The sequence below is a fragment of the Dipodomys merriami genome, unplaced genomic scaffold, assembly GCF_024711535.1.
Source record: "Dipodomys merriami isolate MVZ:Mamm:240054 unplaced genomic scaffold, mDipMer1.0.p SCAF_7, whole genome shotgun sequence".
Lineage (NCBI taxonomy): Eukaryota > Metazoa > Chordata > Mammalia > Rodentia > Heteromyidae > Dipodomys > Dipodomys merriami.
The window spans coordinates 65,298,120-65,442,298 of NW_027206290.1; the positions used below are offsets into that span (position 1 = coordinate 65,298,120).

Consider the following 144,179-nt stretch of genomic DNA (forward strand, 5'->3'; position numbering starts at 1 on the left):
AGTGTTCTAGCACTGAGCTATAGCCCTAGCCCCATCTTTCCTTTATGGATTTGAAAAGCCAACCATCACCCCACACTGTCTTTATATGCATTTACATGTATCTGTTTAAGGACGGATTGTTTTATCTTTGATGAATCTATTTCTGTTCTGTTGCTGCTTCAATTATGGTGGGGTTAAAATTTTTTTTTCCCGGGGGGAAGGGGGTCTGGTCGTTGGCCTGAACTCTGGGCCTGGGCGCTGTCCCTCAGCTCTTCAGCTCAAGGCTAGCGCTCTACCACTTGAGCCACAGCGCCACTTCCAGCTTTTTTCTTTTTGCTTATGTGGTGCTGAGGAATCGAAGCCAGGGCCTCATGCATGCAAGGCAAGCGCTCTACCACTGAGCCATCTTCCCAGCCCCCAATATTTTCATTTTTGATAAGGGTAGTTTTATCTTCTTGATTTTCTGCTCATTCAGGCATGGCTTGTTTTTTTTAAAAAAATAATTTGTGTTATGGCTGTAGGATAGAGAGGGAAAGGTAGATATGAGTTAATCCAATGGAATCACCTTGCAGAAGTCAAGGGGTAGGGTCATGGAGACTATAGGATGGAATGGATCAAATCTATTCCATTGTATTCCCAATCTCAGTCATTTCAGGGTATAGAATATTTAGTTTTTGAAATATCTACACGATACCTGCTCTATTATTATTTTTTTCAGTCTACTTTAAATGTATTTAATACTCCTGTTATGCTTATCCTACGCAGCATCTGTGAAAGCATGGATTAGTGGCAATAGTTGTATTTTTCTAACACATCAAATGAATCAGTTAGCAATTAAACATTGTCCATGTGATGCCTAAAGTGGTCTTATGGGCTACCAGAACCTTGAGAAAATGTATTTGGACACACTGCTCTTCTAAATTCTGCACAGGAAAGCCTTCCTTGAAGGAGGCCTGTGGGTTGCATAGCAACACCTATAGCTCAGGCAGGATACAGATTGCATAGGTAGCTTTGGTTAATCCACTCAAACAATGTAAGCACTTTCCACTGTAATTATTATTCAATCAAATGATTTTTAAATGTTTTAAGTATTGCTATTTTGTGTGTGTGTGCTAATTACTGCTACTATGGTCTGTTTCATGTACCCTTAAAAAGGTTAGACAAAGATGTGGAGGAGTAGCTCAGTGGAAAAGTGCAGGCTTAGCATGCCCAAGGCCCCAAGTTTTGAAAATAAACTAATGAATCATACTACACAAATTTAAAATATTTCAAAGAGTTTGATGTTTCTCTAAGGAAATTCATCCTCACCAAGGCCCTGGAAGGTCTGAAAAGAGCCTCAGGTTATATCATAGGCCACTCACAATGTTCAGGACATGATAAGACCTCCTAGAATTTATCTGTAGGCTGGAATTGATAATAATGCCAAAGGCCAAATCCTCCATAGCCTTATCTTTTAGTCTTTATTAAAGGTTCACAGAGATAAATGGAAAATGTTATCCTATCCTCACAGAGATCTAATTAAGGAACTCCTCTGTAGGGAATCAAATATCTTGTTCTGACCTGTCAAAAGCACTTAACTCAGATGAAAGTAAGTATACAGCAAACAATTTTACCCAAAGGTAATTCTGGCTTTTAGTCTTTCACATTCTCAACTTTCAGGGTCCATGCTGAGCACTGCCAACACTGATGTTAATGAAGGTTACAGGTTTGTTGACAGTAAAATCTCCCTGGGAAATGGATGCTGCTACTTCAATCTCAACATGGAATCCAAATGGCTTATAGGTTTTGCCCAAGTTTATATGTGCCTGTGTGCTAGTCCTGGGACTTGAACTCAGGGCCTGGATTCTTTCCTTGAGGATTTTTTGGTTCAAGGCTAGTGTTCTACAGCTCCACTTCCAGCTTTTAAAAAAAATTGTAAAAATAACCCAGATCCCTATTGTGGGTAGCCATGGAGACCAATTGCAAATATTTCATTGGTAAAATATATTAAAAAGAAAAATATTCTTCAAGGTCATCCAAGAATGCTTCACTTTAAACAAACAATGAAACTACCAATTTTATTTAACCTGCAGGCTTTCAGTGGTAAGTCCTACTGGTTTCAGGATTATTTCTGGGGGAGAAAGGGGTGGCCACAGAATAGAAGTGGCAAATGATTACCTGTCAGAAGAGTCTTATTTTCTTGAGTACCTTTCCTCTCAAAAACCTGTTCATTTCTAGCTTCCTAATATGGAAATTCCCTTTCACTAGTGCCTTTGCCCTTCAACTTGGAAGAGCTTCTTAACTCCAATTCTCCCTAAACCAAAAGCTGGAGTATGCTAACCTTTAAAAGGTTTCTCTGTGGGGGGCTAGGAAGTTGGCTCAGTGGTAGAGCGCTTGCCTTGCATGCATAAGGCCCTGGGTTTGATTCCTCAGCACCACATAAGCAAAATGAAAAAAGCCGGAAGTGGCGCTGTGGCTCAAATGATAGAGCGCTAGCCTTGAGCTGAAGAGCTGAAGGACAGCGCCCAGGCCCAGAGTTCAGGCCCCACAACTGGACCCAAAAAACAAACAAGCAAAAAAAAAAAAAAGGTTTCTCTGTGGACCACAGTCCTCAAAGAGGGCACACTGCCTTTCAATGTGCACTTTTAGGATGTCTCATTTGCATAATCTGCTTTTTGGAAAGCTTCTGGAATCTTATGCCAATTGCATTTCACTTCAAGTTTCTCCAAATCTACTTGCCTGGTGTTGGCTAGCTTTCGCTGTTCCTCTCCCTCCCCCAAACAAGTGGAATTTATGTAAGAATGATCTGAAGCTTCCAACTGCAGTTTCAGAGAACATGGTGCCAGGTGATGCAATGCTATCAACAGAGTCTCAAACCAGGGTTCAGGACATGACCTGTGGAGTAGAGCATCTGTCAGTGTAGTACTGAAGCAGCTATTTAAAGATCTCCCTGGCAAGGCAGAACACAGGCCCGGAGGATAGGGGAAGAATGGCAGCCAGGCCCTGCTCAGGGCAAGCACTTTCTGGAGGCAAGGACAGGGCAGAAGAAAAAAGTAATAAGAGGAAGGAGGATTCTATCTGAATAAGCTCTTTATTCTCATTTTTAATTGATTTACTTTATTGTTATTATAAATGTGATACAGAGGGATTACACTGACGTGAGTCAGGTAATGAGTACACTTCCTTTTGTACAGTGTCTTCTGTTCCCTCTCCCTCTCCCAGTCCCTCCCTCCTGTCTCCACCCACAGGTTGTATAGTTCTCTTTCATCAGTGTCCAGTGAGCTCCACGGCTGCACTTTTCCACCCTTATCCCTTCTTCTTCTTTTCTTCAAGCACAGATTGGCAAGGCCATTTTATGTCAGCTGAGCTTAGATACTTGGGTATGTGCCACGTATTTGTCTCCTTGCCTTTCACACTGTCATCTGATGGAGGTGTAGAAACCTTTTGAATCTGTGAATTTTAGCTGCTATTTTATGGCCCAAATAGCCTTCTCATAGGCAGTTAATATAAATCAGGGAATTCTAGCTTTGAGAGTTGCTGATGATATGATTATGCTTTCTGTTGTTTTAGGACCTAAGTTCTCCATCACATCGTCTCCATTTTATAATTTGGTATAAGTCTTGAATCCACACACAGATTTATAGACTTAAAAAACTCATTTTCCAGCCAGATTCTGGTGGCTCATGCCTGTAATCCTAGCTACTCAGGAGGTTGAGACCTGAAGATCACAGTTCAAAGTCAGCCAGGGCAGACTCTTATCTCCAATTAAGCACCACAAAACTGGAAGTGGTGCTGTGGCTCAAGTGGTAGTGCTCGCCTTGAGCTGAAGAACTGAGGGATAGCACCCAGGCCCACAGTTCAAGACCCATGACTGACAAAAAAGAAAGCAAGAGTGAGAGAGAGAGAGAGAGAGAGAGAGAGAGAGAGAGAGAGAGAGAGAGAGAGAGAGAGAGAGAGAGAGAGAGAGAGAGAGAGGGAGAGGGAGAGGGAGAGGGAGAGGGAGAGGGAGAGGGAGAGGGAGAGGGAGAGGGAGAGGGAGAGGAAGCAAGCAAGCAAGCAAACAAGCAAACTCATTTCCCAGAGGCTTGTTCTCTTAGGTAGGGTTCTCCCAGGGGTAGATAGTGGGTAAAGGACTCAGATAAAAGACATTTATTAAGGAAAGGGTCCCTCAAGATACCCATAGATGACTAGGAAGAGGACAGGGAGAAAAAGGAGGGCTGCTGACCTGTTTCCCAGGCACTCTGAGTATAGCCTGGGCTTTGGATTCCTAAACTAGCCAGCCAGGGCCTTGGTCAAGGCAAGTGGTGGGGTAGCATGGGAAGTGGGTGACCACAGGGAACTTGTTATGAACTCATTGGCTCTCTCTAGAACCAAGTCACAGGTGCCAGCCTTTTATTATAAACCACTTATCTTTGTTTGGGCTGGGGACAAACATTTGACAAGAGACCCCCAGGGATTCTGAGGGAGGCATCCACATCATCTTCAGTACTGCTTGCTCTCAGCATCAGCATCAGTTATGGGTCTGTCATCACGCAGTGCTTCAAGAGATAACAAATGATATCTTTTGATAGCCCTGGGATGGGCTCTTCATCATCCAGAGAGATGTCTGCTGCTCCCAGAGGGTAGAAGTGTGCGTGCTTGGAATGCCTCTGCAAGGCTGAGTAGCCGTCCCGGTTGAAGATGACCTGTGCCATCTGGAAGCTGCGGAGGGCATACTTCTGGCTCTCCTGGTCCCTCAGTTCAGGGATTTTCTCAGACAGGTGCTGGCAGACAAACGCAGAGAGTGGATTCCCAGAGGCTGGCTGTGGATGTCCAAACACTTCATAGAATCTATCTAGGGATTTCCGAAGCCCAGCATCCTCTTCATTGGTTTCTGCCTGGTCTTTCAAAGAAGGGTCTGGCCACAAGTCCTCAGAAGTCCAGGAGTTCTTCTGTTCACTATTCAGGTTACTGCTGTCTGCAAGATAAAGCACATTCCGATATTTGAACACACAATGAAAAATATCAGAAAGCAAGACAAGAACAGATCATGTCCCTTTTTCAATTCAATACACATACTGGGCCTGAGTGACTGGCTATGGGCAAATCACCTAATTCTATCATCTGTCCTCACCACTCTGTGTGTGTCCAACAAGAATGTCCCACAACTCCAGGAAATAAAAATGAAGTTTTTGTCTTTTCTTTTGTTGTTGTTGCTGTTTTTGTTTTCTTTCCTTTTTATTCTGTCTGCTTCTTTATGCCCTTGGGGACATAAGGGGAGCGACAGAAATGGAGGGATAAAGGGTGAACAAAAGCAGTAGTGGTATTCACTAGACACTATATTGAAAATGAACTCTACAACTGTGGGTAGAAGATGGTAGGGAAAAACAGGGAGAGAATAAGAGTGAGGAAAGGGACGATGCTGTACAAAAAGAAATACACTCTTTACCTGATTTATGTAACTGTAACCCTTCTTTACATCACCTTTATAATAATAGTAAAAAAGAATGTCCTACTTGAATATTTCAGGGATTTTTAACCTGGGATCCCTATAATAAGTTCAGGATGGCTGTGAACTTAGATGAAAACCCTATTTATTTTCACTAACCTCTTCCGAGAAAGTAAGCATTTCCTTCTATGATGAATGTAGGCAACAAACCACAATATTAGTACCAGTCATTGTGACCTGGCTATCAATGGATCACAGCTATTTTTATATCACATTGAGTGTGTTTAAGATATAAATCTTAAACTTAAGACTATGTTATGAACGGAATTGTGTTCCCATTAAATTTGTGTGCTAAAGCTCTAAACCCATATGTGACTATGTTTAGAAAGGGTTTTTAGGAGGTAAATGAAGTTAAATGAGGTCCTAAGGAAAAGGTTCTCATCCAATAGGACCTATAACCTTATGGGGAAGAGATGGGGGAAAGAGAGGCAGACAGACAGAGTCCATCTCTCCATGTGTAAAAAATGAGGCAAGACCATGAAGAAGGCTGTCTGTAAGTTGGGAGAAAAGTCCTCCCCTCTTGGGGCTGGGAAGGTGGCTCAGTGGTAGAGCGCTTGCCTTGCATGCCTGAGGCCCTGGGTTCGATTCCTCAGCACCACATAAGCAAAAAGAAAAAAGCCAGAAGTGGTGCTGTGGCTCAAGTGGTAGAGTGCTAGTCTTGAGCTGAAGAGCTGAGGGACAGCACCCAGGCCCAGAGTTCAGGCCCCACGACCAGACTCCCTCCCCCCCAAAAAAGAAAAGTCCTCCCCCTAAAACCAACCAGCCAGCACCTCGGTCTTAGATGTCCAGCTTCCAGAACTGATGCTTAAGTTCATTATGGTATTTTATATGTCAAGCTGAAAAGACTAAAAAGACTACTTTGAAATTACCATTGTCATTAGTTCTGATAATAAGTTGAATTACTGGTGCAGTTATTTAAAGGTGTATATTAAAAAATGGAAAATGAAACCTACTGAAACTGTTTTAAGAAGGGAGAGGGGGAAAAAAGAGAGATGGGAAGTTTGATTGGGGTATACAGTATATATGTACAAAAATGTCATAATAAAACCCCACCACTGAACTGAAGCCTCTTGAGTGGGTGGACAGGGAGTGAGGCAGATGCTGGCCTTTTTTTTCTAGTTCTATATCAAAGAAACAGTAGGAGAGGACTTTTTGGCTTGTATTCTTCACAAGTGCCAAATTCATGAAAATCTAGGAAAGACCAAGCAGTTCTAGACTGCAGGAGACGACAACTAAATGCAACAGGTGGTTTTGAACTGACTTATTTTGCAATAAAGTACTTTACAGGAACACCTGAAGCATTGTGAATGGCATCACAATTAGACGGTAGTGATGTTCTGCTACTCAGTTTCTGATGCTGATGCTTTAATTCTGTTATGTAAGAGAATACTGTTATGAGGAAAAAGACGTTTGTTTCCACAAACATCATGTGTAGAATTTCAGGGGTGAAAGGCACCAGTTCATGAGTAGGATATTGTTTTAAAAATCTTTAAAGCAAATTTCTGGAGGGATAATTGCTAAAATTTTCTACTTCAAAATAATAAATAGGCTGGGTACTCTTGGCTCACATCTATAATCCTAGCTCCAGGAGGCTGAGATCTGAGAACCATCACTCAAAGCCAGCCTGGGCAGAAAGGATCATCAAATTCCCATCTCCAATTAACCACCAAAAAGGCGGAAGTGGAGCTCAAATGGTAGAGCACAAGCCTTGAGTCAAAAAGCCAAATGAGATCTCAAGGCCCTGATTTCAAGCCCCAGTACTGGTACACATGCATGTGCGCATGCATGCGCGCACGCGCACACACACACACATGCGCACGTGCACGCGTGCGTGCACACACACACATACACACACACTCAAAAAGCCTTAGCCCAGGGTTTGGCAAGTAATATTTGCCTTTTTCATAGTGTTGCTATTAAAGAACTAGGGAAAGGAGTGAAGATGGGCTCACATAGCAAGATGAGAGATGAGCTGTCCCTTACCACCTCCTTCCTTGCAGACGATCTGATCCCAGGATGGAAAAACAGGAAGATGGGACTGAGAAGGGCAATGGGAAAGGTAGGGAGAACAGAGAAATTCTTAGCAGCAACACTGGGGAAACTGGAGAGTTCTTGAAATATTGAAATCGCCCACCTGACATGAACAGCCATTTGTACAGAACTGTCCAAGTAGCATGACATGTACTTGTAAGTAATTGGTCAATGAATTTTGATATACTGAATTTGTGTGTATGTGTGTGTGTGTGTTGGTCCTGGGACTTCAACTCAGTCTTAGCACTGTTCCTGAACTTCTTTGCTCAAGGCTAGCACTCTATCACTTGAGCCACAGCTCCACTTCTGGCTCTTTGGTGGTTAATTAGAGATAGAAGTTGCATGGTCTTTCCTGCCCAGTCTGGCTTTGAAATGAGATCTAGCTTGTCTCCTGTATACCACATACAAATGTCAAGCAGACGGCAAACCATCTTCAAAGAAACAACCCTTCCTTCTTCAAAAGGACCATGGCATATGGCTTGAGTCATTTACTGTCAGTTATTTTGAGTACTGCCTCCAGTGCATTTCAGTCTTTGATTTCCTTTCAAACTTGCTTCACAGCTAGTACTAAGCCTTTTCTCTAATGGCATGCTGTGGTGGCCCTCAGAATGTCATTCTTTACCAGCACATTTAACTAATCACTTCTACCTCCCTGGTGCACACCTAGATGGAGAGAAACATGGGATCTTCCCTAACTCAATTCCTGCTCAGAGGTACATTCTCACCACTGTTTTCAAATCCCACTCTACTTGTTGATATATCCCAGGTTTATAGAGCTTTCAACTAAGAACAGTAATGTCTACCCTAGGGTAAGTCTGAAGAAATCTTTTGTGTCAGAGATTACAATGTGCTACTTTGGTGACTGGAGTCAAGTATATATACATCCTACAGTGTGCACAAGACAGTGTCTAGCAACAAAGAATCATCCTTTCTCCATGTGCTGATAAGGTCGCTCCTCTCGCCACTCCTAAACTGAAGATGAACACTGACTCAAAGGATGGGTTTTGGAAGGAACTGGAAGTGAATTCTGAATCCCCACTGAGCTGTAATTTGCCTTGGGATTTGCCAAGGCAATCTTGCTATGAATCCCCCTTCCTTAGGCATTACCTTTCTTACCCATATACATGGTGCAATTTCCCCTTCTCTGACCCTGAGATGCCTTTTCCCTTCGCTGGGTCAGGGCTCCATTCCCAAAGATTCTTGTATTACCTAAATTGGGAGGAGCTTCCCTTTGTGTTACCATATGCTTTCCATCAGAAAAAGCATTTCTTTAGGAAGCCTAGTTGATATCATAATGACTTTGCATGCATTGTTTCAGGTAAGCTATTCATGAAAGCATCCACTTGTTATTTTTTTCCTTTGCCCAGAGAAAAGGATAACATATAGATATTTTTCATTCTCATAAAAGTAAAAATACTTTGTATCTTCAGGAGTTACAAATGCTAACGAATTCAGTAATGCAGGACAATCAATGAACTTGGAACATTTGAGATTAATGGCTGTGGTCTGTGAGAGATGCCATTAGCCAAACCTAAATTGGCTAATGGGGGATTCTCTCAGAGAATTTTACAAGGCTGCTTCTGTGGTTAATAAATGCACAGCAGGTTTTTTAAATCTCTGTCAAACATTTTAGCCTTTAACAAGTTGTAGCTAAATGGACTTGATATTCAGAATTCTGTCTCCTTCATGCATCTGTACCAATTGACGCCCACATTGTCTTGTTTGTCCAGAGTTCCTTTTACCACCAATAGCTAATTAGGAAGATCTGTGATTCAGGGCCAAAAGAATCTAAGTCTTACTTTTAAAATATTAGACAACATATTGAAAGCTGGGTGCTAGTGGTTTCATGCCTATTATCCTATCTACTCAGGAGGCTGAGATCTAAGGATTAAGGTTCAAAGACAGACTGGGGAGGAAAGTCTATGGGATTCTTATTTCCGATTAATCACTCCCTCCCTCACTCAAGCCAGAAGTAGAGAGAGCTGTGGCTCAAGTAATGGAGTGCTAGCCTTGAGAAAAAAAAAAACCTAGGATAGCTCCTAGGACCTGAGTCCAAGCTCCAAGGCCAGTACAAAAAAAAAAAAAGCACAGTATCTTAGGAAAGGAGGAGGAATATGTGGCTTACAAATGTCTTTCTGTGCTATGGTGATGGGAGCTGCCCATTTGATAGCTATATAGCACATTCTTAATTTCCCAGGCCGGCAGCCCTGCTTTGTCTGCCTTGCGTATGTAAGGGACGTGTCCTAGTCATCAACATTCATTTGTAATCCCACTTTTGATGCATCACTTAATTTTGTGAGGGAGTCGGACTTCAGAGGCCTCACACTGCTCCAAGATCAGTCCTCTGGCAACAATACCATGTTAAGTCTATCAGGAGCTAAGGCCCGCATCGCAACTTCTTGCTGTGGACCTTACTTTTCTTTTCCTTTGTAACTTTTCTGTTCCTCTTAACCCTGCTACCCACTCTACAGAGGAGTGAACAGGATCACTGGATGAATAAGATCCAGTGTTATCTCAAGCCTGGATGTGCAAGGCCGTGAGAAGGTAATTGGTGCACACTCCTCTGTCTGCAGCATTTGTGCTGAGAAACCTTTCCTGGCCCTTGAATACACAGAGCAAGCTCCTCTTTATACTTCTTCTTCTGCATGTGGCTAAGTCAGGATTTTGTGTTGTTGCTATCACAAATTGAGAAAACTTAAAGAAGAAATGATTTGTTTTGCTTCATTTCAGTCCGTGGTCAGCTGGCTCCATTGCTATGCAACCATGATAAGGCAGCAGCAGAACATGGCAGCAGAACTGGCAGACAACATGCCCAACAAGTATAAGTAAGGCTCTGGGCTCAATTCCTAGTACTAAGGGGGGAAGAGGGCAGAAAAACCCAAAGGGCTTGTGGCAGAGCAAAGTTCAAAGGTCTGTTCCTTGTGACCTCTTCCATCCAACTAGGTCCCGCCCGCCACAGTTCCATTTAAAGTTTGAATCCACCAGTGGATTCAAGCATTGATCAGAGTCATCATGCTCTAATTTTCTCCAGAAAGTCCCTGACAACCAGAGGTATGTTTTCCTAGGCAACTCTCAAACCAATAAAATAGATACTATTAACTATGGCAGCATGCAATACACTTTATTCATATGTCTGGTTCCCTCATCTCCTTTCAATCTATTTTTAAATTTTATTATTTTGGGGGGGGGCATGGGGGCTGAACTCTGGGCCTGGGCTCTGTCCCTCAGCTCTTCAGTTCAATGCTAGTGCTCTACCACTTGAGCCACAGTGCCACTTCTGGCTTTTTTTGCGTATGTGGTGCTGAGGAAATCAAACCCAAGGCCTCATGCATGGAAGGAAATCACTCTACCACTCAGCCACCTTCCCAGCCCCTAAGATTTGATTTTGTTTTCAATGAGCTTTCAATATTAGTCAGAATAGACTAGGTTATGCTATATGACAAGTAAGCACCAAATATCAGGGCCACCAAACAACAAATGGTTAATTCTCGTTTGGTAGAATTATGTCCCACTATTAGTATACTGATATACAAATGGATCAGATCATCCTGAGCAGTATCTCCAGTCTTATGGAGCAGCTGCTGTATTACCACAGCTGATCATAACAACAGATGGAAAAAGAGCCTGGTGAAGCAGCCAGTGGCTGGAGAAGCTCTGCCACTGTTCACATTTCACTGACCATTGTGAAGTCACATGCTCAAGTCTGATTTCAAAGGATGAACATGAAAAATTATCCTGTAGGGAAAAGCAGGGGATACTGGTGAACAGCAATTTGTTTGCAACATCTTCCATATAAAACTATATTTCCCATTTTTACAATAGCCAAGCAGTAGCAGCAATCCAGGGTCTAACAATAAGTGAATGGCCACACAAAATGTGGTACGTGCACGCAATGGAATAATATTCAGTCTTTAAAGGGAAAGATGCTCTGAAACCGAACGCAGTGTGGACTTTATGTTAAGTGAAATAGGATAACCATAGCTAGAGAACTACTGTACATTTCTACTAGTATAGGGTCTCCATAGCAGTCAAGTTCACAGAGACAAATGATCATCATGGTTGGATTTGTTACGTGTTGAGTAGTTTTAGTTTTGAAACTTGAGAAGAGGTTTGGAGACTGGTCAACAACAATAGAAACACTTAACACTCATGAACAACAAGCTTTAAAACGGTTAAGACAGTAAATGGCATGTTATTGTAGTTATTGTGGTTCTGCACTCCCTTAAATCTATCTATCCTGTCTCCCTTTCCTGCTTTACATTTTGTGTACATTTTTTAAATCCCCACTCAAGGATCTTTGTCTCTATCACCTACTATATCCTAAGAACTAAAAAGGTGCCTAACACAAGGTCAATACTAAGCTCATTAATTTTTTTCTTTTATTTGATGAGTTTCATTTTCAAAGATATAATTAGGGATGAGGTAGAGTACTTGTCTAGCCTGAGCAAGGCCCTAGGTTCAATCCCCAGCACCTTCTAAAAAAAAAAAAGAACAAAAGACTTCTTGTCTCAAAGACAAAATTAAACTTTTTTTTTTTTTTTTGGTCGGTCTTGGGGCCTGAACTCTGGGCCTGGGCGTTGTCCCTCAGCTCTTCAGCTCAAGGCTAGCACTCTACCACTTGAGCCACAGCACCACTTCCGGCTTTTTTCTTTTTGCTTATGTGGTGCTGAGGAATCAAACCCAGGGCCTCAGGCATGCAAGGCAAGCACTCTACCACTGAGCCACCTTCCCAGCCCGACAAAATTAAACTTTATTACTATATTTAATAAATCTAAAACCCCATACCTTGGTAATTTGTGAACTGAACAAGGGAATGAAATTAAGGTTAACAGATTCTGTCTGAAACACATAAGCAACACAAATATGAGTATCTGAATTCCTACCTATTCCCAACCTGTGTAATATGCATGGGTATTTCCTAAAAATTGACATGGTTTAAAGGGAGGCAAAAAAAACCCTTTATAATATCAAAGCAAGGCGTTTCATATACTATAACAAATGGTGACTAGATCAACATATACATCTATGTCTGTGCTGGGAGAAACAGCATCCATTAGCCAAATGTAGCTATTGAGTACCTAAAACATAGTACAAATAAACACACAAGCACAACATCAAATCAGATCCCAAAGATTCACTACATAAAAATAATACCAAAAATACTGATTGGACTGAAAATGTTAAATGTGGCAAGTTAAAGAAAATATAAGCTGGGCACCAGTGGCTCATGCCGGTAATCCTAGCTACTCAGGAGGCTGAGATCTGAGGATCATGGTTCAAAGCCAGCCAGGGAGGAAAGTCTGTGAGACTCTTATCTCCAATAAACCACCAGAAAATGGGAAGTGGCGCTGTAGCTCAAGTGATAGAGCGCTAGCCTTGAGCTGAAGAGCTGAGGGACAGCACTCAGGCCCAGAATTCAAGCCCCACGACTGACCAAAAAAAAAAAAAAATAAATACAAATTTATATATATATATATATATATATATATATATATATATATATATATATATATATATATATATATATAAACTAGTTTTTATTTTTCTTATTTTTTTGTCGGTCCCATTGGGGCTTAAACTCTGGCCTGGGCACTGTCTCTGAGCTCTTCAACTGAAGGCTAGCACTCTACTACTTGATAGCACTTCTGGTTTTCTGGTCATTAACTGGAGATAAGAGTCTCAAGGACTTTCCTGCCCAGGGCTGGCTTCAAAGCATGATCCTCAGATCTCAGCCTCCTGAGTAACTAGGATTATAGGTGTGAGTCACTGGTGTTTTTAATCGTGGCTAATAGGAAAATATGAATGATGTGAGTGGCTCAGATTATGTTTCTGTACAAGGATGGCTGATGCAGATATTCTTTATGTAATCGATTTTTTTTGGTTGGTTGTGGGGCTTGAACTCTGGAAGATATTCTTTAGAGTTATGATGCAAGAAGGCTTTGACTCCACAGTTATCTTTCCTGAAAGTTTATGCAGAAATTCTTGGAGCTTAGGTAACATTCTAAAGGCAGCCAGGATGAAGATTCACAGTAGCATTGTATCAGTAAATTTTGGTTGCAATAATTAAATGCCTTAGGCTGGATAACTTCATAAAGAAAAGAGCATTATTTAATCTCACAGTTCTGGAGGTGCAAGGGCCCACATGCTGGCAGAGTCCAGAGGTGGTGTGAGGCATTACACAGCAAGAGACAGGAAGAGTGAGTGACTCTGTGTGTGTGTGTGTGTGTGTGTGTGTGTGTGTGTGTGTGTGTGTGTGTGTGTGTGTGTGTGTGTGTGTGTGTGTGTGTGTGTGTGTGTGTGTGTGTGTGTGTGTGTGTGTGTGTGTGTGTGTGTGTGTGTGTGTGTGTGTGTGTGTGTCTTCCTGCTTCTCTCCCCTTTATAAAATCACTAGTATTCAATCATAGGGACTTCTCCCTGATGACCAGTCTGTTCCTAAGCACCTTCAAATGGCCCAACCTCTAAATACTATAATCTATAAATTACATGTCCACCTTCTTTACACCTCACTAAAATGATTTAATTTCAACTCAAGCCTCTGTAAGACAAACTCAAATGATAACCGAACCATATCAAATGTGTTATTCCACACTGTTTGGGAAGTTTGGATGGTCAGTTCTGCAGTTCTGCATTGTCCTCCTCTACTAGTTGCCCCTGGAGTACACGCTTGCAAGGAAGTGAGGATGGACTTTCTAAATGAACCCAGATGTCTCTACTTTCTAGACTCGATCAATAATTATAAAACATTTACCATCCGTGGCATCAGGTTTGGCCCCATGATAGCTGGCCAATGTCTGGGAGGCAAAAGCTGCGTAAAGCTGAGATGAACAGGTGATGCTGAGGCCTAAGGGATGTGCCATCTCCAGTCAGATGAGTCAAGGAAGGAAAGTTGCTGAGGGGAAAGCCAGAGGTAGGCCTGAAGAGTGCAATGCCCAGGAGCATAGAGTATGGTAGTGTGTTTGGGGAAGGGAATTCTTACAAGTTAGGTTAGGTTAAGGGTCTTGAGGGCTTGCGTGCATGTTGGAGAAACCAAGTAAATACTGTTTTAATTTTGTTTCGTGCTGGCCTGGGGGCTTGAATTTGCTTTTGTGGTCTCAAGGGACTTGTGTGCTTAGCGGGCACTTGAGCTATACCTTCAGTTCAGCTATTTTGCTGGTTAATTGGATATAAAGGCTCTCAGACTTTTCTGCCTAGGCTGGTTTCAATGCACAGTCCTCCAAGTTTCAGCCTTCTGAGTAGCTAGGATTATAGGCTGTAAACACTGTTGGTAACCAGCCAACTTCGGGCATTCCCTACTGAAAAAATATATTACAATTTGAGTGATCAAGATTCACTAGGGCAAAAGGGAGGCTTACTCAGAACAGTCTTGGTTTGTGCCTACTGTCCCAAGAGCATCCTCTTTCACTCTGAGAAGATGGATCACACTGCTCCTTCCATGTGCATGTGCATGGGGACACATTCCACAGAGAACCTGGTGTTGGAGGTACACAGAAAGTCCTACCTCACATCTTCACACAGTGCGGGGCTGAGGTTGAACCTGGAAATGGTCCCAGTCCATGGTCTAACTATGTAAGTGACTACAGATTTTGTTTTCTGCTAAACCTTGGATTTATTCTACTCTTCAAGAGACTTCTGGTTATTGCTGGTAAATAACGACCCCCATTCACTCTACCCATCTGTGTTTCACTTGATTCTTTTTTCTGGTTTGTTTCCCCTCTCCCATGTAATAACACCAGACTTGGAGTTCTAAAACACCTTGTAACCTACCTTAATAATAACAAAACCAATAACAAAAAAAATGTCAACAAATTTGAGCCTCTTTTGCCCAGGCAACCCAGGTTTTGAATTTGCAACTGTTCCTTTAAAGGACAAATTTCACAAATCCCTGGAAAAGAGGCTATCAAGATATTTAATTCAAATTAACACTTCAAAAGGATGATTGGCTTAGTCAGGTGCTTTAGAAGCCAGAGCCAGAGTCTGTACTTGTTTACATCTGAAAGATAAAACTGGATGAATCACCCAGAAGGAAATAGCTTTTGCTGCCACCCTTCATCCCAATGACACATAGATGCAATGTGCAAAGGACAGGGTCTTGTGAGAGGGCACTGTTGAGGAACAATGAAGGCAGGGAGAAAATAAAGATTATGTGATCTGTAAATAGCTCCCAAATTAGGTGTGAAGGAAATTTGATAAAGCAGATGTTCTGAATGCAAATTATCTTATTTTTATCTTGGCAAATGTTACCTTTTTGCTAAGAGATGAAAATGTTCTAAGAATTACGAACTTTAACATCCAAGCTCATAGTACTCCAACTTGACAACTGGCATATTGTCAATTGGTTTCAAATCTTTTTCCTTATTAAAGATATCAATTAACTTGACTGTTTCTTCATAGCTATTATATAATTTGGCTCCTTCTAGCCCATTATATATGTTTTAATATATATGCTATAAATTTATGTATAAATATTAATTTATAAATATACTAATAGATAATATTGTTGCTTTTTGAATAGTGATCATTTTAATTTTGCTTTCAATTTTCAAAATTTAGCATCTTGCTTTTAAAAAATACTTTCTATAGAGGGAAGGGGTGACATTGTCCAAAAAGAAATGTTCTCATGCCGGGCACTGGTGGCTCACACCTGTAATCCTAGTTACTCAGGAGGCTGAGATCTGAGGATCATGGTTCCAAGCCAGCCTGGGCAGGAAAACCAGTGAGACTCTTATCTCCAATAAACCACCAGAAAATGGGAAGGGGTGCTGTGGCTCAAGTGGCAGAGTGTTTGCCTTGAGCTGAAGAGCTGAGGGACAGCACCCAGGCCCATGACCACCAACAAAACCCCAAAAAACAAAAAAGAAATGTACTCATTATCTGATTTATGCAACTGATAACCCTTCTGTACATCACCTTCACAATAATATATGTATATATGTCATTTTAAAATACTTTTTTTTTTGGTAGTGGGGCCTGAACTCTGGGCCTGGGCGCTGTCCCTTAGCTCTTCAGCTCAAGGCTAGCGCTCTACCACTTGAGCCACAGTGCCACTTCCAGCTTTTTTCTTTTTGCTTATGTGGTGCTGAGGAATTGAACCCAGGGCCTCATGCATGCAAGGCAAGCACTCTACCACTGAGCCACCTTCCCCAGCCCTAAAAATATTTTCTATATACACAGTTTCTGCTTTCAGTGTACAAATTTGGGGTGTTGTTCAATTTAATTTAGATTTTTTGTGTGTGTGTGTCTGTCCCTTAGCTTTCTCACTCAAGGCTGGGGCTCTTCTGGCTTTTGGGAGACTAACTGGAGATAAGATTGGACCACAATCCTCAGATCTGTCTCTTAAGTAACTATGATACAGGCATGAGTCATTGAAATTGAAAATTGAAAGCAAAATTAAAATGATCACTATACAAAAAGCAACAATATTATCTATTAGTATATTTATAAATTAATATTTATACATAAATTTATAGCATATATATTAAAACATATATAATGGGCTAGAAGGAGCCAAATTAAATAATATCTATGAAGAAACAGTCAAGTTAATTGGTATCTTTAATAAGGAAAAAGATTTGAAACCAATGTGACAAATTTTTTGTTTTTTGGGTGTTTTTTTGCCAATCCTGGGCTTGAACTCAGGGCCTGGGTACTGTCCCTGAATCTCTCTGTGCTCAAGGCTAGCACTCTTACCACTTGAGCCACAGTGTCACTTCTGGCTTTTACTGAGGAATAGAGCCCAGGGTTTCATGCATGCTAGACAAGCACTCTACCACCAAGCCACATTCCCAGCCCAACAGTACAATTTTTTTTTTTTTTTGTCGGTCATGGGACTTGAACTCTGGGCCTGGGCGCTGTCTCTCAGCTCTTCAGCTCAAGGCGAGCGCTCTACCACTTGAGCTACAGTGCCACTTCGGTTTTCTGGTGGTTTATTGGAGATAGGAGTCTTACTGTCTCTCCTGCCTGGGCTGGCTTTGAACCATGATCCTCAGATCTCAGCCACCTGAGTAACTAGGATTACAGGCGTGAGCCACCAGTGCCCGGCTAACAGTACAAATTTTTATATCCAACTTTATAATGTTTTTAACCTTTAGCCATTGTAGATAGGTAGACAGATAAGACAGACAGACAGACACAGACAAACAGACAGATATAGACGGATGGATAGTTAGGTAGATAGCTATATCTAGTTAAAAGTATTCAAATATAGAAGCATATTTTCTACTATCAGTAGCGAAAGTGAATCTCCTAGTACATACCTCCCTGTGAACATGTGTGAGACTTTCTCTAAAAATACATGTAGATATGGAATTAACTGAATCAAGGGACTATGAATTTTCCATTTTACTAGATTCTGTCAATTTGCTCTCCATAGGACTTGCAGCAAGTTCACTCTGACCAGCAGTGTGGGTTTTCCTGCTTCCCTCATCTTTGCCCAACTTTGATATTGTGAGACATTTCCCTTGTATCTGATTTGGTTTGCATTCCTTGATAGCTAGTACAACCAAGAGGCATTGTACACAGGTATAGGACTTTGAGTTTTTCTATTCTGTGAATGGTGTATTCAAATTTCTTACCATGTGCCTGCTGGCTTTTTCCTTCTCTCCTTTCTTTCTTTCTTTCTTTCTTTCTTTCTTTCTTTCTTTCTTTCTTTCTTTCTTTCTTTCATTCTTTCTTTCTTTCTTTCCTTTTCTTTTCTTTTCTTTTTCCAGTGTGGGGATTTAACTCTGGGCCTGGGTGCTTTCCCTGAGCTTCTTTTTGCTCAAGGCCAGCACTCTACCACTTGGGCCACAAGGCCACTTCCAGCTTTTTTGAGTAGTTAATTAGGAGATAAAAGCCTCATGGACTTTCCTGCCTGGGCTGGCTTGGAACCATGATTCTCAGACCTCTGCCTCCTGAGTAGCTAGGACTACAGGCATGAGCCACTGGTGCCCAGCCTTTTATTTCCTTTTAATGACAAACAAGATGAATGACAAAACTTTTTGACTGTTCTTTGACTAATTTTACAATTATAATCAGTGACTCTTACAAGAAAAAGGATGAGATGAGGGCCTTCGTTTTAGTGACAAATCTCAAGCAAAACAGCCCTCATAATGTCAGCATATCACGACCAAAAAGTGGATGATACTGTATTTCCACTCCATATAATAAAGAAACTGTAAAGGAGCTGGACCCTAGAGCAGGGAAGGCATCTGATTCTGACCCTTATTTTCCAGACCAAGTCTCCAGAAGTGCTGGGTGATTTTGCAATTACAACATGAAAAGTTTCCTATGCTCATCCATTTTCTTAAATCCATATGATCTTTATATGGCTATCATTTGGCATCATTAGAACCAGAGATAGATTTATCTTTTGGCAATCAACAGGCCAGGCAGGGGAGCCCAAAGGTCTCCCTAAATGATTTAGATAAGGAAAGTCTACAAACTGCCAGCTTAGAACATAAAAAAATGCTAAATAGCCCTGCATCAGTGGCTCACACTTGTAATCTAAGCTATTCTGGAGGCTCAGACCGTAAGATCATAGTTCAAAGCCAGCCTGGGAAGAAAAGTCCATGAGACTTTTTTTTTTTTTTTTTGCCAGGCCTGGGGTTTGAACTCAGCACCTGGGTGCTGTCCCTGAGCTTCTTTTGCTCAAGGCTAGCACTCTACCATTTGAGCCACAGCATCACTTCTGGCTTTTTCTGCTTATGTGGTGCTGAGGAATCGAACCCAGGGCCTCATGTATGCAAGGCAAGCACTCTATCATGGAGCCACCTTTCCAGCCCCATTATTTGATTCTTGTATCTAATTTAAATGGCCAAGAAATTTTTCTGGCTCAACTCTTCTCATTTTCTGGTCTAGACCCTTAAAGTTAGAGCTGGGAGAACTATGATTCCCTGACCCTGCCCACATCCCTTAAAGTTAGAGCTAGGAGAACTATGATTCCCTGACCCTGCCCACATCCCTTAAAGTTAGAGCTGGGAGAACTATGATTCCCTGACCCTGCCCACATCCCTTAAAGTTAGAGCTGGGAGAACTATGATTCCCTGACCCTGCCCACATCCCTTAAAGTTAGAGCTGGGAGAACTATGATTCCCTGACCCTGCCCACATCCCTTAAAGTTAGAGCTGGGAGAACTATGATTCCCTGACCCTGCCCACATCCCTTAAAGTTAGAGCTGGAAGAACTATGATTCCCTGACCCTGCCCACATCCTGGAGAACAGCTCTGGGCAGGCACCTCTGCCTCTGGAATCCTAACAGGACAATGAGGGAGGCTGTCAGACAAGGGAAGAGGAGAGAAGGTTTCTTCTAGAAACCATCTGGAGTTTGGAGCTTTATTGAAATACCAAAAGCAATTGTTTAAAAATATTTTTCCCAAAAAAGTTTTAAGCTTTCATTTCACATAGGAAATTTCTGTGGAGTTGTCTCATATCCTGGCCTAGACAGTAAGGAGCCCTTGTAAGCAGAAAGGGAAAGCAAATGATTTGGATCTTGGTTGTTATGGCAACTCTGCTACACTGCCTTTTATGATGATGATGATGATGATTGTTAACTTCAGTACAGTTAGACACGAGTCCCTAAGATAATACTTGAAATACTAACCTTAACTGTAAGACAAATAGAAGCACTTTAAAAATGATGCTTGACAATAGTTATTATAATTAAAATATAATAAATGGACGTCTGAAATACCATGGTTTAATTAATACACACTAAAAAATGAGTGACAGGGAAATAAAAGAGGCTCTTCTGGGGGAGCAGAAGAATATTTTTGGGGGGGGGGGTCTGTCGTGGGCCTGAACTCTGGGCCTGGGCGCTGTCCCTCAGCACCTCAGCTCAAGACTAGCACTATACCACTTGAACCATAGCGCCACTTCTGGCTTTTTTTTTTTTTTTTTTTTTTTTGTCGGTCGTGGGGCTTGACCTCTGGGCCTGGGCGCTGTCCCTCAGCTCTTCAGCTCAAGGCGAGCGCTCTACCACTTGAGCTACAGTGCCACTTCCGGTTTTCTGATGGTTTATTGGAGATAGGAGTCTCACGGTCTTTCTTGCCCGGACTGGCTTTGAACCGCGATCCTCAGATCTCAGCCTCCTGAGTAGCTAGGATTACAGGCGTGAGCCACCAGTGCCCGGCTTACTTCTGGCTTTTTTTTTCTGCTTATGTGGTGCTGAGGAATCGAACCCAGGGCCTCATGCATGCAAGGCAAGCACTCTACCACTGAGCCACCTTCCCAGCCCGAGCAGAAGAATATTACTGAAGTCATTTATCAGCATGTATAAAAATAGAACAATGAGACTGAAGAAGGGAAGGATAAGGGAGCATGACAATCGTAAATCTGACAGGGATACATCATATACATTTCCATTGTTCATGGAATGACTGGTCAGAATACATTATGTAAGGTGTGCATTATATATTTCTATTGTTTTTAGAAATGTTACAATGAAACACCAAAGCCACACAACTAACACATGCTAATTAAAAACAAACAAATAAACGATGCTTCTAGTGTTGCTGGACACATTAAATTTAGAAGATTGTTCCTGGGCTTGGGGAAAGAATGGAGGATTTACACAATCTGCCCGTATTGACAAGAAAGTATTTGGTGATTTTCACACTTAAAGAGGCATAAAACAAGAGTCTTAGCAACACAGTTCCTTGCAGCGTTGACATTTGCAACAAGATTTTCCAAGAGAAAAAAATAACATCTGTCACAGGAGAAGTCTGACATTTCTATACTCAGCAGTTTTTGCTAGGTTCAATTATTTTGCTTTTTGTACCAGTGCCTAAACTCAGTGCCTCAAGCTCTTGCTTAGCAACTGGTGTTCTACCACTTAAGCCATGCCTCTAGTCTAGCATTTTGTCTGATCAATTGGAGAGATAATCTCAGATTTTTCTGTCCCAACTCTTTGAACTTCTTTCTTCCAGGTCATAGCCTTCTGACTAGCTACCTAGGATTACAGGTGTGAGCCACTGGTACCAGGCAAGTTTTACTCCCTGTCAATCAAGAAGTTGAACATTGAACTATAAACAAATATACCAGAATGTACTTATACAGTTCATTGTTACTCCTTCACCTCTGTAGCTGCAGTTTGGTGGTGGAGCACTTGCTTAGCATGGGTGGTGATGAGGAAAAAGTCATCTCCAGAGGGATCAAACTATCATTTGTAAAATGCTGACTCTGCTCAGAGCATGTCAGGAATTGTCTTCATTTCTTCTGGAACCTTTTTCTTAGTGTCCTCACTGGTAACAAATTTCCATCCTCAGAGGTCAGAACTGCCTTCTTTTTTTTTTTTTGTCAGTCATCAGGCTTGAACTCATGGGGCTTGAACTCGGAGCCTGGGCACTGTCCCTGAGCAATTTGGTCAAGGCTAGTGATCTGAGCCACAGCTCCACTTCCCGTTTTCTGGTGATTAACTGGAGAGGAGAATCTCGTTGATTTTCCTGCCTGAGATGGCTTTGAACTGTGATCCTCAGTTCACAGCCTCCTGAGTAGCTGGGATTATAAACATGAGCCACCAGTACCCAGCATAAGAATTACCTTCATGGGGGGGGGGGGAATCAGGTGGGAAGGGATGGGAAGGGGAAACAAAGAGGAGGCAACAATGCTTGATAAGAAATGTACTCATTATCTTGCCCATGTAATTGTAACTCCTCTGTACGGTATTCTCACAATTAAAAAAAAGAAAAAAGAAAGAAAAAGAAAAGAATTACCTTCATGAAATGGTCAAGAGACATATGCAGCAAAATCTGGTAAATAATGTATGCGACTAAATAGGTAACATGACAAGAAATAAGTTAAAAGTACAGTTTACCTACAAAGGAAATTGATTTTCTTACATTTCATAAGTTGATTCTAAACGCAATCCTCACAAAAGAATTCCAAAAATCAATTCTGTGCAATGCCAGACAGTGTAGCTTCATATGTACATACTTTCAAACTGTTGCCCTGTAAGGTGAACTTAATTTCTGGCCTAATAAATGCTTATAGTCATAGAACAGAAATCTCAATATTTTTGTCCTGAAAAATTTGCTAGCATGGATTTTAAGTTGTAGAAAACCTGAGCTATAGCCAGGCACTGGTGGCTCAACACCTGTAATCTCTAGCTACTCTGGAGGCTGAGATCTCAGAATCAAGGTTCGAAGGCAGCCCAGGCAGGAAATCTATGAGATGCTTAACTCCAATAAACCACCAGAAAACCAGAGGGGGAGCTATCACTTGAAGTGGTAGAGATCTAGCCTTGAGCAGAAAAGCTCAGAGACAGTGCCCAGACCCTGAGTTCAATGACAAAAATAAAAATAAAAACAGAAAGAAAACTTGAGCTATGTGAACTTGAGCAAGTTACTTAGCATCTCTGAATCTCACATCCTCCTCTGCACAATTGGGATAATAGTGGCTGTTACTGCTTGGAACTGTAGAAAGAATTAAATGAAAGATTAGCATGAAACCTAGGACATATAAAGGCTCAATGAATAAAAGATATTTAATAACTATTACTGTAGAGTTGTTTTATATATATATATATCTGTTAAGCTGTGTCATTTAATATCTGGGATTTTAAAAAGTAAATTTTGAATACTCTTGTATTTCTATGCAGTGATAGATGCATAACAGAAGCAGCGTCCAGATGAACAAGTATTTATGGTGACTGGAAGGAACATCACCTTTTCTGAGAGCTCCAGCTCCATCCTGGCAACAATAGCAGCGGGGATGAATCACAACTAGCATTACACATCGCACAGCCATAAGACTGTGACTACAAAGGGGTCCCAAGTGCACCCACTACAAAGAAAACATGATCCCAGTGGGGGTGGAAACAGCAGGTGCCCCAGTGTGTGGGTGTTGAAGAACACAGAAGCCCAGGCTACTGGAGCCCTCAGCAGACCCCAAACACATGGGAACCAGCACTAGCCTGTGGGTGGGACTGAAATGGCTTGATTCCAAGTCTGAGAGTGATAGTGGTTTCAGTTGAGACCAATACAAATCACGTAAAGAGCTTCAGGAAAAAAAGTCTGGTCTTGGCCTTATAAACAAACTGAAGAAGGAAAATCAGGTTGTTGTTTATTTGTTGTTGTTTTTCTTTTTCTTTTTCTTCTTAGTGTTGTGAAATTAGGCAGAAAAGATCTAGATTTCAGCAGTATGGAGGTTCCTCAAAAGACTCCATAAAGAGCTCCTCTATGACCCAGCAATTCCACTTTTGGGCATTTACCCAAATGATCACAAACAAGGCTATACTAAAGCTACTAGCACAACTATGTTTATCACAGCATTATTTACCATAGCTAAGATATGGAATCAATGCATATGCCCCTCAGTAGATGAATGGATCAAGAAAATGTGGTGTGTATACACACACACACACACACACACATACACACACGCACGCGCGCGCGCGCACACACACACACACACACCATTTGCTAGGAAATGGAAAGACCTGGAAAAAATTATATAAAGTAAAGTAAGCTAGGCCCAAAGAAACATAGGTCCCATGTTTTCCCTTATTTGCAATAACTAGTATATGTCTAGGACAGGCAGAAAAGGTCAAAAGCTATGTACATATGACCCTATAAGATGATGTAAAGCGAAATGAATCCCAAGATAGGGACACAAGTGGTTTTTCTTTCTTGCTATTGTTTTTTAACATATTTATAATGTACTTTGTGATTTTTCTGTTTCTTTTGGATGCTCTTCCCCCATGGAAAATCCCTGTTTTCACTGTATTTGATGTCGGTGCCCTGCATCTTGTATATACATTTTTCTCATTTGGGGAGGGGAGGGGAAATAACAAAATGCTGAAATAAGGATACAGGTTGACCCATTGTAACAATGAGATGTACAAGACACTATGTTGAAAATGAACTTTACAACTTCGGCGGGGGAGGAGGGAGGAGTTGGGAAAGTGGGGAGGGAAGGGATGGTAGGGGAAAAACAAAGGAGGAGGTAACAATGCTTGACAGGAAATGTACTCATTAACTTATTCATGTAACTGTAACCCCTCTATACAGTATTTTTACACTAAAAAACCCGAAGCAGACAAAAGAAGATTTAGCTTTCATAAAATGACTGCCGGCTGAGTCAGAGCTGCAGTGGTGAGTTAATCTAAAATGGCACGATGAGACTGGGAAACACAATGAGAACAATTATGATACAAGTGTCTACCCTTATTGTCCTCATTTGCACTTGAACTTGAGAATAAAACTTTGAATTCTTTCCCTCCTTCCCCCCTCCCTCCCTTCTTCTTTCTCCACTTGGCTTCAAACCACAATTCTCTGGTCTCAGTCTCCTGAGTAGCTAGAATTAAAGGCATGAGCCACTGACTCCTGGCAACATCAGCTTCTTAACTGACCATTAAAATGCTAAATTTGATCACAGCCAGCTCTTGCATATATCCAAAACTCATCCTTTAAGACTGCTTAAAACAGAACAATATCCATATCACTTATGTGAAAGAGCTATATGGAAATAGCTATATGGAATAATCTTGAGGCATTTTATTCCCTTGGTGCCAGGAGCCTGTTTAACTCACCAACATGGTCACCCATCCTTCAAAAAGTATTCTAATGGTAGACTTTAATCCCAGATCACATGTGACCGACTTCAAAATATAATTCAAGTCCATTCTATATTTTGTTTCTCAAATTCCAGTCCATAATAAAACAATTTTGTAAAAGTATTCAACTTCAAAGTTGTCCTAAGTTGATTTAATTTTTCTTTAAAAATGTATCCAGACGGGTGCTGGTGGCTCACGCCTGTAATCCTAGCTACTCAGGAGGCTGAGATCTGAGGATCACGGTTCAAAGCCAGCCCGGGCAGGAGAGACCTTAAGACTCCTATCTCCAATAAACTACCAGAAAACCGGAAGTGGCGCTGTAGCTCAAATGGTAGAGCACTCGCTTTGAGCTGAAGAGCTGAGGGACAGCGCCCAAGCCCAGAGTTCAAGCCCCACGACCGACAAAAAAAAAAAAAAAAAAAAAAAAAAATGTATCCAGATATGGTGGTACACATCTGTAATCCTAGCACATGGAAGACAGAGGCAGGAGGATCTCAAATATTCATATGCATATTTTATGCTATATGTAGCATGATTACATATATTAATATACATATATTACGTATATATACACATAGATATACAAAAGCTCTTGATGTTTTATAGATGATAGTTTTTTTCCCTTTCTGTAACCAACAATTTCCATTTCCTTCTGAAGCAATTAATAACTTTATCTTACTAATTCAGACTACACCAGCTGCTCTGGTGGCCGCTGAGCCCCACACTTGTTTGAAATCATCGGTCCACAGAGCAAGATAGCAGATCAAACACTGTTTTGAGGAAAAAGAGAAACGAATTACTTTTGCTCTCCCATGGTACTCACTGTCTTTGAATAATGAGTATGCAAAAGCTTCATTTGAAGAAAGTAATTAAGCTTTCTTTTGGTCAATAAGCTATGTCAATCATCAGAAGATAAACCCAGGCAGAAGTCAGCACCGTGAAGTTATTATGGGTAACTCTGGCTTATCAACAATTTTAGAATTTTACATTACCTAAGGCCCTCCTTAATTTTATTCCGTGTACAACTACTTAAGCCTATAAAGAAAAATAAACTTGAAGGGAGCCAGGTGCCAGTGGCTCATATATGTAATCCTAGCTACTCAGGAGGCTGAGAGCTGAGGACTGCAGTTTGATGCCAGCCCACACTCCTATCTCCAATAAAACACTCAGAAAAAGCCGGAAGTAATGCTGTAGCTCAAGTGGTAGAGTGCTAGCCTTGAGCACACAGAGTCTCAGGGACAGAGCCCAGGCCCTGAGTTTAAGCCCCACAACCAGCAAACAAACAAACAAAACCCCCCAAAACTTGAAGGGTACTATGAGAAGAAAAACACAACTAGAAAAATAACATAATTATACAGGCCAGTCTAGATGATTAAATTTGTGTCTTCTAGCTAGCAAGACTTCTAATGCATTTGAACTTTAGCTCTTGAAAAGAGTCTCCCCAACTGGCACTGGTGGCTCACACCTGTAATCCTAGCTACTCAGGAGGCTGAGATCTGAGATCTGGTTCAAAGCCAGCCCAGGCAGGAAAGTCCGTGGGACATTAATCTCCAATAAACCACTAAAAAACTGGAAAAGGAACTGTGGCTCAAGTGGTAGAGCACTACCCTTAACTGAACTCTGCTAGTATCTATACTTGCTAAAAATTAAGGTTCTATGCCCTGTTTCTCTTCCTAGCTCAAGATGAAGATAGTTGCTCCATGATGAGTTCCCATCATAATGTGCTACCCTTGCCAGAGGCCTAAAGCAATGAGGACAGAACTATGACCCAAAATAAACCTTTTCTCCTTACAAGTTAATTGCCTCAGATATATCATTATAGTAATAAGAAATTAATACAAATATCACTAAAACTCTATGAGGTAAGTTGACTAGTAAAGGTCTTTTTGATATAATCAACAAAAATCACAGTAGTTACTTTAAGCAGAAAGAAATAAGTTTAACATAGTGGAAATTACTGTTGGGAAAATGATACAAGCTTGAGGCTGAGCTTTTAGGAAACACTACTCAAATCACTCAGCAGAACTGGACAGCCAAAGGGGCTACTGCTTCTACCACTATTAGGAACCTAAAACTGGACAGCCAAAGGGGCTACTGCTTCTACCACTATTAGGAACCTAACAAAGGAACCAGAAAATCCTGTTAAAAACTTTGTTCAACTATCACAATTGTTACCAAGATCTAAAACTTCCATTCAGGAAGCTACTTGATAAAGTAGGAAGCCATCAATACACTGAATAGTTCCAGAACCCTGCTGACCCTACTAGTATCTATACTGGCTAAAAATTAAGGTTTTATGCCCTGTTTCTCTTTCCATGTAATCTAGACTTGAATTCAAGGGTTTATGGGACCAAGCCTATTAGCAGACCTTAAATTATATTCAGAATACTAGCTGCAAGTATTTTTTTTTGGTCCGGTCGTGGGGCCTGAACCCTGGGCCTGGGCGCTGTCCCTCAGCTCTTCAGCTCAAGGCTAGCACTCTACCACTTGAGCCACAGCGCCACTTCTGGCTTTTTTCTTTTTGCTTATGTGGTGCTGAGGAATTGAACCCAGGGCCTCGAGCATGCAAGGCAAGCACTCTACCACTGAGCCACCTTCCCAGCCCTGCTGCAAGGATTTTTGGAAAGGGAAAGTTTACAACCTCTATAAAACATAGTCATGACAGAGAACACATGATGGAACTGAGACAAAGACTGAAAAACATAATGGCTCAAAGACATGCAGTTACTAAGTGGTGCAGCCTAAAACCAAACTGAAGAAGTATAGCCCCGAGAAGCTATAAAACATTTGAAAATAATAATAGCACACAGGCGAGCTTATGAGCGGAAGTCTCCAGTCCTGACATACAAACAAATTTTCTACTCATGAACAGCAAAGTTCTTATTTACTATACTCATGAATCCTGATATTACCCCTAGGAATTTAGTCTAAAATGTTCTCATCTTCAAGTTTCAATGGTATTTTTGGTCTAGAAAGTGCTCTCAAATATAGTGAAAACAGGAAGGATCCAAGAGTGCCTGAAGATATCCATTCCTAGGCTTTGATTAGAAACAAAAAGTCCCCAAACCCAGATCCTCACACTAGTTTTATGGTACAAATCCAAAGAATTCCTATGGTTATTTTAATACTGTCTACTGTAGCATCTTCCTGATTTTACTTTCTTCAATTAATTTGGGAGACTATGTTGGGTTCAACAAAAATATTCATCCTCGGGCTCGGAAGTGGCTCAGTGGTAGAGTGCTTGCCTTGCATGCATGAGGCCCTGGGTTCGATTCCTCAGCACCATGTAAGCAAAAAGAAAAAAGCCGGAAGTGGCGCTGTGGCTCAAGTGGGAGAGCGCTAGCCTTGAGCTGAAGAGCTGAGGGACAGCGTCCAGGCCCAGAGTTCAGGCCCCATGACCGGATCCAAAAAAAAAAAATTCATCCTCTTTTGGAAAAGTGACCATTATCTGGGTTTTATGGGCTGGGCATTTTGAGATGTTAGCTTACTGGATAGTCTCTATTACCTGAAACTGTAATTTAACACATCCTTGCCAATATTTTGTCTGTCAATCAACCTGCCTATCCATTTATACATCCATACATATGTTTGTATGGATGTATAAATGGATATATATGGATGAGTATTGGTGGCTCATGCTTGTACTTCTAGCTACTCAAAAGGCTGAGGTTTGAGGACTGCAGTGTGAAGCCAGCCTAGGCAGGAAAGTTTGTGAGACTCTTACATCTAAATAACCACCAAAAGCCAGGCGTAGAGCTGTGCTTCAAGTGGTAGCTTCAAGTGGAGCATAGCCTTCAGTAACAAAGCTCAGGGACCATGCCCAGGCCCTGAGTTCAAGACCCAAGACTAACCATATATATATATACATATATATACATATACATATACATACATACATACACACATGTACATATATTACATATATGTACACATACACATACTATATATATGTATATGTACATATATATAGTATGTGTATATGCATGTATACATACATCTCTCTAACACTCAATTATCAGAATAAAACATTAAACTGTTCAGAATAAATATACCAGTAAGTATAAGGCTGTGAGGAGGGAAAAGTGAGTACCAACTTATAGGATGGAAATACTGAATGCTCCCAAAAAAGGAGCTATTTTTTGTTATTGTTGTTTTGTTTCTTGTTTGTGCTGGTACTAGAGCTGAACTGGGGGCCTAAGTGCTGTCCATTAGCTTAGTTTTTGCTCAAGGCTGGCACTCTACTACTGTAGCCACATATGTACTTCCAGTTTTTTTGTAGTTAATTGGAATGAGACTCTCACAGACTTTCCTGCCAGGCTGGCTTTGCGCCTCAGATCTCAGCCTCCTAAGCCCACGGCATCCTTCAATGTGTCAACTATTTATAAAAGGTAATCCTGAACAGAGAGCTTTCTGGAGGTAGAGGAAAGAGAAAATGCTTCATTTGATATGACAAGTTATAAATTGTAAATCTGCCAGTTTGTGAAGGTAAATATTTGCTGTAGATTAAGTACATGGCAGAGGTACATCATTAAATCAAAGAAATTAAAAATCTACTCGATTTTAATAAGCCTACAGCCTCAACACTATGAGCCATATTCTATCTGTCTCCATGGTGCAGCAGGAAATGACAAATTTTTCTAGCATGACTTCCCACAAGGTGAGTCTGAGTTAATAACTCTGTGTGCAAGTGAAAATGGATTTGGTTAAAAATGAGCCTGCGGATGGGGGGCGGGGAGGATGGGAAGGGATGGGAAGGGGAAACAAAGGAGGAGGCTACAATGCTTGATACGAAATGTACTCATTATCTTGCCCATGTAATTGTAACCCCTCTGTACAGTATTTTCACAATAAAAAATAAATTAAAACAAAAAACAAAAAAGAGCCTGCCAGACAAGTTCATTGGCCATATACTGAATAACATTTCCTACTAATCAAATGTATATTAAACTGTATTTGTAACATACACTCGTTAGAAGGGCTGCTTAAACTGTTAGTTAATAACTAATTTTTCATTTTAACAACATAATAAATACAACATAATAAATGCTTATAAACTTTAAGTCAGATGAAGCAATTGAAGCCCCTTTGCATAATTATTTAATTTAAAAATTATATATAAAAAGAAAAAAGCCGAGGCTAAAAATCTTACAGAGAAAAAGAATAGCTCTTTATCCATTCTACCATTTTTTTCTCATTTCTCTAGTCCATTTCAACTTACTATTTTAGTTTTTAAAATCTTTATGTATTTAGACTGGCACTAGTGGTGCACATCTATAATCCTAGCTATTCAGGAGGCTGGGACATGAGGATCTCAGTTTGAAGCCAGCCTACACAGGAAAGTTCATGAGACTCTCATCTCCAATTAATAACCAAAAAACCAGAAGTGAAGCTGTGGCTCAAATGGTAGAGTGCCAGCCCTGAGCACAAAAGCTCAGGGGCAGTGCCCAGGCCTAGAGTTCAAACCCAGGAATGGCACACACAAAAGAGAAATTGTTATATGTCTAATTAACATGTTTATATGATAATATATCAGTTTTAGACATTATATGTAGTATCCTACCATGGCAGGTTAAAATTTAGGATTCAGACACATATATGTACATATAGTCATTATAAACAGACACACGGGCATCTCTTCCCCATTCTATAACTATAGATACATCATTTTTTAAAGCAATATTAAGTGTTTATATTACTTTAACTATGTAAATATTAATCACTTAGAAATATACTAAGGGTATTTCCTTTGTTGTATAATATTATAGCAAGAAGTAATTTTTCTTTTGCATTTGTTTGCTTTACTTTGTAACTACTACCTCAACTCTACGCATCCTCCAGCAGTCTTTCAGTGCCATTATCACATGTTAAACTGTTAGGATGAACCTGCAGTTCATGAGCTCCCCTTGAGAGCTTTCTATCCTCTTGCTCCAACCTGTCTTCAGTTCCACAGCTATAACTCTGCTCTCTGTTCACACACACACACACACACACACACACACACACACACACACACACACACACACACACACACACACACACAAACACACACACACAGATGCACACCAGAACTGGGGCTTGAACTCAGGGCTTGGGGCTGTTCTTCAACTTTCTTACTCAAGGCTGGTGCTTTACCACTTGAGCTACAGCTCCACTTCTAGCTTTTTGCTGGCTAGTTGGAGATAAGGGTCTCATGGACTTTCCTATTCAGGCACAGATCTCAGCCTCATGAGTAACTAAGATTACAGGTGTGAGCTAATAGAGCCTGGCTCAAATTAATTTTATCATACTTGTTATCAGACAGAGAAAATCACTGTTGATTTCCTTTTGTTTGTTTAACCAGCTAGGTCAATAGTTATATGAAAATTTCTACCATATTCAACATTGGTTTCCTAAGGGTCCTGAAAAAAAATGCATACTTTGTAACCCTTGTATTAGACTTCTCTCTGAATATGATATAAATCTCTAATTGTTTCAATTAAACCGAAGGATGCAGTTCATGTTGAGAAAAATCCAAAGCTAAAAAAAAAAAAAATCCAGCCAGTTGTCAAGGAAACAAGAAAAAAAAAAAAGAAAAGAAAAGAAAACGGCTTTATTTCAACCACAACCACATTAAGAAGCTGAAGGTTTATTTAACTCTAGTCAATCATTTTAGTACATGGGGCATGAATGGAGAATCTGCAGCATGGAGTATCTCACTGGAAAAATGAAAATGAATCCTATGGTTTATAGGCTAAGGCATAGAACTATATTCTTAAAAATGTTTCTGCAGGGCTGGGAAGGTGGCTCAGTGGTAGAGTGCTTTCCTTGCATGCTCCAGGCCCTGGGTTCCATTCCTCAGCACCACATAAGCAGAAAAAGCCGGAAGTGGCGCTGTGGCTCAAGTGGTAGAGCACTAGCCTTGAGCTGAAGAGCTGAGGGACAGCGCCCAGGCCCAGAGTTCAGGCCCCACGACTGGACCCCCCAAAAAAAATTTTTTTAAAAATGTACAGTAGAGCTAACGCAGTGCTTGAAGGGAAATATATAGCACTATGTGTTTATATTAGAAAAGAAGGGAGATAACAAATCAATGATCTAAGTTTCTATTTCAATAAAACCAGAGAAATAAAAGCAAAATAAGTGTATAGCAAGCTCCAAAGGAAAGAAATAATGAATAAAGACTTACTGTAGGGTTTCCTGTCCCTTCTCCTTGAATGTCTGCAATTTCAAAGCCATCTGTGCTCCTCTACCAGCCACTCAGAAAGCTGGCAGAAAGCTCCAGCACTCAAGCACTGACAAGCAAATTCTTGACTCCTTCCCTGTTTCCTCTACCTGGAAGCCTTCACTGCTCCCTAGGGACCCCATCCCTGAACCCCCTCCCTGGGGAGGGGGTGCTCAGTACACAGTATAAGCAGCTTTTATGTCCTATTGAAAGACTATGTATGTGTCAGTTTTCTTAATTGCCTCTATTTTAAAGGCAGGGCCCTTTATCTATAGTGTCTAGGCACAGGGCTATGATAAGTATGTTTTAGTGAATGAGAAAGAAATAAGTGTACTGCCCTGTTGTTGTTTTTTAATGCTAAATGACAATCTCAAATTACTATCCACATAATCAGCAAGAAGAACCTGGAAAACTGGTGAGAGAGTAGGAGGAAAATGTATCTGAACCCAGCTGGGTTTGACTGTTGAACATGTCTCACTTCCCAAACTGTGTCCTCCGTATGTTAGCTGGTGTTTCAACAACAACAACAACAAAATGTAAGTGGGGGATGGGGAACCTCCATTTTCTAACAAGCCTCAGAGTTATAGGGGACAACTGCAGATGCAGGTCTCAACGTGGGCCTTCAAATTCACATGATGAAATCCAAACCCCAAGGTATTAGGAGGTGGGGCTTTGGGAGGTGATTAGGCCACAGGGAAGGAAGGAGCTTTCCAGACCAGATTGGTGCTGATAAAAAGGAGATCCCAGAAGTCTTCCACCATGTGAAGAAACAACTAGAACGTGTCATCTGTGAGCCAGAAATTAAGTCCTTAAGACCAAATCTGCGGGCAACTTTGACTTTGAACTTCTTGGCTTCTACAACTGTAAGCAACAAATTTCTGTTGTTTACGGCCATTTGTTCTATGGCATTTTGTTACAGCAATCCAAGTAGACTAAGACATGGGTTCCAGCACATTAAACAGCTTTTTACAGCAGACCCCTACACAACAGCATCTTGCTCATGGAATTAGAGGAGGATGGGATCGACTGACACAAAGAATTCTAGGTATGCTGTATGTTGATGTACCCAGAAGCTCTATGTACGCCTGGTGCGTTTTTCACCTTCCAAATTTTTCACACAAGGACAATTAGGGTGGTTTTAACCTTTTACAAAAGAAAGCGATTTCACTCAAAGTACTAGTCAAATTAAAATGTAACCCTGCAGCATGAGTTTATGATTTCTGCCTGGGTCATTTACAGATGAACCCTTCCCTAGTTCTTCCCATTCATAAAAATCCCACAGTAGTAATTTAAAAAATTGTTTTATTTCAAAAGTTAGATTAGGCCTGTAATTCCAGCATTTGGGAGGATGGCCTCCTGTAGGTCTAGCCGCTCGTAAAATAAGGAATGGTTCCCTTAAAACTGAGCATTCCTTCCTGACAGTGAGCACACATTACTATCACCACGATAAACTTACTCCGACGTATATAATTGGAACCTGACAGTCACAAAGTCAAAAAGAATGAAACATAACCATCACTTGAAATTTTGTTGCTCAGTGCTGAGGACAACAGATGCTCAGGATTCCAAGAGACATGACTACCAGACCACATGAGGGAACTGAGCAGGGGCTGAGGGCTAGATTGATGGCTACAGTAAAAATACAAATCCAAACTACATCCCATTTGTCTTTTCTCAACAACTCTTTTCTGTCTCTCTGTCCCTATCTGAGTCTCTCAAACAAACATACACATATACTTATATACACACACTGCATGTGTACACACACACACACACACACACACACACACACACACCACATAATACCACACTATGCCACAGAGAGCATAGTATTACCTAGATGAACAGATCAGGACAAGCAACAAGCAAGACGGTAAGGTAAGGCAGAGGCCTAGAGATAATACGAATGTCATCATACTGCCTTAAACCACCATAAAATTAAATAAAATGATATACTCATTAGATTATTTTAAAGGTCTGTCTGAATAATCTAATTTAAGCGAGGTCATTTAAAAATTTCAGGAGTCTAGAGTAGAATATAGGGAATTTTGGAAATTTGGAAGGAAAAATATCTGAACAAGGTCAAGAAGAGATGACTATGTTGGCCGCAGGTGGCTCACAGCTGTAATCCTAGCTACTTAGGAGGCTGAGATCTGAGGATCATGGTTTGAAGTCAGCCTGGTTAGGAAAGTCTGTGGGATTCTTATCTTCAAAACTACTCAGAAAAGGCCAAAAGTGGTGCTATGGCTCAAGGAGTAGAGTGCCAAGAAGCGGTGCTGTGGGTCAAGTGGTAGAATGCTAGCTTTGAGCACAAAGAGGCTCAGGGACAGTACCCAGGCCCTGAGTTCAAATCCCAGGCTGGGTGGGGGGACTGAAGGGGGGTAGAAGAAATGACTGGAATCTATTTTAGGAGAACCTCAAGAATATATTTTTACGAGATAAGAGGGAGAGTTCAAGCACTAGAAATTGTGAGGACCCAGGAATCACAGGCTAGTTCTTCAGGTCAGAACCAAGAGGCCAGGTCAGCTACACAGTGCTAGCCTCCTACTTTATGGGTTCAGAAACATGAAAATTAGTGTGTTTAACTTCCCAGAAATCCCAGTAGAATCCAGACTGTAAGGCAGAGTCAGGGATGATAAGACTGAAAAACCTAAAAGCTGCTGCATCCATAGCTGCCTTCAAAAGAATTTAGGACAAGAGCATCCATAAGAAGCACAGTTCTAAAATTTAAAAAGGGGGCAGGGAAGGTGGCTTATTGGTAGAGTGTTTGTCTAGCCTGCATGAAGCCCTGGGTTCAATTCCTCAGTACCACATAAATAGAAAAGGCCAGAAGTAATGCTGTGGCTCAAGTAGTAGACTGCTAGCCTTGAGCACAGAGAGGCTCAGGGACAGTGCCCAGGGCCCGAGTTCAAGCCCCAGGACTGGCAACACACACACACACACACACACACACACACACACACACACACACACACACACACACACACACACACACACACACACACACACACACACACACACACACACACACACACACACACACACACACAATTAAAAAGAGAAGCACAGTTCTATGCTAGAAGAGTTCTCCATTTCTTCTAGAGATCTGGAGTCTATTATAGACACCAGACAAAAATCTAAGTGACAAGTATAAAGGAATTTGTTATATATCATGTTGTTTTTATATAAGCTTTAGCTTCAAAGTAGCAACACATGAAGTTCCCACTTTCCCCAAGAAGCTTTTAAAAACCAGGCTTGGCAGTGCACACCTTTAGACTCAGTGCCTATAATCCCAGCACTCAAGGGGCTGAGGCAAGAAGATTACAAGTCTGAAGCTAGCCTGGGCTACATAGTGAGACCCCGCTCACCAAAACCAAAACAGTGACGTTTCTCTCCTCTACTCACTTTCATCACTCTTAAGAAATAGAAGCCGGGCTCCGGTGGCTCACAATCCTAGCTACTCACGAGGGTGAGAGCTGAGGATCATGGTACGAAGCCAACTCAGGCAGGAAAGTCCTGTGAGACTCTTATCTTCAATCAACCACCAGAAAACCAGAAATGGCACTGTGGCTCAAAGTGGTAGAACACTAACGAAAAAGCTCAGGGACAGTGCCTAGCCCCCAAGTTCAAACCCCACAATGGACAAAAAAGAAATACAAGCAAAAGGGTGGGGCATAGGTGACAGGGCATGAAAGACATGGCATTTTATGAGAAACAAAAGAAAAAACAATGTATAATAATGCTTTACAATGAGCATATAAGCAAGAAATTTTAGAGAAAGAGAAAGAGACAGAGATTAAGAAAGAGATCAAAGGGGTTAATCAAATGGAGAGACAAAGAAAAAAACAACTATCATCACTAAAAGCCAGCGTTTGCTCCTGTCTCACAGGGTCTCTGTTTATTTTTCTATTTCTCCAAGGGCATCAGTTAATCACTTGTCAGATATTCATTAAGTGCTGACCAGATGCCTGACCCTGGATGGAGAAATGAGAGATGAGGTTGTTGGCTTCAATTTAACTTTCTTAACTTGCAGTGAAGAAAAAAGTAAAAGAAATTCTTAGAGCAGGACTAACTGCTAAACCACACTGTTTTAATAACAGCTACAATCAGAGTTTATACAGAACAGAAGTCACAGGTGGCAGGAGGATGTCACCAAACCAGGAGACTTGAGTTGACCTCCAAATGAGGTTGGACTTTAAGCTCCCATGGTTTCTCACAGAAAAGACCATGTCTAGGTTTAGGTATCTCAATGGTTTCTTGTTGTTGTTGTTGTTTGCCAGTCTTGGGGTTTGGACTCAGGGCCTGGGCACTTTCCCTGGGCTTCTTTTTTTTTTAATATATTTTTTATTGTAAAGATACTGTACAAAGGGGTTACAGTTACATGAGTAAGGTAATAAGTACATTTCATATCGAGCATTGTTGCTCCCTCCTTTGTTTTTCCTCTACGATCCTTTTCCTCCCCACCTCCCTACTCCCCCCTGCAAAGTCATAAAGTTCTTTTCAACACAGTGTCTTCTACTGAGTTAAGACTTTTAAAGAAAGTAGCACAGAATTGAATCAGAATTGAGTCAGAATTGAGGTCTGAAGCTCAGGCCATCCATCTGAGATAACCCCAGCTTTGCCTGGGCTTCTTTTGCTCAATGCTAGCACACTACCATTTGAGCTACAGTACTACTTCCAGCTTTTTCTGTGATTAATTGGAGATAAGAGTCTCTTAAGGGCTGGGAAGGTAGCTCAGTGGTAGAGTGCTTGCCTTGCATGCCTGAGGCCCTGGGTTCGATTCCTCAGCACCACATAAGCAAAAAGAAAAAAGCCGGAAGTGGCGCTGTGGCTCAAGTGGTAGAGTGCTAGCCTTGAGCTGAAGAGCTGAGGGACAGCGCCCAGGCCCAGAGTTCAGGCCCCACAACTGGACCCAAAAAAAAAAAAAAGAGTCTCTTAAGACTTTCCTGTCCCTGCTGACTTTTAACCTCAATCCTCAGATCTCAGCCTCCTGAGGATTATAGGCAAGAGTCACCAGCGCCCAGCTAATCACTTAATTTTCACAAACTGAACATACCTAGAACAGTCAGTCTTGAAGCCCAGAACCCCAGCCCTTCCTGGTCTCCCTTCCAATTAGGATCCTACAAGAGTTACCACCATGTTGGGTTCTGTTCCCTACATTGCTTGCATAAGCGCTTTGGTATCTAGAGTCTTTCATTCATTTTCCTCAGAAGATGAATTGCCATTCTGAGAAAACATTACCACGTGCTCCCTTTTACTGAGGACAGGCATTTGGGTAGCTTCCAGTGAAGGCTGTTATCATTAGTACCACCATGTCCTTTCAGGTACATATGCCTAGGTTTCAGTAGGGATGGAGCTGGGAATGAGAGCAGGGCCTAGTGAGATATTTCTATTTTCAGCTTTGGGAAATACTACAAATGGATGTGATAGCTTCTCTGAAAACTAATGCCCAGCTCCCCTTTTGCCTGCCTCCTAACAGTGGTGTCCTATGCCCACGTGTACTAAATCTGATCTTCTGCCACCTATGATTAAGAGCCCCTGACCAATCTATTTCCATCTACTTAAATAATATTAACTTCACAGATATAGCCAAGGCTATGGTTCCTAGAGAAGCATCTATTAACCATGAAGGATAGAAGAAATTATATTGTAGTGAAGAGCAAATTATATTATAAAGGACAAACTGCTTAGTAAAACACAAGATATAATTACAGTTAACTTCAAAATAAATCCAATTATCCATATACATCCAACCACTCAATGGCAGATTAATGGAAAAAATATGTCAGTATTGAGCTTTTAATTGCTTCTATTACAAAACCCACAAACTTAAGCTTAGCTTATCAGGCAGAGAAGAGGCAATTAGTGGCAACAGATGTATGAGTACAAACCTGCTAGAACACTCCAGATTAATCTGCCCCAAGTTGATTAAGACCATCTGCCCATTTTTTTCAAGTTTTCATTTTAACTATCCTAGGCAGTCCTTTCAAACTAATTGTTTTTTTTTTCTTCTTTTTAAATCAATAGCTTTCCTAATATCCCCGCCTTGAAAGCTTCAAAAGGGCTCTGTTATCTCAATCTGCAGCTTAATTTCCTTTCCACACAGCCTTTTTTTTAAAGAACATTCAACCTCTGAAAACAGCAGATGAAAAGATTATTGAGCAGTGCAGGCTTAAATAAATTAAGGCTTCCAGGCATGTTGTTACTTCCTGTTCCCAAAAGGTAATCTTTTTCAGGTTATTAAACATCATTTGTGACCTTTAAAAAGAACTCCCTGAAGTCATTCATTAATAATCAAATTTGGTTAGGCTACCACAATAGTGAATAATATAATGTCAATTTTCAATTATACCTATTCTAAATTACTAATAGGGTTGAGCTGGTCCAAATGATCATAGAATATATTTTACATGACATCACAAATTAACAAACCACAAAATAAGCTTAAGTAGGACAGATGAGAAATGAAAGGAAAATAATTATTAAAGATTTATTATATATAATACGCAGTTCTAAGGCATGGTGATTCCATGAAAAACACAAAAAATGGCCTGTGCTTATGGAGCTAAAGTTGTAGATAAGAAGTAAACCAAGAAAAAAATAATTCCACAGATGAATTCTAACAAACAACATCAAGATACTCTCAGAAGTGACAGTGGCTAAATGGGGGTACAGGAAGTGATGTGGGGGGAGGGGCATATCAGGAGATACTTGGTCACGTACATGTGATATAGTTATTGAGTGTTAAAAATGCTGAATCTACTGCTCATAAGTAAAGTCTTTAGCTGGGCAAATGATATTTTTTTTTCTCAGCATCAGTTATTTTAATGCAAACTCATTTTTTGAGCACTCACTTTTATTTCAACTACTTGGAGGCTCATAAAGGAAGGTAAAGAGCTACATTAGTCTCCCCACACAGGAGTGTATGACATAATCTAAAGAGGAAGCAGTCTCACAAAAAGACAAGCAAAGCCGGGCGCTGGTGGCTCATGCCTGTAATCCAAGCTACTCGGGAGGCTGAGATCTGAGGATCACAGCTCAAAGCCAGTCCGGGCAGGAAAGTCCGTGAGACTCTCATCTCCCATAAACCACTAGAAAACCGGAAGTGGTGCTGTGGCTCAAGCGGTAGAGTGCTTGCCTTGAGCTGAAGGGCCGAGGGATAGCACTCAAGCCAAGAGTTCAAGCCCCACGACCAACAACAACAACAACAACAACAAAAGACAAGCAAGAGCACAACATGAAATACGCACAGTCAGCTACAAGGAAATCTGACTCAAAGCACAAATAAAGACTAGTGGGGCTGGGTATCTCTGGCATTTCTCCAGGCCTAAAAAGAGGCAGGAAGCTCCTGGGAAAGGGAACAGGCCTGAAGGGTTGAAAAGAGACGCAAATGTCATAGTTACTTGGTAAGCAACCTACAGACTAGCAGAGTTGTAGAGGAAGAGACTAGAGCAGTCTTGACCTCTTGGCCTTCTGTATAGATAGTTGAAGATGAAACAGCTGGAGACAATCTTGCTACTTATATAACGTCTACATCAATGACAATACATAATCATGTCCAGGTAGCAGGATGGTAGTAATCGTTATCCAAGTAAATTACTTGTGCTATAAAACCTTAATTATGTTCCTAAGAAAGTTCACATTATTTTTTAAAATCTATTAAGTAAAAAGAGATTTGTGGTTGCAGAGAGATGACAAAACTAGGTAATTTTTTCCAGTACAGTTTTGATAATAAAATCTTGAGTCACGCTGGGTGCTGGTGGTTAATGCCTGGAATCCTAGCTATTCAGGAGGCTGAGATCTGAAGATCACAATTCTAAGCAAGCTTGGGCAGGAAAGTCCAATTAACCAGTGAAGATTCAAAAGGAGAGTTGTGGCTCAAGTTAGTAGAGCACTAGCACTAACCTCTACTAGCTCTACTAGCTAATAGAGCACTAACAACAACAAAAAAAAAAACCTAAGGGACAGGCCCTCGGCCCTGAAGTTCAGGCCCAATATTGGCACATGTGCACACACACACACACACACACACACACACACACACACACACACACACACACACACACACACACACACACACACACACACACACACACACACACACACACACACACAGAGAGAGAGAGTTGAGCTGTATTTTGTTACCATCTACAAACAATAAATAGCTTATCACAGACCAACAAAAGAGAACCAACGAAAACCTGGACAGCATACAAAAATAACTTGCAGCCACATTCACACCCACTAATGATTTAAAAAAAACCACACACACCAAAAAACCTACTGCTGCCAGCTGGCCACCAGCGAGACACAGTGCCACAGGATGCCCCTTGCACACAGGCAGCGATTCCTTCCACCCGGCTCCGGGCTCCCTCTGGATGCTCACCTCTTAATCCTATTATAGTGGTCTAGAACAATGAGACTCTTCCCCACTTGGTCAATGGCCAGTTCCCATAACAGTCAATTCTCAGAATGGAAATGTATGCTATAAGAGAAATACTAATTAATAATGTTCAAGGTCTTTATGATAGATAAGAACCTGAAACAACAGTGCTCTAGGAAAAAATGAGGGAAGTGAATGAGGGCTGCTGTATACCACATAACCACAGCATGTTACTCACTTTAAATGGCCTCTAACTCAGGCTGCCTTGAGCCAAGCCAACATGCCTGTTAACATCATAAATACCGTCCACAGCAAGCTCTTTCATCTCCTTAAGGAGACAGATAAGATGGAGAAAATGCTCTAGATCCATATCTTTCTTTGGGCTGCCAAATGTTGCAGCCTGGCCACAACTGCAATAACAAAAAGAATCCAATAACAAGCTCTTAGAAACCTGGCCAGGGCCAGAAGCTGCCTAGGGGATATTTGATAACGGTGACTGGCTGATTGAACTGGCCTTGACCTCATTCTACTCTTCCAGAATATCCTCATGCTGGGTTCCACAGAGTTGCAACTGGATGAGAGAGAAGAGGCCATTTCTGCAGTTGTTCACTCAGCATTGAAGGCCTGTTGCCATGATTACTTGCACAACCTAGCTTTTACAGACATCTGGAAATAACACTTGCTAATTAGTGATGTTCTGCACATTTATATTAATAGAGATAAGGAAAGTAGGTACAAACTGATCATTTGTTTTAAAGAAGTGTACTATCTCTTTTGGGTACAGGAGAAGGTGAAATTCAATAAAGTACTTTAAAGGAACATGGGTGAACTAAGTAATTCTGCAGTTTTGAAAGGAAAGCTAAGATCTCTCATGATTATAGTGGTCGAGATATGTATATAAACCATAAGAATCAATCCACTTCAGATTTTTAAAAAATAATCTAAATGTTAGGATTTGGAAAAGGCCGTGTGAATTTAAGAACCTGAAATAAAACCAACAAGAACAAACTTCAGTCTACATTGTAGAAAACTAAAGATTTTTGTCATAAAATTGTTTCCTGGATACATTTTTTCCTTTAAAAGTCACCCTTCACCTTCTCTTTGAGAATGGATGATATAGGAAGTATACTTTCTGTTCTGTTGCTCTAGGCTCTGTCTATACCAGGGAAGCCCTGTCCCCATGGGTGGCACCTGTGCCCTCCAGAGCTACCTGTGGTTCTTATGAAATTCGTCAGTTAGACTTGACAGAGACATATGAACATCTTGCTCATTCTACTGTAAGTATTGGTTCTGAGATGGTTTCCCTTTTACACTGTGACATTCTACTTGTCCCCCCAAAATCTGACTTTCCTTTCTTTGAACACACACTTAAGCTGCATTTCTACCAAGTGTAGCCATATGACTAAATCACCTTTGCTGGAATGCAATCAGAAGTGACATGTGCCCATCCCAAAATGACCCATAAGAAAACCAGTTCACTCCTCTATGCTCTTTGTGGCTGTCTGCCCCCCGTGAATAATGATGAGCCCAGGAAGCCACGTGGTGAAAGGAACCTGGATACTGAGAGGGTACTTGAAGAAAATCACATTACTGCTACCCACCTGCCTAGGAGTTTTATGTACCATGAATAATGATGAGGCCAGGAAGCCTCATGGTGGAAGGAATCTGGGTACCTGAGAGCGTGCTTGGAAGAAAACCACTTTACTGCTACCCACCTGCCTAGGAGTTTTATGTGACCAAGAAATAAATTGCGGGGAAAAAAGCATATTCATAGTCTATCCTAGAAAAGTTATCGAAGCTTATTAGAAGAATAAGAATATGTTACATTAGAAAGTTTGTAATTGCCAGTTCACAATTCTATTTATAAATTTGGCTAACTACACGTTTTGGAAAAACCATGGAGACAAGAGGATCAGTGGTTGCTGGGGGTTGAAGAAGACAGAAGGATGAGCAGTGGGTAAAGGAAAGAGAATTTTCATGGCAATAAAACTACTCTGTGTATTTGTTATGATTTGAATATAAAATATCACTCAGCAGGCTCATGTGTTTGAATACTTGATCCCCAACTGGTGGTGCTGTTTTGGGAGGTTGTAGAAACTTTAGGAGGAGGGACTTACTTGGGAGCAGTAGGCCACTGGGGGTGGGCCTTTGGACGTTATACCTCCCATCTGGCCTCCCTTTGCCTATGGTCTGCCTCTGCCACATTTTCTTTCTGCCATGATGTTCTGCACAGGAGCATGGGCCCAAGCATGTATAGATGGAATGCTTAGAAACCATGAGCCAAAATTCATCTTTCCTTCTTTAAGTTGTTTTTGTCAGGTACCTGGTCACAGTGACAAGAAAGAATAAAAACAAGCCAGGTGCTGGAGGCTTATGCCTATAATCCTAGCTACTCAGGAAGCTAAAGTCTAAGGATCGCCCAGGCAGGAAAAGTCCATAACATATGTGTCTCCAATTAATCACAAAAAGCTAGAAGTGGATCTGTAGTTAAGTGATAGAATATTACCCTTGAGCAAAAAAGCTCAGGGCAGTACCCAGGCCCTAAGTTCAAGCCTCAGTACTGACACCAGATTGAGAGAGAGAGAGAGAGAGAGAGAGGGAGAGAGAGAGAGAGAGAGAGAGAGGAGGGAGGGAGGCAGAGAGGGAGGGAGGAAGAGAGAAAGAAAGAGAGAAAGAGAGAGAGAGAGAGAAACAACATAATATTATAATGGTACTATATACATTATATACTTTAGATGATGATATGTCAATATAAGTTAGCAGACTATATCAAATGTACCACTATGTGGGCATCTGGCCGCACTCTACTCTTAGTTTTGATGTGAATTTAAACCTGCTGTAAAGAATGAAATTTTTTAAAGGAACCATAAGGCCATTAGCAGGAAAGTTCATATTTGTTTCTCCCTTTAAACTAGTGCTTCCCAACAGACCTTTCCATGATGGAAATGTTCTCTCTTTCTGTGGCATTCAATGTAGTAGCCCCTGGACAATGTGCTCAGAGAGTATTTGAAGTTTTGGCCAGTGAAACTAAAGAAGTGAATTTTAAACTTAATTGTATTCATTTTCGTATTAATGTCCTTACATAACTTGTGGCCACTACATTGCATAGACTACCCAAGATCTCGTGGTTATTCAGCTCAGAATGGAAATGGGATAACCTAGATTCTATTTCTGATTCCTAGTATACATAGCACATCATTTACATTTTCTATCTTGAAAACTTGGGTAAGAAGCAGTATCTGGCACATTAGTGGTTTCTGGCCTAACCATTCCAACGGAAATGTCCCTATTTACAAGTACACACACACACACACACACACACACGCTGACAGATACAGGTAGCTTACACCTAAACCTAAGCTACTCAGGAGGCTGGGGTTGAAGCCAACCTGGGCTGACAAATCTGTGAGATTCTTATCTCCAATAAACTAGTGAAAAGCCAAAAGTGTAGCTCAAGTGGTAGAGCACCACTTATATAAGTGTATAAGTTGAATGAGAGCCCGAGGCCCAAAGTTGAAGCCCCAGTAAAAGCAAACAAAGAAACAAAAAGTCACAATGGCTGTGGCTGAAAACTTAAAGAAGAGCAAGAATGGGACTGAAGACCAACTGGGAGGCTCCTACGAGGAACATGTGTAAGACGATGGATTGAATATGAGTGGAAAAGCCAGGCACTGGTGGCTCACTACTGTAATCCTAGCTATTCAGGAGACTGAGATCTGAGGATCATGATTTGAAGACAGCTCAGTCAGGAAAGTCCATGAGACTCTCATCTCCAACTAAGCACCAAAAAATAAGCCAGAAGAAGAGCTGTGTCTCAAGTGGTAGAGCACTAGCCTTAAGCAAAAAAAAACTCAGGAAGTGTGCCTTAACCCTAAATTTAAACTCCAGGACACACACACACACACACACACACACACACACACACACACACACACACGCACGCACACACACACAGAAATTAATATGAGTGGAGGTGGTAGTCATTACCATACTCAGAGTACAACTAGAAGTAGAGCCAAAAGGACTTGTTTGTACTGGGTGCAGAGTGTAAAGAGAAGAATAGGCTTGGGGCTTAAGGGATCAAATGAAGAGAGTACAGTTGAGAGATGGATAAAGTTGTCTTCTTGACAGGGATTAAGAGCTCTATTTGAATTGACTAATTTTGAGGTGGTTATTAAACACCCTTTTGAGAACTGAACGGTAGCTAGTTGTCCATGCCTAGAGCTCCAGGGAGATGTTTAGCACCACAGGGATTAAAAGAGAACATTGGGGGTAAGAGGAAGGACAGAAAAGGGAAGACCTTTAAAGAGCCAGCCAACGAGGTGAGAAAGACCAGCAGGTGAGGAGGAAGAAGAAACAGAAGGAGGGATGGTCGAGAGGTCAAAGGATAGATGTAGAGGAACAGAGTTAATTGATTCAAAAATGCCACTGCTGCTCTAACACAAGGAGGACTCAGAACTGAACACTGAATTCAGGAAGACAAAAAACAAACAGAAATGCTGTAACAAAAGCCATGGTGGAGTGCAAAGAGGGAGATAAAAGGTGGGGAGAGGACTGGAGGCAGGAAGGCAAAAGCCTATCTGGACTGGCTGGAGAGAAAATGGGAAGGGAGGAGGTAGAAGAGTGGGTATAGACAAATTAGCCACAGCCTTCACAGTGTTTTGCTATAAAATAGAATAAGAGAAATGATGAAGTATCCAGAAAGGACCAGAAAGGATTTTTTTTTTAAGATGGGAACTATTATATCATCTTCTATGTCTCTAAGAATGAGCCAGTCAAGAGGAAAAAAAATCAATATTGCAGGAGGGAGGAGATAACTATAGATGTTCGATGTTCGTGACTGGGAGACAGGAAGCAGGATTATTAGAGAGACAGCCTTCAAATAAGAACACATTAGCCCGCTGCAACAGTAGGGGGGCACATGGGGACGGATGCAGGTAGCAGAGGAGGAGAAAGATGTATCAATTCTGTCAGTAAAATAATCAGGTTGTGGGCTCATAGGTGACCCCTAGAAAAGGCAGAAATATGCCTTCTTCTAGATGAGAATAATAAGCATCAGGCTGGACAGATGAGACCTGAGCTTGTCCGGCAGCCCAGCATCCAACAGGAGAGGAGACCTGCCAAGGCCATCACTAAGGACTTAGCATATCTTTGGGATCAGAAACAGGCAGAGAAATACACTCTTTTAATACACTTTAAAAACCAGATCCTCAATCTATTCACTTTACAGTTTTTCCCAAGAAGGGCTGGAGATGTGGCAAGTGGTAGAGCTCTCGCTAAGCCAGTGCAAGGGCCTGAGTGCTGCCGAACCCAGGTCCCACCAAAACAAGAACAAAATAAACAAAAACTTTCCCCAGAGAACTCTTCTTACTCAGTGACAAACTACAAATGCTCAACGGCAAAATAGGCCAAGGATATTTACAAAGAATCTACATGTTGGTCATTGCAAATGAAAACCCTGTACTTTGTCAACAGAGAAAGAGAATAGATGGTGGATGTCAGGGGTGGTCAGGAGGACCTGAGCAGGGAGCATTTAATAAATACAGAGTTTCAGTTTGGGAAGATGATAAAGTTCTGGGACTGGGTGGTGGGAACGTATATAATGTGGGAGTGTATATAATGACACTGGAACTATGCACTTTAAAACGGTTAATACGGAGCTGGGTGTAATAATGTACATCTTTAATCCCAGCATTCAGGAGGCTGAGGCAGAAGGACTTACAGTTAAGGCCAGTCTGGTCTACATAATGAATCTAGCACCATCCTAGGCTATGTAGTAAAACTGTATCTCAAAAGCAAAATAAACAAGCAAACAAAAAAACAGAGCCAAAGGTAGGTAGATCATCATACTGCTAGAACTCATGGCTGACATTTTGGAGGCGCAGGGTTCAATCCCCAATATAAAACAACAACATCAATAGCAAAAAAAAAAAAAAGAAAGAAAGAAAGAAAGAAAAAAGAAAGGAAGGAAGGAAGGAAAGAGAAAGAAAGAAAGAAAGAAAGAAAGAAAGAAAGAAAGAAAGAAAGAAAGAAAGAAAGAAAGAAAGAAAGAAAAAGAAAAGATACATATGAGTAAATCACAGGAAAATAAATTTGTCTAACAAAATTATATGGAATAATGCTCAATTGTAGTAATAATGACAGAAATGCAAATAAGAAACTGAGTTCTTGGTTTTGTTCTCATACATTTGTAGCATTTATTTTCAGGGAGTTACCAGAAATTATCTGAGAAATTTGGAAATGTACATGTTCTTTGATGCAACAAGTCTTCTTGTGGGATCCTGCTTGAAAGAGAAAAGAACAGAGGCAGATGGTTCTATTCTGTTAATTAAAAGTGACATATATTAATTTTTGTGTATGTGTGCTGGTACTGGGGCTTGCATTAAGAGCCCGAGCACTGTCCCTTAGATTTTTCACTCAAAGCTGGCACTCTATCCCTTGAGCCACAGCTCCATTACAAGTTTCTTGATAGTTAACTGGAGATAAGAACGTCAGGGACTCTGGGGGGGGGGGGGGAGGGTGGCTTAAAATCTCAATCCTCAGATCTCAGCGTCCTGAATAGCTAAGATGACAGGCATGAACCATTGGCTTGGCTCTGGCTACCCAGGATTTCTAATCTTGGAAGCTATAAAATGATCAATGAGTACCATCTTAAGCCACTTGGTTTGGTGGCAATTTGTTATTATGCCCAACAGGTAACCAAACTCACTATTACTGTACATCTAATGTGCTATACCAAAGCACAAATTTTACAGGTTAGAATAAATGTTGATCAAAGACTTGCATATAACTGTTAAAACCTCATGACTACTGTTTATAATCGAGGGACCCATAGTTCACCTTCTCAGCTGATTAAAGTAAAATGCTAAAGGGTTTTTCAAAGGACTACAAATTGCTGCCATATCTTCCAAGAACCAAGAAAATTCTTCTGTCAAAGGTGGGAAGCTCTTTGTTTTATGAGGCTCTGAGAGAGCTGCCACCTCAGCAGGCTGTCTCTGAGCTGTCTGCTGGAAATCTTTTGAGCAGCTCTGAGAGCCCCAGATCTAGGACAACTCATTGGACACCCTGGCTGGCTTTGTCATCCCTGGGATCTTTTGTCCAAAACATTTAAATCAAAGGCGCAAGCTAAAACTTATATGTGAAACCTGGATATGAAAAAGACAAGACCAAAGGAGATGCTGATAAAATCTTTCCCTGAAATGGTATGGCCTGTGGGCGTGGCTATCACTTTATATCTATAGGAAATACTTTCCTTTATTTTATGAGCTTTCCTTATCTTTCACAATTCTTCTTTTTAAAAACTTCTCCATGTGAAAATATCATTGTGAGAACACAAATCAGAACATTTTGGGGGATCACATCTTGAGTATTCTACCACTGAGTAGTAAACTCCAAATGGCAAAAACTTCATTTAATTCACAATTTGTTATCAAAGAGCTAGTACAGCACCTAGTACATGGTAGGTGCTAATTAACATACAATGAATAAAGGCATCAAATCTGCTCTCTAACTCTGAAAGGCTATCAAAGAACTTTTCTGATCAAGTGGTACCTGTTGAGGGCAAAAGCTGTGAGGGGGAGAGTGCAAGGTGACATTGTCTAAAAAGAAATGTACTCCTGCCAGGCGCTGGTGGCTCATGCCTATAATCCTATCTACTCAGGAGGCTGAGATCTGAGGATCATGGTTTGAAGCCAGCCTGAGTAGGAAAGTCTGTGAAACTGTTATCACCAATTAACCACCAGAAAACCAGAAATAGAGCTATGGCTCAATGTGGCAGAGCACTAGCCTTAAGCAAAGAAGCTCAGGGACAGTGCTCAGGCCCTGAGTTCAAGCTCAGGACCAACACACACACACACACACACACACACACACACACACACACACACACACACACACACACACACACACACACACACACACACACACACACACACACACACACACACACACACACACACACACACACACACACACACACATTGGAATTGAAAATAATAGATAAGGGCAAGGGTAGAGACTCCCCCCCCTTTTCTTCAAATTAGTATTTTCAAACTCTTTAAATAGCTATCATGTATTGGGTTTAAGGTCAGAAGAAATAAATGATACTCTCCTGGAGTGGAAGGGCATGGAAAAGTAAAAAACATTGGTTGGTCAAGTCAACAAAAATCAGTGCAGAAAAACACAACACCTAAGGGTACTCCTAATGATCAAGTGCACAGGCTTTAAGAGCTATAGATTGGGTTCAAATTTCAGCTTTGCCACCTGTTAGCTAAGTCTGTGGACAGATCTCTTTGCTTTCTTGGGTCTCAGTTTTTTTCTCTGTAAAATGATGACATGGAGTTTTCTTTAGGTAGATAATGGGAATTAAATGAGATAATACACTAGAGAATCTCAGCAAAGTAAAAAGGATGGAATCATAATGGCATTATTTTTATATCATTATAGATGACAGGAAATTATTTTTGACACAGCTCTTAGTTCTAAAACAGCTATAAAACCTTCATTGCCACTTTCTTCTTCCAACTTCCTGTTTTACTCTCTTTCTCTCTCAACAATTCTGCTTCACTAACTATCTCTACCAGTAGGAACCAGTAACACCCACTGGTGTGCTGAGGTCTTCAGGCTGCTGTACACAGAGTATGACCTCATGAGAGGAGGGGAGGGTCATATTACCCAGGGTTTCTTACCAACCAATCAGTGCTTTCAACCTCTTCCTCACTCTTGACAACGCTGTGTTTTCTCATCTATAAAATAAGACAGAGAGCCAGGCACCACTGGCTAATGCCTATAATCCTAGCTATGCAGGAGGCTGAGATTTGAGGATCATGGTTGAAAGCAGTAATGTCTATAAGACTCTTTATCTTTGCTAAACTATCAAAAAAAAAAGCCGGAAGTGGAGCTGTGGTTGAAATAGTAAAATGCTAGCCTTAAGCAAAAGAAGCTCCCAGGACTGTGCCCAGACCCTGAGTTCAAGCCCCAGGACCAGCATAAAAAATAAAATAAAATAAAATAAATGAGACAGGATCGCTGCCTTTATGTACTACAGAAAAATAGTAGATGAAAAAGTAAACTATCTCTAGCAATGTAAAGTAACTGGTACCAACTTGCTCTTCTACTATAAACAACCAGGAAACTAGATGAAATGTAGTTTCCTTTTACTCCCTGAGTAAAAGGAAACAGGTAAGATACATCTACAATTGCCTGCGACTTTCTTCCTGGAGGTTCCTGCTGGACCACAACAGACGGATGGGGAATCCGGAGCACAGCACAGCAGTCTCCCCATTGAGGAGGCAGAGGTTGGCCCCTGTGGGGATTGCAATGTGTGGGGCAGAGCCCTGGAGAAAAGGGGCTATACAGAGACAGAACTTGAGAAAATGGTATATGGAATCCACTAGGTCTTTTGCTCAACACTAGAGCTAGAATTAGCTCAAATAGAACAGGAGAGCACCTGGCTAGAAGCAGGAGACCCTGAGGGTCAGATGACTGGCAAGTGGAGGAGACAGATTTAGTACAAGCTTTTAATTCCCAAATACATGTTCTTTTGTTTACATCATGGGGCCAAAGAGAGACCAGTTTAGTACTAATTGCAGTAGATGGTACTAATCCTGGAGGATAACTGAGATGAGTGTTCTTAACAACTAAAAAAAAAAAAATTAAATTAAATTGGATATTGGTAGCTCATGTCTGCAACCCTAACTACTCAGGAGGCTGAGATCTGAGAACTAAAGTTCAAAGCCAGCCCAAACAGGAAACTTTATGAGACTCTTATTTCCAATTAGGTATCAAAAAGAGCTGGAAGTAGAGGTGTGGCTCAAGTGGTAGAGCGTAAGCACAGAGAAAAAAAAGGAAAAAAGGAAGAAAGAAGGAAGGAAGGAAGGAAGGAAGGAAGGAAGGAGACAAAGAAAGAAAGAGACAAAGGAAGAAAGAATGGTAGCTCAGGGACAGGCTCAGAGTTCAAGCCCCATGTTTGGCACACAAAAACAAGTTAAATGGATTTTGAAGAGTCCTCTAGTCAATAAGAAGCAAAAACAAGCTTAGAACTCCAGTCTCCTAACTGGCACCTAGCCTAATGCTCTTATCACTCCATCCTAAGAATCATAGGTCCCTAGGTTAGTTACTCTGAGTGATAGTCCATTACATAACAACTTAGTGTTTGACAAATGCACAGTACACAATAAATGAGATGTGCCTGAAAATTAGAATTATGACGAGATCAGTATCTGACATCACTGGGCCCAGTGGGTTTCATAACCTCAGCAGGACTGGGCTGGATGGTTTGTTGTTGAAGGGTCAGGAATAAAGCTGTGTGGGATGTTTAGGGACATTCTTGGCTTCCACTCACTGCTTCCCAAAAGCACACCCAATGTGGTAACATCTAAAAATGGAGTCAAACTGTGCCAAGTGGCTCCTGGGAAACAAAACTGCCCCTGCTTGGAAACCACTGGTGCAAAATGCTTGACCTGAGGACAGTGGATGCAGTTTCCAGCTGGAGCGGCAGAGGGCAGACTACACTGGGTAATTCTTGAAGTGTGGCAGTAAGGACTTGGCTGATAAGAGACAGCCAGCTCTTCCTACTAGGAAGCTGCTAGTCAGAGTCCTGGCTGTAGAGGGATTTTACTTAGATCCAAGCTCAGAGCAAATAAATCTAATTGGAAGGACTTTCTTCAGGGCACTCATATCGACTGGTGCTGTCAAAATTCCCTCTGTGCACTAGTTAGTATTCATGTCGTGGAATGAAAATGTTTCCTATTTTGGGGGCTTGGAAAGTGGCTCAGTGGTAAGAGTGCTTGCCTTGCATACATGAGGCGCTGGGTTCGATTCCTCAGCACCACATAAGCAGAAAAAAAAGCCGGAAGTGGCACTGTGGCTCAAGTGGTAGAGCGCTAGCCTTGAGCTGAAGAGCTGAGGGACAGCACCCAGGCCCAGAGTTCAGGCCCACGACTGGACCCCCCCCCCAAAAAAAAAGAAAGAAAGAAAATGTTTCCTATTTTTATGCAAACATGCATATTTAGATTTTTTCTATTATTTAGTCATGTTATTTAGTTCTTTAGTACTTTTTAAAAACTGTTGTTATATTCACTTATAAATAGAGCGTTAGAAAGAAAAGTCCACCCCCAACATTTCTCACCTCCCCCTATGAGAAATGAGTTATTTTTCAGTTCCACCTCTGGGAACAACGCTAATGGCGAGTGTGCCACTGCTCAGTGCCTATAACTATGGCAACTAAAGAGCTACTGCACCCCTTAAATTCTTACACACAGTATAAATGAACATTTACCAGAAATTAACTCCCAACAAATAAGATTAGCATAACAAAACTGGCCCCTAAATACTTCTACCATCCATAAACGTATTTCTTGTACTTTTTTGTTGTTGTTTTATCGGTGTAGGGCTTGAACTCAAGGTCTGGGCGCTGTCTCTGAGCTCTTTCACTCAAGGCTAGCACTCTCCCACTTTGAGTCATAGCACCACTTCTGCTTTTCAGGGGGTTAACTAGAGGTAACAGTCTCATGGACTTTCTTGCCTGGGCTGGCATTCAACCATGATCCTCAGATCTCAGCCTCCTGAGTAGCTAGAATTCTAAGGATGAGTACAGTTCCTATGCATTTTTATGAAGATCTTTTATTATTTAGTCACCAAACTTCATGAAATTTTCTGCTAAGACCAAGTGGAATCACTAATACTTAAAAATATAGCAAAATAGGGCTGGGAAGTTGGCTCAGTGGTAGAGCGCTTGCCTTGCATGCCTGAGGCCCTGGGTTCGATTCCTCAGCACCACATAAGCAAAAAGAAAAAAACCAGAAGTGGCGCTGTGGCTCAAGTGGTAGAGTGCTAGCCTTGAGCTGAAGAGCTGAGGGACGCCGCCCACCCAGGCCCAGAGTTCAAGCCCCACGACCGACAAAAAAAAAAAAAAAAAAAAAAAAAAAAAAAAAGACTATTAAAAAGTACATGGAACTTAAACATTTATCAAAAGGATTTACATGAAATACATTCTGACCAAACCATACAAAAGAATGCTATGCAGCACAAAATTTTCACAATCTAGTTTACTAGCATAGCAAGATTTTCAAGAAGTAGAGCTTTAGTTCAAGTGGTAGAGTACCAGCCTTGAGTGAAAAAGCTAAGGGACAGTGCCCAGGTCCTGCTTTTAAGCCCTTTTACCAACACACACACACACACACACACACACACACACACACACACACACACACACACACACACACACACACACACACACACACACACACACACACACACACACACACACACAATTTATTGGAAGTAGAGCTGTAGCTCAAGTGGTAGAACATCAGGCTTGAATAAAAAGCTGAAGAACAGTGCCAATCCTCTGAGTTCAAGCCTCAGTACTGGCCTAGAATATTAACTAATTAATTAGTTATTTCAAAAATAAAATATAAAAAACAATCTATATTCATCAGGCACAAGTGAAAGGATAACACATTTCAATCAGCTCATTCTTTGAAAACCACAAATCCAAATTAGCCATAGACCTGACCACAAAAATTAATGATCTTTTCATCTTTACAAAGTAGCTCAAGATCAAATTTAAGAACAGGTTCAAAAATAGATACAAAGTAGTAGGAAATCTTAGGGTAGCTCTCAGATGAGAAAAAAGGAAAAATATAAAGATGTGGCCCTAAATCATAATTGGGCAACTGCCAGTTTCTTGTTATAACTATTATAACTTCTTACCAGTAACATACTAGTAACATTAATAATTGTAATGGCCAACAATGGCTGCATTATAGGCCTCTTTTTTAAAATTTGTTTTCAAGTGGAGTGTGACATGTCTAGAATCCTAGCACTCAGAAAGGAGAATTGAAAGTTCAAGAATAGCCTAGGTAGGCTACATATGAAAACCTGTCAGAAAGAAGAGACCCCAGGAGGGGAGGGGAAGGAAGGGAAGAGTAGGTGATCACAAGAGAGGAGGAAAAAGGGAGGAAAGAGAGAGGAAGAAAGAGAAGGCAGGCAGGCAGGAAGGCAAGAAGGCAGGAAGGCAGGCAGGCAGGCAGGCAGAAAGGCAGGAAGGCAGGAAGGCAGGAAGGCAGGAAGGAAGAAAGGAAGGAAGGAAGGAAGGAAGGAAGGAAGGAAGGAAGGAAGGAAGGAAGGAAGGAAGGAAGGAAGGAAGGAAAGAAGGAAGGAAGGAAGGAAGGAAAACAGGCAGGTAAACAAGACTGGTGGCTCACACCTGTAATCCTAGCTACTCAGGAGGCTAAAGTCTATAATATAAATTCTTATCTTCAGTTAATTAAACACCAAGAAGCTAGAAGTGGAGCTGAGCACTAGCCTTGAGCAAAAAGATCAGGAATAGAGGCCAAGCCCTGAATTCAAACACCAGGACTGGCATACACATGTGCATGTACTCTCTCTTTCTCTCCCCCACCCTTCCTCTCCCTCCTCCCTCTCAGGCTCTCTCTCTTCCTCTCTCTCTCTCTCTTCCTCTCTCTCTCTCTCCCTCCCCCTCCCTCTCTCTCTCCCCCTCTTCCCCCCCTCGCGTGTGCATGCATGCGCATGCACACGCACATGCACACACACACACAAAGTAAGTTACTAAAGTTCAAAATTTCTAGGCAGTCACTACTTATGTAACATTGGAAGAGGAAAATTATTTTCTAAAAATTAAACCAAAGAAAAAGCATTGATTAATAAAACTGACCTTATAAAAGCCTAATAAAATCTCCATACATCAATAGACTGTGGAATATTTATGTTTAACCACCCAAACTTGGAGACAAACTAATGGCCATTAATAGTGGGAGAATATATTTATACTCTGGAGTATTATGCACACCATAAGGGACCAACGTACTGCTATCATAGGATGGTTACATGCTGGAGGTGTAGCTCAGTGGTAGAGTGCTTACCTAGGATGTGGGAGGCCCTCTGATGAACCCCAGCACCACAAACAAAACAAAACAAAACAACAACAACAAAATAACACAGACCATGAGTAGCCAAAATGATTTTGAAAAAGAAGAACAAAGAGAACTTACACTTCCTGATTTCAAAACATAGCTACAGTAACCAAAACAGCGTGAGACTATCATAAATAACAATGTAGTCAAGAAAAACAGAAACAAACTCTCATTTTATATTTATGGTCAAATGATCTTTAACAAGAAAGCCAAGAAGGACTGGGAAGGTGGCTCAGTGGTAGAGCGCTTGCCTTGCATGCATGAGGCCCTGGGTTCGATTCCTCAGCACCACATAAGCAAAAAGAAAAAAGCCAGAAGTGGGGCTGTGGCTCAAGTGGTAGAGTGCTAGCCTTGAGCTGAAGAGCTAAGGGACAGCGCCCAGGCCCAGAGTTCAGGCCCCACGTCCGGACACCACCCTCCCCCCCAAAAAAACAGCCAAGATCTCTATGGGGAAAAGAAGATCTCTTTACCAATAGTTTTGAATATCCACATGCAAAGAATGAAGTTGGACCCTTATCTTGTATCATCTATAAAAATTAATTAAGAATGCATTGAAGACCTAAACATAAGCACCAAAACTGTAAAACTTCTAGAAGAAAACAATGTCTAGACATTTCATGACATTGGACTTGGTGATCATTTCTTGGATGTTGCACAGGCAACAAAACCAAAAGCAGATAAATGGATTTACCTTAAACTTAAACACATTTAGGTATTAGAGGGCAAATTCAACACAATAAAATGGCAACCTACAGAAAGGAAAAAAAAAATTGTAGACCATATATCTGATCATAGGTTGATAACTAGAACATCTTTTTAAAGAGGGCAAAAGACTGCAATAGTCATTTCTCCAAAGATTATATATGAATGGTCAACAAGCATATGAAAAGATGTTCAGCATCACTAGTTCATCAGAAAAATACAAGTCAAAAGCACAGTGAGGTATCTTGATGAGTATAGGTGGGGAAGGAGTCTCAGGGCCGAAAGACAAAGAGGTTCCCAAGCCACACCAATTGTTCTGTTCCCTCAATCTGCTTTCAGACACTTCCTGATCACCTGGGTATCACTTAGCAGAGAAAGTTGCCAGCCCAATTGAAGAGAAGGCTTCCCATAACCTCTTCCTAACTGCTAGGTGCTAGGCCTTCCTAGTAATGTTGAATGGACAATTAGTCTGTCCTGGGGAGAAATGAGTCTACATGGACCACCTTCTTGTTGCCAAGTTGCAGGTCAGGATGCACTGGATCTGAGTGACCTTCAGTTGGGTAAGAGAATGTATGACCCCCTGATGCTATGCTGTGCTTTAGTCCTGGGGAACCAAACCAGTTCGTCTTCTCCCAACATCTCCTTTGGTTCTCTTGCATTTCCAAGGTGTAGATTTGTACAAGATAACTCAGGGACTAGAAGTCTCAAAAGATATTGTTTTGATTTTGCTTGTTTGTTTATAGTACAATTCTTGCTATATAGCCCTTTCTTATCTGGAACTCACTAAGTAGCCCAAATTTGCCTCAAAATTGTAATACAGGTGGACCCATTGCAACAATGAGATGTACAAGTCGTTATTTTGAAAACGAACTTTACAACTTTGGTGGGGGGGGGTGCGGGGAGGATTGGGTGGAGAGGCGGGGAGGAGGATGGGAAGGGATGGGAAGGGGAAACAAAGGAGGAGGCTACAATGCTTGATAAAAAATATACTCATGGGCTGGGAAGGTGGCTCAGTGGTAGAGCGCTTGCCTTGCATGCCAAAGGCCCTGGGTTCGATTTCTCAGCACCACATAAGCAAAAAGAAAAAAGCCAGAAGTGGCGCTGTGGCTCAAGTGGTGGAGCGCTAGCCTTGAGCTGAAGAGCTGAGGGACAGTGCCCAGGCCCAGAGTTCAGGCCCCATGACTGGACCCAAAAAAAAAAAAAAAAAAAAGAAATGTATTCATTATCTTGCCCATGTAATTGTAACCCCTCTGTACAGTATTTTCACAATTAAAAAAATAATAAATAAATAAAATTTTAAAACCCTAAAAAAATAAATTGTAATGCTCAGCTGGGTGCCAGTGGCTCACGCCTCTAATCCTAGCTACTCAGAAGGTTGAAATTTGAGGATCGCAGTTCAGAGCCAACCCAGGCAGGAAACTCTGTGAGATTCTTCAATAAAACACCAGAAAACCAGAAGTGGTGCTGTGGCTCAAGTGGTAGAGTGCTAGCCTTGAGCTGAAGAGCTCAGGGACAGTGCCCAGGCCCACAGTTAAACCCCATGACTGACCAAACCAAACCAAACCAAATCTGTAATGCTCCTGCCTCAGCCTCCTGAGGGACAGGGTTGGTTATAAGCTGTGCCACCACACCTAGACCAGAAAGTTTTTTTTTGTTTGTTTGTTTTTTTTTTGTCGGTCGTGGGGCTTGAACTCTGGGCCTGGGCGCTGTCCTCAGCTCTTCAGCTCAAGGCGAGCACTCTACCACTTGAGCTACAGCGCCACTTCCGGTTTTCTGTTGATTTATTGGAGATAGGAGTCTCACGGTCTCTCCTGCCCGGGCTGGCTTTGAACCGTGATCCTCAGATCTCAGCCTCCTGAGTAGCTAGGATTACAGGCGTGAGCCATCAGCACCCGGCTGACCAGAAAGTTTTTCTAAGTCTTATAACTGTCCTTTCATGTTATCCTAATTTTATTTTTTTAAAGGAATTTTAAATTCTTTGTTCTTATCTCTAAACTGTTTTTCAGGGATGGGGATTAAACTCAAGCCTTGTACTTGCTATGAAATCAATGTACCATTTGAGCTGTGCTCCCAGCCCTTTGGTCTTATCTTTGAAAAAAAAAAAAAAACAAAAGAAAAGTACAATTTTTTACTTAGTAAATGTTCAAAGAAAAATCAAGCCTCACTATTTATGTTTATATGTTAGCTTGCAACCAACCAAGTAGGATAAAGTCTCCTTGAATTATATAACATATATACAGTAAATATACCTAATAGCAGTGACCTTAAGATAAATTAGCATCTTATATTTCTGGGGTGGATGTTGTTTCCTGTTTATTTTTATTTTTGGCATGGTTCTAGGGATTGCATTCATGACTAGTCTCCTGGTTTTTGTTTTATTTTGCTTTTTGTTTTGTTTGTTTGATATAAGGTCTCATTAATATTTACCCAAGCTGGCCTCACACAGCAATTCTCTCTTTTCTCCCTCTCAAGTACTTAGGATTACAGGTATCATCATACTTTGTCCAGCTTCTTAGAGTTCTGCTGCAGATAATAATTTTCAAAAAACTTGTCATTTTATCCCATTGAGAAAAGAACTCCTGAAAAACCAGAAGAGCTTGGTGTAGCTCAGTAGTAGACTGTTAAGAAGCCCAGGGATCCATCTCCAGTATTTCAAGAGGGAAACACATTTGTACCTTAAGTTCTTTTACTCAGAGGCTCAGGACTATATCCATTGGCCACTAGAGGACAGTAGAACCATGCAGTGCTCTACAAGTCAATATCAGAAGCACTACAGCACTGTGTGATTAGAAATGGTAATGAAAGTCAGGCATGGGTCGGTGGCTCATGCCTGTAATTCTAGCTACTTAGGAGACTAAGACCTGATAGCATCAAGGTTCAAAGCCAGCTTGGGCAGTAAAGTCTACGTGACTCTCATCTTCCACAAACCAGCAAAAGCCAAAATTACAGCTGTAGCTCAAGTGATAGAGCACTAGCCCTGAGCATAAAAGTTAAGGGACAGTGCCTAGGTCCTGGGTTCAAGACCCACTATCAGCAGACACACACACACACACACACACACACACACACACACACACACACACACACACACACACACACACACACACACACACACACACACACACACACACACACACACACACACACACACGAACGAATAAATAGAATTTTCAGAGAACAAATCTAAGTAAGAATTTGCCAAGTCCAGTAATCCTAGCTATCTGGAAGGCTGAGAATGGGAAGATCATGATTTGAGTCCTGAACAGAAAAGTCTGCAAGTTCTTCTCAACCCATAACTGGCCAGAGTGGCTGGCACATGTCATCCCAAGCTATATGGAAGGCTGAGATTAGATGATCAAGGGTCCAGAACAGCCTAAGTAGAAATGTCCACAAGACTGACTCCAAGGAAGGAAAGTTGGAGATGATAGTTCATGCCTGTGATCCCAGTGACAATGGAAAACCTAAAAGTAGGTAGATCGTGGGCTCAGGTGTGCATAGGCAGGAAGCAAGACCATATCCTAAAAATAACCAGTGAAAACCAGGCCTGGAGGCATGGCTCAGCATGGCTTGGCAGTACTGAACCAGGCTAGCGAGTATGGGGTCCTAAATTCAAACTAAAAAAAAAAAAAAAAAAGGAAAAAAGCATTTATTCTTAAAAGTTTCAAAAGCCAGACACGGGTGGCTCACGCCTGTAATCCTAGCTAATCAGGAGGCTGAGATCTGAGGATCTCAGTTCAATGCCAATCCGGGCAAGGAAAGTCTGTGAGATTCTTATCTTCAATTAACCATCAGAAAACCGGAAGTGGCGCTGTGGCTCAAGTGGTAGAGCGCTAGCCTTGAGCTGAAGAGCTAAGGGACAGCTCCCAGGCCCAGAGTTCAAGCCCTACAACCAACAAAAAAAAGTTTCCAGAAGTGGGAGGTATGGTTCAGTTGGTAGAGAGCCAGCCAATGAACAAAAGTGTCAGGTATTGACAGTTTTATGATCCCATAAGATGGATTTTATAACTTCAAGCATGTCAGCATCTACATATCAAAAACTTCAGGGAAAGGCTTAGGAGTATTGCTCAGCAGGAGAGTGTTTATCTAGAATGCACAGCCCTGGGACTGATCCCATTCCCACATACTCAAAAATTAACTAGTACTACCAGGAAGCAAAAGAGTAGTCATCCAGCAGACAAAAAAAAAAAGGGTAAAGAGCCAAGAATAAGAATAATTCTAGAGCCATGTGAAAAAATTTATTCTAGGTAGAAAAAGGGTTTCATTCATTATAGTAAACAGAGTCAACATCTGAGTTCCTCGCTGTTTCTTCCCTAAGTTTTACTACAGTAGGTGATTTATTCTACCTGGTATAAAACTAAACTGAGAAGGCAATGCCTCCTCTCCATTAGTCTGCAGTTTGAATGTCTTCCACAATGTAAGACAGAGGTTGAAAGCTCACAACATTAAGCTCCATGAGCAAGAGACAGAGTTACCCCTGAGAAAGTGCTGATCTTTATTTGTCCATATTCAGAGTTAGCTTAAAGAAGCTAGCAGCATTAAATATTAAGCCTTCAATGTTGACACTGAAGGATTAGTGCTTCCTACGTGGCACTTAATCATTTGTGGTGTCTGAATTTCTTTAAAGTCCTGGCTTTGAAGTCAGCCTGACCCAGATTTGAGTTTCAGTCTTCCAGCATGCCTTGGGAAACATATTAATATATAACCAAGCTTTCTATGGCTTGGTTAGGAAACATGGATATCATGATGGTATTTATTCTTGGAGGTGGTAACATACAAGAAATGACAAATGTTCAACCTTTCCATCTTCTCTTAATTGTGTATCATTATGGGGGTTTTTTGTCTGTTTTTTTCTGTTTTGCCAGTACTAGGGCTAAACTCAGGGCATGGGTGCTGTCCCTGATCTCTCTGTGCTCAAGGCTAGCATTCTACCACTAGAGCCACATGGCTACTTCCGGCTTTCCTGAGTAGTTATTGGAGATAGGAGTCTCACAGGGACTGTTCTGCCAGAGCTGGCTTCAATCTGCAATCCTTAGATCTCAGCCTCTTGAGTAGCTAGAATTACCGGCCCCAGCTTCATCATGTCTTATGAAAAGATGGTAGTAGGAGTAATAAGGGCTTGACATTAATCAAGTTGTTTTCTCTCACTTTAAGGAGACATGGAGAGACAGGTCATTAATAAAGGCCCACTTGGAGCTGCTGTTGAGGAGCAAGTTTTATGGAACTACAAAGAGGTACCATATGAATTATACAGAGGAAAAAGACAAACATACTTTTCCTCAAATATTAAATTCCCTACATGTAATGCCCAAATATGCAAGTTATAAATGGCCTTTGAAAAGTGGGATATTAACAGATTCCCACAGAAAAATAAGAAAGCATTGAACCACTATTTACTTTAAAACTGCCGGCTAGGGCCTTTAATCATCAAAGACTTATTGTGTTTAACATTCAAATATGCTGTATACATTCAACTCATTTCCTCAACACTGTTCTCAGGCAGAATTTCAAGTTTAAGGAAAGGGCTGAGATTTCCTGTATCCGTATTGCAATGTCTAAACAACTTCAGAGAAACTCTTTGTCCTAGAATTCACCTTGGGTACTCTCCAGGAACAAAGGTTCCACAGTCCAGAAGAGGAACACGAGGCCTACGTGGAGTTTCTCCTGCTACAGTGGCATACACTGAGCAACACCCAGGAAAGCTATGACCTTGCTTTTGAGAGGCTTAACTAAGATCCTTTATGGCTTAACATGGCTCTTCCATTTTATCTATCCATGCTTCCCTTGACCCCAGAAGCATATGAAAGGGAAAAAAGAATTTCACAGGTCAAATCCATCAACAAGTATGGGCCAGGGACTGATTGATGGATTCAAATCAAGGGCCTGAGGAATGGACTGGAGTTGATCAGGGAGGAGGAAGCACATTCCACAGATGGGGGAAAGGCAGCCAAGGCATTAGGGGTTGGCTCAGTCTAACATCAGGAGTAGCAAGCCTGTGTTAATGAGTAGTTAGACACCACCAAAGGCATATGTTCAGCTGCCATGCACCTGAGCAGCCTTGCCAGTTAAAATACTGCAGTGCTGCTATTCGGTTGTTAAATAGTTTGAACAAACCCTAGCCACCAGATTTCTGAGAATCCTGGGAATTAGGCAGAGGAGCTTTGACTGCAGCTGGTGGGAAAGAAGTATATGAAAATATCTCAGAGGATATAAACAGAGGAATGTGATGGAAATGGTGTCCCAGGAAGACCTCTTCTGCTTTATCTCACCAGGAAGGGCAGAGAGGAGGAGTTTCACAATCCCATCCCTGGCTGTCCTGACGTGTTGTTTACTCTACTAGTCCTTCAGGAGAGGTGGCTGCCCTGTAATTTCAGGACAGAGACGTGTTTATTAAAACACATTATAGCCTACCTGTACCTGCCTTTGTGTACCAGATAGAAATGATCAAGGCTTTTTAGGTTTTTCTTATCAACCTATTGGGTTTGTTTTGGAAAATGCTCTTAAGATTCAACCCTCTTACCAGTAATATCCTCCCCCCAGGCATAAAGAATGCACTAGTACCAGGTGCCAGTCTCATGTCTGTAATCCTAGCTATTCAGGACACTGAGATCTGAGGATCACAGTTCAAAACCAGCCCAAGCAAGAAAGTCTGCGAGACAATTAGCTACCGGAGATGCTGAAAGTTAAAATGGTAGACTAGCCTTGATCACAAAAGCTCAGGACAGTGCCTAGGCCCTGAGTTTAAGCTCCAGGACTGGCATAAAAAAAAATAAATAAAAAAAGAGTGTACTAGGCAACTGGATACACAGATAAGGGCAGGGAACTATCCACTAGTTTTGGTGCTCCCAGAAGATCACTGGCACCTGAGCAAGAGAGGGCTTAGTCCTGGAGTGGGGGAAGGAAGTTGTACGCCTGAGAAAAGAGGAACAATATGTGATGAAGTAGGAAGAAGTAGGATGGGAGTATAACCCCCATGAGACCCTGGGTTCAATCTAGAGAGAGGGGCGGGGCACCGAATGATTGAAGGCAACCCCTTTACAAAGAAATCTGGTTGAGAAGAACAAAACAGAGTCAAGCCACAGCTAGAGGCAGCTGGGAAGTGAAATAGGAAATCCTTTACAAAAGTTAAGTTTAAGCGTGGGTCCACATTCTTGCCACCTGGCTTTTGCAGTGGTCCCTGCTGCCTCCTAAAACCAAGGCCAGTTTTTCTCAGAGGTTCAGACTATGATTGCCAACTCCAACCTTGAAAATAGGACCAACTACCTGCATATACCTGCTACTTGCCTGGATTTCTGAGTTTTCTCTCTCTGGCTTACCTGTAGGTATAACAGACTGTACATTTATGATAGTAGGCTTAAGAAAGAAAAAGGCTATTGTGTAAAAGTGTAATGCAGATAGAGGACAAAGCCTGAGATGTGGCCACTGGACTTAAAAGTGGCCTTGACTAGAGCTATCTCTATAGAGTAATGGGGACAGAAGCTGAACTAGTGGGATTTAGGAAGAACTGACAACTAAGGAATGACATCTTTTGAGAGTCCACAGAGATCTATGTAACTAAGATTTGGGGTCAAGCCTTCATATTCTTTTTTAAGATGGAAGATATTAGAGAGTATCTGCATGCTCATGGAAATGATCAGTGGGGGGGCGGGAAAGGGGGAGGAGAGGGAGTGATGTGTAAGGGAATGGAAAAGACAAGGATAGACATGAGGACAAGGAGGAAGGCAGACATGGGACATGGAAATAGATGAATGAAGTTGGTGGGTGTGAAATACAAGCATGTAGATTCTCTTCTGATTGCTTCTGCTTTCTTTTTTTCTTATTTTTCTTTAGTCATTCACTTATTTATATTTGCAGTACTAAGGTTTGAGTTAGATCTTACTTACTAGGCAGGGGCTTTACCATTTTAGTCCCATACCCCAACTCCTTCTTTTCCAATAATGTCTCACATTTTTTGCCTGGGACTAAACTGGATTATAGTCCTCTTATTTATGCTTCCCATGAAGCGGAATTACCACTGGCCCCTCCCCCTCCCCACCACCATTTTTATTGGTTAAGATGGGAATCGCACTAACTTTTTACTGGCTACAACCTTTGCTTCTTCCAATTTCCACCTTCCAAGTAGCTAAGATTACAGGCATGATCCACTGTACGCATACCAATTTCTGCTGTCTTCATCAAACAGACCAGATCATCAGCTGAGAGGCTAAAAGAGGAGGCAATGTAGTTTGCAATGAAAAGACAAGATACAGTTATTCAGGGAGGTGGGAGAGTAAGCATCCTAGAAAAGTGATTTGTGATAGATGGAAGGGTACATTTGAGCAGGCAGAGCAGGGACTTAAAAAGAAAGGTGGTTAGTATGTGCTGTGGGCTAAATGTTAGTGCCTGTCCCCCCTCCACTAACCTTCAAGCTTGTATGTTAAAGCCCTAATCCCCAATTGATAGAATGTAGATCCTCCTACTTATAGTTCCTACATAGGTACATGCTACCACATACAACTTTTTTGTGTGTGCTGGTCCTAGATAATGAACTCAGAGCCTGGGTGTTGTCCCTGACCTTTTTGCTCAAAACCAACCTTCTACCATTTGAGCCACACCTCTCCTTCTGGCTGTTTTTTTGCTGGTTAACTGGAGATAAGAGTCTCAAGGACTTTCCTTCCCTGGCTGGCTTTGGACCATGATCCTTGGATCTGAGTCTCCTGAGTAGCTAGGATTACAAGTGTGAGCCACCAGTGTCCAGCTCACATAAAACTTTTGCTGGTGGAAAAGGTATCTTGCAAACATTTTGCCTGGGCTTGCCTTGGACCCTTCCTGTCTCAGACTCTCAAGGAGCTATGATTATAGGTATGTGCTACCACACTGGCTTCCACTTAATAAAAACAACAAAGTTGGAGCATCAATATATGGCAAATACCATAAGTACATTGTTCCCTAAGTTAAACCTAACACGTATGAGACAAACATTTCAACTGGCATTTTGTAGATGATTCAGAAACTCAGAGGGGTTCAGAAACATGTTCCAAGTCCCACAGCCGGCAAGTAACACACTGATTGGATAATAAATGGGAATGAGATGTGCTTTACAACTAGACATGGTGACTACCTGACTGAACTGGGGAATTATCATTAAATACAAATAATAATAGACTTTTGGTGATTTGGCTAAAAAAATCCTGTAGGGGACTGGGAAGGTGGCTCAGTGGTAGAGTGCTTGCCTTGCATGCATGAGGCCCTGAGTTCGATTCCTAGTACCACATAAGCAAAAAAAGAAAACAGCCGGAAGTGGCGCTGTGGCTCAAGTGGTTAAACGCTAGCCTTGAGCTGAAGAGCTGAGGGACAGTGCCCAGGCCCAGAGTTCAGGCCCCATGACTGGACCGGAAAAAAAAAAAAAATCCTGTAGAAAAGTTATTTAAATCCAGACTTTTTTTGGTAACAGTAAGGTCTCTATTATTATTGTTGTTATTATTATTATTATTACCCATAACACCTAACTGGTTCACATTTCTATTTTCTGAAGTTTTAAAAGAACAAAACACAATTCTACTCTTTCCAAGTATTCTCCAGCCTCTGAATGCATCTGGATGGAGATCAATCAGAAAGGAACCCAAGATTACAAAAAGACCTCCAGGAAAGGGCTCCTCCTGTAATTCCACCAGAGAGACTATCCTTTGAAGTCTCCCTCTATTGCTTTGCCTGTGTTAAGATGTTTTACTACATAAGACAATAAATGATTCCTTTGAGATCTGCTATTGGGAGTGGGAGAAATGATCACACCTGTTTATCTGCTAGTTGCTGTTGTTTTAACATCAGTTTACTTCTAACTCTGCTTCTTACCTGGATCCACATCAGAAGAGTAAGGAAAAGAATGGACTTCCACAGAACTAAGTGCCTCATTGTTGGCCTCCTGGCTGGGTCTCTGTAGCATATAATCTCTTAGGTCGCAAGCCGAAGGTAGGTCCAATGCACAGCTCTCCCCTGACTGGCTGCCTGGAGTGGCTTCCATAGTCTGGCTATGGGAAAAAAAGAAAAGTCCAATACAATAAGCACGATGAAGCAGGAGCCTTCATGAGTTCTTCACTGAAGAACCTTAAAGATCAAATAGAAAACCAGAAAATTTTCTTTTGCTCTGTAATCACTGGTTGCCCTTGACTTTACTTTAGACCCAGTATTTAACACCATGTTTTCTATTTGAGGGAGAGTATTTATCACCATGTTTGTCTGTGAAGTAAGTGTTCACTATGTAGTCCAAATTCATGATCTTCCTGCCTCTGCCTTCCTGACTGCTAGGATTACCAGCATGTGTGACCCTGCTCAGCTACCCTATTTTCTTCACCATAAGAAACTTTCAACTGAAAGAAACCATTAGTAATTGCAGCTGAAAAGTAGGCTGCATGTCTAAAAACGGGAAAGGTTTAATCATAGAGCAATTCCCTAGGGAAAAACTATATAGATCTATAATTCAAGGGCTCAAGAATATGTGCTGAGAAGGGAAAATGTACATAATATTCAATGTAAAAAAATTAGGTAGAGTTTGAGTCTGATTTTATAAAATACAATACAGTGCTGGGTGCTGGTGGCATGCCAGTAATCCTAACTACTCAAGAGGCTGAGATCTGAGGATCAGGATTCTAAGCTACACTGGGCAAGAAAGGCCATGAGACTTTTTTTTTTTTTGCTAGTTGTGGGACCTGAACTCTGGGATCAGCTCTTCAGCTCAAGGTTAACACTCTACCACTTGAGCCACAGCGCCACTTCCAGCTTTTTCTGCTTATGTACTGCTCAGGAATCAAACCCAGGGCCTCATGCATGCAAGTCAAGCACTCTACCACTGAGCCACATTCTAGCCCCAAGGCCATGAGACTCTTATCTCCAATACATTACTCAGAAAAAGCCGGAAGTGGTGCTGTGGCTCAAGTGGTAGAGTGCTAGCACAAAGCAGAGGCTCAAGGACAGAGCCCAGACCCTGAGTCCAAGCCCAAAAACAACAACAACAAAACCATGTATATATGAAAAATACAGACAAAAAGCCACAAGCAGAAAATCTGAAAGGCAGGTGCCAAATGAATGTCAGTGATTATCTGGGATGAGAGATTACAGGTGACCTGTATTTATTTTCCCCTCTGGCCTATGAGCCCATTGATTAGGTTATGTACCAGGCTTGGTGCCAGGTACTGGGGATACAAAGGTTAGACAATTCCTTTCAAGGAGTTCATAGTTTGGGGTGAACCAAACACATTACAAGCAGCATGTTAATGCAAGTATCATGAAGTATTAGGAATTTAAAATAACAGTCAATGCTCGGTATCAGTGGCTCAGGCCTGTAATCTTAGCTACTCAGGAGGCTGAGATCTGAGTATGGAGGTTCAAAGCCAGCCCAGGCAGAAAATTCAGTGAGACTTTTATCTCCAGTTAACCACCAGAAAACCAGAAGTGGTGCTGTGGCTCAAAGTGGTAGAGTGCTAGCGTTGAGCAAAAGAGCTCAGAGGCAATGCCCAGGCCCTGAGTTCAAGCCCCGCAACTGACAAAATAAAGAAATAAAAGAAAATGATAGTCAAGGCTCAGCCAGGGAGGAAACAAACTAAGGAACCAGGGAGGGCCAAATCCTGTGGCCTTAGCTGGATGGCTGGGTAGCCCCCCCTCTCCTTCATCAGTCTGGCAGGGACAGCAAGACCTCACTGCTGCTAGTAACCTAGATAGAAACACCCCCTAGCTGAGAGTTGACTCTGGATACCTCAGAAGTGGCTTGCTGGGTTCAACGATTGAGTATTTGTTTAAAACTAGGTATTCCCTACCCGTCCTGGGCCTATAGCTACCAGTGGGGCACTGCATACTCAACTAGAAAACTGCAGTACATCCAGTCCCATCATCTGTGTGGAGTAACAATGGGCCGAGGGAGAGCCTGGATACTCTGCTCATTAATATACTTTATATAGCCAGTATCAGGCGTCATGAGTGCCACCATGCAGAGGTACTACATGGTACTACCTGCAAATCTGGTGGACAGATAGCACAAGACACTGGCAGGTTTGAAGCCTCCTGAGTTCTATGGCAGGCAAGTCTACAGAATGCATACACCTGTAGTGCTGCAGGAGAAAGAACATGTGACTTCGTCCAAGGCCCTGTGGGTCAAGAATAAGGGAGAAATTAAAACCTCTTCACAACCAATCAGCTGGGTGTGATGGCTTGCATCTGTGATTCCCAACAACTTAGGAGGGAAAAGTAGGTGCATTGTAATCTGAGGTTCCTGGCAAAATATTCAAAATCCTACCTGAAAAAATAAAGCCAAAAAAGGCTTATGAGTATGGTTCATGTAGTAGATCACTTGCCTGGAAAGCATGCGGTCCTGAATTCAAACCCTAGACTGCCAAAAGGAAAAAAAAGAAAATATTTAAAAACTGAAAGGAGAATATTATTTTATAATTAGAGAAGAGAGTTAAAGCACTGCTTAGTGTCAGCGAGGAGAGAGAGGTTTGGAGGCTTGGTTGTTTTATGAGCTGAGTTAGAGAAGACAGAAATAGATTTAGGAGGATGTAGTACTCCAAATTAAGGAACATGGGGCAGCTGTTCAAACAGAACTTGAAAGATCTCAAGGATATGTCTAAATTTAAAAAATTAAGAATAATGTGACCAGTGCAATAGAGTTCCCATGTACTGAGTGCTGACTTCACCAGCCTGTGCTAAGATCTTCATTTGCAGTAACTCTAAGCAGCAGGTAATCTCTCTGTACAGAGAGAAGTACCTCACCCAAGGAAACGCCTACAGAAAGCAGCCACCACAGGAAAAGCCCAGCTTGAAGGACCCTGTGTCCTGTGCCTGAATCTGAGCAGCCTCCATGCTGCTGCCTGTACTACCCAAGGAGGCAAAAATAGAAAACAGAAACAGAACAGCACCAAAGGCTGGCAAGATCTTTCTAGTCTGAGGACACCCAATCACATGCTGCTGTGGACATTCCTTTAGGCAAAGGGTAAGCCAAGATATCAGCTGATTGCTGCTGAAAGGAGGGGAATGATCAAGGTCCCCAAAGAGCAAGAACACCCTGTCTTTTCACACGTATTAGCCAATCAAGTCTGAGGTTTCACCAAACACCTCTACATCAGGGCCCTCTAGCTCCCCCTTCTTCCCCTATTACCTAACAGTGCTCTACAAGGTTTCTGGAAGGGGATAAGCAGATCTCTGGATTATATCAGCATATCCTACCAGCCTTCAGAGATGCCTTCAAAGAACCAAGCATAGCCATGAAATGAAAGAAATCCTTTTCCAAAACAAATGGTGTGTTGATCTCATAGCTTTATTTTTAGATTCACTCACATTGAATGCGAAATGCATTCCAAACTCCTGTTTTAGAAGGAAAAAAAAACCTACAGAATCATTATTCTTTCCTTCTTTTTATGCTTGTTTTTGGTATTGTGCCTGTCCTGGGGCTTGAACTGGGGGCCTGGCCACCATCCCTGAGCTTTTAAGCTTGAGGCTATTACTCGTACCACTTGAACCACAGCTCTATTTTGGGTGTTAGTGATTAACTGGAGGTAAGCGTGTCATGAACTTTTTCTGCCCAGGATCCACAGATATCAGTCTCCTGAGTAACTAGGATTGCAGATGTGAGCACCAGCATCCTGCCTCAGTTACTTTGGGTGTAACTCAGACAAGTGTTGGGGTTAAGTACTGTGTATACTCACTTATAAACAGGGATCTGAAACTTAACCTGAATCCCAACTCTCTGCTTACTGTGAGGAAGTCTCCAGCCAGCTACCCAGCCTCTCTGAGCCTCTAATTCCCTATGCATAATGGAGAAGCATATTCCTTCCAGTGCTTGGCTTGGTACAGGGTAAGACTTCAGTCATAAGGATGGTGACCTTGCCCTTTCGCCTCAGGCCAGGGGCTAAGATTAAGAGACATCATTCTGCTCAGAGGCCCCCACTGGTCAATCAGGGCAGACGACTGTGCTTGGGTGTGAGTTCAGCAGATACCGCAATGGCACCTACAATCACAGTCCTGACCCTGTAGTAGAGGGGGAGATTAGCCCTGTCCTCTATGCTTATCTGGCCATGGGGTCTCCCTCAGGAATATATACAGGGGAGGGACTAAATTCCAGGACCCATGTTCTGGATCTGTGGATCTCCTCTACCAAGCAGGAACCCCGCCTCCCATGGAGAGCTCTAGGAGACAAAGCTTAAGGGAACCCATGTCCTTATCCTTCTCCAAACCTTGAAGAAGGGAAGGACTTAGGCAGATGGCTGAGCCATGCTCTGCTTCCATGAGAGCTGACTGAAGGTTAATGAGGCAGCTAATGTGAAGACTGAACTTTACTTGCTTTAACTTCATACAGCCCAGGACGAAAGAGTTCATTCAGGAGCCTGCTGCCATATCTAATGGATGAATAAATCATTAGAGCTGTGACTGAAGTGGTAGAGCACCAGATGAGGAAAAAATAAAACACGGTCTGGTGGCTCACACCTGTAATTCCAGGTGTAGGTGGAGGCAGGAGGATCAAGTTCAAAGCCAGTCTGGACTACATAGTTTAAATATTTCTCAAACAACAAAAACTACAGGAATGAAGACAGTGTAACATTGGCCTAAGGGTAAACATACTGATACAATGAAATAAAACTGCTAGTACAAAAGTGAAATCATACTTATGGGCAATTGATCTGTCACTCGGAAAACAGCCTGGCGGTTCCTCAAAAGATAAAAAAAACATTGAATTACACTTTGACTTGGCAATTATACTCCTAGATGTAAGATAAAGAGAAAAACATACATCCTTCTAATAACTTTACACAAATGATCGTGGCAGCTTTATTCATAGTAGTCTCAAACTGAAAGTAACTCAGATGTTCATCAAGTGATTGGCAGATAAATATGAATTATGTATTCAATGGAGTAAGGTTCAGCAGTAAAGGAAGTTCTGATACAAGCTACAAGGACAAGCTCTGCAAACACCAAACCCTAGTGAAAGAAGTTAATCACTTATTGACTCCACTCATGTCAAGTGTTCAAATTATGAAACTATAGACACAGGAAGTTGGCTAGTTATTGCCTTGGTGGGAGGGGGAGGAGTTAGTACTGAATTGAGACTGACTACATCTACTGTATTATGGCGAATAAAAGGGTTGTGTGTAAAAGGTGATTTAAAAAAAATCTAAAATTAGATTGGTGATGGAGGCTCAACTTTGCACATGCACAAAACTCACTGGATTTTACACTTCAGACAAATCTCAGCTGGGTGCCAGTGGCTCAGCCTATATTCCTAGTCTCAGGGGGGCTGACCTCTGAGGATGGTGGTTCAAAGCCAGCCCAGGAAAGTCCATGAACCTCTTTATCTCCAATAAACCACCAAAAAGCTGGAAGCGGAGCTGTGGCTCAAGTGGTAGAGCACCACCTGAGAGAGTGAGAGACTGAGTTCAAATCCCAGTATCAGCACAAAAGGAGGAAAAACAGGAGGTCCATTTTGTTGAGTACAAGTAGCAGCGCGGGCGCTCACTGGACACTATGCTGAACGTGATCAACTGGTGTGGGGATAGGCAGGAAGGCCTGGAGAGCTGGGAAGGGGTGACAAGGCCCAACAGGAAGCGCACCAGTCCCTGACGTACACAGGGTGGCCCCCCGGGGCCGCAGAGCAACATTTGTTAGCCTGTCACACCAATCCTACTTTTCACTCCGGAAGAAGGGAGCCGACGGAGACCCGGGGTCTGCGCGGGGTCCGCGCGGACTCCGGTCGGGGTGGCGGGGAACGGAGGCGGGCCCGGGGAAACCGCCATCACGGGCACGGCGGCGGCCGCCTCACCGCACCGCGGCCCCCCTCCCACCGCCCCCCCGAACCCGCGAGGGAACCCGGCCTAAACCCGCCTCCGGCCCGGCTTCCACTCACCGCCCCGCAGCAGCAAGATCCCGGAACCGGAAGCGGCGCCGCCATCTTTGTGATGGGAAAAGTGTAGCTTGAAGGAAGTCCTTGGAACCATCCTGGGCGCAGGCTGACAAGGGCAAGGGAAGGTAGTTGCGGCCATCTTAACTGAGGGCAAGCCCGCTGTACTCGGGTAGTTGATGCGATTTCTAAAGGAGACTTGGTGTGTGATGGACCCTAAAAGCATAGGAAAAATGGTATCTCAAAAGCCCACGTCTGCTTGGCTTATGACATGGTAATCCTTCTTTACAACATCTTTTAAAGTTTGTTTTTGTTATTCTAAAAGTAATGCAGGGACAGTTAGTCAGGGACAGTGCTTTTTTTATTTTCTGTCGGTCGTGGGGCTTGAACTCTGGGCCTGGGCGCTGCCCCTCAGCTCTTCAGCTCCAGGCCAGCGCTCTACCACTTGAGCCACAGCGCCACTTCCGGTTTTCTGGGGGTTAATTGGAGATAAGACTGTCACAGACTTTCCTGCTGGGCTGGCTTTGAACCATGATCCTCAGATCTCAGCCTCTTGAGTAACTAGGATTATAGGCGTGGGCCACGGGCATCCGGCTAAGAGTACATTTCTTTTGGGACTATGTCGACCTTTCTCTTGCTGTCTCCCAGTTTTTCTCCCTCTGTACAACATCATAATAATAATAAAATTGTGTGTGTGTGTGTATTAAAGCTATAGGTCTACATTTGGGGGCGGGGGGGGGGGGGGAGGAGAAGTAGAGAACCTGGGAATGGGGGCACCCAAGTGAATGAATCCCAGCACTTGGGAGGCTGAGATAGGAGGATTATGAGTTGAAGGCTAGTGCAGGCCTACACAGGGAGTTCCAGGCCAGCCTGAGCCACACAGTCTGATCTTATTTCAATTGGAGAGAGAATGAATTAACAGAAGAGGTCAAAAGTATTTTAATATGTATCAGTGCCTTTAGGTAGCTATACACAACTGCTAGAATTACAGAGCCACAGAAAAAGACAAGATAAAATTAGAACAAACTTAGTTTAAAGATCTAATTGGTGTTCTGAAGAGAAGGGCTGAAGAAAGCAGAAAGAAACAGAGTGGATTTATTGGTTCAAAGCTACTTTTCTTATAGGGTTTATACAGAGGACTTTTTTTTGGTACTGTCAGGTTGGAACTGTTTGAAAAACAGATACATTTCAAAATTTCTGTAAGTGACATTTGGCGCAATTGACCTCATTTTGGTTTAGTCTAGTCTGCTGAGGCCTCTTGTAGGGGGTGAGTCCAAAATGCTGCTGTTTGAGAATACTTAGGTTGTTTTTCCTATTGTCTTCTTGAAGAAGTCCTGTGTTTTCACAACCGCCAATAGATGCCTACACTCTGAGAAGACCCTGCAGAGTAAGACTGCTGTACTTAAGATGAATATTTTAAATAATACCTTCCTGGATTTTGGCTAACCGTATGTCAGATATATAGATATATATAGATATAGATATATAGATAGATAGATATCTATATATATATATATCCCAATACACTATTTTTTTTTTTGTTAAATTCTCCATGTTTTCTTTCTCTTATATGAGTTTTTTCTCCCTCTTACAACCTTCTCCCTTAGGAACACTCTTCTCTCCTCTTTGGTCTTTGCAATTCTTCAGATCTCAACTTTAGAGGATTCTTCCTTCAGGGTTCTCCACTGACTCCTCATATAGGAATTGGTTGTCCCTCTTAGGAAAACTCACTTGACTCCATTTATTCTGACTACTTTAAATTCCTTTACCCTTTCCTTCTGCTTTTCTCATAAAACAGTTTGTGAGTCAAGGGCAAGGAACTAGACTATCTCTTGCACATTTTTTGGGGGGAGGGGAGGAGGTCCAGTCGTGGGGCCTGAGCTCTGGGCCTGGGCGATGTCCCTCAGCTCTTCAGATCAGAGCTAGCACTGTACCACTTGAACCACAGTGCCACTTCCGGCTTTTTTCTTTTTGCTTATGTGGTGCTGAGGAATCAAACCCAGGGCCTCATGCATGCAAGGCAAGCGCTCTACCACTGAGCCACCTTCCCAGCCCCTCTATTGCACATTATTATGACAGTGCACAGCTCAGTGACTTGGAAGGTGGTATGAAGGGGCAAAATAATTGTCTCCCCCAGGTATCCCTTATCTCCCAATTACATCCCACTCAAAGATTATACCCTCCAATAAATCTTAAGGCATGATTTTATGACTTATTAGTAATGAAACATGCCTTGAAGCCTTTTACTTTCATTATATTTGCTGGAAACAAAATCTGCATAGCTATGTTAACTCTCGTGTAGTCTATGATTTTTTTTCATAATGAAATTGATTTTTCCTACTGGCTTCTTGGAGTACATTTCTGAAATCTAGAGTAACTTTCTGTACCATGTAGCCTGTTTCTGTTTGGGGGGTTTTCGGGTTTTTGTTTGTTTGTTTTCGAGGAAGTTATTATTTTATGTGTGGTATGTTCAAACCTGGGGCTTGAACTCAACACCTTTTGCTCTTGCTTGGCTTATTTGCTCAGAGTTGGCACTCTACCCCTTGAGCCACAATTCCACTTCTATATTATGGTCTAATCATCCTCTTACACTACCTTCAATGAACAAGAAAGGTAAACTAATGGAAGTAAAAACCAAAATAGAATATGTGTGCGTGTGTGTGCGTGTGTGCGTGCGTGTGTGTGTGTGTGTGTGTGTGTGTGTGTGTGTGTGTGTGTGTGCGCGCGCGTATGTGCCAGTACTGGGGCTTAAATTCAGAGCCTTAAGCTCTCACTTAGCTCACAGCTGGTACTCTATTAGTTGAGCCACACTTCCCATCTCCACTTTTTGTTAATGCATTGGACACAGGAGTCTTGTGGACTTCTGCAGACTGGCTTTAAACTTTGATCCTCAGATCCAGTCTTCTGAGTGTCTGGGATTGTAGGTGTGAACAACTAGTGCCTGATTCAAAATAGAATCTTGAATCAGGTGGGTAGATGAGGAGAAGAACATGCCTACAGGATAAGCATTCAGAAGACTGAGGTTTGAGAAACAGTTGAGTCTAGCCAAACAAGGTAGTAAAACTATCTAAAAACCCAAAACATCCAGGTACCAGTGGCTCATGCCTATATCCTAGCTATTAAGGAAGACAAGATTGGAATACCAAGGTTTGAAGCCAGCCTAGGCAGGAAAATCTGTGAGACTTTTTATTTTTTTGCCAGTTGTGGGGCTTGAACTCAGGGCCTGGACTCTGTCCCTGTCCCTGAGCCTCTTTATTCTCAAGGCTAACACTCTACCACTTGAAGCACAGTGCCACTTCTGGTTTTTGAGTGGTTATTGGAGATAAGAGTCTCACAGGGATTTTTCTGCCCAGGCTGGCTTTGAACTGCGATTCTTAGATCTCAGCCTCCTGAGTAGCTAGGATTACAGACATGAGCCAGTGGTGCCAACTTGTGAGATTCTTATCTCCAATTAACTACCAGAAAACTGGAAGTAGCTTGTGGCTCAAAGTGGTAGAGCACTAACCTTGAGAGAAAAAGTTCATGGACAGCATCAAGGCGCAGAGTTCAAGCCCCATGAATGACCAAAAATTAAACTAAAACTAAAAACAAGTGGGAACTGGAGGGAAAAACTGGGAGAGAGTGAGGGAAGGAGGGATATTGCCCAAAAGGAAAGATACTTATTATCTGACTTATATAACTGTAACTCCTCTATATATCACCTTTATAACAACAATAAAAATAAAAATAAAAATAAAAAACCAAAATCTTATCTCTGCAGAGACATAAAAATGAAGATGTTAAGCTGAGTGTTAGTGACTCACACCTGTAATCCTGGCTACTTCAGAGGCTGAGATCTGAGGATCATGGTTTGAAGCCAGCCCAGGCAGGAAAGTCTGTGATACTCCTATCTGCAATTAACCACCAAAAAGCTGGAAGCAGAGCTGTGACTCAAAGTAACTGAGTGCTAACCTTGAGCTCAGGGACAGCATACAAGACCTGAGTTCAAGCCCTAGGACTGTGAGAGAAGGGAAAGAAAGAAAGAAAAAAAAAAGAAAGAAAGAGAGAGAGAAAGAGAAAGAAAGAGAGAGAAAGAAAGAAAGAAAGAAAGAAAGAAAGAAAGAAAGAAAGAAAGAAAGAAAGAAAGAAAGAAAGGAAAGAAAGAGAGAAAGAAAGAAGGAAAGGAAGGAAGAAGGAAGGGAAGGAAGGAAGGAAGGAAGGAAGGAAGGAAGGAAGGAAGAAAGGGAGGGAGGGAGAAGGAGGGACGGAAGGAAGGAGAGGGAGAGGGAGAGGGAGAAGGAGGAAGAGAGATAGAGATTGTTTCATTCCAAAAGTAAAGTATAAATTCCTTTAGATTATTTGTTCTTTTTTTTTTTGGGGGGGGGGTCTGGTCGTGGGGCCTGAACTCTGGGCCTAGGTGCTGTCCCTCAGCTCTACAGCTCAAGGCTAGGGCTCTACCACAGATTATTTGTTCTTTTGCCATTGATTATATAATGGCTGCAGAAATTGAGTTATGTCACAGTTTTATATTTGTATTTCATGGCTGATTTTCTGCCATAAAGCTAAGCCAGCTACTTGAGCCAAATCTCAACAGAAAAAAGTCATTTTAGTTGAAAGGTCAGACTTGCTCTTCCAAAATAGGATAAGGTTATGAGCAATTATCTTATCTTTCTTTGTCATGCTGAACCTTGATCTATGTAATTATTCTCATTTGAGGAACTGGCTTTTAACAAAGAGGAAAAAAAAATACCACAAAAGTTCAAGGGTTGCATAACTAATGAACCTCAAGGCACATTATTGCTTTTTCAGTTGTACAATATTCTAAAACTATAATGAAGTAATGAGTTGGCAATCAAAGGAATAAGGTCAGATAGACTGGTAGCCTCCCAACTAGGCAGAAATATCTTTTACCTATCAGCTGGCTGTGGTCCTTCTGCTCTGCCCAAATAGGAAGCCTGGATAGGTGAAGAAGCTTTTCCAGTGCAAACAGTTCAGAGTCCTTGAGTGCCACAGCCTGGGAGCTAGCAGAACTAGAGGCTGATAGATCCAGGCTCTGAGAGATCGGGAAATACCGTTCCAAACTTGATTCCTGTCTACAATCTTAGCAACTTAGGAGACTGAGTCTGAGGTTCACTATTCCAAGCCAGCGTGGCCAAGAAAGTCCCTGAGACTCTTATCTCCAATTTACTAGCAGAAAGCTTAAGTGGAGATGTGGTTCAACTGGTAGAGTGCTAGCCTTGAATGAAAAAACTCAGGGACAGTACCCAGGCCCTGAATTCAAGGTTTAGAACTGGAACAAAGAATAAGTAAATCATGGATTATCTGTCAATTACTTTTATCTGTCAATTAAAAATTGTGCTAATGTGCTGATGACGGGGGTTGTGAGGTTCTCTGTGTTAAAAATGCAGGGACTGGGAAGGTGGCTCAGTGGTAGAGTGCTTGCTTTGCATACATGAGGCCCTGGGTTCAATTCTTCAGCACCACATAAGCAGAAAAAGCTGGAAGTGGCACTGTGGCTCAAGTGGTAGAGTGCTAGCCTGAGCTGAGGTGCTGAGGGACAATGCCCAGGCCCAGAGTTCAAGCCTCACGACTGACATATGTGTGTGTGTGTGTGTGTGTGTGTGTGTGTGTATGTATGTATGTATGTATTATAGCCAGGCACCAGTGGCTCATGCCTGTAATCCTAGCTACTCAAGAGGCTGAGATCTGAGGATCATGGTTCAAAGCCAGCCCTGGCAGAAAAGTCCCTGAGACTCTTATCTCCAATTAACCCACTCAAAAACCAGAAGTAGAGCTGTGGTTCAAAGTAGTAGAGCACTATCATTGAGCAAAAGAGCTCAGAAACAGCTCCCAGGCCTTAAGTCCAAGCCCCAAGACATATATATGAAATTTTTCTTTAAAGACATAAAATTCCACAGTTTTTGTTGTTGTTATTGGTCATGGGGCTTGAACTCTGGGCCTGAGCACTGTCCCTCAGCTCTTCAGCATAAGGCTAGCACTCTTCCACTTGAGCCACAGCACCACTTCCAGTTTTCTGAGTGGTTTATTGGAGATAAGAGGCTCACAGCCTTTCCTGCCCAGGCTGACTTCGAACTGTGATCCTCAGATCTCAGCCTCCTGAGTAGCTAGGATTAGAGGCATGAGCCACCAGTACCCAGCTAAATTCTGCAATTTTTGTGCACCTATCCTGGGGCTTGAACACAGTACTTGGCCACTGTCTATGAGCCTTTTTGCTCGAAGTTAATATTTTAGCACTTGAGCCACAACTCTACTTCCAGCTTTTTCTTTTCTTTTTTCCTTTTTGTTTTTCCTAGTCGTGGGGCTTGAACTCTGGGCCTATGCACTATCCCTTAGCTCTTCAGCTCAAGGTGAGTGCTCTACCACTTGAGCCATAGCACCACTTCGTTTTATGGTTGTTACTTGGAGATAAGAACCTCATGGAGGGGCTAGGAAGATGGCTCAGTGGTAGAGCGCTTGCCTTGCATGCCTGAGGCCCTGGGTTCGATTCCTCAGCACCACATAAGCAAAAAGCAAAAAGCCGGCAGTGGCGCTGTGGCTCAAGTGGTAGAGCTCTAGCCTTGAGCTGAAGAGCTGAGGGACAGCGCCCAGGCCCAAAGTTCAGGCCCCACGACCGGACCCAAAAACAAAAACAAAACAAAAAAAAAGAACCTCATGGACTTTCCTGCGCAGGCTGGCTTTGAACCGTGATCCTCAGATCTCAGCCTCCTGAGTAACTAGGATTACAGGCATGAGCCACCCGCCAGCTCTACTTCCAGCTTTTTGCTGGTTAATTGGTAAGAGCCTCATGGACTTTCATGCCTTAGCTGGCTTTGAACCATATTGCTCATATTTCAGCCCTGTCTGGCCTCAAATTTGTGATTCCCCTCACTGGGCTTCCTGAGTGCTGGCAATACAAGCCTGTGCCACCATGCCTAAGAGTGATATTCTGAAAGATAGTGTCTCACTGCCCAGACTGAACAAACACAAAGGGGACTTGTACTTGCCTAATGGAATTCAAATAGCCAATAATACTGACTTCCACTGGTTGTTATTGTGTGTGTGTATGTGTGTGTGTGTGTATTATATACAAAGCCTTTTTAATTAATTAGTTTGTTTAGTAAAGGGGATGTACAGAGGAGTGACTGTTACATAAGTCAGATAATGAGTACAGTTCTTTTTGAACAGTGTCACCCCCTCCTTCCTTTTCTCCCAGTTTTTTCCTCTTTCCCCTCTCCACCCTGCAAGATAATTTCCAACAGTGTCTCATGAACAACCCAGTTAATAAATGGGCTAAAGACTTAAAGAGATACTTCTTTGAAGAAGAAATAAGAATGGTCAATAGACACATGAAGAGATGTTCAACTTCTCTGGCCATAAAAGAAATGCAAATCCAAACAACATTGAGATTTCACCTCACCCCAGTTAGAAAGGCCATCATCAAGAAAGCTTCGATTAGTTTTATCCATAATTTTTACGTCTTCAAGTTATTTTGATGTCATCATCTTTAATAATGACCCTGTATGCTCTAAACCACAGAGTCAAGTACATCAAAATGATTGAGTATCATGATCCTCCTCTTCCCTGTACACACCATGACCTATATAAAATGCCTGAAGCATGCAGTATACATACCTATGCAGGTTATGTGATGTCCTCATCCTATATTTCCCCTTTTAACTAAAGCTAGCATTTCGCACAATCTTGAAAGCATTTGAATAATGAATCACAAAGTTAAATACATGTTTCAAATTTTTTCTTGCGAGGCACTGGTGGCTCACAACTGTAATCCTAGCTACTAAGGCTGAGATTTGAGGAATGAGGCTCAAAGCCAGCGCAGACAAGAAAGGCTTATTTCTAATTAACCACCAAAAAATTGGAAGTAGAGCTGTGGCTGAAGTAATAGAGTGCTAGCCTTGAACAAAACATATCTCAGGGACAGTGTTCAGGGCTTGAATTCAATCCCTAGGACCAGAAAACAACAACAACAAAACTCGAGCTATATGCCAGTTGGTTTTTCAATAATGACAAGTATATTCCTAAACCACTCTGGTGACTGGGAAGAGAGCATTATACAAAATTCAACAGGTATGAGGAAAAGAATGAGGATTTGACAACATAGAAATGTGAAACATGCCTGTTACAGTGTCTCCCACCAAGGCCCTGTAGTCAGACACGGGGTTTTGGAGAAATAAGTGGATTATGAGGGCTTTGACTTCATGAGTGGATTAATCCACTGATGGACTCTCCTCTCTTTCTCTCTCTCTTCCCCTCTCTCCCTTCTCTGCTTCCTAGTTACCATGAGATGAAGAAGGCCTCTTCCAACAGACAGCAGCTTTGACCTACTGTGCCAGCACAGGCCCTAAAGCCATAGTAACAACCTCTTCCCACCCCTCCACCCTCCCCCACCCCCCACCCCCACCCCACCTCTGCTTTTATTTTTAGACAAGGCCTCACAATGTAGCCCAGGCTGGCCAGAAACTTATTATGCAGCCCAGGATGGACTCCAACTCTTGGTCTTCCTGCCTCAGCCTTTTGAGTACTGAGATTATAGACATACAACACCATTCCTGCCTCTAACTTTCTTCTTATAAATTGATTATCTCAGGTATTTTTTCACAGTGAAGGAAAGCTGACTAGCACAGTTACTATTGTCAGCTTTAGAAAATAATTTGAAAGTTTTTGTTTTTGTTTTTGGTCATGGGGCTTGGGCACTGTCCCTGCCCTCTTCAGCTCAAGGCAAGCGCTCTACCACTTGAGCCACAGTGACATTTCTGGTTTTCTGGTGGTTTATTGGAGATAAGAGTCTCACGGACTTTCCTGCCCAAGTTGGCTTTGAACCTCAGATCTCAGCCTCCTGAGTAGCTAGGATTATAGGTGTGAGCCACCAGCAGCCTGTTTTTTTTTTTTTTTTTTTTTTAAGGTGTGAGACTGTGACTCAAACTCAGTACCTGACACTTTGGCTTACTGGCTAGATCACTACCAACTGAGCTAAACCTACAACCCCTAAAAGTGAGGGATTTTGTTTGTTTGTGTGTCTCTTGTGGGGCTTGAACTCAGAACCTGTCGCTGTTTCTGAGCTCTTCAGCTCAAGGGTGAAGAGCCACAGCACCACTTCGGGTTTTCTGGTGGTTAATTGGAGATAAGAGTCTCACAGACTTTCCTGCCTGGGCTGGTTTTGAACTTTGATCCTCAGATCTCAGCCTCCTGAGTAGCTAGGATTACAGTCATGAGCCACCATCCTCCAGACCTAAAAGTAAACCTTAAAGAAAGAATTGAATCAGTGCATACTGAAAGAATTCATGAGCCTTTTTTTTGCTTCTGTTTTTTCTTTCTTTCCTTCCTTCCCTTCCTTTCTTTCTTTCTTTCTTTCTTTCTTTCTTTCTTTCTTTCTTTCTTTCTTTCTTTCTTTCTTTCTTTCTTTCTTTCTCTCTTCCTTCCTTCCTTCCTTCCTTCTTTCAACTTGGTCTTACTATGTAGCCGAAACTGGTCTAGAACTTCCTACGCAAATTAGACTGGCCTCAAATTCATATTTCTATCTTTACTTCCCAAGTGCTGGGATTATAGGTGTGCACTGCCATACCAGCTGTATGGATTATTGATTGATTAGTTGATTGATTGATTTTTGAACTCAGGGCCTGGGCACTGTCCCTGAGCTCCACTTCAGGTTTTCTGGTGGTTAATTGGAAATAAGAGTCTCATGGACTTTCCTGCTCAGACTGGTTTTGAACCATGATCCTCAGATCTTAGCATCCTGAGTAGCTAGGATCACAGGTGTGAGCCACGGGCACCTTGGTGGATTCTTTCCTTAAAAACACTGCAGACAGCTTATTTTGATTAACTGTCACTTGAGGGTGTCACAGTTGCACGTTGGTAAAATAGTTTTCTGAGATAGGAGAGTAAGAGAAAAAGATTTATTAGGACGCTGTTACAAGGAAGAGACAGAAGACAGCTGGACAGGGATATAGCGTTGCTGCTGCTTCACACCATGGTGCTAGGGAAAAGCTTTTCTGTCATAACTTTGGGTGTTGCTGATTGGCGATCTCCCTCTTCATGAACCTTGTTGACTTGTCACAGCTTGAATTTCACAGGCTCAAACATTTTGCATACATGGCTCTTTCTCATTTCACTTGGCTCAGGGCATTTTCTGCCACCATACTTCATAGGAAGATACTTTTCTCCACAGGACCCAAGTCCTTTGTACATTTTAGAACCATTGCTTGTGTGTGCTATATTAACCCCAGTGTCGGAGAGTCTCATTTGCTGATTTGGCTTTTTAAAGAAAGAGAGGGAAAAATCACTAATAAAAGTATAAAGAAGGAGAACTATATAATCATGAAATTCACATGGCCCTAGACGATTGATGTAGAAAATAAACATCCCTTGCCCTGGCTTATTATCTTAAATTGACACCTTTGTTGTGGATGGCTATAAAGATTCTGGAGGGAGGCAAAGTGCTAGCCTCATGTCTACAGTGGAACTCTGAGTGACCAAAACCGGCTTCTGCTGCTCCTCTAGCCCTAACAATAAAAGGAGGTAATAAAACCAATCTTGCCTGAGTACCTGAAAGCAAGTGATTATGCAAGATGCATAATCACTCTAAGTCTGTGTCTCTGTGTCTGTCCATCTATCTGTCTGTCTGTCTCTTTCTCTCTCTCTCTCTCTAGCTGGGTGCTGATGCCTCACTCTTGTAACCCTAGCTATCAGGAAGCTGAGATCTGAGGATCGTATTTCAAAGCCAGCCCAGATGGAAAGCCTATGAGTCTCTTATTAACCAGCAAAAAGCCAGAAGTGACTCAAGAGATAGAACACCAGCCTTAATTGTAAAAGCTAAGGAAAATCAACCAGGCCCTGAGTTCAAGCTGCTAGACTGGGACAAAAGGAAGAAAGCAAGAAATAAAGTAAGAAAGCAAGCAGGAAGGAAGGAAGGAAGGAAGGGAGGGAGGGAGGGAGGGAGGGAGGGAGAGAGGGAAGGAAGCGAGGGAGGGAAGGCAGGCAGGCAAACAAGCAAGCAAGAAGCATAATCTCCCTGTACCACCAAAAGGACTGTACTTTCAACTCCATTATCTCTGAGAAACACAGTACTGTCTCCTGATCACATTTATTATAAATCCCCATGGACAGGGGCTGGGAAGGTGGCTCAGTGGTAGAGTGCTTGCCTTGCATGCCTGAGGCCCTGGGTTCAATTCCTCAGCACCACATAAGTAAAAAGAAAAAAGCCGGAAGTGGCGCTGTGGCTCAAGTGGTAGAGTGCTAGCCTTGAGCTGAAGAGCTGAGGGACAGCACCCAGGCCCAGAGTTCAGGCCCCACGACCGGACCCAAAAAAAAAAAAAATCCCCATGGACAATATCTATTATAAATAAACACCCATCATCAAGAAGTCCTTGCAACCACCTGAAATTGAATTTCCGGAGAAGACCGTGGATCTGTTTCTGAAGCTCCCAAAACCAGGCCAGCCTCTCAAAACAGTATGAAGGCCATCATTTTTGGATTAGATTCCAGTCTTCAGTCCCCCACAGACCTGGCTAAATTTCAAATGAATCAGTTTACATTTAAGCTAGAACTAATCCACAAAAGAACACTTCTTCTAGTCATCCAAGAAAACAGGATTAGAGAGAGAGAGAGCAGCACATTTCCCCAAAGGTCGTTTCATTTGGCACCATAAAGAAGTTGCCTGTGTCATAATCCTCAAATATAAAAGGTGATCTGAAGTTACCTGGTTGTTCTGTCACCCTGCCTGCACCTAAGCAAAAAGTAAACAATAGTCTAGCTTTTGTTCTAGTTCTGCTTTCTTCAACCCTTTCCTGTCCATAAAACCAACCTCTGCTTTATGGAAGGAAGTGCTTGTACAGTTGATAATAAAGTTAATTAAGAACTTTCAGCTAAAATGTTGCCAATTTGAGCTAGGTGCCAGTGGTTCATGCCTATAATACTAGCTACTCAGGAGGCCACACTCTGAGGATTTATGTTTAAAGCCAGCCCAAGCAGAAAAGTCTACAAAACTCTTATCTCCCATTAACCAAGTAAAATGCCAGAAGTCTAAGTGTGGCTTAAGCAGTAAAGTGCTAGGGTGCTTTGGGCAAAACAGCTAAGGGACAGTGCCTAAGTACTGAGTTCAAGTCCCAGTACTAGTGCATGTGTTTGTGTGTGTGCACATGCACGCTTACGCACGCGCACACACACATACACAGCATCCCTTTACATCAGGAAGAGTCCCTGTTTCCAGATGGGAAGACTTTTACATTAGTTCTCCACGGGAATAGAGCATTGGGACCCAGGAAGTGGTGCCTCAAGCCCTCCTGAGACTCAGGGAGTATCAGAAGACTCTTCAGAAAGAAGACAGAAGCCATCTTGCTTGAAATAAGCCCTGGGATTCTGAGGAATGTCGGACTTCCAGGTAAATATATCCCACGTAAACAAGGCCAGGCTGACCATCTGCCTGCCAGCTACAAGGAAACCTCAACATGGGCTGGGTTCCTTTGACATCACCACCTCCCCATCTTGAAGCAGCAGCTGTTTCCCAGCAAACAGACACCATGCAAAACAGATGGGTGACTCAATGGCACCCTTTCTCTCTTCCGGTTTGAGGGCCTGCAGACAGACCCAGAGATCTGGGCTTTGCTTATGAAACAGATGTGAGTATTAGCTTTCCAGGCAGGACTTCTCCCATCCCCACCCCCAAAGTTGGCCTTCTATTTTATTGTTTTTTCCCCCTTTTAAACAGTATTGTATGGTCATTACAAATGTTCTAATCTTTTCCATGAGGAATGAGTCAATAGCCTACTCTGATTGAGACATTCTCCTCATGTTTTTTCCCCATTGGTAAAAGAACTTTGTATGTGTACATTCTTCCTTTTACCATGTAATATTCTATCTCCTAAGCTCCAGTACTAAAGTCCATTCCTACCAGCCCTGAAATACATTTCCATCCCTTTAAGTCTGCACGTGTGTGCGTGTGCACGCACACACACATGCCAGTACCGATGCTTGAACTCAGAGATTGGGTGCCGTCCTTTAGTTTTTTAACTCAAGGCTAGCACTCTACTACTTGAGCCACTTAATCAGTTGGTGATTAATTGGAGATAAAAGTCTCACGAACTTTCCTGTCCCAGATAGCTTTGAAAGGAGATCCTCAGATCTCAGCCTCCTGAGTCGCTAGAATTGCAAATGCTGGTTAAGTCTGTGAAGTATCCCAACTTCCTGGGGACAGTGGTACTTGAACCCACAATTGGTGAAAGGAGTCACCAACACTCAGCCAAGTGGGCTAGGAATCTTCATTGGCCGCGGTGACTGTTCCCCACTCTCAGGACAGTGAAGAACAGCAGCCAAGCTCTCTTATGACAGGGTTTAAAGCTACACATGTGGGCAGGTGTCCAGGTATGTGATAACAAGCAGGTTACAAAAGCAGAACTAGCAGTGATTATAAATGGTTATTACAATTCCATAACCAAGGCTATAAGTCATCAAAGCAAAGTAATGAAGTAAGGTGGCTGAACCTAAATAATTTCTTGTAGCCATCCTGATGTCTAGGAGATAGGGGGTTGTGCACCCAGCTCCAAGGCCTAGAGGTGGGCCAAGCCATCTTTTGAAGTACAGATGCCTGGCTCAATGGGGTGAGCTAGAAGGGCTCTGTTTTAGAGAAATGCAGATGTCATAGTCTTAGGAAAGCATTGATTAGCTCCCTAAATGGTGTAGAGGTGAGACAAGCCATCCTGGTGCTTAACTCTCTACTCAAGCCTTTATCTTTGCAATTTCCTTTTAACGACTAACCTGAAGTTTTTCTCTACAAAGAGGTCCTGCCTTTAATGTTTGGCCCCATTCTTAATCAATAAAAAGCTGTTCACAAATGGTCAACTTTCATATTTTAGCATATTTGCTGAGCAAGCAAGCATAACACAAAAACTATTTTTGCTCATTTTTTCAAGTTTCAGTAACTGTCAGACCACAGTCTTGTTCTATCCCCAGGGTCTATACTTATATTTCTCAGGTTACTTGGGACTTGTTTGTCCCAGTTAAATTTCCTTCTTCCTTGGTCTAATTAATACCCTATCTGCTTGACTTGGTCCTAACAGTCTGTATATTTAATCCATAGACTGAAGGATCTAGTATTATAATCTGAGTAATAGAACATGGGGTTCGCCTATGGTTTAATCCCCAGCATAAAAATAAAAACAAAATCTTCCTGTGATTGGGCGTGGCAAGGAAGAAACTCACAAATTGTAGATGTTTGAATGTCTGCTGTACCCAGTGGAGAGGCAAACACCCCACCCCTTTCAGAGAGTCAGAGAATAGTGGCATTAGGACTTTGTACTCTGAGTAAGAGTTTAGTCACCTTATCATAGTAGACAAACCAGTGAAAACATCTGCTGAATTACAGGACAAGATAAACTTGGGGGTGGGGGGTGTTGGAGGCATGGCTTAGTTGGTAGAAAATGATAGAAACTATCAGGTACCTAGTTAGAGTCCTGGTCTAAAAAAGGAAAAGCAAAGGAAAAAAAGAAAAGAAAAGAATCATAGGGTTTGTAAGCATTATGCCCACCTTTGGTCCTCAGCTCCACCCAGACCTGAGCTCCATCCTGCCCTGGAGTTTCCCCATACAGCTGGCCACTCCCTCTCTCCGCCCAGACTCACCTGAGCTCCCATCTACCTTACTTCCTATCCCCAGACCCTGCTGCTACATGGATAGTGGAGGGTGCCATGTGCCCCCTCTTGGGGGAAATATGCTGGCTCCTCTAATAAACCTTGTAACTCTCTTTCCCTTGTGCTTGCCTGCCTCTTCGTGGTCCCCTGGGAAGGATGTGATGGATCCTTTCAGGCTTGGTCTTCTGACAGTAGCCTCTCAGATTCCTCTGAGAAACTTCTAGGATTCCCTGGCTCTTTATGTCTGACATTTTTTTTTTACCCGTTTTGCTTGATACATTTAATTTGTTGAATATAATATTTGTAATTTAAATTAAACAACTTCATGCTGGGCATCCCTTTATTTCCTCCTTCATTTTGGATCTGGTCAAAAGAAGACTGACTCGTTTGCTGAGAAAACGATAAAAGTAAAATATCTCAGTTCTTAAGACCCACTGTGGAAAAGTCATTCATGAACACAATAGCTTCTTTGTAGATCCATTCTAGCCAGCTAGCCTCATTCAAAGGGGTCTAGTCACGGCCCAGGTCATGCACATGCCCCTGCTCAGCACTGATCCTCCCTCCACCATGATTTTTTCATTTTTTTTTCTCCTCAGTTGCTGACTTGTTTTCCAAGGCTATTAGGTCTGTCTAGCCTCTATCTATCTTCAGTCTCTTTCTTGCAACATACTCTTTGCTTTTAGAGACTCACTGCTCTAGAACCATGAGCCAAATAAACATTTATTATTTATAAATTACCCAGTCTTGGATGTTTTGTTACAATAACAGAAAACAGACTAAAATACCATCTTTCTCCCTAGTCCATCCAACCCAGCCCAGCCTTTGTTTTTTTTTTAAATTTTTTTATTGTAAAGATACTATACAGAGGGTTACAGTTACATGAGTGAGGTAATGAGTACACTTCCTCTTGAACATTGTTACCCCCTCCATTGTTTTCCCCCAGCCCAGCCTTTGTGTGTGTGTGTGTGTGTATGTGTGTGTCTTCCATGCTCAGTTTTTGACCAGTGGCATTAGGGTACCACTTGAGAATTTGTATTAGTAACAAGTCTCTAGAGAGCCACAGCCTCAAGGCAGGCTTTCTTAACCTTGTCACAGGGAATAGCTTGAGCCAGGCAATTCCTTATCATGGAAGTGTCCACCTGTGCTTTCTAGGTGTCTATAGCACCCTTGCCCTCCACTCATTTGATTCTGATTAGGGGTCAAGGATTTAGCTCAGTGGAAGAGCACTTGCCTAGCAAGTTCAAGTCCTTGAGTTTGGTCCTCATGTCTGAGAAGGAAATAAAAAAGGCAAAAAGACCAAAAACAAATCATAAGGCAATAGATTCCAATTTGGACAAAAATGTTAAAGGATATTCTTAAATGTCTTCCAGAGTGTGAAATTGCCCTGGGTTAAGAACCATTATGATGAGGTGACCATTGGACATCTATGACATTTAGAGATGAAAGAAGATTAATAGATGTCAAAGATCTTGATTTTCTATTCCAAGAGGGGAGGCCTGCACAAGTACTTAACAGGTGTCTGTTTAAAAAAAAAAAGAATGAATCTTCAGGGCTGGAACTAATAACCCATGCCAGTAATCCTAGCTACTCAGGAGGCTGAGATTTGAAGATTGTGGTTCCAAGTCAGCCTGGACAAGAAAATCTGTGGGACATTTATTTCCAATTAACCACCAAAAAGTTGCCAGGGGAGCTGTGGCTCAAGCTATAGAGTGGTTGCCTAGAGCAGAAAAAGCTCAAGGGATAGCAGAAAAGCTTAGGGACAGCACCCAGGTCCTTCCTTCATACCCCAGTACCATCATAATATATATTCTTTTCTTTGGGAGAGGGAGAATCAAGGTACAAATGCTCCCCATTAATAGTATTCTTTCAGGAGCTGCCTGACATTAAGAGACCTCACAGGCAGGTTTTAAAACCCTGGCAGACTGCAAGTAGGAATCATGAGGTTTGAGGAATCAGTGTCACAACCTGCTCCACTCAAAGGTATTTGCCTCTCCTATCTCCTTCCTACTGCCCTGTATCCCCAAATCTACTGCCCCCGCTCCTCTCCTAAGGTAATTAGGGAATAAATTGTTCCTTTTTAGAATGTCTGGGCCCACAAGCACAAGTTTTTTGTGCTAATTTGGTCTTCAGGCCAGGTATAGTAAGTACTGGAGGGTATAGTAGTTGAAGTCTTGCTGGTCAACTGAATTGAGATTACAAACCATTAGGCTTCCACAGCTATAAGAAAGAAATAAGCAGAACTCTCTGACTTCCTTGAATAATTTTATGATGCTTTTCTGGATTCATTTTATAATGCTTTTCTGGCTCATTGAGTAATATTACAATGCTTTTGTGCAACATGGAATTAAGTCAGTTGAGCTAGCTTGAGAGACAGAGAGGCACTTAATGAGGTGCATTTCACAGACCAGGAGTGAGATATAGAAGGTTTTGGGAGGGCAGGGTACCTAGAACAGGAAGCCAGCTGCCATCTCTGATTCTCTTGCCCTTTCTCCTTAGTCCCTCTGGTCTGGCCTTCTCTGCTTAGGGAGAGAGAGTCTGATGCATTAAGCTGGGTCCAGTAGCTCTGGGTAGTATAAGAAGACTGTGGGAGCCCATCCTGAAGAGACAGACAATAACCAGATACAGGGCTATCTTAGACTGGGTCCATGCAGAAGCAGACTCTAAATTAAGGTTTCTGGGGTTTTTTTTGTTTCCTTTTCCTTTTGTCTTGTTTGTTTGTTTGTATTTGGGAGGATAAAATGGGACACAGAAAAGGTGGAACAAAGGATGAACAAATACAACAGTGGTACTCACTACAAAATGAACTATACATCTTGTGGCAGGGGATGGGATGAAAATACTGGGAGAAAGCAAGGGAAAGAGAAACTTGGTTCAAAAAGACTTGGACTCATTTTACCTGATTTCTGTAACTGTACTCCCTCTTTATACCAACTCTACAAAATAACAATAATAATATTTTTAAAGGAATGTATTAGTTTATTTGGGAGAAAGATAAGAGAATACATAATCTAACCTTGCCTTCATCATTCTCTCTGATCACAGGCCAAGACTCCCCATCTACCCCAAGTCTCAAGAAGCCGGATTCAGACTGAGAGCTGAGTATCACATTTCCAAGTCAGCCCTGGCAGACAAAGCTGAGATACCCTTATTTCCAATTGACCAGAAAAAAAAGCCAGAAGTGGAGCTGTAGCTCAAATGGTAGAGCACCATTCTTGAGTAGAAAAACTAAGCAAGAGTATAATGCCCCAAGTTTAAATCCCAGTAATGGCATTTTTTTTTAAAAAAGGAAAAATTTGGGGTAATTTCTTTGGGCTAGTTGCACGCTACTTACAATGAACCTTCTAAATTATAGTTCTAACCAAGTGCTGATACTCACATCTATAATCCTAGCTACTCAGAAGGCTGAGATCTGAGGATGGATGTTGTGAGCCATTCCAGGCAAAAAAAAGTCTGTGAGGGGCTGGGAAGGTGGCTCAGTGGTAGAGCGCTTGCCTTGCATGCCTGAGGCCCTGGGTTCGATTCCTCAGCACCACATAAGCAAAAAGAAAAAAGCCGGAGGTGGCGTAGTGGCTCAAGTGGTAGAGCGCTAGCCTTGAGCTGAAGAGCTGAAGGACAGCACCCAGGCCCAGAGTTCAGGCCCACAACCGGACCCCAAAAAAAAAAAAAGTCTGTGAGATTCTTGTCTCTAACTAACCAACAAAAAGCTGGAAGTAGAGCCATGGCTCAAGTGGTAGAGTGCCAGCTTCAGTCCAAAAAGCCAAGTAAAAATGCAAGGTCTTGAGTGTTCAAGCCCAGTACCAGCAGAAAAAAAAACTATTAATTTAATACTATTAATATACCCTATAGTACTATTGATATAATACTATTAATATAGCCTCAATTTATTTGTTTATTTATCTACTTATTTAATATTTGTAGTGCTGGTAATTGAATTTAGGTCTTGTGCATTCTACTACTGAACTGCACCCCAGCTTGGATCCTCATTTTAAAGACAAGGAAACAGAAGCCCATTTATCTAAAAACAGAACAAAACAAAAAACTGTGGAAGATAATAATGAATGGGAAAGTCAAAATTTGAACCCTGAACTCTAGCTACAAAGTTCATGCTCTTGGTCATTACACTATGTTGTTACTGAGAGTTTATATTTCTCCAAAACAAAAGTTGTGAGACCAAACAGCTGGTGCATTTGGTGCCTGACCTTGGCTCACCTACCCTCTAATCAATAGTTACAAGCAATGATTCCAAGCTGTTGTACTTAATTCAAATCCAAATGGAACTAGGACACATTGTTTTGGTGAACTAATCTTGAAAGGACACATTTGTGACCAGTATCCAGAGCCAACTAGAACTGGTTTGCACCATATTTTCCAGTGTAACTGTTGGTTTTCAAAGGGCTGCCAAGGCTTATGACACTCATACCAGAAATATGTGAAGGGTGGATGTGTCTAACTCCTTAGGAACATCTGAGTTACAGTGGGAAGGCTTCGATTGGTCACTCTAACATAGTCTACATTCTATCACATCACTCATTATAACTTTTCATACACCATCTTTAGTGGTTATGTGTTTATCTCATAGGCCAAGGGAGAGGGGAGGTCTTAGAAAATTACAGGTTAAAGTCAGCTCACTTGAATTATCAACATTAATTGTCTTGTCTGCAACATCTTTTTGTTGTTGTTGTTGGTCGTGAGGCTTGAACTCTGGGCCTTGGTGTTGTCCCTCAGCTCTTCAGCTCAAGGCAAGAGCTGTAGATCTCTTGAGTCACTTGAGTCACTTGAGCACTGGAGTCACAGCACCACTTCCGGTTTTCTGGTGGTTTATTGGAGATAAGAGTCTCACTGACTTTCCTGCCTGGGCTGGCTTGGAACCACTATCCTCAGATCTCAGCCTCCTGATTCGCTAGGATTACAGGTGAGAGCCACTACCGCCTGGCTGCAACACTTTTCTTAAACATCGTCAATATTCCTTCACCATCATCATTCCTGCCTCCAACACACACACACACACACACACACACACACACACACACACACACACACACACACCTGCAGTTGGAGACAGAGAGGTAGAGATGCTTATTCTCCCATCTGATGGAGTCAAAATGTTTTGGTGACTTGAACTTGGGCTTGGGTAGGCAAATTAGTTTGTCTAGTAGGACATTAGCAAATAGGATGCAGGCCAAGGTTTGAAATATACTTGTTCTGGAAGCTCTTTCTGCCACCATGTGAGCAAGGCAGGTCTCACTCTTACCAGCCATCTCCTTCAGGGGTCTTCATTGTCCTTCTGCTCTGCCATTATACTATCATACTGAGTTGGCGGTTACAGATGACATGGTGTGCTGGGTATCTTCCATTTGCCCTCCAGCTCTAATCATCATTCTGGTTCTCTCTTTGGTACTGGGGCTCAAACTCAGGGACTTCCACTTACTAGGGAAGAAGCTCTACCACTTGTGCCACACATAGCCTTCCTTTTATCCACTCATTTCTGGGACCTTAGATGCTGATATCAATGTGCTACTTCAATGGGCCATTGTCATTGGCTTCCCTTGGGTTCAACAAGAAGAATTCTAGCAGAGGAAAATAAGACAATAGAATTTATTTTCTTGAAGTCTTTCCTGAAGATGGCTCCAAGTTGATTATATCCTTCTGCTGGACGCTCTAGCTAACAAGACATGATTCCTTAGCTGTTCCCTATTGGGAAATAGGCTGGACATCACAAGATGGATACTAGCTTTCCTTAAAAGGAGACTTGCTGTCTATGAAGATCTACTGCCCTGTGTCAACCCATTGTTTTGTTTTTTAATATCTAGGTTGTCAATAACCTACACAAGCTGAATGCACCAGTGTCCATAGTGTTTCCTCATTCTAAGGCAGAATCATAGTCAATTCCCATTTCCTCCCAAACTAATAATCACCACATCTAAACAGTCCAAGGCCCAGGATTAAACAACACTAGGTTCTTTTCGTCCAAGTGCGTCATGTTACTGAGGCTGCCAAGTCCCTGCTGAGCTGTCACATGTTGGACTTAAATAACCCATCCTTTTCTGAATCTTTGCCTAGCTCTGAACTCTAGGCACCTGATTCCTAGCACAAAACCTGTAGTCCCTTTGCCAGGGATGACTCTCTCAATGGGTTCTGCTCCCATTGGCCTCTCTCTATGACATTTAGATGATAAATTCATCCTAGTTACTTTCAAATCTGGTGCCCTTATAGAGCATCAATCAATGTTATTAGATGCTTTCTTTAGCATCTTAAATTCTTTGGAGCAATTGAAGACAGAAAAGGGGAAAAGAGAGAACAGGTGCTGGTGGTTCATATCTATAATCCTAGCTATTCAGGAGGCTGAGATCTGAGGATCACAGTTCAAAGCACAGGCAGACAAATCTGAGAGGCTCTTGTCTCCAATTAACCAGCAAAAAGCCAGAAGTAGAGGTATGGCTCAAATGGTTGAGCTCCAGCAATGAGTGGGGAGGAAAAAAAAACAAATGAGCAAAAAAACTCACGTTGCAGATTCTGCTTTGTTTTGCTTTGGTTTTGTGTGTGTTTGCTTAGAGACAGGATCTTATAGAGACCACGCTCACCCCATATTTGGTCTGTAGCTCAGGCTGACCACATACTCATGAGTGCTGGGATTAAGCATTGCAGATTCTTGATGTGGAAGCTCAGAGTTCCCAGAGTAGGTGTTTCAGTGAGCATGGCAGAAACCACATGTGTGTGCATGTGTATGTGTGTATATGTGTGCATTTGTGTGCATTGTGTGCGCATGTGTGCTGGTCCTAGGGCTTAAACTCAAAGCCTTATGCTCTTGGTTAGCTTTTCTCCTTAAGACTAGTCCTTTACCATCTGATGCATACCTCCACTTCTTGCTCTTTACTGGTTAATCAGAGATAGGAATGGGGTTTTTCTGCCATTTGAGCCACACATACATCAACATCCAGCTTTTGGGTAGTTAGTTGGAGATAAGAGTCTCACAGACTTTTCTGCTTGAGCTGACTTTGAATTGCCATCTGATGCTGGTTTGCTCCATTGCTGTGGGCCTATGATAAGGTAGAACTTCATGGGGGCAGCAATGTGCGGCAGAGGTTATATACCTCATGGTGGACAGGAAGCACTGGGGGTGGGAGGGAGAGAGATAGAGTGAGAGAAGGAGAGAGGAAGAAAGGGGGGGACAGAGAGCGGGGGAGGGGTGGGGAAGAACAGGGTAAGATCCAGCCCCCAAGGAAATGTCCCTAGTGACTTAATTCCTCCAACTAGGCTCTCCCTCTTAGTTGTTCACCATATCCCAATATTTTCACCAATGATTCATATTAGATCAGAGTCCTTGTGATCCAATCACTTCCCGAAGCGTATCAGTTGGAAAATAAGCTTTTAACACATGAGACTTCCGGTGATGTTTCTGATTCAAACCACAACAGCAAATCATAACTTAACTGAGCCCTGGTCCAACCCCACTGGGGGCCCTATGAGAAATTAGGTGAGGCTCTACAGGAAAGGAGGGAGAAGGTGAGAGTCCACACTGTTATGGACTGAGTATCTGTACCTCCCTGTCCCTTCACACACTGAAGCTCTAACCTTCAATTATATTTGGAGATGGACCTTTAAGGTAAGTGATATCACAAGTATGGAAGACAGGATTAAAATATTTTATAAGAAGAAACAAGAGGGTTGCAGGTGGATCAGGCCTTTAATCCTAGCTATTCAGGAGGTTGAGATCTGAGAGATGCAGTTTGGGAAAGTCCATGAGACTCTTGACTCCAATTAACCACCAGAAAACTGGAAGTGGTGCTGTGGCTTAAAGTGGTACAGTGTTAGCTTTGATTGGAAACCGCTCAAGGACAACACCCTGAGTTCAAAGTCTCACAACAGATAGAAGGAGGAGGAGGAGGAGAAGGAGAAGGAGAAAGGGGGGGAGGAAGAGGGGGAGGGAGGAGGGGGGGAGAGGAAGAGGAGGAGTATAGGAGGAGGAAGAGAAGAAGGGGGAGAGAGGAGGGAGAGGAAACAATATAGTTCTCTCTCTCTTTCTCTCTCGCTCTCACTCTCCATACATTGAGGACATGAGGACATAGCCATAGCCATGTATAGCAGCCATTGGCCAACTAGCAATTAGCTGCAACTGAATAAGCCAGGATCTTGGTCCTGGGCTTCTGGATTTCAGAACCATGAGAAAACAATTTTCTGTAATTTAATCCATGAAGTCTCCATAGCAGCATGAAGAGTCTAACACATGTACTATCTTCCACTCTCATTGGTTGAGGTTTTCCCTTGAGGGTGATGTAACAGACTTGAGGTGACAAGTTTTGTCCGTACATCTCCTCCCGGGCTTCACATGAAATCAGTGGAAAGCCAAGGAAATATGGAAAGATCACACTGTCTGCTGTAGCAGTGTTCATAAACTGAAGAATGTTTTCAATCTTCAGTTTATGAATACTGTATTGACTGTCATTCATATGCCATTTTATATATTATGAATAAATTTGCTCAAATAGTATGACAGGCTTTTAGAAATGTGATAGATAGGACCAAATCATTTTCTTAAAGGATTACATCAATTTGTTTTCCACTGGCAATTTACTTTCCGCTGTTCTCCACACCCTTTCTGACATTTAATCAGACATTTGGATCTTGCCAACCTCAAAATAGAATACAGGATCTCAGCAGGATTTTTATTTGCAAACTCCTTTAACTCAGTGTAATAGACTGTGAGGCAAAGGTGGGAAGAAGGAAGTCATGCTGTATCATTGGCTCATGTGTCAGATCTTCGTATCAGAGGCATGGTTATGATGTCTTAGGCCTTGTTGGAGCAGGAAGCAAATCACCCTAAGTAGAATTTAGTTAAAGATTACTTGAACTCAATGGTAGCCATGGTTATACTAACAGTGTTAATGGAGTCAGCAGAAGTATATTTGTAAGCATCAAAGATTTTCTTTGACTATATATATATATATATATATATATATATATATATATATATATATATATATTTGCCTGTCCTGTGGCTTAACTCAGGGGTTAGGCACTGTCCCTGAGCTGCTTTTGCTCAAGGCTAGCACTGTACCACTTTGAGGCCGGGCTTTGAACCACAATTCTCAGATCTCATCCTCCTGAGTAGCTAGGATTACAGGCATGAGCTACCAGCGCCCAGCTAGATGTGTAATTTTTTGCTGTTGTTAGTTGTAAGCCCTTCAACTCAAGGCTAGTGCTTTATCACTTGAGCCACAGTGCCACTTTGGTTTTCTGGTGGTTAATTGAGATAAAGAATCTCATGGAGAGCCAGGCGACGGTGGCTCACGCCTGTAATCCTAGCTACTCAGGAGGCTGAGATCTGAGGATCGTTGTTCAAAGTCAGCCTGGGCAGGAAAGTCCGTGAAACTCTTATCTCCAATAAACACTCAGAAAACTGGAAGTGGTGTTGTAGCTCAAGTGGTAGAGCGCTTGCCTTGAGCTGAAGAACTGAGGGACAGTGCTCAGACCCAGAGTTCAAGCCCCACGACCGACAAAAAAAAAAAGAGTCTCATGGATGTTTCTGCCCAGGCTGGCTTTGAACCACAATCCTCAAATCTCAGCCTCCCGAGTAGCTAGAATTACAGGTGTGAGCCACTGGCACCTGCTAGATAGGTAATTTTTAAAAGACAGAGTTTCAGAGTTCAAGCTAGCCTCAAACCCATAATCCTACTGCTGAAACAGGTAAGACATTGATGTGTGGAAACCAGACCCATGGCCGCCTGTACCCTATCTTGATTTTCTCCCGCCGAGGAGACAGCCTGAGGCTTGTGAATTTAGTCCGATGCGAGGCCTTTTACTCTCCCACCCACTGAGACAGAGAAAACAGAATCCACATTACCAAGACGGACGAAACCAAACAGAAACACAAAAAATGGAGCCTGCTGAGGGGCCTGATCCACACTGGATCTCCTTCTTCAGGACCTCAGATCCCTAGTCCTCATCAGTGACTTTGAGGGCCTGGTGGGGGGAAGGTGTCTTGAGCATGTCGACTCCCCTTCTCCAACAATTCCAACTGGATCAGCCCTCCAGAATGCAGAAAAACAAACATATAGAAAACAGGACAAAGTAAAACAGAGGCTTTCTTCTCAGAAGATCTCTGAGTGACTCAAAAAAATTGTTGGCCTGTTGGGCATCCATGAAGCTGGCTGTTGGAGTGGCAGAAAGACACTGGAGCGACTCTGGAGGTGGCTCCCCATAGCGGTTTCTGTCTCTTAGCAGCTGGTTTGCTGAGGCCATCTGCCAGTGGCTTCAAGGAACCCAAGTGCCCTCCCTGGCACTAGGACCTGGCTAAGGCCTCCAAATGTTGTATGGGAACAGGTTCATGAGATATTGAAAAGTCACATTCTAAGAGGTCAATTGGGAGTCTTTATTAAAAGGCTGTTGTCTGCAGATGGACTCAGGTCACAAAGAGCTGAAGCCCTGCACAGCGCCTGCACCAAGCTTTTAAAGACTAAAACCACATGTTTGAATGGTGACAAAGCCACAACGTAAACAAAGGCACCAGGAGAGATACCAGAAGCAGGGCTTAAAGAACACACATGCATCCTCTCTGGGTCTAAACAACATGATGTGTCTGCAATTTAAAGGATGGATTGTCTCACCTCTAGAACTTGGAAGTTGGGTGGACAGCCCCTATCCACCTGGTTAGGCACCAGGATGGCTGTAACTTACTTAGACTTAGTCTTTCCCTTACTTACCTACCTTACCTTCTGTTTTCTCCATCAACCATGAAAAAAACCCCTCAGCCTGATTATAAGACCCAGACCAATCCATGAGTCCAGGATATTAATTCAAGATGATGCATGCCATCAATAACAGGAGAGGGGGCTGGGAAGGTGGCTCAGTGGTAGAGCGCTTGCCTTGCATGCATGAGGCCCTGGGTTCAATTCCTCAGCACCACATAAGCAAAAAGAAAAAAGCCAGAAGTGGTGCTGTGGCTCAAGTGTTAGTGGGCTAGCCTTGAGCTGAAGAGCTGAGGGACAGCGCCCAGGCCCAGAGTTCAGGCCCCACGATTAGACCCCCCCCCCAAAAAAATAAATAACAGGAGAGCCCCAACTATTCCTTGGGTAAGTCATTTTTCAAATGTTTATGCACAAAGGATGCCCACAGCATCTTTGGAAGCTCTGTCCATTAATAATATTTTTTAAAGTTACAAAATTTTAGCTCCCACCAGAAAATCAGCAAAAGGCTGCTCTTCCCTTTAGTCCATCTAGCAAAAGGCTGCTCTTTCCTTTAGTCCATCTAGCAGCCAGATTAGTCTCCTCATCTAACAAAGTCAAGCTGAAATGGAGCTGTGGCTGATATGGTAGAGCACTAGCCTTGAACAAAAAAAGCTAAGAGAAAATGCCTAGGCCCTGAGTTCAAGCCCTACCGCCAGCAAAAAAAAAAGAAAGAAAGTCATCCAAAATGAGTTTAGATGCTAACAAAGGAGACTTGAAGGTAGGCGCCAGTGACTCACGCTTGTAATCCTGGCTACTTAGGAGGCTGAGATCCAGAGAGGATTTTTGGAGAGAGCTGACATATCAGCTCTCCATGGCATTTGAGTTTGCAATTTGCTTATTCCTGGAAGTCTCTGCAGGTTTCTGGCCAAAAGGATCACCTTTTCTTTCTTGCCATATCTGATTCAGTCTTTGTTCCACACTGATCACATTACTGGGGTATTCTATTTTAGGCTAGCTTTGAACAACATCCTAGATTGTTGTTGCTATTGAGACAGGGTTTCACTATGTTGCCTTGAACTTATGGCCCTCCTGCCTCAGCCTTCCAATATAGATAAAGGGCATGCATATATGTATTTTTATGTGTATATGCTAAGACTCAGGCTTGAATTCAGGGCCTAAGTGCTGTTCCTTAACTTTTTTGCTCACAACTGGCACTCTACCACTTGAGCCACAGCTCCATTTTTTTTTTTTTTTTTGGTTAACTGGAGATAAGCGTCTGATGGTCTTTCTTATCTGGGCAGGCTTCAGACCTCCATCCTCAGATCTCAGCCCTCTAAGTAGCTAGGATTAGGTGTAAGCCACTGACATACAGAATATTTTTAAGGCAGTTTCCTTTTGCTATATCCTATAGCTGAATGTGAAGTTAATAAAATGATGACACAAGGTGTGGTAACACATGCCTGTAATTCCAGCACTCAGGAGACTGATGTAGAAGGGAGTGTGTGAGGCCAGCCTAAACAATATCCTGTCCCATTTGAGTCTCTCAAGCCCAAAAGGGCTGGGGATGCGACTTAAATAGCAGAGGCTTTGGCAGCAAGTGCAAGGATCCGAATTCAAACTCCAATACCGAAAAAGTAAAAAACAAAACAGTAACAACAAAACTCGCAAACCCAATCACCCCAATTTAACTCATGAGTCTTAATGTGATACTGAGGCAGGGTAGGATAGGAAAAATAAGGCTTGGTGAATGGGAGCCAGGAATTCAGATGGTGTATTTAGAAATACAGTGCTATCTTCTTTGTTTTAGCCCTTGTACTCCTTCATAAACTGCAATATTAGCACAAAGAAAAAGAAAAGAGCAAGAACAGCTTTCTTCATCTGACCTTGCCTTCTGGCCCCAAACCATTAGTGTACTCGAAAAACAGAGGAAATTATAAAAGAAAAAGACATGAATCCTGGAGAAGAAAATACTTGGAAAAGTGGCTCATCCTGGCCCAAAGTGATTATCTCAAAGAATAAATATTTGGCAGGACACATTCTTTATCTCAAGGATAAACATCAGTTTTTAAATATATGGCAGATTTTTTGTTGTTGTTGTTGTTTGTCAGTTGTGGGGCCTGAACTCTGGGCCTGGGTGCTGTCCCTCAGCTCTTCAGCTCAAGGTTAGTGCTCTACCCCTTGAGCCCCAGCACCACTTCTGGCTTTTTCTGCTTATGTGGTACTGAGGAATCAAACCCAGGGCCTCATGCATGCAAGTCAAGCACTCTACCACTGAGCCACCTTTCCAGCCTCCAGAATATATTCTATACTAAAAGGGATGGCCAAACATAATGATCATATATTTAAAGTACTGGTCAGTCTTGAAGACCCTGAACCCAAGTGTTAAAAGTGTAACATCAAGAGTGATTATGAGCAAAGATAAACACCTATCATTGCATAACTTCAAGTCAGACTCTGCCTTTATCATAAAAATACCCGGCCCCTTGGGGCTGGGAAGGTGGCTCAGTGGTAGAACGCTTGCCTTGCATGCATGAGGCCCTGGGTTCGATTCCTCAGCACCATATAAGCAAAAAGAAAAAATCCAGAAGTGGCACTGTGGCTCAAGTGGTAGAGCGCTAGCCTTGAGCTGAAGAGCTGAAGGACAGCGCCCAGGCCCAGAGTTGAGGCCCCACGACTGGACCCAAAATAATAATAATAATAAAAAAAATACCCGGCCCCAAGTCAAAGAGCTCAGTATCTCTCACTTTGAGTACTCACAGTCTTTAGAATGTGCCTTTGCTTTTCTGATTGCTTGCTGGCTTAACAAAATTCAGCCAAGTTTTCTTACCATTGTCTAGAAATTCTTATTCTGTGATTGAAGTCAAGGGCCCTAAGTGAAGAGTCCCTAGTTTTGTGTGTGTGTGTGTGTGTGTGTGTGTGTGTGTGTGTGTGTGTGTGTGTGTAAGTGTGTTTACTATCACCACATTTATTCAAACTGACATCATGTGGCTTCTGTTAATATGCATTGAGAAATGCACAGATGACAAAGAAATATCAGACAAACATACTGAGGGATATTCCACACAAAAAAAACCCATTTATCTTCAAAAATGCCATGCTATTAAACACAGAGAAGCTGAAGAACTGCTGCTCCACTCTGAAGGAAATGAACACCACCATCATGAAGTCTATGAGGGTTCCCTACTTTTAGAGGGACTAAAACAGATGCTCAGAGAACTCTAACAGGTTATATTGCTACCTGAGAGATAACAGCATTGCTGTTTACCAGGTCAGGGGCTCAGATAGCTGAGTTGCTGGTCTCCATTCACCCTCTGGGAACCATCTCTTCTTTCAAATCAGATACCTGAAAAGAGGCACCTTCTAGATTGATAACGTTCTGAGTCAATAGTGTCTCCAGAATGAAGAGCAGAAAGCTAACTAGAGAAGCAACTGGCAGTGCGTTCATAGGTGCTCTTTACAGCAGACCTGTTCATAGGTGCTCTTTACAGCAGACCTGGCTTTTAATTCTTCTCTCTGACTCTTACCAGCCCTTACTTGATCACTTCAGTAACCTAGTTTGAGTCCCAAGGCAAAAATTAGGATGCAAGGACTTTATCTGGCAGGTGATCCAGAAGTGGCTATGGAGCGGAGGGGAGAAAACAAATGAGATCAGAAAGGGAAGGCAGACAAAAGAGGAGAGGGGCAGGTAGCAGGTGATTCGTGCCTGTAATCCTTGCTATGGCAGGGGGCAGAGATCTGAGGATTTCTCTAAACCAACCTAGGCAGGAAAATCCATGAGACTCTTCCAATTAACTACTAAGGCAAGAAATAAAGCTGTAGCTCAGATGGCAGAGTGCCAGATGTGAGTGGAAAAGTCAAGGAACAGCACCTAGTGATGGAAAATGACAAAAATGACTTAAACTGCAAATGCTTATTTCCCTCATAGCCATGTCTTAGCCCTTGCTGTAGACCTTGCTGAAGCTTCTCCCCTTCCTTCCCCTTCCCCAAACATATTCTGTCCCTATAAAGGAGATAAGTGGTGAACTGAGAGCCATACTATTTGTTGGCATGTCTGCTAAAGAGAAATACTGTGAAAGACCCCTTTCCTGTAATTCAAGATTGGATTCCATCTCTACAGGAGAGCCCTTCCTCTGTTTCCATCCTGCCCCACTGCTATGACAAACTACCCTAGACCCCTGCCCCACCTGACTTTACTCTTTGCCTAATAAAAAGAAACCTTAAGGGGGGCGGGGATGAGGTGGGGGCTTGGGCGTCAGTGGCTCACACCTGTAATCCCAGCTACTCAGGAGGTTGATCGAGATTCAAAGCCAGCCTGGGCAGCAAAGTCTGTGAGGCTCTTTTTGTTTTTTTGTTTTTGGTGTCAGTTATGTGGCTTGAACTCTGGGCCTGGGAGCTGCTGTCCCTCAGCTCTTCAGCTCAAGGCTAGCGCACTACCACTTGAGCCACAGTGCCACATCAGGTTTTTTTTCTGCTTATGTGGGTGCTGAGGAATTGAACCCAGGGCCTCATGCATGCAAGACAAGCACTTTACCACTGAGCCACCTTCCCAGCCCTCTGTGAGGCTTTTATCTCCAGTAAACTACTCAGGAAAAGCTGGAAGTGGCACTCTGGCTCAAGTGGTAGAGCACTAACTAGCCTTGAGCACAAAGAGGCTCAGGCCTTGAATTCAAGCCCCATGACCAGCAAAAGGAAAAGCAAGCAAGCAAGAAAGAAGCCTTAGTCGTAAAGAAATTTGCACTTTCTTCTCCTGCTAGACTGGAGATTTGGATTCTTTTCTCAGGTTTGGAGTCCAAAAAACCTGTTGGGCCATCAAGATTGCTGCTGCCCTTTTCTTTATTCATAGTTCTGGTATTCAAAAATATTTCCTTAATATTTTCTTACATTTGGTGCCCAAACCCAGGACTCAAAAACCCAGGACTCAAAATATTTCCTTAAACCTAAACTCTGATTTCAAGCCCTAGTATCAGCACACACACACACACACACACACACACACACACACACACACACACACACACACACACACACACACACACACACACACACACACACACACACACACACACACAATCCAGCTAATACAAGATATTTCCTATAAGCACTTTAAGTTTCTCAACTTCTTTTTTTTTTTTTTTTTTTTTTTTGTCATGGGCCTGAACTCTAGGCCTGGGCACTGTCCCTCAGCTCTTCTGCTCAAGGCTAGTACTCTACCACTTGAGCCACGGACTTTTCTGCCTATGTGGTGCTGAGGAATCGAACTCAGGGCCTCATGCATGCAAAGCAAGCACTCTACCATTGAGCCACCTTCCCAGCCCCGTTTCTCAACTTCTTTAATCCTTACTCCTACTGTAGCTATATTTTCTGTATGGTCTTTAATTCATTTTGCCAGACTGAATGTCCTTTCAGTGCTTTAAAAACTTTTAACATTTCCCCTACGCAAACATTCCATCATCTCCTGGAGTAAACACCTGATCATGGAAGCTTCTGAGCCCAGCCAACGGAAGAGCGAAGGCTGGCTGACACAGCTTCACTTGAGTCAGACTGCATAAAATCAGCCATGGCCCCTTTAAGTGTGACTGATTAGAAATGGATGCTTTTTATTCTTTGCTTTTATTCTTTGCAAAGAATAAATCTGGCCATCTAATTATGCAAAGGAAGACTCTGATGTTTTCCCTGTAGAAGATGTAGCTGACATTTTACTTCCATCCACTTTAGTGATGAGGTTTCCAGATGGAGGTAACGAAAATGACAGTGGTGTGACATTCCTGGAAGCCATTCCCTCAGCTTTGTGAGGAGAGCCAGACCGGGGTCTAGAATTGTTTGGAGCTTATATTAGCTCCTCACTAACTACAGCCACGTGGCAGAGAACAGGCCAGAGACCATAGGCCAATGACTCCATTGATGCAAATAGGAATTCACCATGACTAGTACGTGGCTTATCTGTGTTCTGGGAAAAATTCTAAAATTTGGAGAATCGCAGCAAATAACTTGCAGGTCAATGGCATCATATTAACTCTTTCTCTACACCCTACGTCTCCCTATTTTGTTTCTCATTACTTCTAAAAAGTATTACATATAAATTATTACATATAAGGAATAAAAGAGAATTCGTGATCACTTCATTTAAGAAGATATACTTAACCACTTAGGCAGAGACCAACTATTTACGTGTGGATTATCAAGACTATAAACACAGAAACAAAGCTTATTTTAAGCCCAGCGTGGTAGTTTACACCTATATCATAGCTATTCAGAAAGCTAAGATCTGAGGTACCAGGTTCAAAGCCAACCAGAGCAGGATTTGTTTTGTTTGTTTTGGGTTGTTTTTTTTTTTTTTTTTTTTTCTATTTGGTTGGCCCTGGAGCTTGAACTCAGAGCCTGGGCACTGTCCAGGAGGCTTATTTTGCTCAAGGCTGGTGCTTTATCACTTGAGGCAAAGCACCACTTCTGGCTTTTTTAGTGGCTAATTGCAGATAAGAGTCTGCTGGACTGGACTCTTATCTGGAAGCCCAGGCTGACTTTCAACTACAACCCTCAGATCTCATCCTTCTATGTAGCTAGGATTATAGGCATGAGCCACCAGCATCCAGCTCTGGTTTTGGGGTGTGTGTGTGTGTGTGTGTGTGTGTGTGTGTGTGTGTGTGTGTGTGTGTGTGTGTGTGTGTGTGTGTGTGTGTGTGTGTGTGTGTGTGTGTGTGTGTGTGTGTGTGTGTGTGTGTGTGAGAGAGAGACAGACAGACAGACAGACAGAGAGACAGACAGAGACAGAGACAGAGACAGAAAGAGTACTGCTCGGGGGCTTGAAGTCAGGGCCTGGGCACTGTCCCTGAGCTGTTGTACTCAAGGATGGTGTTCTACCCTTTGGAGCTACAGTTCTATTTCCAACTTTTTGGTAGTTCATTGGAGATAAGAGTCTCACAGACTTTCCTGACCAGGCTGACTTTTTTTTTTTTTAATCTTTTCAAAGCTTTATTTAAGATCAGGGCACAAAAACTGGAGGCTTGTTGAGTGGGGTAGGGGTGTGTGAATGGGACATGAACTTAAGCCTTTGCCGAAGCTGGGGCTGGAGAGGGGAGGCTGAGGGAGGGTGGAGAGGGATCATCCGCCTTGTTGCTGCCTTCCACAGCCGGTGTGACCAGGCTGACTTTGAACCTTGATCCTCAGTAGGAGAACTACCAGCCTTGAGGGAAAGAGCTCAAGGATAGCACCCGGTTCAAGCCCAGGACTGACACAAAAACAAAAACAAAAAACAACCACAAAAAAGAGGGAAATGTCTACTTGCCTATAATTTTAGCACTGAGGAAGCTGAGGCAAAAGAATGGCAAGTTCCAAGTGACCCTGGATTACAGAGCCAATTCACAGCCAGTCTGGGCTACAGCGTGAGCCTGTGCTTCAACCTTCCTCCCTCCCCCATTACACACAAAAGAAGCAAAGAAAAGTAGTCTATCTTTGACCTTTTAAACCAGGGATGGAAAAAGTTGTTTGTTTTTTTTTAACCAGGGGCCATTTATATAACTTCATTTGTAGTTCTTACAAAATTATCGATACAGGTAGATGGCTGCAGGTACTTGTGTCTATCTCATACTTTGTATACCAAATGGACTAGAGATGCTCTTACAAACTTTTTTCCTAGGCTGACCTTAACACTTCACCTCCCAATTAGCTGGAACCACAGACACTGTCACCATGATAGGTTTTAAACTCAAGGCCTTGTGCTTGCTAGGCAGGTAGACCCTATCTGTGAAAGCATCTTGAAGCATATTGGGTTAGGAGAATTTGTTGAAGTCTAAATTGGATTTTATGATCCACATATTGTTTTTCTTTTCACATGTAGCCGCTATTCAGTATTGCCAAGATAAAAGCAGCTGTTCCTATTGTCAGGAGAAGAGGTCACTGAGGCTGAGGGTGGAACACAAGCATTTTTGAGGAGACCCTGACAGACACTGCCCTCCTTCCCTGCTGTCATATGGGGTGGCTGAAATGGATGCAGCCAGGTTCCACAAAGGCCTGGTCTCAGAGCACAGACACCCATCCCCATCAAGAGGTCTGGTCTCCAATGGCTGGCTTGCCCCCGCTCAGTTTCTAAGTGGCTTATGTCAAAGGCCCAATTGTTTCAATTCAGGGTAAGCCTGAAAGGCTAGCCGGGTGTCAGATGTTTGAATGAGATCAATGGAAACCCATATTCTAGAAGCTTTGCAGCCCAACATCTCCATCTGCCCAGTCCTCCCTCAAAGGCATTGTCCTGGAAACTTCCTGCAGGCAAGTCATCTTCAGTCAGCTTCCCCAACATTGAGCAGGTAAGGCTCAGAGGGCTCGATCCCAGTCCTGGCTCTCTTCCAGCACCTAGACAGGGGCAAGATTTCCTAAGAGAGTGTTGACATACTGCTGTTTTATGCTGCCCACCAGACCCGAGAGAAGTGATCACATTTTCCAAAGATCTGCATCTTTGCCTTCTGCCTGATCTCTCTTGACCATTTTCTAAAGGATGACCTCGTTATTCAACCAAGAATGTGTGATACATTAGACATTTGCTGGGTGTAGGGCCAGGTCTTGGTCTATCTCTGGACATGCCTTCCGCTTCTGGCGCTCAGAGCATAATGTTTCTATAGTCCACTGCCCTCATGTTTTTCCCTTGGCACCTGAATAAATTCCCAGGGTTGCTGCCAGAATTGAAATAAACAACCATGACCTCAGCATGAACTGAGAGAAGAAAAAAAGATAACCTTAGGCAACCTCTCCGTCCCATGTTAGGCACATGGGCCTTTTAACACATGACCAATAGGGTTACATCTTGAGATACTTATCGCCCTTTTTCTTATGTCTTAAGCTTAGTCCCTCATAACCAGCCAAGAAAGCCATAACGGGGACAGTCATGTGTGCAGGCAGATCTCATTAGTGGGAGATGATTTTTGTGACAGGGGCACCAAGCAGCTAGATGGACACTAGCCAGTCAGAACAGATGACTGTAAACAAACTACACTGGTTCATCCTGGTGGGATCCCAGTCATGCAGGTTAACCTCACTAACTCACCATGAAAGTAACCATGAGGGGCTGAGAAGCCTTTATTCAGTCGCTGAGTTTAGCCCCAGTACCATAAATTAAATAAATAAGAAAACAAGTAACCCTGAAAAAGATATGGAGTGCAGTTAGCTCACTGAAAAGCAGAAAGGGAAAGTAGGAAGAATACAGACAGAGCAGAGAGAAAAGACAAGACAAGGTGTGTTGATTAGCTGGTTATAGCTCTGAGCAACGAAGTTCCATTCGTGGAATCTTTGAGGGAGCCATAGCGAACACACCTGGAAGAGCTGGAGTTGCCACCTCTACCCATAAATCCCAATCTCCAGCAGATGAGTTGCTCCTGGGGCTGTTAATCCCCCTGAACTTTCGGGTTGCACCTGCATGTGTCTTAGTAGATGACCTTCTACTGTCTTAGAGAAAGCAGAAGTGTTTCCATGTATGCCTGATAAGCGTACATGTTATTGGCAAATGTGAGGAACTGTCCACCCCAGGTGCCCTGAGACTGGGGAGCTTGGGAGGGAGTATGTCACTATACACCAAAAACATCTGTTACAAATGCCGAATAAAATATATAAAACCTTGAGTTCAATCTTCAGTGCCACAAATAAACATGTCTTCATTTATTTTACACATATATGTACTTATTTATCTACTTAAACAGATACATTTCATATTTATTATAATACATATAAGTAAATGATAAATGAAGCTGAGAATGATGGTACACACCTACATTCCCAGTACTGAGGAGGCCAAGTCAGGAGAATTGCAAGCTTGAGGTCAGAATGGGTTCCCTAGTGAGACTTTGTCTCAAAAACAGTAACAACAAAACACCTGATAAATGAGGTGCATTAGGATGGGTGCACACATCCTGAATTTTAGGATATGGTAGAGGACATAGACCCTTACCTGTTCCACATTCCCTTCCCTGGAAGTGGCGCTGTAGCTCAAGTGGTAGAGCGCTCGCCTTGAGCTGAAGAGCTGAGGGACAGCGCCCAGGCCCAGAGTTCAAGCCCCACGACCGACAAAAACAAAACAAAACAACAACAACAAAAAATAGTGCACCACATTCCCTTCCCTGGGGTACTGCTTTTCCCTCTGTTCCACTGAGATTTGTTCTATGTGGAAAGCAGAATGTTAGCCCCTCAGAGATACCCCACATCACAATCCCTGGCAAGGGCCAGAGCCTTCTCTACTTAATAGAGAGATCTCTCTTCAACTGAGTTATCTATCTCCTCTTTCCACTAGTAAGGACTTTTTATTTTTTGTCAGACCTGGGGCTTGAACTCAGGGCCTGGGCACTCACTGGCCTTGAGCTCTTTTTGCCGAAGGTTAGTGCTCTACCACTTTGAGCCACAGCTCCACTTCCAGTTTCTGAGTAGTTAATTGGAATTAAGAGTCTCAAGAGGACTTTTCTGCCCAGGATGGTTCCAAGCTACAATCCTGAGTAGTTTAAGATTAAGGCTTGAGCCACCAGTGCCCAGCCCCACTCACTCATAAGGACTCTTGGGATACATTGGACCATAGAAATTGCAGAAAGTAATAGCTGACAGACAGTAATAGCTGACTCTGGGGGGAGATTCTAAAAAGCCAAGCCCAGAAGTAATGCACCACACTCTCAACCAACTGCCCATTAACCAAAACACAGCACCATGGTTGGGCTGGCTATAGTGGGCTGGGGAAACATCTGCCATGCCGTGGAAGAGGAGATGGTTTTATGAACAAGGAAGCAGTCTCCACTTCTTGAGGTTAGCTGTGAAATCACTCTCTTTGGAAGGACTGGGATTTTTTTTTGGGGGGGGGGCGGGGGGGGTGTCCGGTCATGGGGCCTGAACTCTGGGCCTAGGCGCTGTCCCTCAGCTCTTCAGCTCAAGGCTAGCGCTCTACTACTTGAGCCACAGCGTCACTTCTGGCTTTTTTTCCCTGCTTATGTGGTGCTGAGGAATCGAACCCAGGGTCTCATGCATGCAAGCAAGGCAAGCGCTCTACCACTGAGTCACCTTCCCAGCCCATGGACTGGGATTTTTATATCTGCAGCAATAGAGTCAACAAAAGTACAATTCTTTAGAGAAGATCTGCTCAAATTCTGATTTTTCGGCATGATTACATTCCCTTGAGTTCCTAGACACACAGCAGTGTATATAAATACCTTTGTTTATTAAGGAAGGGGAGAGAAGGACAACACTGAAGGGTAACTAGAGTCCTTTCAGAAAACTCAAGGGATTTTTCCACCCATACTCACTCCCCGGTAAACAGAGAAATATGTCCGCAAGGAAGCATGGCTTGTGCCCACTGAGCCCTATGGACAGGGTAGGTGGGGTGGACAAGGGACTGAAGACTGTGGATGATCATTATAGTGGCATGCACATCTGGTCACATGACTTCTCAGAGCACTTGGTTCAGATAAATGGATTATATGAATTTATTATTAGATAAATGGGCATATAAGGCAAGTCATATTATGAGGCCAATGTTCAACAAAGCTAATAAAATATCAGATTATACTGGTTACTTTTTTTTTAAACATGGTTCACTTTGGTGGCTTGTTTCTGGATCTCTTCCTAGAATACAATGTTTTAAAGTCATTTAACAGAAATACATACGAAGATAAAGGAAGACATTTATTTTGAAGGGCCCCTATCAAAATGTCTTTTTAAAAAGTTCTAATACAGTCAGAAACACGCTCTTCAGCTAATTCATCTATTAATTGATGAGTTGATCGAAGGAAAAATCCAATTTTGTTCAGAAGTTGGTAAATACAGAATGATTCTTTTGGGTATGTGTGTGGTAGTCCTGGCATTTAGGCTAGCTCTCTACCACTTTGAGCTACAGTGCCACTTCCGGTTTTCTAGGGGTTGATCAGAGATAAGAGTCTGGTGGACTCTCCTGCCTGAGTGACTTTGGAACCCTGATTCTCATACTCACCTCCTGAGTAGGTAGGATTACAGGCATGAGCCACTGGCACCAGGCCCCTGAGCTTTTTTGTTGTTGTTAATTTTTCTTCCTCAAGGCTAGACCTTTACCACTTGAATCACAGGTTCACTTCCATTTTTGGTTTTAGTCTTTTAGATTTTATTTTATTTTTTTTTGTTATTAGAGATAAGAGTCTCCTGAGCTGATGCTGGTGGCTCACGCCTGTCATCCTAGCAATTCAGGAGGCTGAGATATGAGAATCATGGTTCAAAGCCAGCCTGGGCAAGAAAGCTTGTGAGATTTTTATCTCTGATTAAACAGCAATAATAACAACAACAACAATAGTAGTAGTAGTAATAATAAAGAATATGGAAGTGGAGCTATATCTCAAGTGTTAGAGTGCTGGCCTTGAGCATAAAAGCTCAGGGGCAGCACCAGGCCCTGAGTTTAAGCCCCAGGACTGATACAAATAAAAAGAAGAAAAAAATGTCTCATGGACTTTCCTGCCTGAGCTGGCTTTGAACCTCAATCCTTAGATCTCAGCTTCCAGAGTAGCAAGGATTAGCACAGAATCATTTTTTTCTTATGCAAGTATACAGATCTCATGAAATTGATCCACAGACTCATTGACATCCACAGACCCTCAGGTTCAGTATTCCTAGATTATGGTGTTGTATTCCCTAAAAGAAAGCCCCTATTTATCTATCTATTATGTGCCAGTACTATGGCTTTAACTCATACTCTTGCTTAACATTTTTCCTCAGGACTGGGACTATACCACTTGAACCACATCTCCATTTCTGTTGTTTTTGTTGTTGTTGTTGGTCAATGAGAGATTAATTCAAACTGTGTTTGACTCCAGATGAATGCATTGGCCATTTTTTTCCTCTATGTTTGCTTTTTAACTTTAGTGGGATCAGGATTTGAACTTGGGGCCCTGTGCTTGTTTTGCTTGCTTGCTCTGCTGATAATCCACCACGTCAGCCATGCCTCCAGCATGATTCATTGGCCATTTCTCAAACAACAGTGTTCTGCATGATTTTTGTGCCACTGCATGCGTGGCTGTTTTTCTCCTGGAGCACTTTTCCTGAGAATCACCTGGCAAGGCCTCCAGGCTTTCCTTACAGTAAATGTTCTCTGTGCCCCACCCAACCCATATCCTTTTCACCTCACCCGATCAGTGCATACCGTGAATTCCAACTGACAGCACCTGCCAAATTTTGCCTGAGAGATTTCTGGAACTATTGGTAGCTATTTCATATACATATGCATGGCAGGCCAGAATGCCATGAAAATCAGTGCCCCAAAAAGAGGTTCTTAACCAATGATATTGACATTTGCTGTATAACCTGCCTGCTCCCAGTCTCCTTTGACTAAGATAACTTTGAGGCATGATCTAGTATCCTTGCAGCCTCAGAAGGATTATATGCTAGTTGTTTTTGACAATTCCTTCCCCCCTCTTGCTACACACACACACACACACACACACAAACACACACACACACACACACACACACACACTTTTTTTTTTGTAATGATGGTACTAAGGTTTGAACCAGTGATGTGTGTATGTTTGTGTGCTGCCCCAGGGCTTGGGAGGTATCTCTTAGCTTTTCACTCAAGGCTAGGACCCTGCCACTTGAGTCAGCTCTATTTCTGGATTTTTGGTGCTTAAATGGAAATAATAGTCTTAAAGACTTTCTTGCCCAGGCTGGCTTCAAACCTCAACCCTCAAATCTTAGTCTCCTAAATACATAGGATTTCAGGAGTGAGACACTAGCACCTGACTTTAAACCCAAGTCTTGATCTTAGGACTGCTACAGTAGATTTTTCATTTTCCTTTCTATTTCTGTTACCTTTTTCTTTTTTTTTTTTTTCTTTTGTGTTTGTGGGTCCTGGAGTTTGAACTCAGGGCCTGGGCTCTGTCCCTGAGCTTCTCTGTGCTCAAGGCTAGCACACTACCACTTGAGCCACAGCACCACTTTTGACTTTTTCTGTTTATGTGGTACTGAGGAATCAAACCCAGGGCTTCATGCATGCTAGGCAAGCACTCTACCATTAAGCCACATTCTCAGCCCCTATTTCTGTTACTTTCTGAGTTGCTTTCTTATTGTGTATCTACCTGGCCTCAAATTCCCTGTGTCACACTGCCTTTGTTATCATGGAAAAATATCACCAGAAAAAAAAGAAAGAAAAATATCACTAGGCTCTACTACTGCATGGTTTGATGGCCCACACCCCAGATTTGCTGATGTCCAGAGAATCAATGCTTCTAAATAGAGGTGTGCTGTGCCAGCTCTTTATTTCCTCACAGTTCAACCATCTAAATAACTTCATGCTGAGGTTATAGATTTTAATTTCCTAATTTTTTGTACTGCATTCTGTGGCTTCCTACTCCCATGCCCTCACCCTTCTTCCTCCCATACCTGTCCTGTGCTTGAGAGTACTGGCAGGAGACCAATGTCTGCTCCTTCTTGAGCAAAGTTCTTTTTTTTTGAGGGGGGGGTCCAGTGGTGGGGCCTGAACTCTGGGCTTGGGTGCTGTCCCTCAGTTCTTCAGCTCAAGGCTAGCACAATACCACTTGAGCCACAGCGCCACTTCCAGCTTTTTTTTTTTCTGCTTATGCGGTGCTGAGGAATCGAACCCAGGGCCTCAAGCATGCAGGGCAAGTGCTCTACCACTGAGCTACCTTCCCAGCCCGAGCAAAGTTCTTTATACTCCACTTTCCTATTGTGTGACACAGAGGTCCAGTAGCAACATTTTCTCCTCATGCTCTATGAGCTGTGTGTTTCCGGCTCTGGCCACACAAAGAAATAAACAGGAACACACCTCATAGGATTGTTGTACTCCTGAATAACCAGTGTCTAAACACAGAACATTACAGTTCAGTGAGCCATAATATTCCTTTTGCTTTCAAAGAAAATATCTTGGAGTGATAGAATTATAGGTAGTTTAATTTTGTTCTATTTTCTTTAATTTTTCTTTTTTGGGGGGGCGAGGAAGGTGGTCATGGGGCTTGAACTCTGGGCCTGGGCGCTGTCCCTCCGCTCTTCAGCTCAAGGCAAGCACTCTACCACTTGAGCCACAGCACCACTTCCAGTTTTCTGGTAGTTAATTGGAGATGTTGTCTCATGGGGAATTTCCTGCCTGGGCTGGCTATGAACCGTGATCCTCAGATCTCAGCCTCCTATGTAGCTAGAATTACAGGTGTGAGCCACCAGCGCCCAGCTTTTCTTTATTTCCCCAAATTTATTCATGATCACATTTTACTTTTATATTCACAAGTACATAAGATGTGCTTTTTTAAAAAGTCAGTAATTTGAGCCAAGTCTAGTGGTGCATGCCTGTAATTCTAGTGCTTACAAGGCTGATCTCGAGCTCAAAGCCAGCCTGGGCTACCCTGTCTCAAAACTCAAAACAAAAGAAGATATTTAGAAATGGAAATCTATTATTTCAACTGTTCTTTCTGAAAGTTAAAAAAAAATGTATTGCCACAAAAGCCCTATAATTCTGGTGGAATAATGATGCCCTGAAAAAGTATTTGCTATATATAGCCTGTCACTTCACTTACCACGAAAAAATGTATTTCATGCTATAACATTGTCTTAAAATTTTATTTTTAAATAGTTGTAGAAAAGAGTTTCAATTTAACAATCAGTTCATAAGTATAATGCATCTTGAATAATGTGGTCCTATTTATTTACTGCCTTTTGCTAATTGTTGTTGTTTTTTTAATCTCATGAAGAATGCAATATTGCTGGGCACCAGTGGCTCAGGCCTATAATGCTAGCTACTCAGCAGGCTGAGATATGAGGATTATGGTTCAAATCCAAGCCAAGAAAAAAAAATCTCAGAGACTCTTCTCTCCAATTATTCATCAAAAATCAAGAAGTAGGGGTATGGTTCAAGTGGTACAATGCCAGCCTTGGGTGAAAACGCCAGAGTGCATGGGCTGGGAAGATGGCTCAGTGGTAGAGTGCTTGCCTTCCTTGCATGCATGAGGCCCTGGGTTTGATTCCTCAGCATCACATAAGCAGAAAAAGTCGGAAGTGGTGCTGTGGCTCAAGTGGTAGAGCTCTAGCCTTGAGTTGAAGAGCTAATGAACAGCACCCAGGCCCAGAATTGAAGCCCCATGATTACAGGAAAAAAAACAAAGCCAGAGTGCAAAACTCTGGTGAGGCAAACGTTACTTCTTCTAAGAAGATAAATAAAATAAACCATATCATCTTAGGACCAAGAGGATTATTATATGAAAAATAATGGTATCAAAGATAAAAATTCTTTTTAAAATAATATTTTATTGAGATTAACTGATTAAATAAATTTCACAACTTTCACAGTATTGTAGGATAGTGATAGTTAAAGTCACAAACTCATCTTCACAAGGCAAATTGTCATTATTGTGGTCAGTAAAGTTTATGAATTCTATGAGCTTTGAGAGACAACTATTTCTTCCACATTTGGTGATATGTACATTTCTTTCCTTTTGCTTAGTGTAAGCTGTTCCCTCTTTCCCTCTCATTCCTTCCCTCCCATCGCTGCCCTTGAGTTACTTAGTTCCTTTTCAAATACAGCAGATGGGCTCCTCTATTGTATTTTTTTCTCCTGTTTCCCTCTGATTCTGTTCCCTCCTCCTAGCTTCCCTCAGATATGCATATATATATATATATTATATGTATGTATAAATACATATACCATATATGAGGTCAAGAACATGGAGTCATTTAGGAATTATATGATAAATTAAGTAGATGTCCTTTGTTTCTTGAGTCCTGTTTACTTTGTCATATCTCCTTACATTTTGAATTTAACATCTACATATCATGGAGACAATGTACCGTTTGTCTCTCTGATCTTGGCTTACCTCGCTCAAAATGATTTGCGCTAATTCCATCCATTTCCCTGGGAATTCCATTATTTTGTCCTTTCTAATGGCTGCACAATATTCCATTGTATATAGGTACCACAATTTTGGATAAAAATTCTTACTACAGTATAAATGCAAGTATTTTCTTTTTTTCTTTTTTTGGTCCGATTGTGGTGCCTGAACTCTGGGCCTGGACGCTGTCCTTCAGCTCTTCAGCTCAAGGCTAGCACTCTACCACTTGAGCCACAGCGCCACTTCTGGGTTTTTTCTTTTTTGCTTATGTGGTGCTGAGGAATTGAACCCAGGGCCTCATGCATGCAAGGCAAGCACTCTACCACTGAGCCACCTTCCCAGCCCAAATGCAAGTATTAAAGGGATTTTTTCCAAAGGTCAGATGAGGTGGCATATACTTCCAGCAGGTATTGAGGGAGGAATTTAAGGCTTGAAGGAAGAATTGTGAATCTGAGAACAGCTGGGCTGCATAAGGAGATCCTGTCAATCAATCAATAAATTTTTTTTTGCTTTTTGTTTTGTTTTTTTATCAATTAATAAAATTTAAAATAAAGGGGAGAGGGCTGCAAGTAGATTCATTGAATTCAACTAATGACTGTAAGCAATTATTTATCATTTTTATTTTTCCTCCTATGACCACTTTATTTTTTTTTGTTGTTTAATTTTTGCCAGTCCTGAGGCTTGAACTCAGAGTCCGGGCGCTGTCCCTGAGCATGTTTTACTCAAGGCTAGCACTCTACGACTTGAGCCACAGTACCACTTGTGGCCTTTTCTCTTTATGTGGTACTAGAGAATTGAACCTAGGGCTTCATGCATGCTAGGCAAGCACTCTATCTCTAAGCCACATTCCCAGCCCACCATGACCACTTTATTAGTCCTCATTCTTCTGTTGGTACTCCCCTCAATAATCTTCAATTAGTGATTTTTGGCTACTGTGATGACAAAAGACATCAGACATTCCTCATAAAAATGTCATCATTCAGCCTCGTCCCAGTGGCTCATGCCTGTAATTCTAACTACTCAGGAGGCTGAGATCAAGGTATCACAGGTTGAAGCCAGCCTGGGCAGGAAGGTCTGTGGCATTCTTATACCCAATTAACCACCAGAAAACTGGAAGTAGTACTGTGGCTCAAAGTGGTAGAGAGCTAGTCTTGAGCAAAAAGAGCTCAGGGACAGCATCCAGGGCCTGAGGTCAAGTCCCATAATGAACAAAAAGAAAAAAAAACCTGAAAGAATGAGTGAGTGAATAGAATTTACCAGATAGATTTTAATTTTGAAATTGCCTTAACAATTTGTAATGTAGGGAAGAAGAGAGAAAGTTTATAAAACTGCTTTCAAAATATAAACACCTTATATATTATGATATAATTATGTCTGTAAGTACACAATTTGTGCTTAAGTACACAAAATAATTATAATAAGTATACATGTTATTATAACATCCATATTATCTCCCAAATAACCCAGTCATCAACATTCACCTTCTATCTTACTACCAAAACAAAACAGTTTAACAGGTATTGTTTGGGGGTGTGTGTGTGTGTGTGTGTGTGTGTGTGTGTGTGTGTGTGTGTGTGTGTGTGTGTGTGTGTGTGTGTGTGTGTGTGTGTGTGTGTGTGTGTGTGTGTGTGTATGTGCTTTGTGCTGATCTTGGGGCTTACACAGGGATTGGGGACTGTTCCTGAGTTTTTTATTTTCTTGTTTTGTTTTGTTTAAGGGTAGCATTTTACCACTTGAGCCACAGCGCCATTTCCAGCTTTTTGGTGATTAATTGGAGTTTTATGGACTTTCCTGCTTGAGCTAACTTCAAATGGCAATACTCAGATCTTAGCCTCTTGAGTAGCTAGGATTACACATGTAATGGCATGGGCCAGAAGCACCAAGCACTCAACAGATACTGTCTTTTTTTTTTTTTTTGGTTGGTCGTGGGGCCTGAACTCTGGGCCTGGGTGCTGTCCCTCAGCTCTTCAGCTCAAGGTTAGTGCTCTACCCCTTGAGCCCCAGCACCACTTCTGGCTTTTTCTGCTTCTGTGGTGCTGAGGAATCAAACCCAGGGTCTCATGCATGCAAGGCAAGCACTATACCACTGAGGCACCTTCCCAGCCCCAGATATTGACTTCTTAAAATAAAAAATATATTAAAAAAATACTTGGGGAGTGGAGGTAGGGGTTAAGTGATAAGAGTACTTGCCTAAGCAAGCACAAGGCCTTGAGTTCAAACCCTAGGATTGACAAAAGAAACAAAAACACTGGGTAGGCAGGAAATGTGTATTTGAGCCTGTGAGGAAGGAATCTGAGTGAACTGGATAATTACTTTGCTCTAAGGAAAATGCTTCCACTCATCTAGAAAAGCATGTGTCCTTTCTCTGAGGCCCAACGAATAAGAAGCCTTACTAGGGCCACAGAGGGTGATGTCTGAAGACCGAATGGAAGACAAAAAAGGTGAAGTGGGACTGGGAATGTGGCTTAGGGGTAAAGTGCTTTGAAGCTATGGGTTTGATTCCTTATTACCAGACAAATAGAAAGAGTTGGATGTGCCTTGTGGCTCATGTGGTAGAGTGCTAACCTCGAGCAAAAGAACCTCACAGAACAGTACCCAGGCCCTGAGTTCAAACCCCAGGACTGGCAAAAAAAAAAAAAAAAAAAAGGTGAAGTGGCTCATACTTGTAGTCCTAGCTACTCAGGCTTTGAGTTCAAGCCCCAGTACTGGCACACACACACACACACACACACACACACACACACACACACACACACACACACACACACACACACACACACACACACACACACACACACACACACACACACACACACACACACACACGCCAAACAGATTTCAACATCATACAGTAATTCTGTTATCTGCCTTACAAATTGGGAAGTAAGTTTCACAACTTCCCTAAAGCTGTTCTGAAATTTTCTTAGTAACCTCTGGGACACTTTGATCACTATCTGTTCTCCAATGAGCATCACCTGGTCTCTGTTACTCTTTTTCTCTCTATCAGTCCTGAGGCTGCCTCTGAGCTTTTTTGCTCAGTTTGGTGGTCTGACACTTGAGTCACAGCTCCCCTTCAGGCTTTTTTTTTGCTGGTTAATTGGAGATAAGAGTTTCATAAACTTTCCTGCCCAAGCTAGCTTTGAACCATGGTCCTCAGATCATGACCCTCAATCCTCAGATCTCAGCCCCTTGAGTAGGTAAGATTACAGGCATGAGCCGTTGGTGCCCAGCTTTCATTATTCATTTTTTTTCATTATTCATTTTTAAGCTGAAGTAATACTGTGGATTATTTGCAGTAAAAAGAAATCTCTGATGAGGAAAAAGTAAGTCTAAGTGTTGACATTCCTGTTTCACAATGTTACAGAAGTGATTTTCCTTTCATGTAGCACTGTTTACTTGTTGTAGAATAAATGCCCCTGGTCCCTGTGAAATTCACAGGTGGAAAACCTAATATGCAACAATATTAGGGCTTCAGGCCTTTTGGAGAAGAATGTCTTGTGAGGGTTGAGCCTTCCTAAAAGAGATTAGTGCCTGGGGCTGGGGGTTTAGCCCAGCGGAAGGGCGCCCAACTGGCAGGCGCAAGGCCCTGGGTCCTCAGCCCTGGAAAAAAAAGAAAAAAAAAAGAGAGATTAGTGCCTTTGACCCTTGACCCTTGAGAGAGCTGCTGACTCCCCCTCTCCCTTGTGAAGTTACAATGAGAAGTAGAAGTTTATTAACCAAAAGGCTATCTCTCAGGAAGACACCAAATCTGCCAGCACCTCAAACTTGGATGTCTCAGCCTCTGGAACTATAAGAAATAAATTTCAGATGTTTATAAGCCATTCTATCTATATAGTCATCAAAGATAGTATTTAATAATCTATTAATGACAAATTATAGTAAAAATGTTTAGGGATGGCAAACACATATAAATTATGTTCTCTGACTTGTTTGGAAAGGGTAAAAACAAAGAATACCAAAGATCATCTGTTTGTCCTTTTTGGGGGGGCAGTGGTGTTGAACCCAAGGCTTTGTACTTGCTAGACAGGCACTCTACCATTTAAGTCAAATTGCCCCACTAAATCCCTTTCCAAACTCAAGCCTGAGTTTTTCAGTCTTCGCCCCAGAGGCAACTACTCTATACTGTGTCTAAATTATTGTTCTTAAAATATCTATGTATACCTAAGTATTTATATACATGTATATATTAAATTTAAGCACCAACTTTCTAATACCTGCTATTTCACATTTTGTTTTTCTCATATGGGAAAAAAAAAAAACTTCTCAGGGCTCATTCCATAATTGACAGTATGTCACTAAGATTCTTTAAAGGTGATAAGAAAACACAGGAAACAAGACTGTTTTGACTTGTTTTCTTGCAATATGGGTTGGCAAGTATGCCTTCATCAAACCACCCAACCATCATCCTGACATTCAGGAGATGCATTTGTGGAGAAACTAACCAAAGGCTTATCTTATGATAGCCACAACTTCACCTTTAATCTTCTTCTAAGCTTTGGGATCACCATGCATTTGCCAGGACTTCAAGGTTACCTTTGGAGTTTATGAGGTACAGGAAAATGAAGAACTTAAAAAAATATTTTATTATTATTATTAAGGTGTTGTACAAAGGGGTTATCCTTTCTCTCTCTCTCTCTCTCTCTCTCTCTCTCTCTCTCTCTCTCTCTCTCTCTCTCTCTCTCTCTCTCTCTCTCTCTCTCTCTCTCTCTCTCCCTTTCTTTGAAAAAGAGGGTCTTGGGGCTGGGAAGGTGCCTCAGTGGTAGAACGCTTGCCTTGCATGCCTGAGGCCCTGGGTTCAATTCCTCAGCACCACATAAGCAAAAAGAAAAAGCCGGAAGTGGCACTGTGGCGCAAGTGGTTGAGGGCTAGCCTTGAGCTGAAGAGCTGAGGGACAGCATCCAGGTCCAGAGTTCAGGCCCCACGACCAGACCCCCCCAAAAAAAAAAAAAAGAAAAAAAAAGAAAAAGAGGGTCTTGCTAAGCCTGACCTTGAACTCCGATTTAATCCCCTTGCCTCAGCCTTCCAACCTTAAAAGGCACTTTCTCTCTCTCTCTCTCTCTCTCTCTCTCTCTCTCTCTCTCTCTCTCTCTCTCTCTCTCTCTCTCTCTCTCTCTCTCCTTTCTCTCTTCTCTTCTCTTCTCTTCTCTTCCCTTCTCTCTCCCTCCCTCCATCCTTCCCTCCCTTTCTTCCTCCCTCCGTTTGTTCGTTCCTTCCTTCCTTCCTTCCTTCCTGGAAGGACACCATATGAATTAGAGTTTCAAAGTTTGCCCCAGTTACTGCCTTGCTCAAGCAAGGCCAGAGAGAAAAAAAGGGGGAGAGGTGGAGAAAATCTGATTGAAAGAAGATAAATTTGGCTCCCAGTCTACTTTAGAAAGTGGTACATGAGTAATAGGTGTTATTAGCAGAATAGAACAGTTACGATGATCATCATTATCATTATTTATTTTGCAGTTCTGGAAATCAATTCCAGGGCTTTGCACATGCTAGGCAAGAGCTCTACTGCTCAGGTTACCCTGACCTTCCTCCCCCCCACCCCCAACAGCCCGCTTCTACTACTAGGGTTTTTGGACTCCAGGTTTCATGCTTGCTTAGTTTGCTGGCTTAGCTGGGGCTTTCCCACTTGAGGAATACCTCCAGCCTTTATTTTTGCTGTTTATTTTGGAAATAGAATCTTGAAGATTTTTTTTTCATGGGTTGGCTTTGAACTTCTATCCTCCAGATCTCAACCTCCTGAGTAGCAAGGGTTACAGGTATGAGCCACTAGTACCCAGAAGCCCTTGTTTGTTTGGTTTTAGATAGTTTGGCTTTGTAGCTCAGATGACTTCAAACTCAAGATTTTCCTGCTTCTTCCCTCCTCCCCCTCCAGTTTGAAAATAGAAAAGTAGAAGCATAGAGACATCTGACATGGATTACCCAAGTTCTGACAATCAGGAAATTCTATGCTGGGAATTCCAACCTCCTTAATTACAGAATGCATCCTCATGCTTGGCTCTTTTGCCTTATTCTTCTTAAGTAATGCTTAAATTGATCTGTTTCCATATTGCTGAGAAAATTTCCTTTGTACCCCAAACAGATACAAAACACTATTGTAAAACTGCAGAACTGTTCAAATTCCTTTAGTGAAATGTTTGCTCTTCTCTGTATCTTAAGGTCTAGAGTTAAAGTCTGGATTAACTTTCCCTAGGGGTGTGTGTATGTGTATGGGTGTGGGTATACATGTACAACATGCATATGTGTATGCATGGAGCACTGAGGCTTTTTTGTTGATGCTGTTGTTGGTCATGGGGCCTGGGTGTTGTTCCTGAGCTAGGCTCTCTTGTCATGCCAAATCTATGGCATTTCCTGAATCTTCTGAGGTGCTGCCTGCTTTGCAATAGAATGCATGAACCCTAGTTTATGTGCTCATTCTCCCATTCTCAGCGTTGATGTTTTCAACATCTGTGACTCACACTTCTTCTTGTACCCAGCCCTTTGTGCACAAGAGTCAGTGTTCCCTGGGCTAGATAGCTGTCATTGCCACTACTGGGTCATGGTTTGCCTTGAAAGGCCTCTGCCAATTTTCAGTTCTATTGACAGTATGTATCCTCCAAGATACTGTTTAGACAGTATGTTTACAAACTCTAGCTGTTATCAATTTTTTGTCATTGTCATTTTTGTTTGTTTTTGTGCTGGTCCTAAGGTTTGAACTCAGGACCTGGGCACTGTCTCTGAGAATTTTTTTTTTTTTTTTTTTTTGCTCAAAGCTAGCTCTTTTTATATCTGCAGAACTTTTCAGACACTCAAGGATGCAGGACTTGGGTAGAGTGCTTGCCACACATGCATGAAGCCCTGGGTTTGATTCCTCAGTACCACATAAAAAGAAAAAGCCAGAAGTGGCACTGTGGCTCAAGTGGTAGCATGTTAGCCTGGAGCAAAAGAAGCTCAGGGACAGTGCTCACATCCTGAGTTCAAGCCCCAGGATTGGTACAACAAATAAAATATAAAAAGAATGCAGGGCAGTTGTTCCATTGCAAGGAAGTCCAGACTCTTTCTTTACCTATCTGGTCTGGAAAAGTACTAAGGAGACAATTCCAATTGGTGATACCTTTTCCTCTTTTAGGTCAAGGTGAGAGCAAGTTGGTAACCTAGAGGAGCATAAAGAACCCCATTTGTCATCCCTTGTAACATAAACACACAGCCAATCCTCTGAGCTCCAAACCTCCTCTCCTTCCAGGCCCCAGCTGAGCACATGAGTGCCAAATGAATTCTCCTGGGTCTCATTTGCTGCCTTACAACAGGCAGTAGAGAAGCTGAACACAAAGTTTCTGTTGTTTTCAAAAAGGACTGACTGAGCTCCTGAAGTTGTTATCCAACTATGGCACATGCCACTGAAGTTAAAGATGGGGGGACATTTTTAGTGGAAAAAGAATGCACTTCACCCTTTAGTTAACAAAAGAATGTTTTACTCTCCAGTCCAATTACTATGCTTGACGTTAGTGTAATGACGCAGAAGAAAAGAAAATTAACCATTCATTCTGACATTACCCCTTGTTTTTATGTCTTCAATGCCATCCAGTAAAGCAGCATGGTGTTTTGTTTTGGTTTTGGTTGTTCTTTTGTGTATACTGGTATGGGGCTTGAACTCCGAGCCTGAATAGTGGCCCTTAGCTTTTGTGCTCAAGGCTGGCAATCTACCACTTGAGCCACACTCCTACTTCCAACTTTATAGTGGATCATTGGAGATAAGAGACTCAGGGACTTTCTTTCCTGGGCTGGCTTTGAACTGAGATCCTCAGATCTCAGCCTCCTGAGTAGCTAGGATTATAGGCATGAGTCAATGGTGTCTGGCTTCAGCAAAAGCAGCGTGTATAAAGGAACAATTCCATTTCTGTATACTTACCTCAGATCACTCAGTGTGGAGCAGATACTCAGCTAGTAACTCTCACATTACACCACTCATGTTCATTTCTGTGACCTCTCTCAATAATTAAAGCCACAAACAGTTAAGCTCATACCCATTGACAGTTAGTTTGAAAGTTAAAGGCAGAGGAAGGCATTGAAAAGTCCACTTCCTACAATTACATTTTGTGGGTGAACTCAGGACCTTACTCTCTGCTCATGGTTGGTGTTTTACCACTTGAGCTACGCCATGAGTCCAGCATTTTGCTGGTTAATTTGAGATAGAATCTGGAAGACTTTTCTGCATGGGCTGGTTTTAAACCACAATCTGCAAGTCTCAGCCATTTGAATAGCTAGGATTACAGGCATGAGCCACAGCCCAGCTGTGGTTCCTTTTGTAACAGTGCTTATTGACTCACACTCTCATCCCATAATAACATCTGTGGCAGAAAGTATTGGTGCCTTGACCATATGGCTCTCATAATTTACATTAACTGCTGATGAATGCAAACATTTGGACATTCTACCTCCATCAACTTGAGGGTGTGGTTGGGAATTAATACCTCTGGGAGGAGCTCTCTGCCAATGGCCAATGAAACCTGGTGGGTAAACACCAGGGAGATACTGCCTGTCACGTTGGACAACTTTGAGATTTGGTCTTTGAGTACTCTGAGTACTCTGAGTATTCTGCCAGAGATCGCCAGCAGGTTTGAGCCTCAGTAGACCATTTTGTCATAATACATTTAGAATATGTTTAATAAATAAATAAATGTGTATGTATGTATGTAGTAAATGAACACAGAGCCTGGCTGCTGTCACTTAGTGCTTTTTTGCTCAAGGCTGACACTCTATTACTTGAGCCACAGCTCTACTTCCAGTCTTGGGGACTAATTAGAGATAAGAGTCTGACTTTCCTGCTCAGGCTGGTTTCAAACAGATATCCTCAGATTTCAGCCTCTTGAGTAGCTAGGATTATAGGCATGATCCACTGTACTCAGCTACAAATTCTCTCTCTCTCTCTCTCTCTCTCTCTCTCTCTCTCTCTCTCTGCTAGTCCTGGGGCTTGGATTCAGGGCCTGGGTGCTGTCCCTGAGCTTCTTTGTGCCCAAGGCTAGCATTCTACCACTTAAGCCACAGTGCCACTTCTGGATTTTTCTGAATAGTTTATTGGGCATAAGAGCCTTACAGATTTTCCTATCCAGTCTAGCTTCAAACCAGGATCCTCAGATCTCAGCTTCTTGAGTAGCTAAGATTACAGGTATGAGCCACCAATGCCTGGCTACAAATGACTTTTAATAGTTTATTTTTGATCATACCCAATCCACAACTTACAAAAAATACTTAAAAATTTCCAAATTATTACATACAACACTAACCAGTAGCTCATCTTCTACCACAGTGGTAGAATCACAAAGTATTGTCTGATCCTCTTATCCCTGTGAGACCATAAACCTGGGATACAGATTCATAATCCACATTCCTAGCCATGAACTAATCCCTAGCCACAAATTCAAAGCTATTGATATTGAAAGGAAGGAGTGACATTGTCCTAAACAAGAAATGTTCTCATTACCTAATTCATACAATGGTAATACCTCTGTACAACACCTTAATCATAACAATAAAGTTACATTATTAAAAAATCAAGGGCTGGAATGTAACTTAGTGCAAAGTGCTTGCCTAGCAAGTGCAACACTCTGGGTACAAAAATTAAAAAAAAAATAAAGCTGGATACTGGTGGCTCACACCAGTAATCCTAGCTACTCAAGAACCTGAGATCTAAGGATCATGGTTCAAAGCCTGCCTGGGCAAGAAAGTCTATGAAACTCTAATTCTAATTTACTACTAGAAAACTGCAAGTGGAACTGTGGCTCAAAGTGGTAGAGTACTAGCCTTGCGTGAAAAGAACTCAGTGACAGTACCCAGACCCTGAGGTTAAAAACAAAATACCCAAATTATTGATATCATTTCCCTTGAAGCTGAATTTACAGATAGAGAGCCAGTTGTGCCATTGGCACAGTCATTTTCAACACAATCTAAACTCAATGAAGGGCTCTCTAAGAGCCCCGAAGTGCTGTTTTTGCCGGATTGACTTTTTCTTTTTGTTGATCATGGGGCTTAAACTCAGGGATTGGGCACTGTCCCTGAGCTCTTTTTTTCAAGGCTAGCACTCTGCCACTTTGAACCACAGCATTGCTTCCAGTTTTCTGGTGGTTAATTGGAAATAAGAGTTTCATGGATTTCCTGTCCAAGCTGGCTTTGAACCACAATCTTCTGATCTCAGCCTCCTGAATAGCTAGGATTACAGGTGCAAACCACCAGTGCCCAGCCTTTTTTTTTTTTTTTTTTTTAATAATGGGAGTCAGTACCAGGATTTGACTTTAGGATGTTGTACTTGCTAGATTGATGCAGTACCACTGAGCCATAAACCTAGTACTGTTTTTACATGGGCTATTATTAGGATAATGTCTTGTTTCCTTCCTGGATATGTGCCTGAGCCTCCATCCACCTTCTTTTAGGCTCTCTGTTGTCTCTGGGATCATAAGCACCTGTCTCCTTGATCAGCTTTCCTTCATGAAGAGAGAGTTCCATGGACTTTTCTGCCCTAGCTGGCTGGCTACCATAATCCTCCCTATCTCAGCCTCCCATGTAGCTTGGCATGACAGGAATGAGTCACTCTCTCCTCCTATGAGTAAAGAGAAGGAGTCTACTGAATTTTTCCATCTGGGCTGGCCTCAAACTTTGATCCTCCCAATATCAGCCTCCCAAGTATCTAGGATGACCATGTGTTGTTGTTCAGATGGAAAGGAAGGGGGAAGGAGGTGTGTCTCCTAGGTGACAATACAAGACCCATCCTAGTTCAGGGCTTGGGGATCTCTCCTAAAGTCTGGTGACATGTTTGCACACCTACAGACTATGTCCTTATGAGACATTCTGTACCAAAAATTGAATCTAGGTTTAAGTGAATTCTTAGATCTTCCTCCTCCGGCAACTTTCTAAAAATATCTTCTCTGGAAATCTGTCTTGTTCTTGATACGAATATTCCCTGGTTTGAAATCCAAAAGAAAAAGATATTATTGCCTGGGAGAAAAATCTGAGCTTGTAGTGAAGGACATGGATAAAGAATGATATGAAATTACTTTCCTTGCCTTTGAGTGGAAGTACAGAATACTTCCCTACCCAGACTTCTAAGTCTTTACAGTGCAAACATAGAGAGGGACTCTGCCCTTGAAATTCGGTGACAATGGAGAGACAGGCAAGGCATTGTTCCACTTGCCACTCTGTAATACAGAACATGCCTGAGAGAGAAATGCTACAGAGTAGAGAGACTAGGACAGGATTTATATTTCCATGTTGGCAGTTGATCACAGGCAGTCTTGTTCAGCGAAGCTGCTTCTGTGGCTGTTGCCATGGGAACCACACGTGGTGAGGTTGTTTATTGGATGCGGCTTCCGCGAACAGAGGCTGGGTTGGGGTTCCACCCTGACTTCAGGTGTCTCAAGGCTACTGAAGTGGTTTCTTTTGATACATATGTTTTCAGTGTTCACACTTCATATGCACCTGACACAGCGGAGATATTTGTAGAATTTTAATTATTTGGTCAGAAAAGAATGTGGCCAGAAGGAGGTTGTGATTGCAAATGTTATGTGTGCCCTCTAAAATTTACATCACAGGGTAAAAGAGAGTCCTTCAGCGATTACCAAGTCCCTTCTTAATTATAGCTTTTCCTCTTTCCTGACAGTGCTGGTTCAGTAAAAACATTCATCATCACAGTGACTTCTTTGTACCCTTTCCAAGATCTTCAAATTCTCATTTGTTCAAAGTGGACACTTTTCTGGTAGAGTCTACCCAGACATTTCGTCTCCTTAGCCACCCAATGAGGTGTATCATCGTTGTTTCCTCCTGCATCCGGCCCTCTTCGTTACTCACACGCCACACATGGATGCACAGGTGCTACTTAGAGACTGAGTGTCTGGGATTCTTTCCAGAAACGCCCTACAGCAGTCATTGTTGGAAATTAGCACACACTGAATGGTTAGCCACACACTGGGAGTTGGTGTCTAAAATGGTGTCTAACATGCCTGACTGCACACCTGGGATCTACTTCTTGGACAGGCATCTTCATCTGATTTCTGTTGTCCATAACACCATACTGCAGACTTAGTAAAGGGTTTTTGTTTTTGTCAGTCGTGGGTTTTAAACTCAGGGCCTGGGCACTGTCTCTGAGCTTTTCTGCTCAAGGCTAGCACTCTACCACTTTGAGCCACAGTGCCACTTCTGGTTTTCTGGAGTTCATGGGAGACCAGGTCTCCCAGACCTTCTTACCAGGGCTGACTTCAAACAGTGATTCTCAAATCCCAGTCTCCTGAGTAGCTAAGATTACATGTGTGAGCCACCAACATCAGGCTTTTTTTTTTTTTTTTTTTAAAGAAGTAGTATTTGGACTCATGGCTCCAATCCAAGATTGAAGGCCCACGTCTAGTAATGACCTTCTTACTGGAAAAGTTGAGAGGTAATACAGAGGCAGGGATGATGCCAGAGACCTAGCCTAACTAGCTTTTTTAAAGAAAATTTTTTTTTAGTTTTTGTTTATGTGGTACCAAGGTTTTGAACTCAGGGCCTCATGCATACTAGTCAAGCAGTCTATCACTAAGCAAGTTTCCCAGCCCCACTAACTAGCTTTTATACTACACTTGCTATCAAGATAATCCACTGAAATCTGAGGGCTGGTGGCTCATTTCTATGCTTCTAGTTACTCAGGATTGTTGAGAGCCAAGAGTTGCTGTTTGAAGCCAGTATGGGCAGGAAAGTTTATCTCCAGTGTTTGTTGCCTCCACCTCCTGAGTGCTAGGATTACAGGTCTGTGCCACCACATCTGGCTAAAACTGTTTTTCTTAGATAAATTTACTGTGAGTGAATGGTTTATTCCGCAAGCACCCCAGGTCCATGACACATTTTGTAGTAGGTGTTACCACATGACAAGGGAGCTTAGCTTCAAGTATTGTTTGAGACAAGAAAGGAAGAGCTTTACCTCAAGCCACTCTAGCCAGCAGTATCACTACAGGGAGCCTCTCCTTGGCTACTTAGTGCCTCAGATTTGTCTTCTGTAAAATAAGAGGGTTCCATAATTAGAGATTCATTCTTTTGATCTAATTTTTTTCCGTCTGGTAAAATGTACATATCCTTAAGAGTGTTGTCTGAAACCATTATCAGGCCACAGATGTTCTGGTGAATTTATTCAAGAATAGGCTCTGATGGAGATGAAAGATCTAGAAAGGGTCTAAATGTAGGACCACCAGCATTCCCCAGAAAGGGGAAAGCTGAGAAGTCCAAACTTTTCTTAGCTAATTGGCTAGGAGAAGCAAAAATTAAGAATTTTGAAAATGTTGCCTTGTCAAGGGAATAAAGAAGTGAAATCTAAATACACGTCACCAATAAGAGTTGAGATTTAAGCCGGTGCTGGTGGCTCATGCCTGTAATCCTAGCTACACAGGAAGCTGAGATCTGAGGATCACAGTTCAAAGTCAGTCCAGGCAGGAAAATATGTGAGATTCTTATCTCCAATTAACCACCAGAAAATCAGAAGTGGCGCTGTGGCTCAAGTGGTAGAGGGTCACCTGGAGCTGAAGAGCGTAGGGACAGCGCCCAAGCTGAGTTCAAGCCTCACAACTGACCAAAAAAAAAAAAAAAAAGAATTGAGATTTTATATTTCCCCTATTGATAAACAGATGTATTAACAACATCATCCTTGGGTTTCTTTCTAGGTTGGAGTATGATTACGAGATATAATTTAAAGTAGGTGAATTAATTATTTTCTTTTAGTTTTCCCTTTTTAAAATGTTCATCTGGTGATCATTTTCTCATTCAATCATTGGTCAATGTAGGAAAATTCTAGTTTGTTTTCTCAACTCTAAAAGATAGTTCAAGCCAGGCATGGTGGCTCATGCCTATAATCCTAGCTACTCAGGAGACTGAGATTTGAGGATCGTGGTTCCAAGCCAGCCTGGGCAGGAAAGTCCTTGAGAGTCTTTATCTTCAGTTAACCAGCAGAAAACTGGAAATGGCACTGTGGCTCAAAGTGGTAGCGTGCTAGCCTTGAAGAGAAAAGCTTAGAGGCAGCGCTCAGGCCCTGAGTTTAAGCCCCACAACAGACAAAAAATTAAATTAAATTAAAAATGATCATTTAAGAAGGTAAAGCACATATCTAGCAAGCATAAGGCCCTGTGTTCAAAGTCTAGTTTAAATAAATAATAAATAAACAAACAAATGTGTGGCTGAGTGAATTATTTTTATTTTATTTATTTTTATTAGTTAATTTACTTTTGTGCTGGCTTGAATTTAGGGCCTGGACTCTGTCCCTTAGCTTTTTTATGCTTAAGGCTTGAGCCCTTGAGCCACAGCTCCAATTCTGGCTTTTTGGTGATTAATTGGAGATAGGAATCTTGTGGACTTTCTTGCTTATGCTGTCTTGGAACCTGGATCCTCAGATGTCAGCCTCCTGAGTAGATGGAATTACAGGCATGAGTCACCAGCACCGGCTTGATTTTATTTTATTTTATTTAGTAATTTTCCTTTTTTGTCGGTCGTGGGGCTTGAACTCTGGGCTTGGGTGCTGTCCCTGCGCTCTTCAGCTCAAGGCAAGCACTCTACCGCTTGAGCCACAGCACCACTTCCAGTTTTCTAGTGTTTTTTTTTGGAGATAAGAGTCTCATGAACTTTTCTGCCCAGGCTGGCTTTGAACTGTGATCCTCAGATCTCAGCCTCCTGAGTAGCTAGGATTACAGGCATGAGCCACCGGCGCCCCGCTGATTTTATTTTTAAGGTATGAATATTAGAAGTAATTACTTAGTTCCTTCTAGTTCTTAAATACATGAATCACGTGTCTTGCCTTACTTTCTAAAAGTAGAAGTATTTGAAGCAGGTCTGTGCCACCAGAAGTTGATTTAAGAAGGTACTTTGCTTAAGCAAGGCCAATTTGTCTGACTCATGGAGTGTGGAAATGCATGCTGTCTGCATTGTTGAGCAATGAAAGTGGAGCTGTGTCTTGGGTCTCACGGCATTTTATAACTTCTTTAAGAAGTTTAACAGACACTGTGAATTAGAGTTAGAACTGATGTAATTGGCTGCCTAGAATTTAAACTGGGCAGCCCAGGGCAGCCTTGTACAAACAACTCTTTTTAGAAGCAGCTGAGAAAATGAACTTAACAGAGAAAGACTGCTTGGTCAGTTTAGGAAATCAGCCCAATCATCTGATCCTTATGGCTAAAATAACATAAAAATTAGCAGGGCACTGTTGGCTCATGTCTGTAATCCTAGCTACTCAGGAGGCTGAGATGTGAGGATCATAGTTCAAAGCCCACCTGAGTAGGAAAGTCATGAGATATTATCTCCAAGGAACCACCAGAAAACTGGAAGTGGAACTGTGACTTAAAGCAAAAGAGCTCAAGGACAGACCCTGAGTTCAAACCCCACAACAGACCAAAAAAAAAAAAAAAAAAAGGATAAAAATTAAAAAAATTTTCTGGGAGGGTAGCTTCAGTGTGGAGGATATTCCTTGTATCCACAAGGCTCTGAGTTCTATGTCCAGCACTGCAAATCATCACCAACATCATCGCTGTCATCATCATCATCATCATCATCATCATTATCATCATCATCATCATCATCATCATCATCATCATCATCATCATCATCTTAATCAGTTTATTTTGCTATCACTTAGGATTTTTAGTGGAGAAAAAAACAGAAAGCATTTCATCTCTGAATTAAGCATTCTTCCATATAGAAAGGAATATAAACAACCAGGGCCACTTCCTCTGCAGTATTTCCTCAAGGACAGAGGAGCCTGGGATCTTTGACCCTTGTGGTAATCGGTGACTCATTTTTCTATATGCAAAAATAAGCTTTCTTATGTGAAAAAGATTTGCAAAGCAAATTTCTTCCCAGTGAACTGTACCCACTCAGTGTTTTCTGATTTTTTTTTTCCTAGTGCTGGGGATTAAACTCAAGGCTTCCTTCATGCAAGGCAAGTACTCTACCACTGAGATCCATTGCTTGCCCTATGATTTATTCTGAAGTAATTGAAACAAATCTTTTTGGTTTCTGAGGAAATGATTATATTCACCCAGTAGGATATAGGCTCCCTTGTGAGCTAGCATTTTAGGATCTGTAAATGGATGTAGGTGATTTATAGCTTTTATGAACATGAAAAGACAAGAGCCCTGGTGGGCTAAGTTCTATGGAAAATTTGCTGTTGATTTGCACTCAGTGATTTACTAAGAAAGCAGAAGTGATGCTGTTTAAGATATTAGAACAGAATTCAAATTTCTGAGTTAATTTTAGCCAAGTTAGTGGCCAACTCAACATCATAATTACTAGATCTGTTATCATCTCAGTATATAAAAGACCTCAAGTCTTGCCATTGAAACCAAAGAGAACCTGTACTCTAAAAGGTTTCTTTCTTTCTTTCCTTCTTTCTTGCCTTCTTTCTTTCTTTCTTTCTTTCTTTCTTTCTTTCTTTCTTTCTTTCTTTCTTTCTTTCTTTCTTCCTTCTTTCCTTCCTCCTTCCTTCCTTCTTTCTCTTTCTTTCTTTCTTTCTTTCTTTCTTTCTTTCTTTCTTTCTTTCTTTCTTTCTTTCTTGCCTTCTTTCTTGCCTTCTTTCTTTCTTTCTTTCTTTCTTTCTTTCTTTCTTTCTTTCTTTCTTTCTTTCTTTCTTTCTTTCTTTCTTTCTTTCTTTTTTGCCAGTTGTGGGGCTTGAGCTCTGAGTCTGGGTGCTGTCCCTCAGGTCTTCAGCTCAAAGCTACCACTCTACCACTTGAGCCATAGCACCACTTCCGGCTTTTTCTGTTTATGTGGTGGTGAGGAATTGAGCACAGGGCCTCATGCAAGAGGTGGTAGAGGCAAACACTCTACCACCTTTCCAGCCAAGGGTATATTTCTTTTTTAAAAAACATTTATAATTATTATTATTTTTAAGTAGTCATACAAAGAGGTTCCCATTTTACAAAACAGTATATGAATACAAGGTTATATTTCTTAAATATAGATCTTTTCTAGGAAAGTAAGAAATTTAAAGTGCCAGCACATAATCTAGAGTTTCATTCATGCACTCATATTAGAGGTTTTATTTTATTTTTTGTTGGTTGTGGGGCTTGAACTCAGGGGCCAGGTGCTAGCTCTTTTTGCTCAAGGCTAGTGCTCTTCCACTTTGTACCACAGCACCTCTTTCAGTTTTTCTAGTGGTTAATTGGAGAGCAGAGTCTCACAGACTTTTCTGCCCCAGCTGGCTTCAAACTGCCATCCTCAAATCTCAGCCTCCTGAGTAGCTAAGATTACATGTGTGAGCCACCGGTGCCCAGCATAGTAGTGTAATTGCACTTCAAGTGCAAGGCCTTGAGTTCTATCCCCAGCACTACTTCTTAAAAAAAAAAAAAAAAAAAAAGAATTACCAAACACCAGTGGCTCAAGCCTGTGAGTCTAGCTACTTAGGAGACTGAGATCTGAAGATTGCAGTTCATAGTCAGCTTAGGCAGGAAAGTCCATGAGATTTTTATCTCAAATTAATTAGCAAAGATCTAGAAGTGAAGCTGTGGCTCAAGTAGTAGAGTGCTAGCCTTGTGTGAAAAAGCTCAGGAACAGTACCCAGGCCCTGAGTCAAGCCCTAGTACAAAAGAAAGGAGAGAAGGACAGACAGACAACAGACAGATACATGTGTGTGTGCGCGCACACATACACACAGAGTTTTAGGTTGAGTTCAAATCTTCTTTTACTTCATCAACGTCCATCAGATAGACTCTTGGCCTTAAAGAAGGGGAAATGGAGAATAACAATAAACTCTAATGAATAACACAGGAGATGACTCCTGCCATGAGAAAATTCTGCATGCAGCTGTGTCACTGAGGGCCATGACCACAGCAAAACAGGAACTGAATAGCTAAACACTTCTCACTGAAGATGTTTCCAGAGTGTCCTTATTTTTAGTGTCATTTGCTTATCAGTTTTTAGGTATGAGTGCTGACTGGTGGCATGGAACAGGATTTCCAGGTAGAACAGAATTATTTATGTGATCTTTGATTAGTCTCAAGCCCTACAGATCGCTTACAACCTCTAATTCTTTTAACTGTGGAAAAATTAGGCTGACCTTATGACTATGGGACTTTGATGATGGAAAAGAAACAAAAAAGAGTTCTTGGGAAGAAAAAAGGAGTTTAGAAAAGCATAAAGGGAACAAAAAGACTTCCTTTAGACACAACTGATGAGCAGGAGGTGCCTGCCTGAAACAAATGATGATCTAAGACTCAAAGGAAGAGAAAGAGCTAGCGCTCAGAGCCAGCTCTTCTAGGAAGAGCTTCTAGGAATAATAAACAGCATATGCAAAGACCCTTAAGTTTAGGTGGGCACTGGTGGCTCACACCTGTAATCTCAGTTACTCAGATGGCTGGGATTCAAGGATCACAACTCACACTGGCAGATAAATCCAAGAGACTCTTATCTTCAGTTAGCCAGAAAAAAAAAGCTGGAAGTGGAGCTATAGCTTAAATGATAGAATCCCAGCCTTGCGAGAAAAAACTAAGCTACCATCCAGGTCCAAGTTCAGGGCCCAATACTGGCACCCCTCCCCCACTTCCCCTCCCCCAAATAGAGTGTCTAGAAAAGGCTGGTATATCATGAACCAAAGAAAATGTCATGAATTGAGGTTGAGAAGGTAGGTAAAGCTATTCCCCAAAGCAGCACAGATGGTACTGAAAGTTTATTTACCTGCTTAAATTTTTATTTTATTTTATTTATTTATTTATTTTTGGTCCGGTCATGGGGCCTGAACTCTGGGTCTGGGCGCTGTCCCTCAGCTCTTCAGCTCAAGGCTAGCGCTCTACCCCTTGAACCAAAGTGCCACTTCCGGCTTTTTTTTAAGTGGTGCTGAGGAATGGAACCCAGGGCCTCATGCATGCAAGGCAAGCGCTCTACCACTGAGCCACCTTCCTAGCCCCCTGCTTAAATTTTTTATTGTTATTATAAAGGTAATGTAAACAAGGCTTATAGTTATATAAGTCAGATAAAGAGTACATTTCTCTTTGGACAATGTCACTCCTTCCCTTGATCTCTCCCAGTTTTTCCCTCCTTATCTATTTTTTAAAATCATTTTTGGAGGTATAGATCTGAACTATGTAGCTGAGGCGAGCCTTGAACTTGTAATCCTTGTGGAATTATAACATGTACCACTGAATCCACTGAAGGGGAATACATTGGCTGCAACATCATCTGATTTTTGCTTTTCAGAAGAGACCTATTTTCTGTGTAGAGAACAGGTTGGTTGGGCAAGGAGAGAGGTGGTAATGGAGATGGACAAGTCAGAGCCAACAGCATTTTCTGATGAGTTGGAAGGAAAGATCGAGGAAAGAATAGACCAGATACACTGAAAGTTCTCACCAAGGCAGCTAAATGAAAGGTGGTGATCTTTACATAACAGGGAAGGGTTAGGGTGGGGCAACAGGTTTGGGAGGTAAAGAGCCAAGAACACTAGGAGAAACATTGTGATGACTGTGAATTTCCCTCCAAGGAACATCAGGAAGGCCACTTGAGCTGGCTCAAGTTCCAGGAAGAAACCATGGCTAGAGACAAAAATGTTGACACGTTGGCATCTAGATGGTATCAGTATTGGAAAGGAACCTACAGAAAGATTGCAAAAGACAATCACAAATATCTGGGTGCTGGTGTCTCACACCTGTAACTTTTGCTACTTAGGAAGCTGAGATCTGAGAGTCATTAAGACCCTCAGAAATGTCTGTGAGAATCTTATCTTCAACTAACCATCAAAAAGCTGGAAGTAGAGTTGTGGCTTAAGTGGTAGAGTGCCAGCCTTAAGTGAAAAAGCTAAGGATCAGCGTGGCCAGGCCTTCGTTCAAGAACCAATAGTGGTGTAGCCCTCCTATCCCCTACCCCTCAACCCCCAGCCACCACACACACACATGAGCCAAAGTAACTAAGATCCTCCATATTTAGAGGTTGGATAGAGGAAGAAGAATGTACTCAGATGGCCAAGGAGATGACAAACAAGAACAGCTACGTGTGATGATCCACACTTGTAATCCCAGTTAATTGAGAAGCAGACACAGGAGTGTGTAGGTTCAAGGCTAGCCTTGGAAATTATCAAGATTGTGTCTCAAAAACACAATAAAAAAGAAAGATCTGGGGAACAGGAGACAGCTCAAGGGTAGAGTGCTTGAGGCCCTGGCTCAATCCTCAATAACACACACACACACACACACACACACACACACACACACATACACACACACACACACACTCCTCTGAATTGGGCAACATTGAAGTTCTTATTGGTCACAAGAAGGCAGGCTAGATGAAGTGGAGCCCAAGGGAATTGGAGTCAGCAATTGTAAAAGGCAAGTTTCCAAGAAATTTGGCTCCAACGAAAGTACCCGCAGTTATAGAACAAAGCTCTAAGGTTACTGTGAGATGGCAGCATGGTGTTCCCTTCCTGTTTTTATTGCAAAGCTCACTTTGCTTCAATTTTCAATTAGCACTCACTAGAAAAATCACCTTTTCATCCCAGCGTGAAACCTTGGCATTATTGTTCTTTCAAGTTAACTCTTAATGACATTGGCACAAGTCAGCTTCCTGAACCACTGTGTCTTTGTTGGCTTGACCTATCACTCAGATGACCCTGATTTCTTGTTAAAAGCTGAAAAGTATATTTCCATTTTCATAAAAACAGTTAATAATTCAGGAGAAATGTTCTTCTGGTAGTTCAGCCAAGAATGGAAAATGACCTTTCTAAGGACAGGGGCAGACTGTCTCCTGTTGTTTGTGCAGCAGAGCTAACTTTGAAAAAGGAAAGATTGGTCTGACATTGTCACATCTGTTTTCACCTCTTACCTTCTATAAGGTATGTTAGGGTCTTGAGATCCTCTACTCCATTCTCAAACAAATGTTTGACTTCTTAATGTTCCCTTGCCTCCAGTATTATAGAAACTTCTTTTTTTTAAAGTATTTTTTATTTTATTGGGTCCGGTCGTGGGGACTGAACTCTGGGCCTGGGCACTGTCCCTCAGCTCTTCAGCTCAAGGCTAGCACTCTACCACTTGAGCTACAACGCCACTTCCGGCTTTTTTCTTTTTGCTTAGGTGGTGCTGAGGAATCGAACCCAGGGCCTCAGGCATGCAAGGCAAGCACTCTACCACTGAGCCACCTTCTCAGCCCCTATAGAAACTTCTTTATCCCTTCTTTTTCTCCTGCAACAGTATCTTCCCTGTGGTTTAGCACAGTCTCCCAGTAGCTCTTATTTCTCTTATATTGTTCTTTCACTGAATACAGCTGGCATCTGTTACTAAGAAGAGATTACAGAAGTGACAGAGGATGATTTTCAAGACCAGGTCACATACACACACTATTTTGGGCAAGGATAGCCACTGTCATGAGAAATCCATGCAGAAGAAGGATCTGAAGTTTCCTACTAATAACAGATGCTATATGAATGTGCCGTGTTGAACATAAATCTCTCAGGTAAACCTACACATAGCAACATCCCAGCAGTCATCTTGACCTGAGATACCCTGAAAAGAACTACCCAGTTAAGCCTCTTCTAAACTCCTGATCTAGAGATAACATGTTTAGAATGTGTACTTCTTTAAGCCAAGAAGCAAGAAGTTTCTTAGTGAATTGTCCTGTGACAGTGGATAAGTACTTCACTGACATGAAATTACCAAAAATGGTTTCACAATTTCCCAGAAGAATGTGAGGAGACAATGCTTGATAAGAAATGTACTCGTGCCGGGCGCTGGTGGCTCACGCCTGTAATCCTAGCTACTCAGGAGGCTGAGATCTGAGGATCGCGGTTGAAAGCCAGCCCAGGCAGGAAAGACCGTGAGACTCCTATCTCCAATAAACCACCTTAAAACCAGAAGTGGCGCTGTAGCTCAAGTGGTAGAGTGCTCGCCTTGAGATGAAGAGCTGAGGGACAGCGCCCAGGCCCAGAGTTCAAGCCCCACGACCGACCAAAAAAAAAAAAAAAAAAAAAAGAAATGTACTCGTTATCTTGCCCAGGTAATTGTAACTCCTCTGTACGGTATTCTCACAATAAAAAGTAATTAATTAATTAATTAATTTTTAAAAAAAGAATGTGAGTATTGTCACCTGCCATTTGACTGTTACTGTTTAAGCTGTTCTCAGCAATAACCTCTCAGGTAAGCTCCATTGGCCAACTTAGCTGTGAGAGATAATAAAATGGTTGTTTTATTTGTTTATCTTGGGTCCCAGAACTGGAGCTTGAAATTAGGGCTTAGGCACTGTTCCTTAGCTTTTTCTTTCAAGGCTGGCATTTTACTTCTTGAGTCATAGCTCCACTTCAGACTTATTGCTGATGAATGGGAGATAAGAGTACCTTGGATTTATCTTCCCCAGGCTGCCTTTGAAGTGGGAGCCTCAGATCTCAGCCTCCTGAGTAGCTAGGATTATAAACGTGAGCCACGTGCACCTAGCTGAAAATGATTTTAAAAAATTTTATTGTTATTATAAAGGTGATGTACAAAGGGGTTACCATTAGATAAGTCAGGTAAAGAGTACATTTCTTTTTGGACAATGTCACCTCTTCCCTTGCTCTCTCCCAGTTTTTCCCTCCCATTCACACCCACAAGTTCTTTAGTTAATTTTCAGCATAGTGTCCAGTGAGTACCATTGCTACACTGAAATGGTCATCTTAAGCCATTAAGTTTTGGAGTGTTACTTTTTCTGCTGAAAGCTAGAGTGATGAAAAATGAAATTGATCAGAGAAACACTAGGAATCCTTGTTAAGGCCAGTGACCATCAGTTCATACTGCAGCTATCTGTCTTATCTGTGTGACTGTCTCCAGTTTTGTTTCCCAGATTCAGGAGCAGAGGAAGTGAACTGTAATATTACATAAGATTTGCATTTTAATAACAGGATCTGAAGAAGCATCCAACACTCAAGGAGTGATAAGTGAACATTTAATAAAATTGAATTTGATTTAAAAGGAGAAAAAGAGGGGCTGGGAAGGTGGCTCAGTGGTAGAGTGCTTGCCTTGCATGCTTGAGGCCCTGGGTTCAATTCCTCAGCACCACATAAGCAAACGGAAAAAAGCTTGAAGTGGCGCTGTGGCTCAAGTGGTAGAGCGCTAGCCTTGAGCTGAAGAGCTGAGGGATAGCACCCAGGCCCAGAGTTTAAGCCCCACTACCGGACCCCCCCCCCAAAAAAAAAGATTTGGACACTTATGACTCACTCATGCCTATAATCTCAGGAGGCTGAGATCTGAGGATCACAGTTCAAAACCAGCCTGGGCAGGAAAGTCTATGAGACTCTTATCTCCAATTAACAATTAAAAAGCTAGAAGCAGAGGGGTGGCTTAAGTGGTAGTGCACTAACCTTAAGCAAAAAGCTCAGGGACTATGCCCAGGCCCTAAGTTCAAGCCCAAAGAATAGTACAAAAATGGGGGGGGGGAGAATTCAGAAAATAGAGGTGTGGTATGTAGGGGTAATGTTGCCTAAATAATTGGATTGTTAAAAACTAACAATAGCCACAAGCCTGCCTACTAGGAACATGCAAGCTAGTGACTAATCATTAGCATTCCTCTTCTGAATTCCCATAGTTTTATGTTTCCTCCATAGTTTAATTGTGATTACATAGGCACCAGAAATATTCTCAACTTTTCAATGATGATATCCAATAAGGCAGGGGCTATCTTATTCTTTCAAGTGTCCAGGTGGATCACCTATACTATGTTTCAGATAGGCTTTCAGTGGAAGGGGGTAGTAATCTACTTAATTTTTAGAAAGCAGCAACATCCAGTTATTTATTTATTCATTCATTTATTGATTGATGCTGGTGCTAGGGTTTGTTTGTTTTTTTTGGGGGGGGGGTCTGGTCATGGGGCCTGAACTCTGGGCCTGGGCACTGTCCCTCAGCTCTTCAGCTCAAGGCTAGCACTCTACCACTTGAGCCACAGCGCCACTTCTGGCTTTTTTCTTTTTGCTTATGTGGTGCTGAGGAATCGAACCCAGGGCCTCAGGAATGCAAGGCAAGCGCTCTACCACTGAGCCAACTTTCCAGCCCCTGGTGCTAGGGTTTGAACTCAGGGCCTGGGTGCTGTCCCATAGTTTTTCACTCAAAGCTAGTGCTCTATCACTTGAACCACAACTCCACTTTCAGCTTTTTGGTGGTCAACTGGAGATAGGAGTCTCACAAACTTTCCTGCCCAGGCTGGCTTTGAACTGTGATCCTCAGATCTCGGCCTTCTGAGTAGCTAGGATTATAGGCAGGAGCCACAGATTGACACCATCCTTTTATTACTAATCATTTTCTTGATCATGAAGCCAAATCCTGAATAATTTCAAATCCCCTCTTTCTTTATTTCTGGTTTTTTCCCCCCTTGCTGGTGGTACTGTGGTCCCAGAGACACAACTCACACACACACACACACACACACACACACACACACACACACACACACACACACATTGTCATTTGTTATTTTGATGATTTATGTTGGTTAAGTCAAACTCTTGGCCCTGGGATAGTCCTTGACTTGGTAAAAAAAAAAAAAAAACTTCCAAAGGCAAGTACTTCAATCTGGGATATTACATAATAATGAATAAGCTTACTCTTCAAGGAAGGAGGCAAGGGCAGGGCACATTTTAAAGAAAGAAAGAAAAGAATGTGTGTGTGTGTGTGTGTGTGTGTGTGTGTGTGTGTGTGTGTGTGTGTGTGTGTGTGTGTGTGTGTGTGTGTGTGTGTGTGTGTGTGTGTGTGTGTGTGTGTGCGCGTGCGTGCGCCAGTACTAGAGCTTGAACTCAGGGCTTCTCTCTCATTTGCTGTTGTTTGTCTTTGTTGTTTTTGCTCAAGTTTGGCGCTTTACTTTAGCCCAACTTCTACTTCTGGCTTTTTCCTGCTAATTCAAAATAAAACCCTCATGAACTTTTCTGCCCAGGTTGGCTTTGAACTGAGATTCTCTGATCTCAGCCTCCTGAGTAGCTAGGATTATAGCTGTACGCCATCAACACCCAGCTAAAATTAAAAAAAAAAAAAAAAAAAAGGTCCAGCAAGAAGGTAGTGCACAAAGGATGGAAGAAGGAGCTTTGTGCTAAGCATCCCCAGGTTTATCAGGGGGACGGTTTCTACGGAAGAGCTAAGAATTGAAGATTTATGTCCAGGAACAAAGACACGCTTTTAATTAATCCTTACAGGTTGGTTCTTTTAGTTTGAGTTCTCCACTATATTGTCTTATCTAGCATTTTGTAAAAGTAGCTTTAATGTTTGCTGAATGTTACAAAGCTACCACTCCCAAACCATTAAAACAGGCCTGAACTCATCCAGTTTGGTAAGTAGTTGTTACTTCACAAAACAAAGTGAGAAAAGTAAATGCTCCAAGATTTCCTTCGATAACTGTGTTGACTGGGAGGAACAGGTAGATGTCCACAGAACAGGGTGTTTAATCTCCCCATGTATCACCAGAACCTTTCAAGAGATTTAGGACATAGGCAATGAAATGTAAATACCCTATTACATCCACCAAGGCCCAAGGACTTCTGATCAGGAATGACATCTTTCATTCTCTAACAGGTGAAAAAAATGCCATTTTCAACATTCTTTAAAAAAAAATAGTTGCAGGGGCTGGGATTGTGGCTTAGTGGTAGAGTGCTTGCCTAGCATGCATGGAAGCCCTGCGTTCAATTCCTCAGCACCACATAAAGAGAAAAAGCCAGAAGTGGTGCTGTGGCTCAAGTGGTAGAGTGCTAACCTTGAACAAAAAGAAGCTTAGGGACAGTGCTCAGGATCTGAGTTCAAGCCCCAAGACTGGACCAAAAAAAAAAGTTGAGATGATTTACCCTGCAAACCAAAACACCTATAATTCTGTAATCTCATTATATCAAAGAAAACTAAAAAATGTGTGTGTGTGTGTGTGTGTGTGTGTGTGTGTGTGTGTGTGTGTGTGTGTGTGTGTGTGTGTGTGTGTGTGTGTGTGTGTGTGTGTGTGTGTGTGTGTGTGTGTGTGTGTGTGCTTGTCCTAGAGTTTGAATTTAGAGCCTGGGCACTATCCCTGAGATTTTTTTGCTCAAGGTGAGAACACTACCTCTTGAGCCACAACTCCACTACCAACATTTTGAAAGTTCATTGTAGATAATAGTCTTATGGACTTTGCTGCCCAAGCTGGCTTCAAACTGTGATCCTCAGATCCCAGCCTCTTGAGTAGCTAGAATGACAGACATGAGCCACTGATGCTTGGCCCATGTTGGATCTTGTTTTGAAACTCTCCTGTGGTTTGATAACTTTTTTGTTTATTTCTTTTTCTTTTTTTAATTCTTTTTTCTTTTGGTAACTAAAGCAGATGTTGGAAAACAAGAATTCTTATTAAGTAAAATTGATTTTTGCCAATCCTGGGGCTTGAACTCAGGGGCTGGGCACTGTCCCTGAGCTTCTTTTGCTCAAGGCTAGCGCTCTACCTCTTGAGCCCACAGTACCACTTCTGGCTTTTTCTGTGGTATTGAGGAATCGAACCAGAGCTTCATGCATGCTAGGCAAGCACTCTACCACTAAGTCACATTCCCAGGCTATGAGTAAAATTAATTTTTTTTTTGTTTTTTTTTTTGGGTCCAGTCGTGGGGCCTGAACTCTGGGCTTGGGCGCTGTCCCTCAGCTCTTCAGCTCAAGGCTAGTGCTCTACCACTTGAGCCACAGCGCCACTTCCGGCTTTTTTCTTTTTGCTTATGTGGTGCTGAGGAATCGAACCCAGGGCCTTGAGCATGCAAGGCAAGTGCTCTACCACTGAGCCACCTTCCCAGCCCCTAAAATTAAATTTTAAAAGGAGAAATGTGGGGCTAGGGATATAAGCATAACATGCTCTGGATCCAATCCAAAGCATCACAGAAAGAAAAGGAATGATCTACAGGTTAAAATTAGCTTTTAACTTAATTATCCTTCTATTTGATCTACAATGTTTTCAGTATATCATATTGCAAGTGTCTGAATTCCAAGCTAAAAATATGCATAGGAAAATATAAATACCTTTGAGGAAAAAAAACATTGTTCTACCATTCTTGCATAACACACATAGTTTGTTTCTGTGACTTCAGGTTAATAAGAGAAAAGCATATATACATAATTTTTTTGGTTAGCTGGGTTTAGGTAGATCATACCTGTAGTCTTAGCTACTTAGGAGGCTGAGATCTGAAAATCACTGTTCAAAGCCAGCCCAGTCAGGAAAATCCATAAGACTTATCTCCAATTAAACACCAAAACCTAGAAGTGGCTCAAGTGGTAAACTGCCAGCCAAGCCAAAGCATGAGGTCATGAATCCAAACCCCAGTATTAGAACCAATATAATTATTTGATCATAGTTTTTTGTGGGGTTTTTTTTTGGTTCTTTCTTTTTGCTAGTTCTCAGAACCTGATCTTCTTTTGCTCAAGGCTAGTGTTCTCCCCCTTACTACCACATCTGGCTTTTTCTGTATATGTGGTTCTGAGGAATCGAACCCAGGACTTCATGCTAGGCAAGCATTCTATCACTAAACCACATTCCCAGCCCTGATCATAGTTTTATATCACATGAGAGCTTTCAAAGACCTATGGTGAACTATTCATTTTTGTGCTTAGATTTCACGAATGTGCTAAAGCCCTTTGGAGATGTGATTAGACAAAAATGGTCTGACCTAATGCAAATAGGCTGCTTGGAAACTCAGGAAGGTTTGCCAGGAAGATTCTTCTTGGTCCCTTAGAGGTAATATTTATTTCTTCCTTCCTGATATAGGGGCAGGATTGCTTTTGGATGAGGTTCTTAATTTCTTTAAGGCAGTGGGTTACATATAAAGATGAGGGAAGTAGGAGTCATCTCTATTGTTTGTGGCTGGCTTTTTCTACAAGTAATTCCAGTTTTTGTCACCTGCCTTTGAGAATTCTAATTTCTTTGGCTTACTTTAGTAGAAGATGTGGTATAGGAAACAAAATGAGAGAAGAAGGTCAGAGAGAAACTTTGCCTCTAAGGCTATTTCTGAGGCCTTCATTATGGAGTATTGTTTTCTGAGCCCCAAAATAGCTGTAGAAATAACATCAAAGGTTAAGTGATTTAGCCAAGGTCTCCACAAATGTGATATAAAAGAGTAAATGAAAATGGAATCAAAGATGTTGATTACAGTCTTGATCTTTGCCATTTCCCATCTGTTGAAATATTTCCCCACTTTTGAGTTGAAGATGACTCGTGAGTCACTACATGGAATTGACTACATACCAGTGGGGTATGCCAGATATGCTATCTGGCTTGTAGTTGTTGCGGATGCAGTATAACCCCAGAATCGAAGCACCAGTAATCTGTCAGAATGATTAGTATTTTTGTGCAAGAGGCAACCCAATGATGAAGGCCAATATAATTGTTGATGATTTGTACTGTCATTTCCTTGAAGTTTAGTTAGTGTTCCATCATCAAGAACTCTTAAACCAAGCTGGGCACTGGTGTCTCATGCCTATAATCCTATCTACTTAAAGTAATTATTTTTTTCCAGTCCTGGGGCTTGAACTCAGGGCCTGGGCACTGTCCCTGAGTTTCTTTTTTGCTCAAGGCTAGCACTCTACCACTTGAGGCATGGCACCACTTCCGGCCTTTTCTGTGTATGTGGTACTAAGGAACTGAACCCAGGGCTTCATGCACACAAGGCAAGTACTCTACTACTAAGCCACATTCTCAGGCCCCTATCTACTCAAAAGGGTGAGATCTGAGGATCACAGTTTGAAGCAAGACTGGGCAGAAACCACAGACTCTTACCTCCAATTAAGCACCAAAAAATCTGAAAGTGGAGGTGTGGCTCAGGTCATAGAGCTCTAGCCTTGAGCCAATAAGCTCAGGGACAGCACCCAAACCTTGTGTTCAAGCCCCAGATTCAGCACCAAGGTAAATAAATAAACAAACAAACAAATAAATATGAAATTTAAAATCAAAGCTAAGAGAAAGGTCTGGAACACAGTTGCCCTCAAAGCCTTGAGAGAGAATGGATCTGCTGGTACCATTGATTTTGGACTTCTGGGCTTCAAAACTGTGAGAGAATAAATTTCTTTTGCTTGAAGTAACTGAGTTTGTGGTACTACTACAGGACTCACAGGAAGTTAATACAGTATCCTCACTGAAATTACTAAAATAATCTGATTGACTTCCTTCCACCCAGGTGGCTCACCCTGGAACCAATTAGAGGACCAGAATAGCTTAGCTTCTTGGTCTGGGTAACTATAGTTAGGGGGCAGTTTAACCTACATGTAGAATGTAGGAAAGCTGGCAGGCTAGGACTTGTTATAGACATGGCCAGGGACTTGAAGACGTGAGGTTTAGGGTAGGAAAACAATAGCTTTACCTTTAGTCCCCTATTGGGTTGAAGTTTGAGTTTCATAATAGCACAATAAAACAATGAGGACTTTCTTCATTTCCTCAACCGTAATGATGGAGTCTGATGCAGGGGAAAGGCAAGCTCTCTAGGGCTGAACAGTAACCACTGAAATAATTTTGTAAACAACACTTATTTTCGCAAAACTATCTTTCTTTCTTTCTTTCTTTTTTTGTTAGTCGTTGGGCTTGAGCTCTGGGCCTGGGTGCTGTCCCTGAGCTCTTAAGCTCAAGGCTAGTGCTCTACCACTGGAGCCATAGAGCCACTTACAGTTTTCTGGTGGTTAATTAGAGATAAGAGTCTCACAGACTTTCCTTCCCAGGCTCACTTTGAATCTCGATCCTCAGAGCTCAGCCTCTTGAGTAGCTAGGATTATAGGAATAAGCCACCATGCCCAGCCATCTTAATTTCTTTGTTTTGTTTTGTTTTTGTTTTCATTTTTGCCAGTTCTGGGACTGGAACTCAGGGCCTGGACACTGTCCCAGAGCTTCTTTTACTCAAAGCTAGCACTCTATCACTTGAGCCACAGTATCACTTCCAGCTTTTATCTGTTTATATGGTACTGAGGAATCAAACCCAGGGTTTTGTACATGCTAGGCAAGCACTCTATCACTAAGCCCGGCCTTCTTAATTTCTTAATGCAAAAGATACTTGCAAAACCTAGCCTGATAAGAGAAGAAATATTGTCTGGTTTAATAAAATAGCTATTCCAAGGCACAGGCATGCTAAACAAAATGGACTATTCATAAAATTATTAATCTGGGTCATTTGGGGGCAACAATAATCAGCATAAAGATTTTCTTAAAAAAGAAATATCCGATCAACACTCAAATGTGTTGTGTGTGGTGTGCTGTGTTTCTCTAATGAGATTGAAACAGCTGAAATGGGCAAATCTCCTTCTGGGGCTGTTCGGCCATTCTTGGAATTCTTTCACAATACAGCTGGGAAAATAGGTCTCATGATATGCAGAATCAAGTTATGAATTATTCCATCTAAATAAATAAATAAAGCCTGAATTTAAGCCAGACCAGTAAATCCATCATCTTTCAATCTAGAAAGAGTGGTATGCTGAGACACCCCTCCTCCCTCCATTGGAGCCAATTTTAAGAATCCCCAAGCTGAAGGAGAGTGAACTTGAAGTCAGGAGAAACTGATGAATCTGCAGTATACTGTGTCTTGTTCCCATTGTACACAAACCCTTGCACTATTGCATACAAGCACTATTCATTGCACTTGACACCTGTAAAGAATTTTTTAAAAAGCATTTTATTTGCTCTAGACCAGAGCCTCCTTCACAGTTGGCACTCTTTGTTAATTCTGCATTGATGAGGCTGATACTATCTCAGTTTTATAGACCATAAAACTGAAATACCAAGAGAATTAGCGGTTTGTATAATGCCAAACAGTTGAACAAAGCCAGGTAAGATAGTTAACCTCATTGGCCTCTTTCATTTCCTGAAAAGTGGATTAATAATAGTATCATAAGGATGGAATAAGCTGGTGGCTAGCAACTCAGAAGGCTGAGATCTGAGGATAGCAATTTGAAGTCATTCCTGGCCAAAATAATAATAATAATTTTGACACTCTTAATAAGCAGGAAGTGGATATGTGGCACAAGTGGTAGAGCTAGAATCTGGAGTAAAAAAAAAAAAAAAAAAAAACAAGGAGAATATGAGGCCCTGAGTTAAGCCCTAGTATCTGCATTATAATAAATTAGAGCAGGAATAATAAAGTAA

At 42.1% G+C, this 144,179-nt stretch overlaps 1 protein-coding gene across 8 annotated transcripts; it reads right to left on the reverse strand.

Moving 5' to 3' along the window:
* Positions 1 to 2,944: 2,944 nt before the first annotated feature.
* Positions 2,945 to 71,191, reverse strand: Shld1 (shieldin complex subunit 1). 8 transcript variants are annotated; one of them, XM_070006803.1, is made up of 4 exons: positions 67,487 to 67,570; positions 67,204 to 67,337; positions 65,053 to 65,228; positions 2,945 to 4,915 (listed from the first exon to the last, which is right to left on the reverse strand). In XM_070006803.1, exons 1-4 carry the CDS (start codon positions 67,553 to 67,555, stop codon positions 4,473 to 4,475), a joined length of 822 nt encoding a protein of 273 aa, XP_069862904.1. In that variant the 5' UTR covers positions 67,556 to 67,570; the 3' UTR covers positions 2,945 to 4,472. The 8 variants fall into 8 exon arrangements, with proteins under 8 accessions (XP_069862904.1, XP_069862907.1, XP_069862905.1 ...); XM_070006806.1 differs by lacking the exons at positions 67,204 to 67,337; positions 67,487 to 67,570 and adding an exon at positions 71,087 to 71,191 and having other exon boundaries at positions 2,954 to 4,915; XM_070006804.1 differs by lacking the exons at positions 67,204 to 67,337; positions 67,487 to 67,570 and adding an exon at positions 70,486 to 70,553 and having other exon boundaries at positions 2,957 to 4,915.
* Positions 71,192 to 144,179: the final 72,988 nt, after the last annotated feature.

What these genes read in the sequence shown, in the direction of transcription:
- Shld1 (XM_070006803.1), bottom strand. Translation starts at nt 67,555, where the DNA reads ATGCTTTCCAGGCAAGTGATCTACTACATGAACCATACTCATAAGCCT. An exon ending in TCTGTCCACCAGATTTGCAG is followed by an intron (nt 65,229 to 67,203) that starts GTAGTACCATGT and finishes TTTTTCCCATAG; the next exon opens with CCAGACTATGGAAGCCACTC. An exon ending in CTCTTCTGATGTGGATCCAG is followed by an intron (nt 4,916 to 65,052) that starts GTAAGAAGCAGA and finishes TTTATCTTGCAG; the next exon opens with ACAGCAGTAACCTGAATAGT.